The sequence below is a fragment of the Lithobates pipiens genome, unplaced genomic scaffold (assembly GCF_037356315.1).
Source record: "Lithobates pipiens isolate NorthernLeopardFrog02 unplaced genomic scaffold, aLitPip1_a1.2 Scaffold_18, whole genome shotgun sequence".
NCBI lineage: Eukaryota > Metazoa > Chordata > Amphibia > Anura > Ranidae > Lithobates > Lithobates pipiens.
In genome coordinates, this window is record NW_027507758.1 from 487889191 (window position 1) to 488033369 (window position 144179).

At 44.4% G+C, this 144179-nt stretch overlaps 2 protein-coding genes across 3 annotated transcripts; both read right to left on the minus strand.

The window, feature by feature from the left end:
- Window positions 1–15992: 15992 nt before the first annotated feature.
- Window positions 15993–27392, minus strand: LOC143988728 (uncharacterized). 2 transcript variants are annotated; one of them, XM_077488520.1, is made up of 6 exons: window positions 27234–27392; window positions 23378–23431; window positions 20715–20807; window positions 18376–18423; window positions 17472–17608; window positions 15993–17367 (listed from the first exon to the last, which is right to left on the minus strand). In XM_077488520.1, the coding sequence occupies exons 1-6, from the start codon at window positions 27343–27345 to the stop codon at window positions 16654–16656; spliced, it is 1158 nt and encodes a 385-aa protein (XP_077344646.1). In that variant the 5' UTR covers window positions 27346–27392; the 3' UTR covers window positions 15993–16653. The 2 variants fall into 2 exon arrangements, with proteins under 2 accessions (XP_077344646.1, XP_077344647.1); XM_077488521.1 differs by lacking the exon at window positions 20715–20807.
- Window positions 27393–37397: 10005 nt separating this feature from the next.
- LOC143988729 (uncharacterized) lies at window positions 37398–101790 on the minus strand. The gene is made up of 6 exons (XM_077488522.1): window positions 101630–101790; window positions 43802–43855; window positions 41142–41232; window positions 38821–38868; window positions 37903–38039; window positions 37398–37798 (listed from the first exon to the last, which is right to left on the minus strand). Exons 2-6 carry the CDS (start codon window positions 43841–43843, stop codon window positions 37460–37462), a joined length of 657 nt encoding a protein of 218 aa, XP_077344648.1. The 5' UTR covers window positions 43844–43855; window positions 101630–101790; the 3' UTR covers window positions 37398–37459.
- Between the last annotated feature and the right edge of the window lie 42389 nt (window positions 101791–144179).

Below are 144179 nucleotides of genomic sequence, written 5' to 3' on the forward strand. Positions count from 1 at the left end.
CCCAAGGACATTTCTGAGAGGCATGTTGAGCCCACTGAATATTTTTTTTTTTGTCTCAAGTGATTGAATAATGACAAAAAAAAAAAATGTTTACAAAAAGTTGTCACCAAATGATATATTACTCATATGTGCCATGGTTATATGTGGAATTGCACCCCAAAATAAATTTTGCTGCTTCTCCTCAGTATGGGGATACCACATGTGTGGGACTTTTTGTGAGCCTAGCCGCGTACGGCACCCCGAAAATCAATCACCGCCTTCAGGATCTCTAAAGGTGAAAGTTTTTGATTTCACTCTTCACTACCTATCACAGTTTTGAAGGCCATAAAATGCCAAAATAGCACAAACCCCCCCCAAATGACCCTATTTTGGAAAGTAGACCACCCCAAGCTAGTTGCTGAGAGGCATGTTGAGTCCATGGAATATTTTATATTTTGCCACAAGTTGCGGGAATATTACAAGCTTTTTTCTTTTTTTTTGCACTAAATGATATATTGACAAACAAGATATTTGGGGGGCACACCCTAAACAAAATGCACAAAGATGGTGCTGCCATAAGACCATACAACAGAACAAAAATATTACAGCGCACACATGCAAAACTAATGCCGCGTACACACGACCGGACTTTTTGACAGCAAAGGTCTGACGGAACGAGTCCGTTGGACAATTCGATCTTGTGTGGGCTCCATCAGACCTTTGCTTGCCAAAAACACGGCGGACTTTAGAAATAGAACATGTTTTACATTTTTCCACCAGAACTCTGCTGGACCGAGAAATCCGTTTGTGTGTATGCTAGTCCGACGGACAAAGACCGACGCTAGGGCAGCTATTGGCTACTGGCTATGAACTTCCTTATTCTAATCCAGTCATACGTCATCACGTTCAAATCCGTCAGACTTTGGTGTCATTGTGTGTGGCCAAGTCCGTTCATTCGGAAAGTCCATCGGAACTCCGCCGAAAGTCCGTCGGAAAGATTGTCGGACCTAGTCCCTCGAAAAGTCCGGTTGTGTGTACGCGGCATAACATTTATATCCAGCAAGGCTTTTTAAAAACACCTAGACATTTTCAAAAAAAAATCAAAAAATATGGGGATTTGGTCACACCATATTGCTATATGGTGCTTAAGCCCACTTATGGAGACAAAGTACCCCATGATTAGTGGGTCCTACGCTATCCATAGATTGGGAGATCCTGCTTCCCTGAACCATGGGAGCTATACTCCTCTATATGGGAGAACATGAGGTCTCCACCATAACACATGTTAGTTTTGCATGTGTGCGCTGTAATATTTTTGTTCTAAATGATATATTGCTCACACATTCCATATGCATATGTGAAATTACACCCCAACATACATTCTGCGGCTTCTCATGAGTACGGGTATACCACATGTGTGGGACTTTTTGGGAGCCTAGCCGCGTACGGCACCCCGAAAACCAAGCACTGCCTTCAGGATTTCTAAGGGCATTCATTTTTTATTTCACTCCTCACTACCTATCACAGTTTCGAAGGCCATAAAATGCCAAAATAGCACAAAACTCCCCCAAATGACCCCATTTTTGAAAGTAGACACCCCAAGCTATTTGCTGAGAGTTGTGGTATTTTACAGCTCTCATTTGTTTTTGAAAATGAAGAAAGTAAAGAAAAAAACATTTTTTTTTTCAAATTTCAAAACTTTGTGACAAAAAGCGAGATCTGCAAAATACTCACCATACCTCTCAGCAAATAGCTTGGGGTGTCTACTTTCCAAAAAGGGGTCATTGGGGGGGATTGTGCCATCTGGGCATTCCATGGCCTCTGAAACTGTTATTGGCAGTGAGGAGTGAAATAAAAAATGTACACCCTAAGCCTTTGTACACACAGTCAGAGATTCAGACGGAATGTGTCCATTCGGACTGTTTTGTCGGATATTCTGACTGTGTGTGGTCTGCATCGGACTGTTTCCGTCGGAATATCCGACGGACCAAGTTTTCCAACTTACCGGTAAAATTTTCCAACAAAATGCTCCTATCGGACATACTCCAATCATGTGTAGCCTACTCCGACGGACAAAGTGCCACATATACTCAGATCAAATTCCTAGACCAAAGCTATTGGCTACTAGCCTGTACGTAGTCCCGTCGTAAAATACGAAATAACGTCATCACTTTATGTACAATCGGATTTTCCGACAACTTAGTCCGACCGTGTGTATGCAAACATCACTTCTGGACCTCTTCCAGAATTAATCCGTCGGAATTACTCAGACGGATTTGGTTGTCGGAATCTCTGACGGTGTGTACAAGGGCTTAGAAAGCCTGAAGCCCGGTGCTTGTTTTTTGGGGTCCCGTACGCGGCTAGGCTCCAAAAAAGTCTCACACGTGGTATCCCCATACTCAGGAGAAACAACAGAATGTATTTTGGGGTGTAATTCCACATATGCCCATGGCATGTTTGAGCAATATATCATTTAGTGACAACTTTGTGCAAAAAATGGAATTACGTACCGGTAATGTCCTTTTCCAGGAGTCTTTCAGGACAGCCACCTTAGAGAGACACCGGCTCCTCCCCTCTGAGGAAACACCGCCTTCAATTTCATAATTTAAGCCTCCTCCTCCCTTCGTTCCTCAGTTCTTCCAGAGTACCTCCGGCCAAACTGGGGAGACACAAGAACACGTCAAACAAATAAACCTTTTAAGTCTTACCTGACGATCTCATGCAATGAGTTCCCGATGATCTGCAACAATTTTGGGTGGGAACCGGTGCTGTCCTGAAAGACTCCTGGAAAAGGACATTACCGGTACGTAATTCCATTTTTCCCCAATCGTCTTTCAGGACAGCCACCTTAGAGAGGATAAGCGAGTATATTACCTTAGGGTGGGACTACTGCCTGTAGCACCTTTCGACCAAAGGCTTGGTCTTTGGCTGACAGAAGATCCAGTCTATAGTGTCTCACAAACGTAGAAAAACTGGACCACGTTGCAGCTCTACAGATCTGTTCCGGAGACGCACCAGCCCACTCTGCCTGAGAAGTTGCCACGGCCCTGGTTGAGTGTGCTCTAATGCCCGCTGGAGGATCTAATCCCCCTGCCACGTATGCCTGCCCAATGGCTAACCTTAACCATCTAGCTATGGTACGTCTAGAGGCTTTGGAACCCTTCCTGGCCCCTGAAAATAAAACAAAAAGTGAATCTGTCTTTCTGAACTGACTTGTGCAGTCTAAATAATAAAGAACACATCTTCTAACATCTAGTCTGTGAAACATGTGTTCCTGTTCTCTAACTGGATTTGAACAAAATGTAGGTAGCACGATCTCCTGCATCCTGTGGAAACTAGAAGCTACCTTAGGCAAAAAGGCCGGATCTATCTTCAAAACCAGACGATCCGGAAAAGCCTGAAAAAAGGGAGCCCTGACAGAAAGGGCTTCGAGTTCACTTACTCTTCTTGCTGTAGTGATCGCTACCAAAAACACCGTTTTGAGAGTGATCAGCTTTAATGAGCAAGATTCTAACGGCTCAAAAGGTTCCCCTGTGAGAACCTGTAAAACTAAAGAAAGATCCCAAACCGGGAAGGGGGAGCTTGAAGCTGGTCTTTGCCTACCTAGGGCCCTGAAGAACCTTACGACCCAAGGATCTGACGCTAGATGTTTCTCTAAAAACACGCTCAAAGCGGAAACCTGAGCTTTTAGTGTTCCAAGCGCTAACCCCTTATCCGCCCCTGCCTGTAGGAACTCTAGAACGGCTATAGGGCTATGCACGTTGAAGGAACCCTCTGAACACCAGCTGTTAAACCGTTTCCATACCTTTAAGTAAATGGACTGGGTTTCCTTTTTCCTACAGTTTAGAAGAGTGGCTACCAACCGGTCTGAGAAGCCCTTGGCTTTTAGCAATTCTTCCTCAGAAGCCACGCTGCCAGGTTCCATCGTCCTACCTGAGGGCAGAACACCGGACCTTGAGACAGGAGATCCTCCTGCACTGGGAGAATCCAGGGGGGTTCTACAGACAGGCCCTTCAAGATCGAGAACCACGGCCTCCTGGGCCAGTGAGGTGCAATTAGAATTAGGGTAGTGTTCTCCACTTGAAATTTCCTTAATACTGCTGGAATGAGCACTGGAGGGGGGAAAGCATAGCACCTGGAGAAACCCCAACTCTGTGCTAGTGCGTCCACCGCCAATGCCCCGTCCCCCCTGTTTATGGAGAAGAACGTTGCTACCTTCGCATTTTCCCTTGCGGCAAAGAGATCTATTGCAGGAATCCCCCATCTCCGGGTGATCATTTCGAATATTTCCTGCTTGAGAACCCAATTGCCTTCTCTCAGAGTTCTCCTGCTGAGAAAATCTGCCACCTGATTTTGTTCTCCCTTCAAGTGGACTGCTGAAAGGGACAGGATATTTGCTTCGGCCCATCTGAGGATGGCTTCCGCTAGGGCCCATAAGGACTTGCTCCTGGTGCCCCCCTGTCTGTTGATGTAAGCTACCACCGAGGAGTTGTCCGACCTTACCCTTACGTGATTCCCCCGAAGCTCCTTCTGAAAGGTTCTGAGAGCTAGATCTACTGCCCTCAGCTCCCTCCAATTCGAGGATCTCCTTGAGTCCCTCTTTTCCCAAATACCCTGTATTAATTGGGAGTCTAGGTGTGCCCCCCAACCTGAGCTGCTTGCATCGGTCGTGACCACCCTGGAGGTTGGCATGACCCACTCTAGACCTTGGGACAAATTTGCTCCCTTCCTCCACCACCAGAGGGACCTCTTTACCTGATCTGGAATCGAAACCAGAGAATCCAAAGATTCCTGGCTGTGATCCCAAACCTTCAGCACAAATAATTGTAGAGGGCGGTAATGTAACCCTGCCCACTGAACCGCTGGAAGAGCGGATGTCAGCAACCCTAGCGCTGACATGATCTTCCTTATGGAGATCTGGTGGTTGCCCTGAAGACACAACAGAGCCCTGTCTATCTTTTGAATTTTTTCCAAAGGAAGAAAGACCCTTTGTACTGTTGAGTCCAACTCGTACCCTAGGAAAGTGACCCTCTGGGAAGGGATTAAGTTGGATTTCTCCAGGTTCAGGAGCCAACCCAGGCTTAATAACAGGTTTCTTGTGACCTGTAAATCCTGAATTAATTGTGCTGGGGAAGGGGCAAACAGAAGGAGATCGTCGAGATATGCGATCACCGAGATTCCCCTGAGACGCAGAAATGCCAGAACTTCTGCCATCACTTTGGTGAAGATTCGGGGGGAAGAGGATAGTCCGAAAGGAGGCGCTCTGAACTGAAGGTGTAGTACTTCCATTGGAGTTCTCACTGCCAGTCTGAGAAAACGCTGGTGGGACTCTGCGATTGGAATATGCAGGTATGCATCTTTCAGATCTATTGATGCCATGAAGCAGTTCGGAGGTAGGAGTGCTTTTACTGAGTAAACCGAATCCATCCGAAACCTTCTGTAGGTAACTGAGACATTCAGGGGCTTCAGGTTCAGGATGAGCCTGAACTTTCCCGAAGGCTTGCGAATCACGAAGACGTGAGAGTAGAAGCCTCTGCTTGTCTCTCCTTCTGGAACCCGTACTACCACCTCCTGTTCTTCCAACTCCTGAAGAGAGGAAAGAAGGGCAGATGATTTTTCTGCGCATTTTGGCAGCTCGGTGACAAGGAACCTCAGAGGAGGGAGTTCCGAAAACTCCAAATGGTAACCTCCTCTGACGATCCCCAAGACAAACTGATTGGAGGAAATCATTTCCCACTGTGGGAGGAAGGCCCCCAATCTTCCTCCCACCGTGACCCTGTCACTGAGATTTTTTGGGCTGTTCAGGAGGGCGAAAAATTGCTCCCCCGGGTCCCTTGCTTTTGAGTCCCCAACTTTTCTTCTGCTGAACCGTACGGGGTGGTACAACCCTTTTCTGGGGACGAGTCTTTCTTTTGGCTTGTTCCCCAATTTTCCTTTTAACAGGAAAGGCCTTTCTTTTGTCTGCTGTGCGATCTAGCACCGCTTCAAGGCCTGGTCCAAACAGTAGATCTCCTGTAAAGGGGATTCCACAAAGTTTAAGTTTGGATGCATTGTCTCCAGGCCAGGTCTTCAACCATAAGGCTCTCCTGGCAGAGTTGGTCAGGGCCAAGGACCTTGCCGACATCCTCACAGATTCCGCCGAAGCGTCCGCTATGTAGGCTATCCCTTTAAGAAGCATGGGAAAGGAGGATAGAATAGTCTCCTTTGCTGTCCCTGCTTCAATGTGTGCGCTAATCTGGGTGAGCCAATACTCCATGTTACGGGCCACCACCGTGGATGCCATGGCTGGCTTAAGATTTCCCTGTGACGAATCCCAGGCCTTCTTAAGAAGGTAATCCATCCTTCGATCCATAGGGTTAGACAGTACCCCCATATCCTCAAAAGATAGATCAGTGTGTCTGGACACCTGGGAAAAAGCAGCGTCTAGTCTGGGAGATTTATTCCAGACGAGAGTCTCTTCCTCCGAAAAAGGAAACCTACGTCTTAATGCCCCAGAAAAGAAAGGTTTCCTTTCGGGATCCCGCCATTCCTTCTTGATGGTATCGATCAAGACGTCATGCACTGGGAACACCCGCTTCTTTTGTTCCCCCATGCCCTTGTACATCCGATCATGGAGTGACAATGTCTTAGTTTCTTCTTGAATACCTAAAGTGGTATGAATCGCTCCCAAGAGCTCATCCACATCCTCCAGGGAAAGCTTATACCGCGAGATTCTGCTGGATTCCCCATCCAGCATCTCTGCGTCAGACTCCCCCTGGGAGTCTGAAACGACACTGTCAATTTCCTCCTCAGCTTCCTCCCTGGGACCCTCTGAACTCTCTCCCCTTGCAGGAGGAACATCCACAGGGCTGGATGGTACACTCTGCTGCGCTGGTGTAGGAGTGCTCGGAGGCTGGGGCCACTGAAAACTGGAAAAAAAGTTTTGGAAGGACTGAAAGGTACCAGAGAGTTCCTTCATAGAAGCTACCAGATCTGCACCCTGCTCTACTGCCTGTTCCTTAAGTAAATCCTCAATACATTGTTTGCAAATAGCTTTAGACCAAGAGTCTCCCATAGACGTTCTACACGAAGGGCACTTCTTCTTAGAACCATGGGGGGACTTGCTCGTGGCTTTCTGAAAGACACAAAATACAGGAAGGGGCAGCATGAGCCTAAAAAACAGCAACACCAGCGCTACATAGAGGACCACCGGGAGTGCCCCCCCTAGGATCAACCATCACCAGGATCCCAGACACACTACCCTTCCCCCCGACCACCAAGGAGGAACACCAGTGGAGCTACTGGATACAAGTAAGGGAACACCTCCCCAGGTTTCCTCTTACCTTCGAGTGGCTGGTGCTATTATCTCCAGGAGTTTTTGAAGCCTCTGCCTCGGACATTCTCCCGTTGAGGAAGCGTGGTACGAATGCGCCTCTAACAGCTACCTGTGCAACTGTGAAAAGAGAGGCCGCACCAGCCGAACGCTAGGTTCCCTTTCACGTGCCGCGTCCGGAACCGGAAGACGCGGATCGAACGAAGGGGTCCGCCCCCACCGGAACTGACGTCGCCCGCCTACCGGTCCGGCTTCCAGCTCCCAGCCGGCTGCGTACACAGGGGGGCCCTGGACGCCTTCGTTCAGCACCCCACTGGGCGAAACGCAAGGATGAACCTCTCCAAAGACTTCCTGCTTTCCCCAAGCGAAGATTGGAGTGCGTGTAAAGGTCAGTCGAGTATTCAGCTTCCCCAGCCGACTGGACTGTTTGTTCCGTTGAAACCCCCGCGGGTGAACGAACGGACGACCCCATAAACTTCCCGCTTTCCCCAAGCGGAGTTTAGGGTATATGGACAGTACGAACACTTCAGCTCCCCGCTGATAGGACTGTCCTGGACCGACCGATGAACGGTCGGATAGCCGAACGGGGCCAGGGCTCCGCTCGGGTGGCTTCAGTTTCACCAACCGAATTTAGCCTAAGGTTCCTTGGCGATGTCTCCCCGCCGGAGGAAACACCATAACTGAGGAACGAAGGGAGGAGGAGGCTTAAATTATGAAATTGAAGGCGGTGTTTCCTCAGAGGGGAGGAGCCGGTGTCTCTCTAAGGTGGCTGTCCTGAAAGACGATTGGGGAAAAAAATATATAAAATATTCCATGGACTCGACATGCCTCTCAGCGAATAGCTTTGGGTGTCTACATTCCAAAATGGGGTCATCTGGGGGGGTTTGAACTGTCCTGGCATTTTATGCACAACATTTAGAAGCTTATGTCACACATCACCCACTCTTCTAACCACTTGAAGACAAAGCCCTTTCTGACACGGTTTACATGAAAAAAAAAATTTTTGCAGGAAAATTACATTGAACCCCCAAACATTATATATTTTTTTTAAAGCAAAGGCCCTACAGATTAAAATGGTGGGTATTGCATTTTTTTTCCTCACAGTATTTGCGCAGCGATTTTTCATTTCATTTTTTTAATTTTAATGCACTAAAACACACTATATTGCCCAAATTTTTGACAAAATAAAAAAAGGTGATTTTAGGCCAAGTGCATGGATACCAAACATGACATGCTTTAAAATTGCATACAAACGCGCAGTGGCGACAAACTACATACATTTTTAATAGCCTTTAAAAGCATTTACAGGTTACCACATTTCATTTACAGAAGATGTCTACTGCTAAAATTACTGCCCTCGATCTGACCTTCGCAGTGATACCTCACATGCATGGTGCAATTGCTGTTTACATAAGACGCCAGAGCGACGCTTGCGTTCGCCTTTGCGCAAGAGCAGGGGGGACAGGGGTGCTTTTTATTTTTTTGCTTTTTTTTATTTTTAAACAGTTCCTTTCATTTTTTTTATCATTTTTATTGTTATCTTAGGGAATGTAAATATCCCCTATGATAGCAATAGGTAGAAGCAGATGCAGCCCCTGACCACGACAGCTCTCCCTGGCCAGCCTCCCCGGGTCCTGCAGGGGGGGGGAGTCCTCAGAGCCTTAAGGGGACCCCTTAGAGCCCATATTCTTCGGGGTACTTGTACCTCTTCTACCCGTAATATGCCGAAGCATGGGGGCATCCTCCCGCAAAAAAGTTATGCCGCATACACACAGTCGAACTTTTCCACGGGCAAGCCCTCCGTCGGAATTTCGACCGTATGTACGCAGTATTAGGAGCAAAATCGCTCCTCCGCCCCTGCTGCCCCCATGTTTCGGCATATATGCTCTTTTTTTTTAACTGTGGTGGTGAAATCACCTCCTACAGCACTAGAGTCACAGCTTTATGTATTGTGGGAGCAAACGCTGTTGCTGCCAAGACAAATCCGTGCTGCAGCTGAATGGCGCGCCTGAAAACCGCTTATGGTTAAGGAAAAAACCTCCTGTGTAATGTACACAGGGGCTGAAGTGCCAGCAGCAGTTGCAGCCCCTGACCCCGACGGCTCTCCCTGGCCAGCCTCCCCGGGTCCTGCAGGGGGGGAGTCCTCAGAGCCTTAAGGGGACCCCTTAGAGCCCCTATTCTTCGGGGTACTTGTACCTCTTCTACCCATAGCACAAAGCAACAAAGGGTAGAGGTACCACAAAAAAAATGCACTGACTGCTGAGCCCTGTAGTTCAGCAACTGCCGCTTCTACCAAGACTCAGCCCGGTGCTGTAAATGCTGCCTGGGAATGCCCGTGTCTTCCACACACACATGCGCCTGTCAGCATTGTGTCCCTCCATAGGCTGTAATGGCGGCAGCGAACATCGGCGGGCGACGGCGGGTGGTGCGGTATATTACCGCTCTCTGCCCAGGCCTGTCTCAGTCCCCTAATCCGTGGAGGGAGAATCCCAGAAGGAAAAAAAACCCTTACCTTCATCCTTCATGGAGCATGGCTGGAGGAGCATAGAGCGTGGACACCAAGCAGACAGATCAGGCATGAAAGGTATGTGCTCTTGGCAGCCCTCGGTGGCGACTATAGGCATAGCATACATTCACTTAAAAAGGAGAAAACCTACTAGAATTAGAAAAATTCTTGAGGAGTCTCCCTTACCTTATCCAGCTGCAGGGTCTAAATAACAGACCCAATCTTCACCTCTCACGGTGGGTTCCATTTGGAAAAAACCTTCAGAGACTGGGGCCCCCTTGAATAGTTCTGGGCCCCTAAAGAACCCTGCCAGGAATATGGCTGAAAAAAACAAATACTGGGTCCCAGGGTCCAGCTCTCTAAAAAGAGAAGCATTACAGGGAAAACCTTGTTTCTTCGGACACGAGGCCCGGGTACCATCCAATTCATTCTGGAAAAGACACTTTTAATGGATCCGGTTGCATGGCTGGCCCCAGTAAGGATATTCCAGCGGAGCTCAGCACAGCACATCCTTGTGACCAACAGCTAAGACACTGGCGAAAAAACTGAGGTACCTCCAGTAGGGGGAGGGGTTATATGGGGAATTGAACTTCCTGTCTAGGGTGTGCCAGTGTCCAATCACCTTGTGATATACTATAACCCATCAGTAATTACTGACTCTCTGTGTCCCGTGATGTAAGAGAAAGAAAAATTGATACCAAGATGATACCTAAACCCACAGGGATCATTGTGGTATAACCATTCAAAGTCCAGCAACATACCAGTACATCGCTGGCCCTTCTTGGACATATATTGTAATCTTTTTTTTCATGCAGCCTGTTGGCTGAACGAAAAAAAGATTGATCAGGAGGTATGCCCACCATTAGAATACCTCCCTTCATCCACCCACTTCTAATGATGGGCATACATGCACCATTTATATATGCCGAAGCATGGGGCCATCCTCCCGCAAAAAAGTTATGCCGCATACACACAGTCGAACTTTTCCACGGGCAAGCCTTCCGTCGGAATTTCGACCGTATGTACGCAGTATTAGGAGCAAAATCACTCCTCCGCCCCTGCTGCCCCCATGTTTCGGCATATATGCTCTTTTTTTTTTTTTTTTTAACTGTGGTGGTGAAATCACCTCCTACAGCACTAGAGTCACAGCTTTATGTATTGTGGGAGCAAACGCTGTTACTACCAAGACAAATCCGTGCTGCAGCTGAATGGCGCGCCTGAAAACCGTTTATGGTTAAGGAAAAAACCTCCTGTTTAATGTATACAGGGGCTGAAGTGCCAGCAGCAGTTGCAGCCCCTGACCCCGACGGCTCTCCCTGGCCAGCCTCCCCGGGTCCTGCAGGGGGGGGAGGCCTCAGAGCCTTAAGGGGACCCCTTAGAGCCCCTATTCTTCGGGGTACTTGTACCTCTTCTACCCATAGCACAAAGCAACAAAGGGTAGAGGTACCACAAAAAAAATGCACTGACTGCTGAGCCCTGTAGTTCAGCAACTGCCGCTTCTACCAAGACTCAGCCCAGTGCTGTAAATGCTGCCTGGGAATGCCCGTGTCTTCCACACACACATGCGCCTGTCAGCATTGTGTCCCTCCATAGGCTGTAATGGCGGCAGCGAACATCGGCGGGCGACGGCGGGTGGTGCGGTATATTACCGCTCTCTGCCCAGGCCTGTCTCAGTCCCCTAATCCGTGGAGGGAGAATCCCAGAAGGAAAAAAAACCCTTACCTTCATCCTTCATGGAGCATGGCTGGAGGAGCATAGAGCGTGGACACCAAGCAGACAGATCAGGCATGAAAGGTATGTGCTCTTGGCAGCCCTCGGTGGCGACTATAGGCATAGCATACATTCACTTAAAAAGGAGAAAACCTACTAGAATTAGAAAAATTCTTGAGGAGTCTCCCTTACCTTATCCAGCTGCAGGGTCTAAATAACAGACCCAATCTTCACCTCTCACGGTGGGTTCCATTTGGAAAAAACCTTCAGAGACTGGGGCCCCCTTGAATAGTTCTGGGCCCCTAAAGAACCCTGCCAGGAATATGGCTGAAAAAAACAAATACTGGGTCCCAGGGTCCAGCTCTCTAAAAAGAGAAGCATTACAGGGAAAACCTTGTTTCTTCGGACACGAGGCCCGGGTACCATCCAATTCATTCTGGAAAAGACACTTTTAATGGATCCGGTTGCATGGCTGGCCCCAGTAAGGATATTCCAGCGGAGCTCAGCACAGCACATCCTTGTGACCAACAGCTAAGACACTGGCGAAAAAACTGAGGTACCTCCAGTAGGGGGAGGGGTTATATGGGGAATTGAACTTCCTGTCTAGGGTGTGCCAGTGTCCAATCACCTTGTGATATACTATAACCCATCAGTAATTACTGACTCTCTGTGTCCCGTGATGTAAGAGAAAGAAAAATTGATACCAAGATGATACCTAAACCCACAGGCATCATTCTGGTATAACCATTCAAAGTCCAGCAACATACCAGTACATCGCTGGCCCTTCTTGGACATATATTGTAATCTTTTTTTTCATGCAGCCTGTTGGCTGAACGAAAAAAAGATTGATCAGGAGGTATGCCCACCATTAGAATACCTCCCTTCATCCACCCACTTCTAATGATGGGCATACATGCACCATTTATATATGCCGAAGCATGGGGCCATCCTCCCGCAAAAAAGTTATGCCGCATACACACAGTCGAACTTTTCCACGGGCAAGCCTTCCGTCGGAATTTCGACCGTATGTACGCAGTATTAGGAGCAAAATCACTCCTCCGCCCCTGCTGCCCCCATGTTTCGGCATATATGCTCTTTTTTTTTTTTTTTTTTTAACTGTGGTGGTGAAATCACCTCCTACAGCACTAGAGTCACAGCTTTATGTATTGTGGGAGCAAACGCTGTTACTACCAAGACAAATCCGTGCTGCAGCTGAATGGCGCGCCTGAAAACCGTTTATGGTTAAGGAAAAAACCTCCTGTTTAATGTATACAGGGGCTGAAGTGCCAGCAGCAGTTGCAGCCCCTGACCCCGACGGCTCTCCCTGGCCAGCCTCCCCGGGTCCTGCAGGGGGGGGAGGCCTCAGAGCCTTAAGGGGACCCCTTAGAGCCCCTATTCTTCGGGGTACTTGTACCTCTTCTACCCATAGCACAAAGCAACAAAGGGTAGAGGTACCACAAAAAATGCACTGACTGCTGAGCCCTGTAATTCAGCAACTGCCGCTGCTACCAAAACTCAGTCTGGTGCCTAAGTAAACGCTGCCTGGGAATGCCTATGTCTTTCACAATCACATGCACCTGTCAGTTCTGTGTCCCTCCATAAGCTGTGTGCATCTAAAAAAGAGTGCACTTTAAAGCCTCTGTAGCCTAGTGCTCCAAACCCCCCTCCTCCGACCACTTCTCAGCCAAAAAAACACTGAATGGATCTGGTCTGCATGGCTAGCCCCAGCAATGATTGCTCCAGTGGAGCTCAGCACAGCACATCTTCACTTGTGACCAACACCTTAAACACTAGCGAAAAAAACTGAGGTAATCCCACCAGTGGGAGGGGTTATATAGGGAGTGCACTTTTTAATTTAGGGCGTGCCAGTGTCCATCACCTGAAGGTGGCCTATAACCCACAGAGTAACTACTATAGCTCTGTGTCCCGTGATGTACGATAAGAAACAAACGTTTCACTGTACCAGGGAAACACAGTCAAGAACTGAGGTTGAGTTGAGCTGCATCTTGATATAGAGCGGTCATTTACCCCGTAGAGTCCCGACCTGCTTACAAACACATACACATGCTAGGGCCAATTTGTAGACAGGGCCAGATTAACCTACCGGCATGTCTTTTGGAGTGTGGGAGGATACCAGAGTACCCGGAGGAAACCCACGCAGGCACAGGGAGAACATGCAAACTCCAGGCAGATGGTGTGGGCAGATGGTGTTGTGGTCGGGATTTGAACCAGTGACCCTATTGCTGCTAGGTGAAAGTTCTAATCACTACACCAAGGTGCAGGGGAGGGGAAGGGCGGGGGTTTTAACCTTTGTCTGTTGATTGCGCTTCCTGTCAGGTGGGACTAGTCATCTCTCAGGTGTGCCGTCCTGGAAGATGACTGGAGAAATTATTATTAAGCATATACAAACAGCATAGCCAGCTGGAAGCAATGCTGTACAGTGCCTTGCGAAAGTATTCGACCCCCTTGAACTTTTCAACCTTTTGCCACATTTCAGGCTTCAAACATAAAGATATAAAATTTTTATATTTTGTGAAGAATCACCAACAAGTGGGACACAATTGTGAAGTGGAACAAAATCTATTGGGTTTTTGAAACCTTTTTAACTAATAAAAAAATGAAAAGTGGGGCGTGCAAAATTATTCGGCCCCCTTGCGTTAATACTTTGTAGAGCCACCTTTTGCTGTGATTACAGCTGCAAGTCGCTTGGGGTATGTCTCTATCGGTTTTGCACATCGAGAGACTGAAATTCTTGCCCATTCTTCCTTTAAAAACAGCTCGAGCTCAGTGAGGATGGATGGAGAGCGTTTGTGAACAGCAGTTTTCAGCTCTTTCCACAGATTCTCGATTGGATTCAGGTCTGGACTTTGACTTGGCCATTCTAACACCTAAATACGTTTATTTGTGAACCATTCCTTTGTAGATTTTGCTGTATGTTTGGGATCATTGTCTTGTTGGAAGATAAATCTCCGTCCCAGTTTCAGGTCTTTTGCAGACTCCAACAGGTTTTCATGCAGCATGGTCCTATTTTTGGCTGCATCCATTTTCCCCTCAATTTTAACCATCTTCCCTGTCCCTGCTGAAGAAAAGCAGGCCCAAACCATGATGCTGCCACCATGTTTGACAGTGGGGATGGTGTGTTGAGGGTGATGAGCTGTGTTGCTTTTACGCCAAACATATCGTTTTGCATTGTGGGCAAAAAGTTTGATTTTGGTTTCATCTGACCAGAGCACCTTCTTCCACATGTTTGGTGTGTCTCCCAGGTGGCTTGTGGCAAACTTTAGACAAGACTTTTTATGGATATCTTTGAGAAATGGCTTTCTTCTTGCCACTCTTCCATAAAGGCCAGATTTGTGCAGTGTACGACTGATTGTTGTCCTATGGACAGACTCTCCCACCTCAGCTGTAGTTCTCTGCAGTTCACGCAGAGTGATCATGGGCCTCTTGGCTGCATCTCTGATCAGTCTTCTCCTTGTCTGAGCTGAAAGTTTAGAGGGATGGCCAGGTCTTGGTAGATTTGCAGTGGTCTGATACTCCTTCCATTTCAAAATGATCGCTTGCACAGTGCTCCTTGGGATGTTTAAAGCTTGGGAAATCTTTTTGTATCCAAATCCGGCTTTAAATTCTCTACAACAGTATTACGGACCTGCCTGGTGTGTTCCTTGGTCTTCATGATGCTCTTTGCGCTTTCAACAGAACCCTGAGACTATCACAGAGCAGGTGCATTTATACAGAGACTTGATTACACACAGGTGGATTCTATTTATCACCATCAGTCATTTAGGACAACTTTGGATCATTCAGAGATCCTCGCTGAACTTCTGGAGTGAGTTTGCTGCACTGAAAGTAAAGGGGCCGAATAATTTTGCACGCACCACTTTTCAGTTTTTTATTTGCTAAAAAAGTTTAAAATATCCAATAGATGTCGTTCCACTTCACAATTGTGTCCCACTTGTTGGTGATTCTTCACAAAAAATTAAAATTTTATATCTTTATGTTTGAAGCCTGAAATGTGGCAAAAGGTTGAAAAGTTCAAGGGGGCCAAATACTTTCGCAAGGCACTGTAGGTCCATATGCTGTGCAGCCCTCAATTTCCACTCGCCTGCTCGCATTAGGCAAGTGGAAATAAGCTGAGGGCAAGTGTGGAACCGAATCGGAGGTGGTAGGACAGGCACTGCAGTTTGGTCCCCCAGAGCCACGCCCCACTCCAACCCCCCACCCCCCACCCCCGACTTTTCCACGCTCCTCCTCATAGGTGTTAAAGCGACGGTTCACACAAAAATGTAACCCCCCGCTTTTCGGAACCCTTCCCCCCTCCGGTGTCACATTTGGCACCTTTGAGGGGGTGCAGATACCCGTCTAAGACTTCCGGGCATAGACACGGGAGTCTACGCCACTTCATATCCCCGCGCTGCCTTCTGGGACACACACGGGTCCCAGAGACAGAGCTGCTCCCCCCCAACCCCCCCCCCCCCCCCCCCCCGATTAAGCCCTCCACCACTCCTAATACTGTGCTGGCATCTCCCAACTCTGCACGGTACACACAGCTTGAGCACAGTCACACAGCTACGATGCACAATGTATAGCTGGCTACTGCAACTGAGCTGCTTTTCTGACCATGGAATTCCACAGATCAGAACTAAACACAGTAGCCAGCTATACAATGTGCACATGGAGGATACTGTGTGTGTAAGGGAATTGGATTTCAGCTCCAGTGTGTGCAGTGTGGGATTAGGTGATCTTAGTGCCTGTGCTCAGGCTGTGTACAATGCACGGATGGGAGACAGAGCTCTGCCTAGTGCATGGTCAGTAGTGACCCCCTGTATTGTGGCCCCCCCACTGCACTGTGCCCTGCTGCCCCCCCCATACTATGCCCTCCTTCCCCCTGGTACTGTGACCCCCTCAGCCAACCCTGTACACTCCTAAATGCCCTGCACCCTCCTTCCACACCCCATCCTGTGCACTCCTGTTCTACCTGTACTGTGCAATCCTACACGCCCCACAGTGTGCCCTCCTACCCACCCTGAACCCTTATGTGTGCTTCTACCCGCCTCACACTGTGCCCTCCTGCCCAACCTGTACTGTGCCCTCCTACTGGCCCTGAACCCTACTACCCAACCTGTACTGTGCCCTCCAACCCAACCTGTTATATCATTTTAATCCTATCACGGGCAAATGAGATTAATTTTCTAATGAACCCAACCTGTACTTCTGTGCCCTCCTGCTCAACCTGTACTACTGTGTCCCCCTGCTCAACCTGTACTACTGTGTCCCCCTGCTCATCCTGTACTGCTGTGTCCTCCTGCTCAACCTGTACTGCTGTGCCCCCCTGCCCAACCTGTACTGCTGTGTCCCCCTGCTCAACCTGTACTACTGTGTCCCCCTGCTCATCCTGTACTACTATGTCCCCCTGCTCATCCTGTACTGCTGTGTCCCCCTGCTCAACCTGTACTGCTGTGCCCCCCTGCCCAACCTGTACTGCTGTGTCCCCCTGCTCATCCTGTACTGCTGTGTCCCCCTGCTCAACCTGTACTGCTGTGCCCCCCTGCTCAACCTTTACTGCTGTGCCCCCCTGCCCAACCTGTACTGCTGGGCCCTCCTGCCCAACCTGTACTGCTGTGCCCTCCTGCCCAACCTGTACTGCTGGGCCCTCCTGCCCAACCTGTTGGGTCATTTTAAGACTACCACGGGCGAATGATATTACTTTTCTGATGAACCCAAGAACTGAAGAGTCTTTAGTCTCAGCCTCTGAACCTTTTTCATTAGGCTCAGTCTCCTTTAAATCCTCCTCGATAGGCTGAGATTCCAGTTCATCAATCTGTTGCTGCAGCCATTGTTGTCGTTGCTGTCGTTCCCGTTGCTGTTAACACAAAAACCAAAACATAAGTCAATTCCTGTATAAACAAAACAGACAGCTGGTAAAGAAATAAAAGTAAATGACAAACTATAAATGCCAATACTTACAAAGCAGCAGAAGCCGACTGTAGATAAGATGAAGATGAGAAGTACCAAGAAAGCCGCTAGATAATACCAAGATGCCTGGGATTCTGAATAGCTGGTGATGAATATCTCTGTTTCTTCCGTTAACCTTTTAACCATAACTGAAAAAAATAAAAACAAAAAGGAAGTTTAAATGAAATGGTTTCTAAAAATTATTATTCATAACAGCCATTTTCAGAAATATATAGGATTGACAGAAATACAGGGCATTGCATTTAAGACATTTTTCATCTTTTTCTACCTTTTTCTTTTAAATAAGACATGTTTTGTGCTTTAAAATTATTTTGAGCCTTCGTGAACCGTACAGAGATTAATAACTAACTATCTTGGTGAGAAATAGGGGAAGCCTTATAAATAAGAAATGACTGAACAGCCACATGTTTTAGATTGTAAGCTCTAACGAGCAGGGCATTCTGATTCCTCTTGTACCAAATTGTAATGTAACTGTAATGTCTGCCCTCATGTTGTAAAGCGCTGAGCAAACTGTTGGCGCTTTATAAAACCTGTATAATAATAATAATAATAATAATAATAATAATAACAGTGATGTGTGAAATCTGACTTCCACCACATTATAGGATACAGTGGTGACTTGCAGCTGGGTGGAAGAAACCATTGAGAACTTCAGAGGACCCAGGAGATCAACATTCCCAGAAATACCAGTTTCTCACCAGACAATTAAGGATTTACAATGTTTTTATACAGTTACATCTACTTTGACAGATTCATTTTTGCAACGTGCACGCTTTAACGAGAATTCAAGAGAAGGCAAAATGTATTTTGAGAAAACAAGTCTAAAAGGGAAAAGGAGCGTTATACATAAATCTATAGCAATATAAAATGTATAAAAAGTTACATTTACACTTACCATTAACAATTTCTGTTGTAGCGGCTATCTGGTCTGGAGAAGGTTCTTCTGTTAAGAAAAAAAAAAAAAAAAGCAAAAACAAAAAGGATTAGAACATCAAAAACATGTAAAGTGCATTAACCACAGACCAACTGTTAATTAACCATTAACCAACTGTCACTTAAAGTCAGAATTCTATCCATTCAGATAATGTGTGTAGTAGCCCCCCTAATACTTATCTGAGCCCGATCTCTGTCCAGCGATGTGTACAAGTGCCTCAGCCGTCCAGGATTGGTTGAGATACAGCAGCGGCGCCATTGGCTCCTGCTGCCGTCAAGGTCAGTTAGCCAATCGGGGAGAGAGGGGCGGGGCTGAACTGCAGCTCTGTGTCTGAATGGACACAAGGAGCTGTGGCTTGGCTCAGGTGCCCCCCCCCCCCCCCCCGTAGCAAGCTGCTTGCTGTGGGGGGCACTTAACAGGAGGAAGGGGCCATGAGCACCGAAGAGGGACCCAGAGAAGAGGAGGATCTGGGCTGCTCCAGGCAAAACCATTTCACAGCGTAGGTAAATAATAATTTTTTTTTGTTTCTTTAAAAATAATAAACTTTAGTATCACTTTAAACCCCATACACACGGGCCGAATGTCGGGCGGAATCGGTCAGTTCGATAGAAACTGGCCGAAACTCAGCCGTATGTGCTGCAGCTAGTCCAACAGAAGCCGGCCATTAAGCTGACTTTTGATGAAGAGGAAAAAACGTAAAAAAGCCCTGCTAATCGGCTCCCGGTCAGCGCTCTCATCCAAGGGGCGATATTCCCCCACCCCCCCCACAACTCAATAGGACAGCAGGGGAGATCACTGTACTAGTGTGTACTAGGCATTAGGGACTCATTTTGAAAAGCACTGAGCAGAGAGAACTCCAACGGTCTTTGCCCTCTATACTCTGCAGACTGATTTTTTTTTTTTGAATAGACAGGATGCAGCGTGAGAAGTGAAGTGCAGTATTAAAAAAAAAAAAAAAAAAAAAAAGGGGGGAAGAAGGAGTAGATAGGGATATCGGCTCTTTTTTTTATTTTTTATTAATGAGCCCTTAAAGACCGGGCCTCTTTTTCAGACTCTGTGTTTACAAGTTAAAAACACTTTTTTGCTAGAAAATTACTTAGTACCCCCAAACATAAATTTTTTTTCCCTCTAACACCCTAGAGAATAAAATGGGGGTCATTGCAATACTTTTATCACATCGTATTTGTGCAGCGGTGTCTTACAAGCACACTTTTTTTTTTTTAAAAATAACTTTTTTGAATAAAAAAAATAAGACAACAGTAAAGTTAGCCCAATTTTTTTTAATATTGTGAAAGATAATGTTACAGCAAGTAAATTGATACCCAACATGTCCTGTTTCAAAATTGCACCCGTTCGTGGAATGGGGACAAACTTTTACCCTTAAAAATCTCCATAGCGGACATTTAAAAAATGTTTTAATAAAACCCTACAGGTTGCATGTTTTGAGTTACAGAGGAGGTCAAGGGCTAGAATTATTGCTCTCGCTCTAACGATCATGGCAATACCTCACATGTGTGGTTTGACCACCGTTTTCATATGCGGGCGCTACTCACATATGCATTCGCTTCTGTGCATAAGCTCACCGGGATGCTTTAAAAAAAAATGGGTGTTTTTTTCTTATTTATTTTATTAGATTTTATTTCTACACTGTTTTGTAAAAAAATAATAAAAAAAAACAAAAGAAAAAAGAAATTTGGCTCGCTTTTATTCCTATTACAAGGATAGTAAACATCCCTTGTAATAGAAAAAAGCATGACAGGTCCTTTTAAATATGAGATCTGGGGTCAAAAAGTCCTCAGATCTCATATTTGGACTTAAATGCAATAAAAGAAAAAAAAAATTAGAAGTTTTGTCATTTGGAAAAAAAAGGTGCCTTTAAGAGGTATGGGCAGAAGTCACGTTTTGACGTCGTTCCACCCTGCTATGGTATGGAGATGGGTGGGGGCCATCTTAGACTCCCTCATCTCCATACCCAGCCACCGATAGGACCCAATCGCCTCCGCCGCTGCTGACGGCTCTGGTAAGTGGCGGAGGGTGCGGGAGAGCAGTGAGAAGGGGTGACCCCCTCTCCCACCACTGATCTTGCGGTGAATCCGCCGCAGAGACCACTATTATCATAAACAGGACCGCCAGCTCAAAAGATGAATACCTCGGTTATGGCAGCAGCTGCTGCCATTACCAAGATATCCATCTTTAAACTGCCGACGTATATGTACATGAGCCAGTCGGTAAATGGTTAAGATTGGTCCATTTCATCCTGTACAAATATATATAGTAAATAAAGATATAGTTACACAAACCTGTAGCAGGCAGTATATAGTCCTCATACATGCCTGTTTCTGGTTCCTTCTCAACAGCAAAGAATTTTTTAATTTTTGAAAAAAATCTTGACTCTGTAAAAGAATGGAAAAAATATTAAAAATGGGTGAACTGCATTTAGTAGAAAGACAAGATTCAGTGACAACGACATCTGTCATATCCTTTTATCTGTATGAGCTAGCTATATTTGTTCTATCCCCACCACCCTGATTTAATAGGGGTTTGTAAACCTACATTTTTAGATTCCTATTTTGCCATTCAGGTGCGACTTACAAGGGCAATTGTAAATACCAAACCTTTTATTGTATTCAATAAGCTACTATAGCAGTGATGGCGAACCTTGGCACCCCAGATGTTTTGGAACTACATTTCCCATGATGCTCCTGCACTCTGAAGTGTAGTTGAGCATCATTAGAATTCATGGGAAATGTAGTTTCAAAACATCTGGAGTGCCAAGGTTCGCCATCACTGTACTATAGTAATCTATCACTAGGCAGACAGCTACTATATTGCTATGGTGGGTATAACCTTGTACTAGGAGGACCATACTCTATATCTGGTTATATTTAATATTTGTATGTATACACTGGTCCAATAGGAATGTATACTGTTCATCTCTACAATATGTACACATTTCCTCATGTTTTATCCCTTTAAAATGCCCTGCAAGTACAGAATATCTGCTAATCTGCCAGAAATGCACTCTGCTCTTAATGTCCTGTTTTGGCTGACAACACACAGCATTCTGTGAACCAAAAGGAGACAGCCCTGCTTAACTGTCTTTTGTCGAACTACTGAATCCATCCTATTCCCCTCATTTCCACAATATTAGAGACTAATTGTTCTGTATTCCAAGATAATAACTTGGAGTTATCCTTAAGGTAACACAGAAAGCATGCACAAGACATGTGCAAAGGCCAGTTATAAGTGGGGGCAGTGGCCATTTGTTTGTACTGTTGGAAATCTGGTGGGGGTGGTCACACTGGACACCTTTGCTGGCACTGCAATATATGCTGGGTGTCCAGTGTGCTCCTGTGCCCTAAAAGAGGGGTGGGCTCCCTCCAGGCCCACCTGCCCTAAGCCTATCCATTATAATGCATGTGCTTTTACTATAGAGGCTCTCAATATTTAGAGTTAGGACTGCAGGTAATACTGGGGTGCCATGAAGTGACTCTACAACTTACTCATGTATTTGCAAATGTGTGTAAATGAAACCCCTGTCTTTAACGCATATTGTTAGTCAGGATAATTTGGTTGGTTGCAGGCTGGTTGGTAACTTGAGCTAGGAATTTTGTTTGGTTTAGATTTATATGTGTCGCCCTTCCATGTGCTCCTTGTTGCAAAGGCCAGTGGCCATGTGTTTGTAAAGGATACAGAACAGTTGTGAATTCCTGACATGACCACATTATGACAGACTCCTCCAGCAATGACAGAAAAGTACTCTCCCTTGCTGTCCCATGTCATTCTGCTTGCTAGGGCCCCCCGAAATTCTTGGCTTTCCTATTCTACCATCGCTCGGCCATTTCTGATGTAAAGTCTGGGCATGCCCGCAGGAGTTACATTATTCCTGACACTAGGATGCATTCCCTGCATCTTACACATGCCGAAATAATGCTGGAGTGTGCTTTGCACTGCACATGCCCCACAAGCAGTGTACATTATTAGGGTTGCACCGATACTAGTATCCGTGGCGATACCGATTATTTGCACAAGTATCGGTACTCGTGCAAATGCACCGATACCTGAAACCGATACCTTCAGGCTTGGTTTTTGTTTATTTGTCTTCAGATCAAAGGATGAAAAAATGTTCCTCTGTTTAATCCCTTATTAACCCTTAATTTACTCTAATCAGCCTTAACTCCCTATTCTCCTCCATTTAATAATTTTGCTGCTTTTTTTTTTCTTTTGTTCACGTCCATTTTATAAACGATAATTAAAACTTTTTTTTTTTGCTATTGTAAATAACTTTTCAATGCTTTGTACCATTGCTGACAGCTGAAGTTAAAACAAAACAGTTGCGGTAAGTATCGGTGAGTACTAAAAAAATAAAAATAAAAAAATAAATAAAAAAGAATGTATCGGTGCACCCCTATACATTAATTAAAACAATGCCAGGTGAGAGAAAGAGGGTTTTAATTTAGCAAAAAATTCCAGCAAAGTTTCTTCTGCTAAGAAAAACACTAACCTCCTAGCTATGTTTTTATTTTTAATTATAGTGGCACATTAAGAGGATGATTTTCAAAATTGTTGATTTGTTTTTATTTATTTTATTCTGCATGTATATTTTCTACAGTCTACGGTTAACCCACATGCTGCATGTCCTACACTGCAGAGTACATGAGCATCTTGGGAAATGTAGTTCCAAAACATCTGAGGTGCCAAATTTCACCATCACTGCCCTATACTATCTCTCTGGTACAATTAATGAGCAGAGTATCAATGTTATGTGCATTCATAAGCATTTCAGAGAATGGGCTCAGTTCACAAAGCTAAAGCCCCAGAAATAAGGATCCTTATTTTAAAAAAGTGACAGGTGAGAGCCAATGACATTTGAAAATAAAGTCAAATGGGCAAAAATAAAGATCCTTATCTTTATGTTATAGCTTTGTGAATTGATGCAAATGTAACATTATTTTAGCCTTACTCTTTTTCTGAAGATCCTTCTCTCTAGATGCCTGGGGATCATCTTTTGATTTGTCTATAAAAGAAATAACAGACATTAGAATGAGGCACAGAAATACACACACACACAACTACATAACAAATGCGGTAAACAATGACCATCATTAGGAGGTTAAATAAACGTGACCATTAACTAGAAGGGTCAATAAAACACAGCCAATGACCATTAGGCTAGGTTCACACACGGGCGCGGTTTGTGCAGGCATGTGAGCCCAGTCATTTGAATGGCTTCCATGTCCAAAGACACACAGGAAAGAGGTCCCTGCACTATTTTTATTTATTTTTTTAAATCAGAGAAAGTTTATTAAATAACAAAAACATATAAGTACAACTTGCAGCTTACATCTCAAGCATAGATTCTTGTCACAGCACAAACTTATTCATCTCTACAAAAGGAATATTCAAGCATTTATTTCACAACTTCTCACGCCATATCATCCCAACCACCTTAGATATTGACACCATATATCCTGGCTGTGCCTCGATTCACCCATAAAAAATTGCCTAGGTGTCTAACAGTTAGTGTCCCCCCCAACTCAAATCTCACTTCCCCTGCTTTTATCTCAGCAGTCTGTCCATGACCAGATCAACCGGAGAAAGGCAGAGAGTATCCAACCAGAGTGCCCAGAGTTTCTCAAACTTTTCCGGTCGCCCTCTATGTTGAAAGATATACTTTTCCATCCTAATGGTGTCCCCCATTTGGGCAATCCACTCCCCCAGTGCCGGAGGCTCGGTCGCTTTCCAATGTCGATCTTTCGTGCTTGGAACGGGGCCCTAGCCACGGCCTGTCTACTATTGTCCCCCATGGAAACGTCGTCTAGGATCCTGAGTAGACATGGTTTTGGGTCTGAGGGTATGGTAGTCTGAAACACTCTGTTAATATTGCCCAGTGCCCCTGTCCAGAATAAGTGTAGTTTGGGGCATCTCCACAGCAGGTGGATCAAATCCCCGTGGTCTCTCGCGCACCTGGGGCAGCCTGAGTCCTGTCGCACCCCCAAACAGTCTGTCAGGTGTGTAGTGTACTCTGAGCACAATATATAATTGAGATAGCCACTGGGCCACATTTACCGAACAATATTGTACTGCCTGTAGTGCCTCCTCCCATTGCTCATCCTCAAATGTACCGAAATCCCTCTTTCATTTATTTAGTGCCATCTGCGGAAAGCCTCTGAGGCAGGCAGTAAGGACCATAGAGTAAGTTATAGAGATAAAGCCCTGGAACTGTGTTACGTTAGCCATAGATTGGAAGATCGGGGTCAGTGAAAGAGTCCACGGGGTCCCCCCAGCCTGCGCCTTCACTGCATGTTGCAGTTGTAGGTAGTAGAAGAGCATGGACTGTGGGAGATGAAATCTCTCCCTCAAATCAGGGGAAGGGGGTCAGCCTCCCTGCTGTAAAAATTTGTCCCAAATGCGTAACCCCATATCTCTTCCACCGAGTGCCACAAACCAGCAATAATAGCTCCTCATAGTGCCTATTCTCCCATATTGGGCTGTACTCAGTGAAGCCCTCCACCCCCTGCAGTTGTCGAAGTTTATTCCAGATTTTCTGCATAAGAGCGTAAGTGGGCAATCGTTTGTTTGATTTTGTGTAAGCCAAGGCCTCCATACCCGAGGGTACATCGCCATGGCCGGAAGCCAAGCACATCAGGGCCCTAATTGGTTCCAAAGGTATGGTCCCCTCCTCTCCCCCCGACCCCTCTGGCATAGCCCTGGCTATATGCTGTGCCTGCGCTGCCAGGTAGTAGGCCCAAGGATTAGGGAGGGCAAGGCCCCCTGCCTCCTTGGACTTTTGTAGTCGTTCTAGTTTTATCCTTGGGGGTTTATCTAACCAAATTAAATCTCTAAAAATTTAGTGGAAAATTGATAATGCGAAAAAACTTCAGAGGAATTACCATAGGGGTATTGTGCAGAATATATAAGTTGGGGCATAAAGATCATCTTTATCAGGTTAACTCTTCCGACCAGAGACATCTTAAGACGGGACCAAATTTTGGTTTTGTTTCGAATTCTATGTAATAGTGGGGTCAGGTTAAGGGAAATATAGTCAAGTGGTTCTCACGTGACCTGTATACCCAAGTACTTCATACCCGTGGACACCGGCACGTCATGTATTATCCGACCTCCACTGTCCGGTTTGGCATCCAGCAGCAGCAGGGAGGATTTGGTCCAATTTATGGTCAGTCCCGAATAAACTCCAAACTTTCCTAATGTTTCCATAGCCTCCCGCAGGGAATCAGATGTGTCTCCCAGGAGTAGCATGGTATCGTCTGCGTATAACATGATTTTTGGGGTGAACACATCTTTCACAAATACCTCCAATAGCCATTGTTCAACAAAGTCCGCGGGGTCCCTACCCTCCGTCTTCTCAGGGAGCCCCACAATACGGATATTGTTCCGTCTCAGGCGGTTTTCAATTTCATCGGATTTAAGTTAATTTGCCCTCACAATCCTGGCTGTGATTTGCGTATCTCTTAACAGGGGTGTTAGCTTGTCCTCTATCTCACTGATGCGGCCTTCGGTCGCGGTAGTGTACTCCCTCGTTTTCTGTGGATCACACCTAATCAACCCCAGTTCTTCCTTCAGACCACCAAATTGATCCTGCAGAGTGTGAACTGAAGCTGTGCATTTCTGTACTGCCCTTACTATGTCTGCCAGGGAGGGCTGAACTGCTTCCTCTTCCTCATCCTCCTCTTCCATGTCAGGAAGGCTCTGGCTGGGGGACGTTGCAGGGCCCTGTGCGTGACTCCCCTCCTCATGCTGAGTGTGGAATACAGCAGGGGTGGCAGGCATGTCCTCCCCACTCCCCTGAGCCATCTGGGGCACTATTTTCTGGGAATAGTATAGCATGTCCCTCGGGGGGTCTTTCGCTGTACTTTTAGGGGTCTTAGGGGCCTTACCGGCTTCTTTATTCTTCTCCGTGCCTCGTGCACGTTGTGAGAGAGGTGCCGCGGCGCCATGTTGGAAATCCGGCATCCCAGCCTCCGCATGTTTTTGGGTCAGCATGATCTCCGCAGACCTTTGCAGTGACTCCAGGCACATCAGCGGGGATCAACCCGATTTTGGGTGTTGTAGCAGGCTGGGAAGAGGATCGTTGAAGGATCACTGCGGGAGCTCCGTGATGCACGTCCTCTCACATGTCGTTCTCAGCCACGCCCCCGCACTATTTTTTTTAAATCGCACCCCACACAGGAACCTCATTTCCCAGTAGAGTTGTAATTTCCAGTCTGGGCAGCGTGCCATTAGGATTATTGGCACTCACCCACAGGTCCCGCGTTTCTCTGTTTGGGTGGTTGCGGCTGCCAGTATTTGTGCGGGTCCCGCAGCAGCTCCACCCACACAGATGTGAAATTAGCCTTAATGAGGGTGAAAAGGTAAAAAAAAAAAAAAAGGAGGACCACAAATTTGTGGAAGGTAAACTCTCATTTACCACTGATGGAGGGGATTAAATAAATATCGCCAATGCCCATCAATGAGGGCGGTTAAATAAACACTGCCATTGACCACCAATAAGGGGGGAGGAGTTTAAAATTCATTGCCACCAACCACCAGTGAGGGGGTTAAAGAAAACCAGAGCAACTAATCACCAATGGGGGTGGGATGTCAATTAACACACTAACCAAGTACCAATGTTAGGGTTTACTATTGCATCCACTGACAACGCTGGGGGTTAGTATTGTGTTCACGGAAACATTGCTGGGGGTTTTGCCACTAATAATTGTGCTTATTGTGCTCCAACTCTCTCTTCAGTCTACACTACGGTACATATAGACACACACACACACAGTAATACAATTTTATATATGACAATTAATGCTTACCATATAATGATCCCTTTTCCTTGTCTTTAATAATAGACCTGGTCTCCTCAGTGACTTCCTTAGGCATAGACGGGATGCCACTAGTTAAATCTCCTGCCTTAGCAGCAAGCATACTTTTTGCCAGTTTACTTGGAACTGTAAAAAAAAAAAAACACTGTGAGTATACCTAATAACAAAGGTAAAGTATAACTAAAGGCAATTTTTTTTGTAGTTTGGAAAGAATGGAGAGGGATTAGTACACCTGCCAGGATTGTACAGTTTTCTGTGCCCCCCATTGGGGAGATTCAGATTCTCTAATTGCCCCGTTTACCATTGTCACAAAAAAAATCAAATTTTGGATTGTCCCCAGACTGGTAATAGAGGGGAAAATCTTCCAATGGGGACACTAGCATTGGTAAAAAACAGGGATTCCCTCACTTTGGAGGGATTTTCTAGTTTCCTGTTGTGGCTATAGGAGAGGAAGTTAGTGGGAATCTTCCCAATGGAACACAGATGGCACAGAAACCTGACACTACAGCAACATGCATCTTTCCACACAGGAAGGAGCATAAACGCAGGTAAAAGCAACAGAACGTGCATAAATGCACGGGGAAAACGTTTGCATACAAAATATAGAGAAAAAAAATGATGCCAAAAAGCAAAAAAACGTGCAGTGTTTGTAAATGCACTACAAACTTATATTGCATATTGCAGTGTAAATGAGCCCTGAGAACTATTTTATCTGCCAACTGATTTGTATTTGTGTCCATCTAGTTCTAAGCTGCAACACACAACAAAGTCCTATCTTGGAGGGGACGGAACCTGACTTTTCTCATCTGAAGTTCAGTACCCCCAGTCTGAGCTCTGTTGTACAGGAGATCACCGGACGCTGATACCAAGTCAATATCAATTACAAAAATAAATACTGTAGCCGACCACCTAAGAGAGCTGATGCATTTCGAGGGGTATCCCTTCTTCCTCAGAGGGGATACCCCTTGAAATGCATCAGCTCTCTTTAGACTCTCATTCCACCCCAATTAGCAGGCCAGCTGACCCTGCTGGATGACTTGATGGACTTTTTATTGCTTAAACACAATATTCCTTTGTGAGTATATCATTGTATTTTTAATAAATGACTGTGTTACAAAGATAATGCCCAAGGCTGGTTGCGCCCTCTGTCTTTGTTCTTTTATAGACACAATAAACACTGCCAGAGGGCAGGGTTTGAGGCTGGGTTCACAACTAAACTGGCCGTGGATGGCACAGCAATGCTGCGCGTCCCTGTTCTCAGTTTCAGGGACGAATCAGGGCAGAATCTTTGCCTGAATTCAGCCCTAAATGGGAGCCAAAGATGCTGAGTGTTTCTGTGCAGTGCGCTCTGCAGCCGCCCCCGGAGATATATGGTCCCAGGCAGAAAAATGTCTTGGGCCAGCCCTGTGTAGCAGAATACATATTGGCCAAAATTGATGAAGAAATTTGATTTATTTTTTTTTTTACTTTTTTTGGGGGGGGGGGGGAGGGGTGTGTTTTATAGCAGAAATTAAAAAATATTGTATTTTTCTCAAAATAGGCGGTCTTTTTTTGTTTAATGCTCAAAATAAAAAAAGTGCAGAGGTGATCAAATACCACCAAAATAAATCTCTATTTGTGGGGAAAAAGGACATCAAATTTTATTTATGTACAGTGTCATGCAACCGCGCAATTGTCAGTTAATGTAATGCAGTCCCGAAAAAAAAAAGGATTTGTCAGGAAGGGTGGGGGGGGGAATAAACCCTCCGGAGCTGCCGTGTTTAACCACTTGCTGACCAGCCGTCGCAGTTTTACTGTGGCAGAATTGCACGGCTGGGCAAAACGACGTTGTGTTACACCGCTTTTCCCCTGTGGCCACTAGGGGCACGCGCTCACCTCCGAGCCGGTGTGAATGCCCAGCGGGCGCGATGACTGCCGGGTACCCGTGATCACTCGTGACACACCGAGAATCAGGACACAGATCCCGGTTCTCTGAGGGGAGGAGGGACTGATCGTGTGTTCATACAAAGTATGAACAGCGATCTGTAATCTCCGCTAGACAGTCCCATCGCTCCTTCAGTTAGAACACAGAGAGGGAACAAATTTAACCCCTTGATCGCCCCCTAGTGTTAACCCCTTCCGTGCCAGTGATATTTTTACAGTAATCAGTGCATTTTTATACAACCAATCGCTGTATAAATGCCAATGGTCCCAAAAATGTGTCAAAAGTGTGTCTGAAATGTCTGCATAATGTCGCAGTCACGATAAAAAAAAAATATATATATATATATTTTTTAAATCGCAGATCGCCACCATTACTAGTAAAAAAAAATATAATAATAATAAAAATGCTATAAATCTATCCCCTATTTTGTAAACACTATAACTTGCAAAACCAATCTACGCTTATTGCGATTTTTACCAAAAATATGTAGAATACATATCAGGCTGAACTGAGAAAAAAAAATAGCTTTAAAAAAAAAAAAAAAAAAAAAATTCTCAGTTTAGCCCCATGTGTATTCTACATATTTTTGGTAAAAATCACAATAAGCATAGAATGGTTTGCACAAAAGTAATAGCATTTACAAAATAGGGGATAGATTTATAACATTTTTATTATATTTATTATTTATTAATTTTTTACTAATAGTGGTGGCGATCTGCGATTTTAATTTTTTAGGGGATATTTATTATAGCAAAAAGTACAAAATATTGTATTTTTTGAAAATTTACGCTTTTTTTGTTTATAGCGCAAAAAATAAAAACCGCAGATGTGATCAAATACCACCAAAAGAAAGCTCTATTTGTGGGAAGAAAAGGACGTCAATTTTATTTGGGTACAACGTCGCACAATTGTCAGTTAAAGCGACGCAGTGACGTATCACAAACAATGGCCTGGTCATTCAGGGGGTAAATCTTCCGGGGCTGAAGTGGTTAAAGGCAGGATTCCGGTACATAAGGTTGCTAGTGGAGATGAAGCGGCATTATTACATTGCATTGACCATCCCTGTTTTGACACTACATATGTCTCCTTCCTCGTCCCGTCCACCCTGGAAACACATGGCTAAGGGGGCGGAATCTTGCGTGAGATCCGAGAGATCAGTCAACCAATCATATGATAAACAGAAGCAGAAAAAAAAAAAAAAAAAAGGATCAGCTGACCTATCCAACATCTATCACATGACCAGACTCCACCCTCTCTCCGTGTACTTCCGGGTGTCGGACTGGCAAATGAATTCTACACTCTATATTATATAATGTAAGACTTGAAAAACGGGCTGTACCTGGCCGCTGATGTGAAGAATGTAAACACGTAGCTAGAAATAAAAGAAATAGCGCAAACTTTGCGAAGAAACTCATTGTGAATATGGAGCTCCCTAAAACACAACCTCTCTGATGCTTGCACACAATTGTACTGAGCGAAGCACCTCCACAGCTCTGTATTTAACTGACGGCCTGCGTGATGTCACAGGGAACACTCTGATTGGTTGAATCTCTCTCTGTTCTCTGCATGTCACTGTTTACTCCTAACTGCCATGAACCTAACTGCCATGAACCCAACTGCCATGAACCCAACTGCCATGAACCCAACTGCCATGAACCCAACTGCCATGAACCCAACTGCCATGAACCCAACTGCCATGAACCCAACTGCCATGAACCCAACTGCCATGAACCCAACTGCCATGAACCCAACTGCCATGAAAAGCCGTTTTTTTGTCCTCCGTCTGATGATGATTATCACGGAGTTGATATGGAAGCTGACTGTGCACATTAACCACTTCATGTTATAATGTAATAATATATATATATATATTACATTATGTGTTTATTAATATATTTATACATATTTATTTTTTATATATAAAATATATATATGTATTAGTCCCCGCGCATACACACATAATGTAATAATATGAATAATATATATATATATATATATATATATATGTATATATATATATATATATATGTATATATATATATATTATATGTATATATATATATATATATATATATATATATATATATATATATATATATATATATATATATATATATTATATGTATGTGTATATATATATATATATATATATATATATATATATATATATATATATATAATTTTTTTCTTAACCCCTACACTGTCACCTAGTGGTTAACTCCTTCACTGCCAGTGTCATTTACACAGGAATCGGTGCATTTGTATAGCACGGATTGCTGTATAAATGACAATGGTCACAAAAATGTGTCAAAAATGTGCGATGTGTGCCATAATGTCGCAGTAATGATAAAATAAACACTGATTGCCACCATTTAAAAAAAAATAATAAAAATGCCATAAAACAATCCCCTATTTTGTAACTAATTTTTAGCAAACTGACTATTACTGTCGGATTTGGCTCCCCCTCCCAATAAAGCTTCCACTGCATTTCTAGGGTTAAAAACACTTGTATATGGCCTCTCTGACTGCTCTACTCTTTGTATAAAGCATCCTCACTCTTCTTTCTTACCCCAGGCCCTTTCTGTCCAGGGGAAGCGGAATTTGATAGCAAACCGACTATTGCTATCGAATCTGGTTCCACTCTGCTCCACTCTTTGCATAAATCATTGTTCAACTACCATCACTCCAAGTCAGCGCATACAGCCATTTAACATAACATGTGCATGTATGTGTGATGCTATAATGCAGCCGTCATTAAATGGCGGGCCGCGGTCCGAGTCCGGACCGCCGTGCCGCCAGCATACTACTAAATTGAAGCAATCACTGGTTTGCTGGGACCGCGGGTTTCCCCAGCAACCAGTGACGCTGCGCGCATGCGTCCGCTCCCTGCTCCTGGCCGCGTCTCTCAAAGCTGAAGAGAGACACGCTCACAGGTAGTAAGGATGTGACGTCACATGCGTGCCCCGCCCCCCCTGCTGCCTGTGGTTCCCTATTCCCGGGTCCTGGCTCTCCTTGCCAGGCAGTTTCAGTTGTGCCCTCGCTCCTGCAGTAAAGGTATGTGGGCACATTATGGATAATTCATTCGTTTTTATTGTGCACACTGTTGGGCATATTTTAAGGGGCACACTGATATTGATATATTAATATGCACAATGCTGTTTTTTTGTAAGGAGCACATGGGTATATTTTTTATGTGCACACTGATGGGCATGTTTTGTTAAGGTGCCCCTTAACAAAATATGCCCATCGGTGTGCACAATAAAAATATACCTATCAGCGTGCCCCTTAACATAAAATAAGGGTCACGCTGATGGGCACCTTTTATGTTAAGGGGTACTCCGATGGACAAATTTTATTTTGCGGGGCATATTTTGTTAAGGGGCACGCTGATGGGCACAACAAAATGTGCCCTACAAAATATGCCCATCGATGTGCACATTAAAAATATACCCATGAGCGTGCCCCGCAAAATAAAATTTGTCCATCGGAGTACCCCTTAACATAAAAGGTGCCCATCAGCGTGACCCTTATTTTCTGTTAAGGGGCACGCTGATAGGTATATTTTTATTGTGCACACCGATGGGCATATTTTGTTAAGGGGCACCTTAACAAAACATGCCCATCAGTGTGCACATAAAAAATATACTCATGTGCTCCTTACCAAAAAAGCCCAGCATTGTGCATATTAATAAATATACCTATCAGTGTGCCCCTTAAAATAAAATTTGTCCATCAGAGAGCCTCCTAACATAATAGGCGGCCATCAGTGTGACCCTTATTTCATGTTAAGGGGCACGCTAATGGGCATATTTTATTTTAAGAGCAACACTGATGGGTACATTTTATATTAAAAGGGGCACTCTGATGGGCAAATTTTAAGTTAAGGGGCGCGTTCTGTTGTGTCCATCAGAGTGCCCCTTAATATAAAATGTGCCCATCAGCATGACCCTTATTTTATGTTAAGGGGCACCCTGATGTGCACAGTTTATGTTAAGGGGCACCCTGATGTGCACAGTTTATGTTAAGGGGGACGCTGATGGGGACATCTGATGTAAGGGGACACTCTGACAGGAATGCCTGATGTAAAGGGGCACTGTGATGGGGCACCCGAATTAAAGACGCACTGTGATGGGGGCACTGTGATGGGGCACCTGATGTAAAGGGGCACTGTGATGGGGCACCTGATGTAAAGGGGCACTGTGATGGGGACACCTGATGTAAAGGGGCACTGTGATGGGAGCACCTGATGTAAAGGGGCACTGTGATGGGGGCACCTGATGTAAAGGGGCACTGTGATGTTTTTGATAGATATACAGTGACTACAATCTTTCTGAGTCATAGCACAGACTTGAGATTCGGACCACCGCCCAAAGAACATTTTGGCGACCGGACCTCCTTGAATTTTAATTCATTACCCCTGCTATAATGGCTTGCATACATTTTATGAAAGTGAAGGGCTTGGATTGTGGCATACAGATAAGCCATAATGCCACTTTACAGTGCCTTGCGAAAGTATTCGGCCCCCTTGAACTTTTCAACCTTTTGCCACATTTCAGGCTTCAAACATAAAGATATAAAATTTTAATTTTTTGTGAAGAATCACCAACAAGTGGGACACAATTGTGAAGTGGAACGAAATCTATTGGATATTTTAAACTTTTTTAGCAAATAAAAAACTGAAAAGTGGTGCGTGCAAAATTATTCGGCCCCTTTACTTTCAGTGCAGCAAACTCACTCCAGAAGTTCAGCGAGGATCTCTGAATGATCCAATGTTGTCCTAAATGACTGATGGTGATAAATAGAATCCACCTGTGTGTAATCAAGTCTCTGTATAAATGCACCTGCTCTGTGATAGTCTCAGGGTTCTGTTGAAAGCGCAAAGAGCATCATGAAGACCAAGGAACACACCAGGCAGGTCCGTAATACTGTTGTAGAGAAGTTTAAAGCCGGATTTGGATACAAAAGATTTCCCAAGCTATAAAAACATCCCAAGGAGCACTGTGCAAGCGATCATTTTGAAATGGGAGTATCAGACCACTGCAAATCTACCAAGACCTGGCCGTCCCTCTAAACTTTCAGCTCAGACAAGGAGAAGACTGATCAGAGATGCAGCCAAGAGGCCCATGATCACTCTGGATGAACTGCAGAGAACTACAGCTGAGGTGGGAGAGTCTGTCCATAGGACAACAATCAGTCGTACACTGCACAAATCTGGCCTTTATGGAAGAGTGGCAAGAAGAAAGCCATTTCTCAAAGATATCCATAAAAAGTCTTGTCTAAAGTTTGCCACAAGCCACCTGGGAGACACACCAAACATGTGGAAGAAGGTGCTCTGGTCAGATGAAACCAAAATCAAACTTTTTGCCCACAATGCAAAACGATATGTTTGGCGTAAAAGCAACACAGCTCATCATCCTCAACACACCATCCCCACTGTCAAACATGGTGGTGGCAGCATCATGGTTTGGGCCTGCTTTTCTTCAGCAGGGACCAGGAAGATGGTTAAAATTGAGGGGAAGATGGATGCAGCCAAATACAGGACCATTCTGGATGAAAACCTGTTGGTAGGTCTGCAAAAGACCTGAAACTGGGACGGAGATTTATCTTCCAACAAGACAATGATCCCAAACATACAGCAAAATCTACAAAGGAATGGTTCACAAACGTATCCAGGTGTTAGAATGGCCAAGTCAAAGTCCAGACCTGAATCCAATCGAGAATCTGTGGAAAGAGCTGAAAACTGCTGTTCACAAACACTCTCCATCCAACCTCACTGAGCTCCAGCTGTTTTGGAAGGAAGACTGGGCAAGAATTTCAGTCTCTTGATGTGCAAAACTGATAGAGACATACCCCAAGCGACTTGCAGCTGTAATCGCAGCAAAAGGTGGCTCTACAAAGTATTAACGCAAGGGGGCCGAATAATTTAGCACTTTTCATTTTTTTTATTAGTTAAAAAAGTTTCAAAAATCCAATAGATTTCGTTCCACTTCACAATTGTGTCCCACTTGTTGGTGATTCTTCACAAAAAATAAAAATGTTATATCTTTATGTTTGAAGCCTGAAATGTGCCAAAAGGTTGAAAAGTTCAAGAGGGCCGAATACTCTCGCAAGGCACTGTACATCACTGCAAGGCAGCCATATAGCCATTTATCATCACACCAACAAGTATATATGGTGCTATAATGACTCGCATACATGTTACAGTTATGTGAGGGAATGAGTTTGCATTGTGTCATAATTAAGAGCCACAATGCAACTTCCATCACTCCAAGTCAGCCATATAGACATTTAACATCACACATACTGTGTGATGCTGTAATGGCTCACGTACATGTATGTAAGTAAACAGTGTGTAGTGTAACATGCAGAGAAGCCACAATGTAATTGCCATGTCTAAAAGTGAGACAGTTACAGAGGTTGTAAACCTCCATGGAGAAGTTGTATCTATAGGTGAGCCAGTAATAAGGTTTACCTATAGGTACAGAAAATCTCTCCTAAACTAGTGCTGTTTATGAGAATTTTACCTTGTAATGTGCCGATGATGTCGTTGGTGCATGCACTGTGAGTAAAACGTCCCTCTGTACCATTTCTTCACGAGTGAGTGCTGTGATTAGCGGGTCCCACGCAAATTTACAGGAGTGACGTTACGTGACTCTGCCCAGTTACAGAGCGGGAGTCCGTGGCCCCAGGAAAGGAAGACTGGCTAGCATGGATTTGGCCTCCAGCGTGGACAAAGCTGGCTTTTTTTTTTGCTGCTAAGTGCCACATAATGTGATAGTATGCAATGTTCCAGGTATTCTAATATCTATAGCTATTTCTGAAGCTGAACAGGTAAAAATATAATTATTCTACAGTATTAATATTTATTCCAGTCTAAAAAATCTCTCATACATAGGAATTTATAATGTGTTTATTGTTTTGCTGCATTGATACAACAGTGACGACAGATTTTACCTGTATCAATAAAGTGATACAATCAACATTTTTTTTTTACAACATATCTCTCTGAACCTACTGAAACAGAACTGACATTAATTGTTCTGTAATTAAATATATGTATACATTTCATGTGGTAATATGGACTGGATGAGTGCGTTTACCTGTTTTTTTAATCAATGGTCTCTTTCTGTCATGGAAGTACAGTGGTAAAACTCTTGATGTCATAATAATTTTTTCAAGCTTTTCATGTCCTTATATGATTGCTGTCCACTAGTAGCCCACACATATTATTGATTTTTAGGCACTAGTGGTGGTGCGTCCATAAGGGCGCACGGGCGCTGCCCCCTCTCTCCTGCCATCCCCTCTAGCACCAATAGATAGATTGATGCAATGGTTGAATCTATCTATGGCCGCCACTGCCACCACCTTTTCGGGTGCATGGCGCCTGAATTTCAGCAGAGGCAGGTGATTTTGAAGGACCTGAGTAGAGCCATAGGCTCTAATAGGCGTCAAAAAACATGACCTGCGAGAGCCATGCTGGGCACTCGCAGGTCACTCAGCTGTGTTAGCAAAGTGAATATTAATTTGCTTCTCTAACACTAAATTGCCTCTCTCCGCCAATCAGGTGCTCTGATCTGTTACCCGTGACCTTATTCGCTGAAGCGACAGGTGCTGTGATTGGATGCCTATCAGGTGTCCAATCATAGCAGAGTATGGGAAGAGAGGAGGGGAGAAGTCATTGAGGAGCTGTCCCACCCAGATAGGTAAGTACAGCCATCGTGCCGGTGGGAGGACACACTGGTATCATTTGATATGGCACACTGACAGCAATTGATGGCCACAGTGGCTGCGTTTTATGGCCACAGTGGCTGCATTTGATGGCCACAGTGAGGCAGCAATTGATGGGCACAGTGAGGCAGCAATTGATGGGCACAGTGAGGCAGCAATGGATGGGCACAGTGAGGCAGCAATGGATGGGCACAGTGAGGCAGCAATGGATGGGCACAGTGAGGCAGCAATGGATGGGCACAGTGAGGCTGCAATGGATGGGCACAGTGAGGCTGCAATGGATGGGCACAGTGAGGCTGCAATGGATGGGCACAGTGAGGCTGCAATGGATGGGCAGGGGGGGTGTTTCAGTATTTCTCAGTTTGTTTGAGCCCCCCTAAAAAATTTACATCACCAGCCGACACTTTTTTTAGCCTTTCTTTTTTATCCCCTTTTTTAACCAAATGTATGGATACAAAAGGTAGCATATGTTTCTGCATCAATAAAAACAATATCAACTGGACAATTGTAAATAACATTTTTAATCAAGTAAGAAGAAATGATCAAATATATAAAATGAATACCTTTAAGGTAATTGAAGGAGTGAACATTTTAACAATAAAAATAACTTAAAAGTGACACAGTATATATTTGAACTATTTACAAAAAATCTTATATATTTCACAACTGACAGAAATTTTTGTACTGCTGGGCCCTCCTGCCCAACCTGTTGGGTCATTTTAAGACTACCACGGGCGAATGAGATTACTTTTCTGATGAACCCAAGAACTGAAGAGTCTTTAGTCTCAGCCTCTGAACCTTTTTCATTAGGCTCAGTCTCCTTTAAATCCTCCTCGATAGGCTGAGATTCCAGTTCATCAATCTGTTGCTGCAGCCATTGTTGTCGTTGCTGTCGTTCCCGTTGCTGTTAACACAAAAACCAAAACATAAGTCAATTCCTGTATAAACAAAACAGACAGCTGGTAAAGAAATAAAAGTAAATGACAAACTATAAATGCCAATACTTACAAAGCAGCAGAAGCCGACTGTAGATAAGATGAGGATGAGAAGTACCAAGAAAGTCGCTAGATAATACCAAGTTGCCTGGGATTCTGAATAGCTGGTGATGAATATCTCTGTTTCTTCCGTTAACCTTTTAACCATAACTGAAAAAAATAAAAACAAAAAGGAAGTTTAAATGAAATGGTTTCTAAAAATTATTATTCATAACAGCCATTTTCAGAAATATATAGGATTGACAGAAATACAGGGCATTGCATTTAAGACATTTTTCATCTTTTTCTACCTTTTTCTTTTAAATAAGACATGTTTTGTGCATTAAAATTATTTTGAACCTTCGTGAACCGTACAGAGATTAATAACTAACTATCTTGGTGAGAAATAGGGGAAGCCTTATAAATAAGAAATTACTGAACAGCCACATGTTTTAGATTGTAAGCTCTAACGAGCAGGGCATTCTGATTCCTCTTGTACCAAATTGTAATGTAACTGTAATGTCTGCCCTCATGTTGTAAAGCGCTGAGCAAACTGTTGGCGCTTTATAAAACCTGTATAATAATAATAATAACAGTGATGTGTGAAATCATAGCTTTACAAGGAAACCCGTTTCCTGTTTCTGACTTCCACCACATTATAGGATACAGTGGTGACTTGCAGCTGGGTGGAAGAAACCATTGAGAACTTCAGAGGACCCAGGAGATCAACATTCCCAGAAATACCAGTTTCTCACCAGACAATTAAGGATTTACAATGTTTTTATACAGTTACATCTACTTTGACAGATTCATTTTTGCAACGTGCACGCTTTAACGAGAATTCAAGAGAAGGCAAAATGTATTTTGAGAAAACAAGTCTAAAAGGGAAAAGGAGCGTTATACATAAATCTATAGCAATATAAAATGTATAAAAAGTTACATTTACACTTACCATTAACAATTTCTGTTGTAGCGGCTATCTGGTCTGGAGAAGGTTCTTCTGTTAAGAAAAAAAAAAAAAAGCAAAAACAAAAAGGATTAGAACATCAAAAACATGTAAAGTGCATTAACCACAGACCAACTGTTAATTAACCATTAACCAACTGTCACTTAAAGTCAGAATTCTATCCATTCAGATAATGTGTGTAGTAGCCCCCCTAATACTTATCTGAGCCCGATCTCTGTCCAGCGATGTGTACAAGTGCCTCAGCCGTCCAGGATTGGTTGAGATACAGCAGCGGCGCCATTGGCTCCCGCTGCCGTCAAGGTCAGTTAGCCAATCGGGGAGAGAGGGGCGGTGCCGAACTGCAGCTCTGTGTCTGAATGGACACAGGGAGCTGTGACTTGGCTCAGGTGCCCCCCCCGTAGCAAGCTGCTTGCTGTGGGGGGCACTTAACAGGAGGAAGGGGCCATGAGCACCGAAGAGGGACCCAGAGAAGAGGAGGATCTGGGCTGCTCCAGGCAAAACCATTTCACAGCGTAGGTAAATAATAATTTTTTTTTGTTTCTTTAAAAATAATAAACTTTAGTACCACTTTAAACCCCATACACACGGGCCGAATGTCGGGCGGAATCGGTCAGTTCGATAGAAACTGGCCGACACTCAGCCGTATGTGCTGCAGCTAGTCCAACAGAAGCCGGCCATTAAGCTGACTTTTGATGAAGAGGAAAAACCGTAAAAAAGCCCTGCTAATCGGCTCCCGGTCAGCGCTCTCATCCAATGGGCAATATTCCCCCACCCCCGCCACAACTCAATAGGACAGCAGGGGAGATCACTGTACTAGTGTGTACTAGGCATTAGGGACTCATTTTGAAAAGCACTGAGCAGAGAGAACTCCAACGGTCTTTGCCCTCTATACTCTGCAGACTGATTTTTTTTTTGAATAGACAGGATGCAGCGTGAGAAGTGAAGTGCAGTATTAAAAAAAAAAAGGGGGGGGGGGAAGAAGGAGTAGATAGGGATATCGGCTCTTTTTTTTATTTTTTATTAATGAGCCCTTAAAGACCGGGCCTCTTTTTCAGACTCTGTGTTTACAAGTTAAAAACACTTTTTTGCTAGAAAATTACTTAGTACCCCCAAACATACATTTTTTTTCCCTCTAACACCCTAGAGAATAAAATGGGGGTCATTGCAATACTTTTATCACATCGTATTTGTGCAGCGGTGTCTTACAAGCACACTTTTTTTTTTTTTTAAATCACTTTTTTGAATAAAAAAATAAGACAACAGTAAAGTTAGCCCAATTTTTTTTAATATTGTGAAAGATAATGTTACAGCAAGTAAATTGATACCCAACATGTCCTGTTTCAAAATTGCACCCGTTCGTGGAATGGGGACAAACTTTTACCCTTAAAAATCTCCATAGCGGACATTTAAAAAATGTTTTAATAAAACCCTACAGGTTGCATGTTTTGAGTTACAGAGGAGGTCAAGGGCTAGAATTATTGCTCTCGCTCTAACGATTATGGCAATACCTCACATGTGTGGTTTGACCACCGTTTTCATATGCGGGCGCTACTCACATATGCATTCGCTTCTGTGCATAAGCTCACCGGGATGCTTTAAAAAAAAAATGGGTGTTTTTTTCTTATTTATTTTATTAGATTTTATTTCTACACTGTTTTGTAAAAAAAAAAGAAAAAAAAAACAAAAAAAAAAAAGAAATTTGGCTCGCTTTTATTCCTATTACAAGGATAGTAAACATCCCTTGTAATAGAAAAAAGCATGACAGGTCCTTTTAAATATGAGATCTGGGGTCAAAAAGTCCTCAGAACTCAAATTTGGACTCAAATGCAATAAAAGAAAAAAAAAAGATAGAAGTTTTGTCATTTGGAAAAAAAGGTGCCTTTAAGAGGTATGGGCAGAAGTCACGTTTTGACGTCGTTCCACCCTGCTATGGTATGGAGACGGGTGGGGGCCATCTTAGACTCACTCATCTCCATACCCAGCCACCGATAGGACCCAATCGCCTCCGCCGCTGCTGACGGCTCTGGTAAGTGGCAGAGGGTGCGGGAGAGCAGTGAGAAGGGGGGACCCCCTCTCCCACCACTGATCTTGCGGTGAATCCGCCGCAGAGACCACTATTATCATAAACAGGACCGCCAGCTCAAAAGATGAATACCTCGGTTATGGCAGCAGCTGCTGCCATTACCGAGATATCCATCTTTAAACTGCCGACGTATATGTACATGAGCCAGTCGGTAAATGGTTAAGATTGGTCCATTTCATCCTGTACAAATATATATAGTAAATAAAGATATAGTTACACAAACCTGTAGCAGGCAGTATATAATCCTCATACATGCCTGTTTCTGGTTCCTTCTCAACAGCAAAGAACTTTAATTTTTGAAAAAAATCTTGACTCTGTAAAAGAATGGAAAAAATATTAAAAATGGGTGAACTGCATTTAGTAGAAAGACAAGATTCAGTGACAACGACATCTGTCATATCCTTTTATCTGTATGAGCTAGCTATATTTGTTCTATCCCCACCACCCTGATTTAATAGGGGTTTGTAAACCTACATTTTTAGATTCCTATTTTGCCATTCAGGTGCGACTTACAAGGGCAATTGTAAATACCAAACCTTTTATTGTATTCAATAAGCTACTATAGCAGTGATGGCGAACCTTGGCACCCCAGATGTTTTGGAACTACATTTCCCATGATGCTCCTGCACTCTGAAGTGTAGTTGAGCATCATTAGAATTCATGGGAAATGTAGTTTCAAAACATCTGGAGTGCCAAGGTTCGCCATCACTGTACTATAGTAATCTATCACTAGGCAGACAGCTACTATATTACTATGGTGGGTATAACCTTGTACTAGGAGGACCATACTCTATATCTGGTTACATTTAATATCTGTATGTATACACTGGTCCAATAGGAATGTATACTGTTCATCTCTACAATATGTACACATTTCCTCATGTTTTATCCCTTTAAAATGCCCTGCAAGTACAGAATATCTGCTAATCTGCCAGAAATGCACTCTGCTCTTAATGTCCTGTTTTGGCTGACAACACACAGCATTCTGTGAACCAAAAGGAGACAGCCCTGCTTAACTGTCTTTTGTCGAACTACTGAATCCATCCTATTCCCCTCATTTCCACAATATTAGAGACTAATTGTTCTGTATTCCAAGATAATAACTTGGAGTTATCCTTAAGGTAACACAGAAAGCATGCACAAGACATGTGCAAAGGCCAGTTATAAGTGGGGGCAGTGGCCATTTGTTTGTACTGTTGGAAATCTGGTGGGGGTGGTCACACTGGACACCTTTGCTGGCACTGCAATATATGCTGGGTGTCCAGTGTGCTCCTATGCCCTAAAAGAAGGGTAGGCTCCCTCCAGGCCCACCTGCCCTAAGCCTATCCATTATAATGCATGTGCTTTTACTATAGAGGCTCTCAATATTTAGAGTTAGGACTGCAGGTAATACTGGGGTGCCATGAAGTGACTCTACAACTTACTCATGTATTTGCAAATGTGTGCAAATGAAACCCCTGTCTTTAACGCATATTGTTAGTCAGGATAATTTGGTTGGTTGCAGGCTGGTTGGTAACTTGAGCTAGGAATTTTGTTTGGTTTAGATTTATATGTGTCGCCCTTCCATGTGCTCCTTGTTGCAAAGGCCAGTGGCCATGTGTTTGTAAAGGATACAGAACAGTTGTGAATTCCTGACATGACCACATTATGACAGACTCCTCCAGCAATGACAGAAAAGTACTCTCCCTTGCTGTCCCATGTCATTCTGCTTGCTAGGGCCCCCCAAAATTCTTGGCTTTCCTATTCTACCATCGCTCGGCCATTTCTGATGTAAAGTCTGGGCATGCCCGCAGGAGTTACATTATTCCTGACACTAGGATGCATTCCCTGCATCTTACACATGCCAAAATAATGCTGGAGTGTGCTTTGCACTGCACATGCCCCACAAGCAGTGTACATTATTAGGGTTGCACCGATACTAGTATCCGTGGCGATACCGATTATTTGCACAAGTATCGGTACTCGTGCAAATGCACCGATACCTGAAACCGATACCTTCAGGCTTGGTTTTTGTTTATTTGTCTTCAGATCAAAGGATGAAAAAATGTTCCTCTGTTTAATCCCTTATTAACCCTTAATTTACTCTAATCAGCCTTAACTCCCTATTGTCCTCCATTTAATAATTTTCCTGCTTTTTTTTTCTTTTGTTCACGTCCATTTTATAAACGATAATTAAAACTTTTTTTTTTGCTATTGTAAATAACTTTTCAATGCTTTGTACCATTGCTGACAGCTGAAGTTAAAACAAAACAGTTGCGGTAAGTATCGGTGAGTACTAAAAAAATAAAAATAAAAAAAAAATAAAAAAGAATGTATCGGTGCACCCCTATACATTAATTAAAACAATGCCAGGTGAGAGAAAGAGGGTTTTAATTTAGCAAAAAATTCCAGCAAAGTTTCTTCTGCTAAGAAAAACGCTAACTTCCTAGCTATGTTTTTATTTTTAATTATAGTGGCACATTAAGAGGATGATTTTCAAAATTGTTGATTTGTTTTTATTTATTTTTATCCTGCATGTATATTTTCTACAGTCTACGGTTAACCCACATGCTGCATGTCCTACACTGCAGAGTACATGAGCATCTTGGGAAATGTAGTTCCAAAACATCTGGGGTGCCAAATTTCACCATCACTGCCCTATACTATCTCTCTGGTAGAATTAATGAGCAGACTATCAATGCTATGTGCATTCATAAGCATTTCAGAGAATGGGCTCAGTTCACAAAGCTAAAGCCCCAGAAATAAGGATCCTTATTTTAAAAAAGTGACAGGTGAGAGCCAATGACATTTGAAAATAAAGTCAAATGGGCAAAAAATAAAGATCCTTATCTTTATGTTATAGCTTTGTGAATTGATGCAAATGTAACATTATTTTAGCCTTACTCTTTTTCTGAAGATCCTTCTCTCTAGATGCCTGGGGATCATCTTCTGATTTGTCTATAAAAGAAATAACAGACATTAGAATGAGGCACAGAAATACACACACACACACACACACACACACAACTACATAACAAATGCGGTAAACAATGACCATCATTAGGAGGTTAAATAAACGTGACCATTAACTAGAAGGGTCAATAAAACACAGCCAATGACCATTAGGCTAGGTTCACACACGGGCGCGGTTTGTGCAGGCATGTGAGCCCAGTCATTTGAATGGCTTCCATGTCCAAAGACACACAGGAAAGAGGTCCCTGCACTATTTTTATTTATTTTTTTAAATCAGAGAAAGTTTATTAAATAACAAAAACATATAAGTACAACTTGCAGCTTACATCTCAAGCATAGATTCTTGTCACAGCACAAACTTATTCATCTCTACAAAAGGAATATTCAAGCATTTATTTCACAACTTCTCACGCCATATCATCCCAACCACCTTAGATATTGACACCATATATCCTGGCTGTGCCTCGATTCACCCATAAAAAATTGCCTAGGTGTCTAACAGTTAGTGCCCCCCCCCCCCCCCCAACTCAAATCTCACTTCCCCTGCTTTTATCTCAGCAGTCTGTCCATGACCAGATCAACCGGAGAAAGGCAGAGAGTATCCAACCAGAGTGCCCAGAGTTTCTCAAACTTTTCCGGTCACCCTCTATGTTGAAAGATATACTTTTCCATCCTAATGGTGTCCCCCATTTGGGCAATCCACTCCCCCAGTGCCGGAGGCTCGGTCGCTTTCCAATGTCGAAGAATCATCTTTCGTGCTTGGAACGGGGCCCTGGCCACGGCCTGTCTACTATTGTCCCCCATGGAAACGTCGTCTAGGATCCTGAGTAGACATGGTTTTGGGTCTGAGGGTATGGTAGTCTGAAACACTGTTAATATTGCCCAGTGCCCCTGTCCAGAATAAGTGCAGTTTGGGGCATCTCCACAGCAGGTGGATCAAATCCCCGTGGTCTCTCGCGCACCTGGGGCAGCCTGAGTCCTGTCGCACCCCCAAACAGTCTGTCAGGTGTGTAGTGTACTCTGAGCACAATATATAATTGAGATAGCCACTGGGCCACATTTACCGAACAATATTGTACTGCCTGTAGTGTCTCCTCCCATTGCTCATCCTCAAATGTACCAAAATCCCTCTTTCATTTATTTAGTGCCATCTGCGGAAAGCCTCTGAGGCAGGCAGTAAGGACCATAGAGTAAGTTATAGAGATAAAGCCCTGGAACTGTGTTACGTTAGCCATAGATTGGAAGATCGGGGTCAGTGAAAGAGTCCACGGGGTCCCCCCAGCCTGCGCCTTCACTGCATGTTGCAGTTGTAGGTAGTAGAAGAGCATGGACTGTGGGAGATGAAATCTCTCCCTCAAATCGGGGGAAGGGGGTCAGCCTCCCTGCTGTAAAAATTTGTCCCAAATGCGTAACCCCATATCTCTTCCACCGAGTGCCACAAACCAGCAATAATAGCTCCTCATAGTGCCTATTCTCCCATATTGGGCTGTACTCAGTGAAGCCCTCCACCCCCTGCAGTTGTCGAAGTTTATTCCAGATTTTCTGCATAAGAGCCTAAGTGGGCAATCGTTTGTTTGATTTTGCGTAAGCCAAGGCCTCCATACCTGAGGGTACATCGCCATGGCCGGAAGCCAAGCACATCAGGGCCCTAATTGGTTCCAAAGGTATGGTCCCCTCCTTCCCCCGGACCCCTCTGGCATAGCCCTGGCTATATGCTGTGCCTGCGCTGCCAGGTAGTAGGCCCAAGGATTAGGGAGGGCAAGGCCCCCTGCCTCCTTGGACTTTTGTAGTTGTTCTAGTTTTATCCTTGAGGGTTTATCTAACCAAATGAAATCTCTAAAAATTGAGTGGAAAATTGATAATGCGAAAAAACTTCAGAGGAATTACCATAGGGGTATTGTGCAGAATATATAAGTTGGGGCATAAAGATCATCTTTATCAGGTTAACTCTTCCGACCAGAGACATCTTAAGAAGGGACCAAATTTTGGTTTTGTTTCGAATTCTATGTAATAGTGGGGTCAGGTTAAGGGAAATATAGTCAAGTGGTTCTCACGTGACCTGTATACCCAAGTACTTCATACCCGTGGACACCGGCACGTCATGTATTATCCGACCTCCACTGTCCGGTTTGGCATCCAGCAGCAGCAGGGAGGATTTGGTCCAATTTATGGTCAGTCCCGAATAAACTCCAAACTTTCCTAATGTTACCATAGCCTCCCGCAGGGAATCAGATGGGTCTCCCAGGAGTAGCATGGTATCGTCTGCGTATAACATGATTTTTGGGGTGAACACATCTTTCACAAATACCTCCAATAGCCATTGTTCAACAAAGTCCGCGGGGTCCATACCCTCCGTCTTCTCAGGGAGCCCCACAATACGGATATTGTTCCGTCTCAGGCGGTTTTCAATTACATCGGATTTAATTTCATTTGCCCTCGCAATCCTGGCTGTGATTTGCGTATCTCTTAACAGGGGTGTTAGCTTGTCCTCTATCTCACTGATGCGGCCTTCGGTCGCGGTAGTGCACTCCCTCGTTTTCTGTGGATCACACCTAATCAACCCCAGTTCTTCCTTCAGACCACCAAATTGATCCTGCAGAGTGTGAACTGAAGCTGTGCATTTCTGTACTGCCCTTACTATGTCTGCCAGGGAGGGCTGAACTGCTTCCTCTTCCTCATCCTCCTCTTCCATGTCAGGAAGGCTCTGGCTGGGGGACGTTGCAGGGCCCTGTGCATGACTCCCCTCCTCATGCTGAGTGTGGAATACAGCAGGGGTGGCAGGTATGTCCTCCCCACTCCCCTGGGCCATCTGGGGCACTATTTTCTGGGAATAGTATAGCATGTCCCTCGGGGAGTCTTTCGCTGTACTTTTAGGGGTCTTAGGGGCCTTACCGGCTTCTTTATTCTTCTCCGTGCCTCGTGCACGTTGTGAGAGAGGTGCCGCGGCACCATGTTGGAAATCCGGCATCCCGGCCTCCGCATGTTTTTGGGTCAGCATGATCTCCGCAGACCTTTGCAGTGACTCCAGGCACATCAGCGGGGATCAACCCGATTTCGGGTGTTGTAGCAGGCTGGGAAGAGGATCGTTGAAGGATCACTGCGGGAGCTCCGTGATGCACGTCCTCTCACATGTCGTTCTCAGCCACGCCCCCGCACTATTTTTTTTAAATCGCACCCCACACAGGAACCTCATTTCCCAGTAGAGTTTTAATTTCCAGTCTGGGCAGCGTGCCATTAGGATTAATGGCACTCACCCACAGGTCCCGCGTTTCTCTGTTTGGGTGGTTGCGGCTGCCAGTATTTGTGCGGGTCCCGCAGCAGCCCCACCCACACAGATGTGAAATTAGCCTTAATGAGGGTGAAAAGGTAAAAAAAAAAAAAAAGGGGACCACAAATTTGTGGAAGGTAAACTGTCATTTACCACTGATGGAGGGGATTAAATAAATATCGCCAATGCCCATCAATGAGGGCGGTTAAATAAACACTGCCATTGACCACCAATAAGGGGGGAGGAGTTTAAAATTCATTGCCACCAACCACCAGTGAGGGGGGTTAAAGAAAACCACAGCAACTAATCACCAATGGGGATGGGATGTCAATTAACACACTAACCAAGTACCAATGTTAGGGTTTACTATTGCATCCACTGACAACACTGGGGGTTAGTATTGTGTTCACGGAAACATTGCTGGGGGTTTTGCCACTAATAATTGTGCTTATTGTGCTCCAACTCTCTCTTCAGTCTACACTACGGTACATATAGACACACACACAGTAATACAATTTTATATATGACAATTAATGCTTACCATATAATGATCCTTTTTCCTTGTCTAACAGTAGACATGGTCTCCTCAGTGACTTCCTTAGGCATAGACGGGATGCCACTAGTTAAATCTCCTGCCTTAGCAGCAAGCATACTTTTTGCCAGTTTACTTGGAACTGTAAAAAAAAAAAAAAACACTGAGTATACCTAATAACAAAGGTAAAGTATAACTAAAGGCAATTTTTGTTGTAGTTTGGAAAGAATGGAGAGGGATTAGTACACCTGCCAGGATTGTACAGTTTTCTGTGTCCCCCATTGGGGAGATTCAGATTCTCTAATTGCCCCGTTTACCATTGTCACAAAAAAAATCCAAATTTTGGATTGTCCCCAGACTGGTAATAGAGGGGAAAATCTTCCAATGGGGACACTAGCATTGGTAAAAAACAGGGATTCCCTCACTTTGGAGGGATTTTCTAGTTTCCTGTTGTGGCTATAGGAGAGGAAGTTAGTGGGAATCTTCCCAATGGAACACAGATGGCACAGAAACCTGACACTACAGCAACATGCATCTTTCCACACAGGAAGGAGCATAAACGCAGGTAAAAGCAACAGAACGTGCATAAATGCACGGGGAAAACGTTTGCATACAAAATATAGAGAAAAAAAATGATGCCAAAAAACAAAACAAAGTGCAGTGTTTGTAAATGCACTACAAACTTATATTGCATATTGCAGTGTAAATGAGCCCTGAGAACTATTTTATCTGCCAACTGATTTGTATTTGTGTCCATCTAGTTCTAAGCTGCAACACACAACAAAGTCCTATCTTGGAGGGGACGGAACCTGACTTTTCTCATCTGAAGTTCAGTACCCCCAGTCTGAGCTCTGTTGTACAGGAGATCACCGGACGCTGATACCAAGTCAATATCAATTACAAAAATAAATACTGTAGCCGACCACCTAAGAGAGCTGATGCATTTCGAGGGGTATCCCTTCTTCCTCAGAGGGGATACCCCTTGAAATGCATCAGCTCTCTTTAGACTCTCATTCCACCCCAATTAGCAGGCCAGCTGACCCTGCTGGATGACTTGATGGACTTTTTATTGCTTAAACACAATATTCCTTTGTGAGTATATCATTGTATTTTTAATAAATGACTGTGTTACAAAGATAATGCCCAAGGCTGGTTGCGCCCTCTGTCTTTGTTCTTTTATAGACACAATAAACACTGCCAGAGGGCAGGGTTTGAGGCTGGGTTCACAACTAAACTGGCCGTGGATGGCACAGCAATGCTGCGCGTCCCTGTTCTCAGTTTCAGGGACGAATCAGGGCAGAATCTTTGCCTGAATTCAGCCCTAAATGGGAGCCAAAGATGCTGAGTGTTTCTGTGCAGTGCGCTCTGCAGCCGCCCCCGGAGATATATGGTCCCAGGCAGAAAAATGTCTTGGGCCAGCCCTGTGTAGCAGAATACATATTGGCCAAAATTGATGAAGAAATTTGATTATTTTTTTACTTTTTTTTGGGGGGGGGGGGGGGGGGGGGCGTGTTTTATAGCAGAAATTAAAAAATATTGTATTTTTCTCAAAATTGGCGGTCTTTTTTTGTTTAATGCTCAAAATAAAAAAAGTGCAGAGGTGATCAAATACCACCAAAATAAATCTCTATTTGTGGGGAAAAAGGACATCAAATTTTATTTATGTACAGTGTCATGCAACCGCGCAATTGTCAATTAATGTAATGCAGTGCCGGAAAAAAAAAGGATTTGTCAGGAAGGGTGGGGGCGGGGAATAAACCCTCCGGAGCTGCCGTGTTTAACCACTTGCTGACCAGCCGTCGCAGTTTTACTGTGGCAGAATTGCACGGCTGGGCAAAACGACGTTGTGTTACACCGCTTTTCCCCTGTGGCCACTAGGGGCACGCGCTCACCTCCGAGCCGGTGTGAATGCCCAGCGGGCGCGATGACTGCCGGGTACCCGTGATCACTCGTGACACACCGAGAATCAGGACACAGATCCCGGTTCTCTGAGGGGAGGAGGGACTGATCGTGTGTTCATACAAAGTATGAACAGTGATCTGTAATCTCCGCTAGACAGTCCCATCGCTCCTTCAGTTAGAACACAGAGAGGGAACAAATTTAACCCCTTGATCGCCCCCTAGTGTTAACCCCTTCCGTGCCAGTGATATTTTTACAGTAATCAGTGCATTTTTATACAACCAATCGCTGTATAAATGCCAATGGTCCCAAAAATGTGTCAAAAGTGTGTCTGAAATGTCTGCATAATGTCGCAGTCACGATAAAAAAAAAAAAATATATATATATATTTTTTTTAAATCGCAGATCGCCACCATTACTAGTAAAAGAAAATATAATAATAATAAAAATGCTATAAATCTATCCCCTATTTTGTAAACACTATTACTTGCACAAACCAATCTACGCTTATTGCGATTTTTACCAAAAATATGTAGAATACATATCAGGCTGAACTGAGAAAAAAAATTGCTTTTTAAAAGAAAATAAAAAAATTCTCAGTTCAACCCCATATGTGTATTCTACATATTTTTGGTAAAAAATCGCAATAAGCATAGAATTGTTTGCGCAAAAGTAATAGCATTTACAAAATAGGGGATAGATTTATAAAAATTTTATTATATTCATTATTTATTTATTTTTTTACTAATAGTGGTGGCGATCTGTGATTTTAATTTTTTAGGGGATATTTATTATAGCAAAAAGTACAAAATATTGTATTTTTTGAAAATTGACGCTTTTTTTGTTTATAGCGCAAAAAATAAAAACCGCAGATGTGATCAAATGCCACCAAAAGAAAGCTCTATTTGTGGGAAGAAAAGGACATCAATTTTATTTGGGTACAACGTCGCACAATTGTCAGTTAAAGAGACGCAGTGACGTATCACAAACAATGGCCTGGTCATTCAGGGGGTAAATCTTCCGGGGCTGAAGTGGTTAAAGGCAGGATTCCGGTACATAAGGCTGCTAGTGGAGATGAAGCGGCATTATTACATTGCATTGACCATCCCTGTTTTGACACTACATACGTCTACTTCCTTGTCCCGTCCACCCTGGAAACACTTGGCTAAGGGGGCGGAATCTTGCGTGAGATCCGAGAGATCGGTCAACCAATCATATGATAAACAGAAGCAGCAGCAAAAAAAAAAAAAAAAAAGGATCAGCTGACCTATCCCACATCTATCACATGACCAGACTCCACCCTCTCTCTCCGTGTACTTCCGGGTCTCAGGTGTGAATGGGGCCTTAAAGCGGGATTCCGCTGCTTTTTTTTTTCTTACCCGTGTCACTGGTGGGCGATTGCTACCGTCAGTTAGCATTCACAATCGGCGTGTTTTTGACCCCGGCGTGACGATTCTTTTGCTTCGGATAACTTTTAAAAAAGTAGTCAAGCGGTTTCCATTTTAAGTGTGGGCGTCTGAAGCCCACAGGCATTTACTTCCTCTATTCTATGACGCTCGGCTCCCAGCATGCTCCGGTGGTAATGGCAGATACAGCTGCCTGCCCACTTTAAAAATGGCAATTTTGGACACGCCCTCGTCACGTGACCGGCGTCCTCCCAAAATCTCACGAGATTTCGCAATTTCATTGTCCCCATGGATTCTTGGGAAATAGCTTAGAAATTTCCCAGGGACCATTGAGAGGATGATAACCACGCCTACTCCCACAGGAGGACAGCACGGAAGTCAGCACAAACATCTGAAATATAAGCTAAGTACTGAATATTTTTTTTTTTCAGGGTTCATTTAAGTATGCTATCATGTGCTTTTAATAACAAGTTACATTTTTTTAGGTGCAAAACCGCTTTAACCACTTGCTTACTGGGCACTTAAACCCCCCTCAGTCCCAGACCAATTTTCAGCTTTCAGTGCTCTCACATTTTGAATGACAATTAGTCATGCAACACTGTAACCAAATGATTTTTTTGTCCTTTTCTTCATACCAATAGAGCTTTCTTTTGGTGGTATTTGATCACCTCTCGGTTTTTTATTTTCTGCGCTATAAATGAAAAAAGACCGAAAATTTTGAAAAAAAATGAATTTTTCTTCGTTTCTGTGACAAAATTTAGCAAATTAGCAATTTTTCTTCCTAAATTTTGGCCACAATTTATACTACTACACATCTTTGGTAAAAATAACCCAAATTTTTGCATATTATATGATCTGTGTGAAATTTATAGAGTCTACAAGTTATGGTGCAAATCATAAAGATTTGCAAAAAAAGATCACATCTGATGTACTAAGGCCTATCTCCATTCTTGAGACCCTAACAAGCCAGGAAAGTACAAATGCCCCCCAAATGACCCCTTTTTGGAAAGTAGACATTCCAATGTATTTAGTAAGAGGCATGGTTAGTTATTTTAAGTTGTAATTTTTTCCCATAATTCTTTGCAAAATTACGATTTTTTTTTTTTTTTTCCACAAAATTTTCATTGTAATAGCTTATTTCTCCCACACGGAATGTGAATACCACAAATAACACCCCAAAATACGTTCTACTACTCCTCCTGAGTATAACGATACCACATGTGTGAGACTTTTACACAGCCTGACCAAATACAGAGGCCTAATTTTGAAGTAGCACCTTCAGGCATTCTAGGAGCATAAATTACACATTTCATTTCTCAACCACCTATTACAGTTTTGAAGGCACTGGAACACCAGAGCAATGGAAACGTCTAGAAAATGACCCCATTTTGGAAAGCTAACACCCCAACGTATAATCTATGAGGCATAATGAGTCTTTTCAATGGTTCATTTTTTTTCCAGAAGTTTTTGGAAAATGTGGAAAAAAATGAAACCGCATTTTTTTTCTACACAAAGTTGTCCGTTTATAAGATATTTCCAACACATAGCATTCACATAGCAAAAATAACACCCTAAAATACATTCTACTACTCCTCCTGAGTATAACGATACCACATGTGTGAGACGTTTATACAGCCTGGCCACATACAGAGGCGCAACATGCAAGAAACACCGTCGGCGTTCCAGGGACACATAGCCTGCACATACCAAGAATTACACCCCCAAATACATTATGCTGAGCAAAGGGTAAAGAAAAGATTACCTGTGGTTTTAGAAGCGCAGTTGTCCACAGGAGGATATCACTGGTCCAGGCAGCAGGCAGGGACTTGGTCAGCAACAGCGAACACAGTTTTTCAGGCAGCAGGCAGGGATACTGTCCATATTACAGTCCAGGGTTAGTGCAGAGATGTCAGCAGTGCCAAAAATATTGGTCCTGGTAGTAGGCAGGTCCTTGTGGTGTGGTCAGTGCGGCATGATGGCAGTAAGTCCTACAGGCAGCAGACAGAAGTAGAGCCTCGTTCAGGACAGAATGGGGATAGGGGTAGAGGCTTCTCCCTCCCAAATCTCTTTGAAGCCTCCGAGTCTCCAGACCCTAATCTAGGAATAAGAAAAGAAAATTGTTTTCTTCTTCCAGAAAAACTATACTGGAGCCCCTCACATATGTGAGACCCCGTGTTGAATCCCACTAGTCCAGTTGCAGAATACAAGATCAGTCCAAGAGGCAGGCAAATATCGTGGTCAAACAGTCCAAGGTCAGTTCCAGATCAGGCAGAGATATATACAGAATCGTTAGACAGAAGCATGGTCGAATAACAGTCCAGGGGCAGTTCCAGATCAGGCAGAGGTATGTACAGAATCGTTAGGCAGAAGCGTGGCCGAATAACAGTCCAGGGTCAGTTCCAGATCAGGCAGCGGTATGTACAGAATCGGCAGGCATAAGAGTGGTCAAATAACAAGCCAGGGTCAGTTACAGAGCAGGCAGTGGCATAAGGGGTGTGAAGGTGTATGAAGGCAGGAACTGAGGATTATGTTTACCATACTTCACTAAAAATTTATTGAAGTATGGTAACGCCGAAAACAGTCGCCTATACAGAGGCCTGGTTGGGAAGGACATTGTGCACAATAATAAGATGTGTCTCTTCTGACTCCTGCTTTGGTACACACCTTACATCTTTTTTGGCGTCTTTTGCCTGTTGGTGTGGGGGGAATTTTATCCGGAAAGTGGCGCTCGGAGAGTCGACTAACAATGTCTGATCTGATATTTTCTGGTGGGCCGTTTGGGAAAATAAGGGCTGTGAAAACTTCCTCCTGGTAGCCAAAGAAACGTTTGGGGTTTTGGGTGGCGTTGCGGTAAATTACATATGAATTATAAATGGCCAATTGAAAAAAATAAATTGTTACTTTTTTGTACCAATGATATGTCCGTCTTGTGACCAGATATGGTTCCATCATTTGGTCGTTGAAGTCGACTCCTCCCATGAACAAATTATACTCGGAAATACATTTGGGTTTCTTTACGGGGCCATTCCTTCTGGGGATTTCCACGAAGGTATCGTTGTGGATAGAAGACAACAACATATACACATCCCTTCTGTCCCTCCACTTCACTGCCAGAACCTCCTTGTTTCTTAGACTTGCGGTTTCTCCTTTCCGCAGCTTCTTGTTCACCAGACTTTGAGGAAAGCCCTTCCGATTCTTTTTTACAGTGCCACATGCTGGCGTCTTCTTCCGGTGAAGGTTGTGGAACAGGGGCAGAGATGTGTAGAAGTTATCTACATAGAGGTGGTAGCCTTTATCCAGTAGGGGGTATATGAGGTCCCAAACAATTTTTCCGCTGGATCCCAAATAGTCCGGACAATTAGGGGGCTGTAGCTGGGTGTCCTTCCCTTCGTACACCTTGAAGGAATATGTGTACCCTGTGGCTCGGTCACATAATTTGTAGACCTTCACCCCATAGCGGGCCCTTTTGCTGGGCATAAATTGCTTCATTCTAAGCCTGCCACTAAATTTAATAAGGGACTCATCCACACATATGTGTTGGTCCGGGGTAAACAATTTGGGGAATATCTCTGAAAAATAATTTAGTATTGGTCGAATTTTGTAAAGGCGGTCATAATTTGGATCGTTTCGTGGAAGGCACTGGGAATTGTCACTGAAATGTAAGAACCTCAGGATCATCTGATATCTGTGTCTGGGCATTACCGCGGAGAAGAGCGGTGAGTGGTGGAGGGGGTGGGTTAACCAGTAGGTATGCAATTGATTTTTTTTGTCGAGTCTAATATTAAATGTGAGGCCTAAAAAAAGCTTGAACTCCTCCACCGTTAGGTCTCTCTATTCGTAGGGACGGGCATAAAAGGAGGTCGGATTTTGAAAAATAAATTGTTGTGCATACAGGTTGCACTGGGCCACAATTGACGCCAACATGTCCTCCGTAAAAATTAAATAAAAAAAAAAATCGATAGGGCTAAAATTCTCCGTGTCCACCTGGACTCCTGGCTGGGCGGTGAAAGGGGGAACATTGGCCTCTCCTGAATTAGGAGGAAGCCACAAGGGGTTCTGAAGGGCATAGGGAAGGCCAGCATGGCTCCTAACCCTTTGGGGCTGAGATGACACCCCACTGGTACTTGGCCTTTCTCGCTGGGGCACTGCGGTGCTGGTGGACGGCACTGCCTCACTAGAACGCCTTCGCTTGATGGGCCGGATATCTTCCTCCTCGGATTCATCAGTCAGTGTTTCACTGCTAAGGACTGGCTCATAATTTACGTCGTCATCCGAATCCGAAAAGGAATCTGAAGAGGAGAGCTCCCCGTTGCTCTCGTCGGCCACGGAAATAATTTGGTACGCCTCCTCAGCGGAAAAGACACGTTTAGCCATGGTAGCACTGATGGGCACTGATGAGGTGGCACAGATGGGTGCTTTTGAGGTGGCACAAATGGGCACTGATGGGTCGGCACAGATGTGCACTGATTTATTGCACAGATGTGCAGATTTATTGCACGGATGTGCACTGATGAGGTGGCAGATGGGCACGGCTGAGGCGGCAGATGGGCACGGCTGAGGCGGCACAGATGGGCACTGCTGAGGCGGCACAGATGGGCACTGCTGAGGCGGCACAGATGGGCACTGCTGAGGCGGCACAGATGGGCACTGCTGAGGCGGCACAGATGGGCACTGCTGAGGCGGCACAGATGGGCACTGCTGAGGCGGCAGATGGGCACTGCTGAGGCGGCACAGATGGGCACTGCTGAGGCGGCAGGTGGGCACTGCTGAGGCGGCAGATGGGCACTGATGGGTCGGCACAGATGTGCACTGATTTATTGCACGGATGTGCACTGCTGAGGGGGCAGATGGGCACTGCTGAGTCGGCACAGATGGGCACTGATAGGTCGGCACAGATGGGCACTGATAGGTCGGCACAGATGGGCACTGATAGGTCGGCACAGATGGGCACTGATAGGTCGGCACAGATGGGCACTGATTTATTGCACGGATGTGCACTGATAAGGCAGCAGATGGGCACTGCTGAGGCGGCACAGATGGGCACTGCTGAGGCGGCACAGATGGGCACTGCTGAGGCGGCACAGATGGGCACTGCTGAGGCGGCACAGATGGGCACTGCTGAGGCGGCACAGATGGGCACCGATTGGCACTGGCGGTGCACAGATGGAGCACAGGTGGGCACAGGTGGCCACAGGTGGGGTAGATCTGGGCACTGGCAGGGTTTTTAATAGGTTTACTGTCACTTTTAGTATGCTGTAAAACTCACTAAATCCTTCGGTCTCCTCACACGCTATCGCTGTGTGAGGAGACACGTTCGGCAATGGGTGATGATCTCATTTGTTTACATTTGAGATCATCACCCATTGGAGGCGGCGATCGCGCTGTAAACGGCCGCTGTGATTGCCCGTTTACAGCGATCTGTGACTGGCTGTGTCCAGGGGACACAGCCAACACAGATTTTCCCCGATGCGCGCTCCCGGGAGCACGCAGGGAGCTCTTAAAGGGGACGACGTCAATAGACGTAGTCCCGAAAATTGAGATCCACGCTGTAGCCGTCATTTGTCTATAGCGCGGATCTCAAGTGGTTAAAGATATGCTGCTAGGAGGCCCACAGACATTATTCGTAACTAGTCTCTTGCCTTTTTTTGGGCACAGCTTTCAGATCCTCTCTATCCTGTTTGTGGTTGACTGTTGCCAATCACTGCACTTAGCACACTGTGTTACTAAGGCTGCCAGCACAACTATTTGTTTGAATCTGTTTTGCAACAAAACAGAGTTTCTCACTGTCAACAAACAACAAATAATACACATCAATAAATGTTATAAAAGGTCTTTGAATGCTAAACCATTATGAATTTGGGCATCATAACTATCCTGGAGTTTCCCGAGGTAAGCATGCTTGTGTTCTAAAGAGGAATAATCACTGTGTACTGTACACAAACTTATCCTGAAATTCAAAAATAGTGTTTATTTGTAGGCAGTTACGCTGTTTTTAAAATACTGAACAGTTTAACCGTAGACAGTGTGTTTTAGGTGAAATCACGCTTCTACGTACTCTGCATACAGTCAATATGTCTTCTGCCAGAACAAGAACACTCCTGGATTTTACAGCAGGTGGAAACAAAATTAAAAGTAGAACAGTGATGCAGATTCTTCTGTTCTGGAGAGGGGTAGGGAAATGATTAAAAACACTCCTTTTATTGTATTGTATTTATGTGAGACTCGAAAAAATTGAAAACTTTTTAGCCAAGCATGAAATATTATATATTAACATTCTGTATTTCTCTTAGCCAGTAGGTGGGGCTATTGGTCACTTTTGACATATGTACTCCATTTAGCCTGTTTAACCGCTTCCTGCCCGCCCTATAGCCGAATGCCGGCCTTCGGGCGGGCGGCTTCCCTCGCCTGGCCGTCCCTGGACGGCCAGGTGTTTACTTCCGCAATGCGCGCCGCCGGGGGCGCGCATCGCGGAAGTTTTGCACTCGCCGTGTCTCCCGGAGACAGGCGAATACAGATCGCCGTGAACGGCCAATCAAAGCGGCCGTTCACAGAGCGATCTAAGCTGCCAATAGGAGATGATCTCAAATGTAAACATATGAGATCATCTCCCATTGCCGTGTCTCTCTCTCCTCACACAGAGACAGCGTGTGAGGAGAGAGAGGATCTGTGAGTGAAACATTGTATCCGTATTGAGTACCAGTGCAAATTGTCAGTCCCAGTGCCAATTGTCAGTCCCAGTGCCAATTGTCAGTCCCAGTGCCAATTGTCAGTCCCAGTGCCAATTGTCAGTCCCAGTGCCAATTGTCAGTCCCAGTGCCAATTGTCAGTCCCAGTGCCAATTGTCAGTCCCAGTGCCAGTGCCATTTGTCAACCCAGTGCCATCTGTCAGCCCAGTGCCATCTGTCAGCCCAGTGCCATCTGTCAGCCCAGTGCCATCTGTCAGCCCAGTGCCACCTGCCAGCGCCATCCGTCAGCGACAGTGCCAGCGACAGTGCCATCCGTCAGCCCCAGTGCCGTCAGCCCCAGTGCCGTCAGCCCCAGTGCCGTCAGCCCCAGTGCCGTCAGCCCCAGTGCCGCCAGTGCCACCTACCAGCGCCAGTGCCAGCGCCACCTGCCAGCGCCAGTGCCACCTGCCAGTGCCATCCGTCAGCCCCAGTGCCATCACCCCAGTGCCGTCACCCCAGTGCCACCTACCAGTGCCAGCGCCACCTGCCAGTGCCAGTGCCACCTGCCAGTGCCACCTGCCAACGCCAGTGCCATCCTTCAGCCGAAGTGCCGTCAGCCCCAGTGCCGTCAGCGCCAGTGCCGTCAGCGCCAGTGCCGCCAGTGCCACCAGCGCCAGTGCCGCCAGTGCCACCTGCCAGCCGCACTGCCATCTGCCAGCCCCATTTGCTAGAGCAAATAGCCAGCACCATCTGCCAGTGCCATCTGCCAGTGCCATCTGCCAGCGACATCTGCCAGCGACATCTGTCAGCGACATCTGCCAGCGACATCTGCCAGCGACATCTGTCAGCCCCATCTGCCTCCAGTGCCATCTGCCTCCAGTGCCATTTGTCAGTGCCACAAGTTGTCAGTGCCACCTGCCACGTCAGTGTCACCTGTAATCAGCGTCACCTGTCAGTGTCACCTGCCACATCAGCGTCACCTGTCAGTGTCATCTGCCAAATCAGCGTCACCTGTCAGTGTCATCTGCCAAATCAGCGTCACCTGTCAGTGTCACCTGCCACATCAGCGTCACCTGTCAGTGTCACCTGCCACATCAGCGTCACCTGTCAGTGTCACCTGCCACATCAGCGTCACCTGTCAGTGTCATCTGCCAAATCAGCGTCACCTGTCAGTGCCATTTGTGGTCAATAAAAATGTCACAAAGATTGTATTCAGCTGAGGAGGCATATGATATCCTTGCAGCCGACGAGAGCAACGGGGAGGTTTCCGCTTCGGATTCCTCCTCCTATTCAGATTCTGACGTGGACTACGAGCCTGTCCTCAGCAGCGGTACCATGACAGCCTCAGAGGAGGAAGATGATAGTCCGCCCGTCAGACGAAGGCGCACTGGTGAGGAGGCGGTACCATCCACCAGCACCGCAGAGCCATCCACCGGCAACCCAGTGCCATCCACCAGCACCACAGTACCTCGGCAAAGGCCACGTACAAGTGGGGTGTCAACTCGGCCCCAAAGGGTTAGGTCCCATGCCAGCCTTCCCTATTCCCTCCAGAACCCCTTGTGGCTTTCTCCTAACTCAGGAGAAGCCAACGTTCCCCCTTTCACTGCCAACCCAGGAGTCCAGGTGGACACACAAAATTTTTCCCTGATGGACTTTTTCCACCTAATTTTTACAGAGGACATGCTTGAATCCATTGTTGTCCAGTCCAACCTATATGCCCAACAATTTATTGAAAGCAACCCAACGTCCTCTTATGCCCGTCCCTACAAGTGGAGAGCCCTAACAGTGGAGGAGTTTAAAAATTTTTTGGGCCTCACATTTTGTATTGGACTAAACAATAAAAATGAAATACATGCATATTGGTCATCCCGCCCCATCTATCACATGCCCATCTTTTCCTCAATAATGTCCCGGACCAGATATCTAACGATAATGAGATTCCTACACTTTAATGACAATACCCAATGCCTTCCCCGGAATGACCCAAATTTTGATAAACTTTACAAAATTCGGCCGCTAATAAATTATTTTTCTCAGATGTTCCCCCAGTTGTTTACCCCAGACCAACACATATGTGTGGATGAGTCCCTGATAAAATTTTCTGGCAGGCTGGGCCTAAAGCAATTTATTCCCTCCAAAAGGGCCCGCTATGGGGTGAAAATGTATAAGTTGTGTGATCGAGCCACAGCGTATACATATTCCTTCATGGTATACGAAGGGAAGGACACCCAGCTACATCCCCCTAATTGCCCCGAATACATCGGATCGAGTGGAAAAGTTGTTTGGGAACTCATAAACCCACTCCTTGAGAAAGGCTACCATCTGTATGTGGACAATTTTTATACCAGTTTACCCCTGTTCCGCAACCTCCATAGAATGCAAACTCCAGCATGTGGCACCGTACGAACGAACCGGAAGGGCTTTCCTCAAAGCCTCGTCAACAAAAGGCTAAGAAAAGGCGAAGCGGCGAGCTTACGGAACGAGGAAATTTTGGCTGTGAAGTGGAGGGACAGAAGGGATGTCTACATGCTTTCTTCGATCCACAACAACACTTTTGTTGAGATCACCAGGATGGCCCAATACTAAAACCCACTTGTATCCATGAATACAACATGTTCATGGGGGGTGTCGACATGAACGACCAGATGCTCGAACCCTATCTTGCCACGAGAAGAACATACAAGTGGTATAAAAAAATTGCAATTTATTTCTTTAATTTGGCCATATACAACACGTATGTCATTTATCGTAAGTCCACAGAAAGACCCATACCCTTCCTTGGCTACCAGGAGGAAATCACCACTGCCCTTATTTACCCCAACGGCCCACCACAAAACATTCGATCCGATGTAATTAGCAGACTCTCTGAACGCCACTTTCCTGACAAAATCCCTCCCAAACCAACAGGCCGAAGATGTCAGAAAAAATGTCGGGTGTGCAGCAAACGAAGAGTGAGAAGAGACACCACTTATCACTGTGCCCAATGCCCTTCCCAACCAGGCCTCTGCATAGGTGACTGTTTCCGCCGTTACCATACTTTAGTGAATTATTAGTGAAGTATGGTAACCATAACCCTCACTTCCTGCCATTTACCTTCAAACCCCTTATGCCTCTGCTTGCTCTGTAACTGACCCTGGCTTGTTATTCGACCACGCTTCTGCCTACTGATTTTGTACATACCTCTGCCTGATCTGGAACTGACCCTGGCTTGTTATTCGACCACGCTTCTGCCTACTGATTCTGTTTACGCCTCTGCCTGATCTGGAACTGACCCTGGACTGTTATTCGACCACGCTTCTGCCTACTGATTCTGTACATACCTCTGCCTGATCTGGAACTGACCCTGGACTGTTTGACCATGCCTTTTGCCTGCCTCTTGGACTGATCTTGTACCCTCTGTGGACTAGTGGGATTCATAACAGGGGTCTCACATATGTGAGGGGCTCCAGAATAGTTTTTTTGGATGAAGAAGACAATTTCCCTTGTTTTCTCATTCCTAGATTAGGGTCTGGAGACTCGGAGGCTTCAAAGAGATTTGGGTGGGAGAAGCCTCTACCCCTATCCCCATTCTGTCCTGAAAAAGGCCCTACTTCTGCCTGCTGCCTGTAGGACCTATACCATCATGCCTCTGCCTGTCGCATGAACTGACCACAGCACATGGATGGACCATGTTCCTGCCTACTACCAGGACCAATATTTTGGCAATGCTGACGATCTCTGCCTGCACTGACCTTGGACTGTATATGGACAGTATCCCTGCCTGCTGCCAATAATGACTATGGACAGTATACCTGCCTGTTGCCTGGAAAATTGTGTTCACTTTTGTTGACCAAGTCCCTGCCTGCTGCCTGGACCAGTGCTATCATCCTGTGGACAACTGCGCTGCTAAAACCACAGGTAATCTTTTGTTTACTCTTTTCTCAGTAGAATGTATTTTGGGGTGTAATTCTTGGTATGTGCATGCTATGTGTCCCTGGAACACCTGATGGTGTTCCTTGCATGTTGGGCCTCTGTATGTGGCCAAGCTGTGTAAAAGTCTCACATATTTGGTATCGTTAAACTCAGGAGGAGTAGTAGAACGTATTTTGGGGTGTCATTTTTGCTATGTACATGCTATGTGTTGGAAATATCTTATAAATGGACAACTTTGTGTAAAAAAATGCGTTTTCATTTTTTTTCCAGATTTTCCCAAAACTTCTGGAAAAAAAATGAACCATTCAAACGACTCAATATGCCTCATAGATTATACGTTGGGGTGTTAGCTTTCCAAAATGGGGTCACTTTGTGGGCATTTCCATTGTCCTGGTGCTCCAGGGCCTTCAAAAATGTAATAGGTGGTTGAGAAATGAGATGTGTAATTTATGCCCCTAGAACGCCTAATGGTGCTATTTCAATATTGGGCCTCTGTATGTGGCCAGGCTGTGTAAAAGTCTCACACATTTGGTATCGTTATACTCAGGAGGAGTAGTAGAACGTATTTTGGGGTGTCATTTTTGCTATGTACATGCTATGTGTTGGAAATATCTTATAAATGGACAACTTTGCGTAAAAAAAATGCGTTTTCATTTTTTTTCCACATTTTCCCAAAACTTCTGGAAAAAAATGAACCATTCAAACGACTCAATATGCCTCATAGATTATACGTTGGGGTGTTAGCTTTCCAAAATGGGGTCACTTTGTGGGCATTTCCATTGTCCTGGTGTTCCAGGTCCTTCAAAACTGTAATAGGTGGTTGAGAAATGAAATGTGTAATTTATGCTCCTAGAACGCCTGATGGTGCTATTTCAATATTGGGCCTCTGTATGTGGCCAGGCTGTGTAAAAGTCTCACACATTTGGTATCGTTATACTCAGGAGGAGTAGTAGAACGTATTTTGGGGTGTCATTTTTGCTATGTACATGCTATGTGTTGGAAATATCTTATAAATGGACAACTTTGCGTAAAAAAAAATGCGTTTTCATTTTTTTTCCACATTTTCCCAAAACTTCTGGAAAAAAAATGAACCATTCAAACGACTCAATATGCCTCATAGATTATACGTTGGGGTGTTAGCTTTCCAAAATGGGGTCACTTTGTGGGCATTTCCATTGTCCTGGTGCTCCAGGGCCTTCAAAACTGTAATAGGTGGTTGAGAAATGAAATGTGTAATTTATGCTCCTAGAACGCCTGATGGTGCTATTTCAATATTGGGCCTCTGTATGTGGCCAGGCTGTGTAAAAGTCTCACACATTTGGTATCGTAATACTCAGAAGGAGTAGCAGAACGTATTTTGGGGTGTCATTTGTGGTATACACATGCCATGTGAGAGAAATAACCTATTACATTAAAAATTTTGTGAGAAAAAAAAAAAAAAAAAAAAATCTTCATTTTGCAAAGAATTGTGGGAAAAAGATGACAACATCAAAAACCTCACCATGCATCTTAGTAAATACCTTGGAATGTCTACTTTCAAAAAAGGGGTCATTTGGGGGGTATTTGTACTTTCCTGACTTGTTCGGGTCACAAGAAATGAGATAGGCCACCAGTACATCAGATGTGATCAATTTTGTGCGATTCGCACCACAGCTTGTAGACTCTCTAACTTTCAAAAAGACCAAATAATATCCAATAATTTGGGTTATTTTTACCAAAGATATGTAGCAGTATAAATTGTGGCCAAAATTTATGAAAAAAAAATTATAATTTGCAAAATTTTATCACAGAAACAAAGAAATGTGTTTTTTTTCAAAATTTTCGGTCTTTTTTCATTTATAGTGCAAAAAATAAAAACCCCAGAGGTGATCAAATACCACCAAAAGAAAGCTCTATTTGTGGGAAAAAAAAGGACACAAAATTCATTTGGGTACAGTGTTGCATGACTGAGTAATTGTCATTCAAAGTGTGAGAGCACCAAAAGCTGAAAATTGGTCTGGGCAGGAAGGGTGTTTAAGTGCCCAGTAAGCAAGTGGTTAAAAAAGCAAGTTTACAGGATCAACTGATGCACTTTACATACACAAATAGAAGTGGATAATTCATCCCAGTTATTTCTTATTAGAATGTACACTCTGAGGCTGCATTTCACTAAAGAGTTTTAAAGCAAGCGGCATCTGATGAGCATGCTTTTTAGCTACGCCGGGTTGCTTTTTTATTCCTTTCATTAAATTATGAACGAAAGGCAGCATTTTATTTTTTCCTTTTGGTGTGGAAAAGGATTGGAACACCTGCAAGGTTTTCATCTACTTGATGTGTTTAGTTAAAGAATTTCACAAAATTTTGGGTTGCCACAAACACAGGAGGAGGGGAAATCTTCCAATGTGGACATGGAAGATTCTGGTAATCCTGGGAGTCGCACGTTTTGCAGTAAATTGTCCCTTTGTTCATAAAGTTTGGAGACCCCCCCCCCTCCTCCACTATACAACATGAAAAAAGTTTTGCCTTTGCTTCTGTCTTCTTCCCTCTATGGTCAGTCTTTTTTTTTTTTTATCAGGTAAAACGTCTCCCTCCCTCCCCCTGTATAGTCAGACCTTTATTTGGCCATTATCTTTACAATAAGACACTGGGGCGGGCAAGCGTTTATGGTAAAACACCGCTAGTTTAAGATGCACTTTACCATCATTTTAGGGGCGCAATTCAGCCGATAACCAGGGTGCTTTTACCCTCTGCTAGTGGCAGAATAAAGGGTTAAATGCGCCCATGTAGCTCCACTGCCAAAGCACTATGCTGGCACTTCGGCAGCAGTGCCCATTCATTTCAATGGGCAGGATCGGTGAAGGAGCAGTGCATACACACCACCTCCACTGCCCCAAAAGGTGCTGCTTACAGGGCTTTTTTTTTTTTTTTTTAACGTCCTGCCAGTGCATTGCCCCAGTGTGAAAGCACTAATGCTTCCACACTGGGACTGCAGGGGAAGTGTTTTTCAGGTGCTTTACATGCGCTATTTTTAGCCCACAAGCACCTGAAAAATGCCCCAGTGTGAAAGAGGTTTTATGTGGTACCTGGGGTACTGTAATCCCAATGTTTGCCCCTCATGGGCTGCAGAAATGTTACATAGTAGGTGAGGTTAAAAAAAGACAAGTCCATAAAGTCCGACCTGTGTGTGTGATTTTATGTCCGTATTACATTGTATATCCCTGTATGTTGTAGTCATTCAGGTGCTTATCTAATAGTTTTTTTTAAATGATCTAAGCTCCCTGCTGAGACCACCGCCTGTAGAAGAGAATTACACATCCTTGCCGCTCTTACAGTAAAGAGCCCTCTACACAGTTTAAGGTTTAAACAGCTTCTCTTCTAATTTTAGCAAATGGCCTTGTGTCTTTTTAAATTCCATTTTGCGGAAAAGTGTTATCCATATTGTGGGGTCACCAGTATGGTATTTGTACATTGAAATCATATCCCCTCTCAAGCGTCTCTTCTCCAGAGAGAATAAGTTCAGTGCTCGTAATATTTCCTTATAACGAATATCATCCAGTCCCTTTGTTCATTTTGTTGTCCTTCTCTGGACTCTCACCAGTTAAAGCACATCCTTCCTGAGGACTGGTGCCCAGAACTGGACAGCATACTCCAGGTGAAGCAGGACCAGAGTCTTGTAGAGTGGGAGAATTATCGTTTTATCTCTGGAGTTAATATCCTTTTTAATGCATGCCAATATTCTGTTTGCTTTGCTTGCAGCAGCTGATCCTATCATCTATTAGGATCCCCAGGTCCTTCTCATTCCTAGATTCCCCCCAGAGGTTCTCCCCCAGTGAGTAGGTTGCATTCATATTTTTGCCACCCGAACGCATTATTTAAAAATTTTCTACATTAAACCTCATTTGACATGTAGTTGCCTACCACATTCATTTCTTCAGATGTTCCTGAAAGGTTTCCACATCCTGTGGAGAAATTATTGCAGAGATTGAGCCGTTTATCCCATCCTCCAGGTCGTTTATGAATTAAATAATATTGGTCCCAGGACAGAAACCTGGGGGAACCTACTTTCCACACAGGACCATTCCCAGTACTACACATTTATCACCACCCTCTGAAATCCCCCCTGTAGCCAGTTTTAAATCCATGTACTCACCATATGGTCCATGTCGACAGACCTTAGATTGTACAGTAAGCATTTATGGGGAACTGTATCAATGTCTTTGCAAAATCCACATACACCACGTCCACCTGCCTTCCTTTATCTAGATGGCAGCTCACCTCATAGAAGGCAAGAACGATTCTTCATGAATCCATGCCAATTACTGCTAATGAAACCGTTTTCACTACTAAAATCTTGTATATAGTCCCTTATCCCCTCCAAGAGCTTGCATACTATTGATGTTAGGCTAACTGGTCTGTAATTCCCAGAGATGCATCTTGGCCCTTTCTTAAATGTTTGTGCTACTTTGGCTTTTCTCCAATCAGCTGATACCATTCCCATCTGTAGACTGTTCGTAAAAATTAGGAACAATGGTCTGGCAATTACTTTACCGAGTTGCTTAACCATTTCCGAACCGCCGCACACCGAAATACGTCCTCTTTCTGAAGAGGGATATCTTTGTTATGGCAGCAACTAGCTGCCATAACCCCAGTATCCTCCTCTTCAGCGAGCAGTCCGGTTTTCGATAACGTGGTCACTGAGGCAGATTTGCTGCAAGATCACTTAGCGGTAGGAGAGGGGTCCCCCCTTCCACAGCTCTCTGGTGCCCTCCGCCGCTTACCAGAGCTGTTGGCAGCAGCGATGGGGTCCTCTTCCGTGTTAGGTATGGAGACGAGAGAGCAGAAGATGGCTCCTACCCATCTCCATACCATTGCACCACTTCCGCCCATAGCTCTTAAAGGGCCATTTTTTTATTATTTTTTTTCAAATTACATTTTAGTGTAAATATGCGATCTGAGGTCTTTTTTGACCCCAGATCTCATTTAAGAGGTCATATTATGCTTTTCTTCTATTACAAGGGATGTTTACATTCCTGAACCATACAAGGCCGTGTGCCCTCAACATTGGGGGGGGGGGGCAAAGCACCTTGCCCCCATATGTTGAGGGCATGTTGTCGGGGTATGTGGGCGGGAAGCTTACCGGAATCTAAAAGCCTCCCTTTAAGAAGGGGGCCCCCAGATCCTATGTGAATGGGGATCGGGTACATGATAACATTACCAATTCATCTAATTTATCAGCGCAGCCCCCGCCTCGGATACCCACACAGGACCACCAGGAAAATGCCAATTAGTGCACATCCCCAGTGGCCAGTATCAGTGCTCTCCATCAGTACCCAGTGTAGCCTTTGAGTGCCCAGTAGTGCTGCCTACCAGTGGCACCTCGTTAGTGCCCATCAATGAAGGAACTTATTTACAAAATTTTCTAACAAAAATAAACTTTTTTTCCTTTAAAATTTTAGGTTATTTGTTTAGCAAAAATTAAAAAATGCGCAGGTGATCAAATACCACCAAAAGAAAGCTCTATTTGTTGGAACAAAATTATGAAAACTCTGTTTGGGTACAGTGTAGCATGACTGCACAATTGTCATTGCAACAGCGCTGAAAGCTGAAAATTGGCTTAGGCAGGAAGGGGGTATAAGTGCCCTGTATTGAGGTGGTTAAGCTGAACATAAATTTCAAAAATAACTTTCAATATAGTTTGAAGTTTTCATTTAAAATAATTGGTGATCCTAACTATTTTAAACCAATTACTGTTGAACTTCAAGTATAAAAAAAGGCCTTTCCATAAAGGCAGAGGAAGAGAGGAATGTAGTGCTAGCATTGCATACTATGAAAGACCTTGGAACAAAGCCCTCTCCAGTACTGTCACCAATGACACGTTCCCCCCAGTCTTTCTTCCGGGTTCGTGCTCCGTCTATGCGATTGGCTGGAGCTGCAATTATGTCACTCCCACGGATAAGCGCAGGAGCCCTTGGTTCTGGTGCGGTATGCCGGACCTTCACAGCGCATGGTCCAGTGATGTCACTGACTACATGCAGGACGAGTATCTCCTAAACAGTGTATGTTTAGGGAATATTCATTTTATCTACAGTTAAGTCTAATTATGGGCTTACCTGTAGGTAAAAATGACTAAGCAGGGTTTACAAACGCTTTAACTCAAAGAGTATCATAATCACTTTGTAATATGAGGTGACAAGGCTCTAATTCCATCTTCCAACAGTGCCCTTGCACTGCCCCTGTCACACAGGCTTCCAGAGGTTTCCACCCTCCGTTCTTAAGTATTTTCAACAAGCCATGTTCTGGGAATTTCCATTAGATAAAATACCCGGGCACGGGCATTAATTTAAAGCAGTGGACTCCAAACCGCAGTCCCTTGGGGTACTATTCTTCTTACTGACATCAACAATGAGGCACCATTGCTTCCAGGGACACCAAGAAATTGGGCAAAATTCCTCCCATTGACAACCAATGATGGAACATTATTCTTCTCACTGATCTAAATGATGGAATACTGTTCCTCCCACAAATACCAACAATAAGGCATGATTCTTTCCACTGACACCAACAGGGAACTATTCCTTCCTTCACTAATGATGGGGCACAATTCATTTTTTTACTCACTGACCACCAAGCCAGCGGTATAGCTTACTCCCAGACACTGTGGCATTTTCTAGTCCCATCAGTTATTTAGTCTGGCCCACCTATAGTCTGAAGGATAGTAAACTGGCCCTTCATTTAGGAAGTTAAGGCTTCGTTCTCACTAGTGCGACTTTGAAGCAACTTTACACTCTCTGGCACTCAGTTTGCATCAAAGTAGTGTATAAACCTTTTCAAAGTCGCTACAACTTTACGTTCTATCGATCAGAACAGGTGCCATTGAAATCAATGGGTTGCCACCTGTCATGCAACTTTAAGGCTCCCTTCACACTACTGCGACACACAGAGAGCCGCAATTGAAAGCACTTGCACAAGATGAAGGAAATGATGAACATTAACTTGTTAGGGATGTTTGAGTATGAGGGTTAGGAATCACTGGGATAGACTACAAGCGGCCACTTCGATGCACATTTCATAGATTTGGTCCACTTTTAATTGCCATATGGAAGCCCTCCCGGAGATCTGGCATGCAGCCAGATTGTATACATTTACACAGAAAGTGGCTACAGATCAGTAGTACCAGAGATTCAACACTGGCTGAAAATCCAAAATAGCAATGGTTTTTCATGGAAATTGGTTTATGATATACAGTGATTTGTCAACCATAATGGCATTTTGAGTTGATCTCTAATTTCTAAATTTAGTTCTCTCAATCCATTGGACTCCATCTAGGACCAGAAATATCAGTAAGACTAGCCCTTTTAACCAGGCATGCAGCGTGAATTCTGCACACCTATATATTTGTATTTGACTCTCCTGAAATAGGTTACCTATACATGTGACAGTCAAGATGGAGGATACATCACAGCTCCAAAAATAAAATAAGATCCCTTGTCATTTATAAAGAGCTAGTCATTTTCAAGACATTATGATCTTCTGTCAGAAGCAGGTAGGTGAGCTCCCAGGTGAATTACCTGCTAGCTCAATGTAGAAGTATTCCCCTTGGCTTTACCAGGAATGAGTGTAAGCCGGAGAGAAGTGGCAGCAGCAACACACATAAATCTGCCTTGCTCCAGGTGAATCAAGCACCAGCCGGGACACAGAGAGGAGAAATCAAAGACAAACCAAAGGCACGCTTCTAAAGAATATAATGCAGGCGGGAGAGCAACAACGAACAAGAGACAACCATTAAAATGATTTAATAAGAGTGCTTTGCAATGAACAACCGATAACGACAGTATACTCAAGCCGTCATTTTATGTTTGTGCCTTACAGGTACTTCTATAGGGCCATCAAATTTTATGCAGTGCATTACATATACAGGGTCTCACAAAAGTGAGTACACCTCTCTCATTTTTGTAAATATTTTATTATACATCTTTTCATGTGACAACACTGAAGAAATGACACTTTGCTAAAATGTAAAGTAGTGAGTGTACAGCTTGTATAGCAGTGTAAATGTGCTGTCCCCCTCAAAATAACTCAACACGCAGCCAATAATTTCTAAACTGCTGGCAACAAAAGTGAGTACACCCCCAAGTGAAAATATCCAAATTGAGCCCAAATAGCCATTTTTCCCTCCCCAGTGTCATGTGACTCGTTAGTGTTACAAGGTCTCAGGTGTGAATGGGGAGCTGGTGTGTTCAAACTCTCACTCGCTCATGCTGGTCACTGGAAGTTCAACATCGCACCTCATGGCAAAGAACTCTGAGGATCTGAAAAAAAAAAAAGAAATCATTGCTCTACATAAAGATGGCCTAAGCTATAAGAAGATTGCCAAGACCCTGAAACTGAACTGCAGAACGGTAGCCAAGACCATACAGCAGTTTAACAGGGCAAGTTCCACTCAGCCTCGCCGTGGTTCGACAAAAGGAGTTCAGTGCACGTGCTCAGCGTCATATCCAAAGGTTGTCTTTGGGAAATAGACGTATAAGTGCTGCCAGCATTGCTGCAGAGGTTCAAGTGGTGGAGGGGGTCCAGCCTGTGAGTGCTCAGACCATACGCCGCACAATGCATCAAATTGGTCTGCATGGTTGTTGTCCCAGAAGTAAGCCTCTTCTAAAAGATGTTGCACAAGAAAGCCTGCAAACAGTTTTCTGAAGACAAGCAGACTAAGGACATGGATTACTGGAACTCTGTCCTATGGTCTGATGAGACTGAGGTAAACATATTTGGTTCAGATGGTGTCAAGCGTGTGTGGTGGCAACCAGGTGAGGAGGAGTACAAAGAAAGTGTCTTGCCTATAGTCAAGCGTGGTGGAGTGCGTGCCATGGTCTGGGGCTGCATGAGTGCTGCTGGCACTGGGGAGCTACAGTTCATTTAGGGAACCATGAATGCCAATATGTACTGTGACATACTGAAGCAGAGCAGGATCCCCTCCCTTTGTGGACTGGGCCCCAGGGCAGTATTCCAACATGATGATGACCCCAAACACACCTCCAAGACAATCACTGCCTTGCTAAAGAAGCTGAGGGTAAAGGTAATGGACTGGCCAAGCATGTCTCCAGATCTAAATCCTATTGAACATCTGCGGGGCATCCTCAAACAGAAGGTGGAGGAGTGCAAGGTCTCTAACATCCACCAGCTCTGTGATGTCATCATGGAGGAGTGGAAGAGGACTCCAGTGGCAACCTGTGAAACTCTGATGAACTCCATTGCCAAGAGGATTAAGGTAGTGCTGCAAAATAATGGTGGCCACACAAAATATTGACACTTTGGGCCCAATTTGGACATTTTCACTTAGGGGTGTACTCACTCTTGTTGCCAGCGGTTTAGACTTTAATGGCTGTGTGTTGAGTTATTTTGAGGGGACAGCAAATTTACACTGTTATATAAGCTGTACACTCACTACTTTACATTGTAGCAAAGTGTAATTTCTTCAGGGTTATCACATGAAAAGATATAAAATATTTATAAAAATGTGTGGGGGTGTACTGACTTTTGTGGGATACTGTATATTAAAGCATTCACATCAGTCTCTGCTCTCTAGGAGAAAACAATCCAAGGTCTCTAACTCACATTCATACATATTGTATACCAGGGCTAATTTAGAAGCCAAAGAACCTACTAGGATGTCTTTGGAGGGTGGGAGGAAACCAGAATACCCACACTACTAAAAACACCAATTATTAACCACTTGCTTACTGGGCACTTAAACCCCCCTCAGTCCCAGACCAATTTTCAGCTTTCAGCGCTGATGCACTTTGAATGACAATTGCGCGGGCATACAACACTGTACCCAAATGAAATTTTTATCATTTTTTTCCCACAAATAGAGCTTTCTTTTGGTGGTATTTAGTTACAGCTCGGAGTTTTATTTTTTGCTAAACAAACAAAAAAAGATGCAAAAAAAATAAAATAAATAAATCATGTTTTAATAGTTTGTTATAAAATTTTGCAAACGGGTCATTTTTCTCCTTCATTGAAGTGCGCTGATTAGGCGGCACTGATGGCTGCATTGGTGGGCACTGATGGGCTGCATTGGTGGGCACTGATGGGCTGCATTGGTGGGCACTGATGGGCATAGTTAAGGCGGCACTAATAGGCACAGATAAGGCGGCACCGATGGGCACAGATAAGGCGGCACTGATGGGCAAAGATGGGCACATAAGATGGCACGGATGGGTGGCACAGATGGGTGGCACGGATGGGTGGCACGGATGGGCACTGATAGGTACCACAGATAGATGGGACTGATGGGCACTGATAGGTGGCACTGCTGGGCACTGATGGGCGGCACTGCTGGGCACTGATGGGCGGCACTGGGGTGCAGCACCTTTGAGGCAGATTGGGTGGCACTGTGGGTGGCACTGTGGGGTGGCACTGTGGGTGGCACTGTGGGCACTGACGGGGGGCACTTTTGCGTTTTATTTTACTTCAGGATGGCACTGCGGGAGGCAGGTGGGCACTGGCAGGTGGCAGGTGGTCCCTTGTATTGATGGCCGTGATCGGGACTGATGTCCCGATCACGGCCGCCGGTGATCGGCTTTTTTTTTTTCTCCTCGCGCTGTCAGCGCGAGGAGGAATAATAGCCGATTACCGGCTCCGTTCTATCACATGATCAGCTGTCATTGGCTGACAGCTGATCACGTGATAAGGGGTCGGGATCGACCCCTTGCACGGATCGGTGATCAGGCGAGTCTCACGGACTCGCCGATCACAGAGCGCGCGCAGGCCGCTCGTATCCGGGACGACGTCAATAGACGTAGTCCCGGAAATGTAGGTCCGCGCTGATGCCGTCATTTGGCAATAGCGCGGATCTGTAGTGGTTAAAGTGCATCAGATAGATCAATGTTGGGACTGACTTGTCAAAAGAGCCAGTCAGAAATTTTCAGCCAAAGGGCAGCCAGCAGCAGTAAGATATCAGACTTGACATACCAACTTTCCAGTAAATTAAAGCAGAGCTCCACCCAAAAGGGAAAGGTCCCACTTGTTCGCACCCCCCCACCACAGTTGCCATTTTTGGGGGGGTACCTGGCTTTGACAGGACCTGTGTGTGTCCCAGTTGCCTTCTGGGACACACATAGGTCCCAGAAAACGATGGGACCTTTCAGAGAGAGCAGCGTGACTTGTGCATGAGCTGTAGGAAACCGGCTATGAAGCATGAAGACTTCACTGCTGGTTTCCCTTACTTACAATGGCGGGCCTGCTATGTGATTTCTTTTTTGCTGCCTTGCAAAGCAAGCCAGCTTGTCCTCAAGAAGTGGAGAGGAAAAAAAAAAGGAAGCGAGCAAGATGTTTCTGGGTGTAGCCCACCTTCAGCACTATGTCATGCCTGTGGATTTTAAAGCAAACATTTCTAGAGGACATTCCATAAATTACTGCCAATGAACAAAACAACGATCTATAGCAGGGGTAATGAATTAAAATTCAAGGAGGTCCGGTCGCCAAAATTTTCTTTGGGCCGAGGTCCGAATATGAAGTCTGCGCTATGACTCAGAAAGATTGTAGTCACTGTATATCAAAAACATGAGAAATGTACAATTTCCTTAGCATTTCAACAATATTATTGCTACGGTTTCCTCCACACACTTTGGTAATATTCTGTAAATGTAAATGTCCCCATTAGTTTTCCCCCTTACATCAGTTGCCCCTATTAGAGTAATTCATTGCCCCATCAGACTACCCCCAAAAATAAGTTGCCAAAGGCAGACTACTCTCTTACATCAGGCATTCTTGTCAGAGTGCCCACTTACATCAGGTTTCTGCAATGGAAAGCCCCCTTACAGCTGGTGTCTCCCATCAGTGTGCCCCCTTATACAATTTGTCCTCATCAGAGTGCCCCATTATATAAAGGTGCCCTCTTACATAGGGTGTCCACATCAGCGTGCCCCCTTACATTAGATGTCACCATAAGTGTGTCTCCTTACATCAGGTGTCCCCCACCAGATCAGATGTGCCCATCTGATTGCACTTTAAATTAGGTGTCCCCCATCACAGTGCCCCTTTACATCGGGTGTCCCCCATCACAGTGCCCCTTTACATCGGGTGTCCCCCATCACAGTGCCCCTTTACATCGGGTGTCCCCCATCACAGTGCCCCTTAACAAAATGTGCACATCAGGGTGTCCCTTAACATAAAAAGGTCATGCTGATGGGCACATTTTATATTAAGGGACACTCTGATGGACAACAAAATGTGCCCCTTAACTTAAAATTTGACCATCAAAGTGCCCCTTTTAATATAAAATGTACCCATCAGTGTTGCTCTTAAAATAAAATATGCCCATCAGCATGCCCCTTAACATGAAATAAGGGTCACATTGATGGGCGCCTATTATGTTAGGAGGCACTCTGATGGACAAATTTTATTTTAAGGGGCATGCTGGTGGGTATATTTTTAATGTGCACATCAATGGGCATATTTTGTAGGGCACAATTTGTTGTGCCCCTTAAAATATGCCCATCGATGTGCACATTAAATATATACCCATCAGCATGCCCCGTAAAATTAAATTTGTCCATCAGAGTACCCCTTAACATAAAAGGTGCCTATCAGCGTGACCCTTATTTTATGCTAAAGGGCACTCTGATGAACACATTTTATTTTAGAGGCATGCTAATGGGTATATTTGTAATTTGCACAATGCTGGGCTTTTTTTGTAAGGGGCATGCTGATGGGTATATTTTTAAGTGCACACTGATGGGCATATTTTGTTAAGGCGCACCTTAACAAAACATGCAAATCAGTGTGCACATAAAAAATATACCCATCAGCATGCCCCTTACAAAAAAAGCCCAGCATTGTGCAAATTACAAATATACCCATCAGCATGCCCCTTACAAAAAAAGCCCAGCATTGTGCAAATTACAAATACAGTCATGATCACTAATGTGCCCACATACCTCAACTTCAGGAGGAAGGGCACAACAGAAGCTGCCTCAAGGAGTCAGAGAGCCAGGACCCGGGAATTCAAAACCGCGGGCAGCATGAGGGGCGGAGCGCGCACGTGACGTCACATCCCCTACTGCCTGTGAGCGTGCGTGTCTTCAGCTCCGAGACGTGGCCAGTAGCAGGGGGTGGGCGCATGCGCACAGCGTCACTGGTTGCTAGGGAAACCCGCGGTCCCAGCAAACCAGTGATTGCTGTCATTTACCACGCTGGCGGCATAGCGGTCCGGGCGGAAGCCTCGCTCGGTCCGGACTCGGACCGCGGGCCACCATTTAATGACGGCTGATCTATAGGGATGCCAGGCTAAAAACAGCCAATAGAAGGTAGAGCTTATTTTTTCATATAAGTAGAGGTGAAAGATACATTCTGTCCAGCTGCTTTTTCTTATCCCCCAGGAATATACTGAGCACACAAATGTTTTAGAAAAACACTTTTAATGCAGGAAACCACTTGAATTGCTGGAATTCCTGACAGCCTCACAGCACTGGGTGGGAAGGACATACAAAAAGAAGTGTCAGGATTTCAATGTATACTATAGGTGCCTGCAGAGAACATTTTGCTGATGAAGCTGCTTACTGGAGACATTGAGGTCTAAGGCCCTGCTCACAGAACCCAGCTAATCACGATCGTTTCCTAACCAATAGAATGCATGTTTTTTTTAACCTTTAGATAGACAAATCATTCAGAAGCTAGGTCCTGCATGATTCTATAGCTTAAACAGTTGATGTCTGTAAGTAACCAGAGAAAATACTTTGTTCAGTACAAGTATTAAACATTCAAACAAAAACAATGTAACCCCCTCCCAAAAAATAATATTCCTTGTATAAAGTCAGTTCAATTTTGCTGATCTGCTTTCCATTTGAAAAGCTGCAGCCAACTTACCGACGCAACTGAAAAACAACACCGTTGCTGGCACTGAATCTTCAAACGATTGCCAATCTGCCAAAATCTTTGTGGCGTTTTAGCTTTTCCACTTGTGAGGATATTTGGCATTGGAATCCCTGAGACATAAGAAGCTAGTATGAGACTGCACTTTCCATTACAACGTGAAGCTGTCCTTCAAGGAAGAGCTGATAGCCTGCATTTTAGACTATGAGCTCATTCACACTGGTGTAGAGGCCATACACTGACCAGAATTTTAATCTATTTTATGTGTGGGAGTCACAAGAGTTTGTGTACAGCTGCAGTAGGCAAATAAAAGGCAAACAGATGTCACGGCTGTACATACATCTGAGCAGTCCCATGCTTATGGGGACAGAGGACAGAGCTGGACACTTAGCAGAACAGCTTGGATGTGCATACAACTGTATTGTCTATCAACCTGTCACTGATTTCTACAGGCTACTGGCTGCACAAGTACATAAAAACACATGCGACTCCTGGGAGCAGAAGTACTCTGAAATCTGTCAGTGTATGGCCCTCTGCACCAATGTCAATGTGCTCTTCTCTGAAAATACATTGGAGCGTGCCAAAGGCAGGTGCCACATCGTGTACCCCATGGTCAAATATCATTTATGTGGGGGTGACAATAAAATGTGTTAGGCTTCATGCACACGAGACGCAGATGCAAACGCTGCTGGACACATGTTGAAACCGGCGTTTAGAAACGCACGTTTTGCCGCGATTTTTACCGCGATTTACCGGCGTTTTACCGCGATTGCGTCTAGAAGCGTTTAGTTAAGCTAACATCATAGACCCTCCCCAGCTCAAAAATTAACTATTTCAGCAATTTTGTGAGACCAGAGTGAGTAGCAGCAGCTGTGAGAGATGCAGTGTACTTGTATTTAGCGTGTCACTTGCCACGGCACCTGCCACAAGTTGTGGATTGTCCACTTGCCACGTGACTTGCCACATCACCTGCCACGTCACTTGCCATGTCATCTGCCACAAGTTGTGGATTGTCCAACTGCCACGTCACCTGCCACAAGTTGTGGATTGTCCACTTGCCACGTGACTTGCCACATCACCTGCCACAAGTTTTGGATTGTCCACTTGCCACATCACTTACCACAAGTTGTGGATTGTCCACTTGCCACATCACTTGCCACCTGCCATGTCACTTGCCACAAGCTGTGGATTGTCCACTTGCCACGTCACTTGCCACGTCCCCTGCCACGTCACTTGCCACAAGTTTTGGATTGTCCACTTGCCACGTCACTTGCCACGTCAGCTGCCACGTCACTTGCCACAAGATGTGGATTGTCCACTTGTCACATCACCTGCCACATCACTTGTCACGTCACCTGCCACGTCCCCTGCCACGTCCCCTGCCACGTCCCCTGCCACGTCACCTGCCACGTCACCTGCCACGTCACCTGCCACGTCCCCTGCCACGTCCCCTGCCACGTCACCTGCCACGTCACCTGCCACAAGTTGTGGATTGTCCACTTGCCACGAGATGTGGATTGTCTACTTGCCACTTCACTTGCCACGTCACCTGCCACAAGTTTTGGATTGTCCACTTGCCACGTCACTTGCCACGTCAGCTGCCACGTCACTTGCCACAAGATGTGGATTGTCCACTTGTCACATCACCTGCCACATCACTTGCCACATCACTTGCCACATCACCTGCCACAAGTTGTGGATTGTCCACTTGCCACGTCACTTGCCACATCACCTGCCACGTCACTTGCCACGAGATGTGGATTGTCCACTTGCCACATCACCTGCCACATCACCTGCCACAAGTTGTGGATTGTCCACTTGCCACGTCACTTGCCACGTCACCTGCCACGTCACCTGCCACAAGTTTTGGATTGTCCACTTGCCACGTCACTTGCCACGTCACTTGCCACAAGATGTGGATTGTCCACTTGTCACATCACCTGCCACATCACTTGCCAGATCACCTGCCACAAGTTGTGGATTGTCCACTTGCCACATCACCTGCCACGTCACTTGCCACGAGATGTGGATTGTCCACTTGCCACGTCACCTGCCACAAGTTTTGGATTGTCCACTTGCCACGTCACTTGCCACAAGATGTGGATTGTCCACTTGTCACATCACCTGCCACAAGTTTTGGATTGTCCACTTGCCACGTCACTTGCCACAATATGTGGATTGTCCACTTGCCACGTCACCTGCCACAAGTTTTGGATTGTCCACTTGCCACGTCAGCTGCCACGTCACTTGCCACAAGATGTGGATTGTCCACTTGTCACATCACCTGCCACATCACTTGCCACAAGTTGTGGATTGTCCACTTGCCACGTCACTTGCCACATCACCTGCCACGTCACTTGCCATGAGATGTGGATTGTCCACCTGCCACGTCACCTGCCACGTCACCTGCCACAAGTTTTGGATTGTCCACTTGCCACATCACCTGCCACGTCACTTGCCACAAGATGTGGATTGTCCACTTGTCACATCACCTGCCACATCACTTGCCAGATCACCTGCCACAAGTTGTGGATTGTCCACTTGCCACATCACCTGCCACGTCACTTGCCACGAGATGTGGATTGTCCACTTGCCACGTCACTTGCCACGTCACCTGCCACGTCACTTGCCACAAGTTTTGGATTGTCCACTTGCCACGTCACTTGCCACGTCAGCTGCCATGTCAGCTGCCACAAGATGTGGATTGTCCACTTGTCACATCACCTGCCACAAGTTGTGGATTGTCCACTTGCCACGTCACTTGCCACATCACCTGCCACGTCACTTGCCATGATATGTGGATTGTCCACTTGCCACGTCACTTGCCACATCACCTGCCACAAGTTGTGGATTGTCCACTTGCCACGTCACTTGCCACATCACTTGCCACATCACCTGCCACGTCACTTGCCACAAGATGTGGATTGTCTACTTTCCACATCACCTGCCATGCCACCTGCCACAAGTTGTGGATTGTCCACTTGCCACGTCACCAGCCACATCACCTGCCACAAGTTGTGGATTGTCCACTTGCCACACCACTTTCCACGTCACCTGCCACAAGATGTGGATTGTCCACTTGCCACGTCACCAGCCACATCACCTGCCACAAGTTGTGGATTGTCCACTTGCCACATCACTTTCCACAACACCTGCCACAAGTTGTGGATTGTCCACTTGCCACGTCCCCTGCCACAAGTGGATTGTCCACTTGCCACATCACCTGCCACAAGTTGTGGATTGTCCACTTGCCACGTCACCTGACACAAGTTGTGGATTGTCCACTCGCCACGTCACTTACCACATCCCCTGCCACAAGTGGATTGTCCACTTGCCATGTCACTTGCCACGTCCCCTGCCACAAGTGGATTGTCCACTTGCCACGTCACCTGCCACAAGTTATGGATTGTCCACTTGCCACGTCACATGCCAGTCACCTGCCACAAGTTGTTGATTTTCCACTTGCCACGTCACCTGCCAGGTCACTTGCCACGTCACCTGCCAGGTCACTTGCCGCGTCACCTGCCACAAGTTGTGGATTGTCCACTTTGCGTCTGAAACGTGGAAATTTTTGCTTCTGAACGCATTTTTTTGCTTCTGGAAAAACGAGATTAAACGCAACTGCATAAAAACGGAAAAAAACGAGACTGTGCATGGACACATAGGATAACGTTGGAGTTCAGGAGCAGTTGAAAAAACTGTCCAACTGCATCTGAACGCGCGTTTAACTGCGTCTCGTGTGCATGAGGCCTTACTGTCAAATGATCACTACTATAATCTTCAGCACTATTCTGGCAGCTGGGACTTGCCTGGACTGTCTGTGCCATTTGTCATAGTTGGCCAATACTGTGAGAGGAAAAATTAGTTGCAGATTAGATCTTTTACAGGAAAAGATAAGTCTTGGGCCCCCTTTCACATGGTATTGTCCATGTATGGACTCCGCTTTGGCTCAGCAAGGATCAATCCACCGATCGCCACTGAGCAGGCGGATGACAGGTTTGTCTCCGCTCACTGTGCTGAGATGGACCTGATGAAGCCCCGCTGTCCTCTATGGAGATCGGATGTCAACAGACCGCCTGTTCTTTTTCATCCGATCCTATCCAATTCTCCAGACAGATGGAAAATAGGGTTTCCATCCGTCTGGATTTCATAGACAGTATTGGATCTGATATTGGCTGATGTCAGCAGACATGTCACCGCTGACATCTGCCGCTCCATAGGAGAGCATGGTGCATCCGATCAGGTACACCCAAAAAACTGACCTGATCAGAAAGCCTTTGTGAAAGGGGCCTTGGGCTGCTCAAGCAAATGTAGGTAGGTATTACAGTTAACATGGTTGTAAACCCTCACATATACCCAGTGAAGTGAACAGTGTGAGGTAATACACAGAGATTAAACAAATCCTCGCACGTTTTCAAACCGGCATGTCAATGTACTTTTTTTTTAGGGTGGCCCTCCACTTTAACCTGGCTGCTACTGGATAAAAAGACGGAGCAGACAAACCAGACTGGTAAACAAACCCAAAACGGGTTACAAGTTCCACCAAAGTTTTACAGTGTGACTTTGAAAGAGGTAAACATTAACAGGTTATTTAACCACTTCAGCCCCGGACCAATAAACACCTTAAGGACCAGAGGTCTTTTTCCAATTTCGCACTGCGCTGCTTTAACTGGTAATTGCGCGGTCATGCAATATTGCACCCAAACAAAATTTGCGTCCTTTTCTTCCCACAAGTAGAGCTTTCTTTTGATGGTATTTGATTGCCTCTGCGATTTTTATTTTTTGCGATATGAATGGAAAAAGAGCGAAAATTTTGAAAAAAAATAAATATATTTTCTTCTTTTTGTTATAAGAAAAATCGAATAAACTAAATTTTAGTCATACATTGAGGGCAAAATTTATTCAGCCACATGTCTTTAGTAAAAAAAAATGTCAATAAGCATATATTTATTGGTTTGCGCAAAAGTTATAGCGTCTACGAACTAGAGTACATTTTCTGGAATTTACACAGCTTTTAATTTATGACTGCCTATCTCATTTCTTGAGGTGCTAAAATGGCAGGGCAGTACAAACCCCCCCAAATGACCCCATTTTGGAAAGTAGACACCCCAAGGAAATTGCTGATGTGTATGTTGAGCCCATTGAATATTTATTTTTTTTGTCCTAAGGGATTGAATAATGACAAAAAAAAAAAAAAATTTACAAAAAGTTGTCACTAAATGATATATTGCTCACACATGCCATAGTTATATGTGGAATTGCACCCCAAAATATATTCCGCTACTTCTCCCGAGTATGGGGATACCACATGTGTGGTACTTTTTGGGAGTCTAGTCGCACACGACACCCCGAAAACCAATTACCACCTTCAGGATTTCTAAGGGTGCAAATTTTGATTTGACTCCTCACTACCTATCACAGTTTCGAAGGCCATAAAATGCCAAAATAGCACAAAACCCCCCAAAATGACCCCATTTTGGAAAGTAGACACCCCAAGCTATTTACTGAGAGGCATGTTGAGTCCATGGAATATTTTATATTTTGCCACAAGTTGCGGGAATATTACAAACTTTTTTTTTTTTTTGCACAAAGTTGTCACTAAATGATATATTGCTCACACATGCTATGGGCATAAGTTAAATTACACCCCAAAATAAATTCTGCTGCTTCTCCCGAGTACGGGGATACCACATGTGGGGGACTTTTTGGGAGCCTAGCCATGTACGGGACCCCAAAAACCAAGCACTGCCTTCCGGATTTAAATATAAAATGCTACCAAAAAAACTGTTAGCGATCGCAGGGATCAGGCCTGACTCTGCGATCGCTGCAGTTATGTGTTTAGTGTTTTGTAAGTGACAGTGATCGATCGATACTGCACTTGGGTGGGCTGGGCAGAGGGGCAAAACGCAGGTGCTAGCAGGTATCTGGGCTGATCCCGCTAACAATGCGTTTTTTTGGAACCCTGAACTGCTGGGGACGCTAGTATAGATCTGATCAGATCAGATATTGATCTGTTCAGATTCTATACCACTACAGGAGGTTTATGCTTTGCGTGTGGGTGTTAGCGGTACTGGCACTAACCTAGCGCTGCCTGGGGCGATGCAGAGCCTGACCCTAAAACCTAATTGATATCACCCGCCAGGTGATCAGGGGGTTAAACCTTTATTGGGTAATAAATGGTGGGTGCCCCGATGCTATAAAAAGCAAACTAACCAGAGTCACCCGTAACACTTATACGGTGATCAGTGGTGAAAGGGTTAACTAGGGGCAATCAGGGGGTTAAAACCATTATTGGGTAGTATATGGGGGTACCTAACGCTATAAAAACCTGGCGGTGAACCTATAAAAATAACTAGCTACCTAACGACACTAGTGACACTAATGCAGCGATCAGAAAAATGATCGCTTATTGACAGTGGCAAAAGGGGGTGAAAGGGTTAGCTAGGGGCAATCAGGGGGTTAAAACCATTATTGGGTAGTATATCGGGGTACCTAGCGCTAAAAAAATACCTGGCGGTGAACCTAAAAAAATAACTAGCTACCTAGCGACAGTAGCGACACTGATGCAGCGATCAGAAAAATGATCGCTTAGTGACACTGGCAAAAGGGGGTGAAAGGGTTAACTCTAGGGGCAATCAGGGGGTTAAATCTTTATTGGGGGGGTGATAGGGGGCTACCCTGGACCTAACACTAGCTGCCCTGACAGTTTTAACTCTTACAACTGACACTGAATGCATTGATCAGTAAAGAAATGATCAATGCAATCAGTGACACTGTGACTGGGGGGGGAGGGGGGGTTTGTGTACCTATGTGTACCTATGTGTCAGTGTAGTGTTTTGGTGCACTTACTTTTAGTCTTCTCCTCGTAGTCCGGTCAAAAAGATCGCCCCGAGGAGAATGACATCACTTCCTCCTTCCTGTGTAAACAATACACAGTGGGAGGAAGTACGTCATTGGTCAGGAGCGATCCAGAGGGGGTGGCCAGAAACCAACGGCCATCCCCTCATCACGGATCGCTCCTGGAGGGAAACGGACCGCCGTATCCAGCGGGATCGGACCCCCCACCTGCTGGAAGGCAGGCACGTACATGTACGTGCTTGTGCCTGCCTGTGCCATTGTAATGACGTACAATGGCAATACGGCGGTCCTTAAGTGGTTAAATACACAAGAAACGTGTTGACATTTTCATGAAAATAAGGCCGACCACAACCTGTTCGCCGAGAAACCAAAGAACTGGATAATCCAGAGAGGGAACTATGGCTCTGCTGAACAGAACAATCTAGTATTTTCTAAAGGTCACCTGTTCTTTTGATGCATTTTAAAGCTCATAAAAGTCCAATATGGAAACTGACTGATTGTGATAACAAATACAATTCTGCCTGGGTCATTGTGCAGAACAGCAACCTTGGACAAATGAGAAGCTGATGTGTATGTAACTACAGAGGAGAAGTATCGTTTTTAGAGCTAGTCTGTTGGAAAGACTCAATTTAGGCGGCACATCTCTTATTGCAAAAATAACATAGCAGAGAAATTGGGACTTTTAAAGCGCACACATATACAAAATTTAGAAAAATAGAAAATATTTATTGAAATAAAAATACATATGTGAAAAAAGGATAAAACCACAGTACACCAGTAACAAATATCAACAGAAGTAAATTGTCTCTCTACATGTTTCACCGTTCACAGCTTCTTCAGGAGATTCTGTTACAATAAACTCTGTGTATAGACTGATCACTATATTAGATAATTCAATATATATTTTCTATTTTTCTAAATTTTGTATATGTGTGCACTTTAAAAGTCCCAATTTCTCTCCTCCTAGGTTATGTATGTAACTACAGATTGTACAGAAGAAAACGCATGGAATCAGATGCTCTTCTGGGATCAGGTCTCCTCAGGTATGATGAGCTGAGAATGCCAACTTCATAGTTCTCTAAATCCTTTCACCTGTGCCCCAGTCTAGGAAATCAGGAGATCCCTATGAAAAGAAGCCACTTCCTTTTCCATGGAAGTGCAGTCACAACAAAATAAGGGAGAACAATGGGAGCTGCCATTGTTGAGCTGATTTTGAAGGTATGGGCTGTCATTCTTTACATTGCATCACTACTTAAGACCCGTGCATATGGGCCAAAATGTAGGGAGATATCAAGCAGTTGAACAAACAAAACCGTCTGACATTCAGCCCATGTGTACGTCAGCTGGTCCAAGCTGGCTTCTGACAGTCGAGCATGCTGGAAAACCAGTGGCCGGCTGGCTCCAGATCAGCACTCTCAGCCAATGCCAGAGAGCGCTGAATAGTGTTCTGGCATGGGGGTGCCATTCCCCTGTCAAAACACAACAGCTCTGTGGGGGAGATTGCTGTACTAATTTCCGATCGTTAGTACAGCAGCTCCGACCAAAGCTAACAGTTTTTCGTTCAATTTGCTGGGCTGAACAAAAAAAAATAAAACTATTAGTGTGTACCAGGCTTAAGTGCCCCACTGACCTGGAGGAAGCATGCAACCTTGTTTGCACATACTTATTCAGTCACTCAGCAAGTAGTGGTAGAAGGATCCAGAGCATCCCGAAGGCCCTGGAGCAGTGATGGCAAACCTTGGCACCCCAGTTGTTTAGGAACTACATTTCCCATGATGCCCACCTATACTGCAGAGTGCATGGACATCATGGGACATGTAGTCCCAAAACATCTGGGGTGCCAAGGTTTGCCATCACTGCCCTAGAGTATGCACCTTCAAAAACAATTTAGTAAACAATATCCGTATCTGTATCCTGACTGAAATATATGGTATATGAAGGGGGAAAACAGCCAATTTCTGTGGCGATCCGACCAAAAATGGGAGAGAGTACCCCCCTCCCCAAATAAGGGCCAAAATTAGAAGCGGAGAGAGGAGGAGGAGGAGGAGGAGGAGGAGGAGGAGGAGGAGGACATAAAGCAGGACTTCCCATTTAAGGTAAAGTTCCAATGTAAGCAGGATAAGCAAATACATGGGGGACATTCTGGTGTTGCTCATAGTAAAATGTGGCGTTTTTACCATAGAGCAAGTGTAAATCACAGAGCACTATTTACATTTATTTTCCTTCATTTCTATGCACCATAGCTCAGCAGCAGTGCAAACAGAAATGCAGCTGCGCATTAAATGTGGTGCGTTACTGAAAAATGCATATTTCTGCAGATTTCAAGTGTGAACACGGCACAAAGAAGACAATTGTTTTCAGTCAGCCCTTGCAGAGGCCTGCAGTCTTCTAGTGCAGAGAACTGCACACAAAAATGCCTTATATTGTTTTCAGATTAATTTATTTAAAATTTAAGTTAAGGACAGATTTGTTTTCTGAATGCAATTTGTGTAATAATTTGCCGCCAGGGAGTTACATTTCTGCAGGTATTTAAAAAGCGTTCCTTTGCAAGCTCAGCAACATTTTTGAAGTTAAGGCCGGGTTCACATTGGTACGACAAGAGCTCAGACATTGGGAGCTCATGTCGCATGTTGTGTGAAAAATCAATGTTTTCCTATAAGAACCGTCTTAACTGGTCCGACACAAGTTGGTCCAACTTTGAAAATGCTCCCTGCACTACTTTGGTCCGACTTTGACCCTACTTCAGCCCATTGAATATCACTGAAGTTGGCCCGCTGTCCTGATTGGACGTTGGCATGCGACTTATGCTCTGATGATCTTGAAGGAGAACTCCACGCTAAAAGAAAAAAAAACGGCATGGATCCCCCCTCCAAGAGCATGCCAAGACCTTCAGTCTGGGGGGGGGGCACGTTGATGAGTACAGGGGCCTTTTCCTGACAACCCTGTCCCCCAGATTTCACCCCCCCCTTAGGTGAATGAGTATGGGGTACATTGTCACCCATGCAGTGATATCATAAGGGGTGGGCCTCTGGTGACCCGCCCCCATTCCAATATAAGTAATGGCACACCATGCACCCAGCATTAGAGTGGGAGAGAATGTCAAGTCAACATTAGAAGAACAGGAGGCAGAAGACAACAGAGAAGACCCAGCAAAAGAGTGAGAAGACCCAGGAAAAGGTTTGTCAGGAAGAGATCCTTGTCCCCATCAACATGGGGCAAGGTGCTTTGGGGTGGGGGGGGAGGGGGGCACAGGGCTCCCTTTGCACCAAAGCACCCCCCCCCCATGGGCCCTTTTCCTGACCTGCCAGGCTGTGTGCTCAGATAAGGGTTTATAATAGATTTTAGGGGGAACTGCATGCAGTTTTCTTTGGCGTGGGGGTTCACCTTAAAATCCGAACCAGACTGAAGGGCCTGGTATGCCCTTGGAGAGGGAACCCATGCCATTTTTTTTTTTTTCATTTGGCTGGGACTCCATTAAGATTGATACCAGACACAGTGCCCGGTATTGTCTGGGGTCAAAGTAGGATCCCTGTTCATTGATGTCGGACCTATATCAGACTTCAAGTCACAAGGCAAATTCGAATCCAAAGTGGTACGACTGTCGCCTTAGGCCGTGTTCACACTGGTACGACAAACACTCCGACATTGGAGGCACATGTTGCATGACGTGTGTAAATCAATGATTCCCTATGAGAGCAGTCATAATTGGTCTGACAAGTCAGTCTGACTAAATAAGGTTCCTGCACGACTTGTGACATCCGACATGGTGATTACAGCAGCAGTAATAGGAAATTATCTCCCTCTGGGATTGTTTTGGTTGGTCAAAGTTGGAGCAAAATCTTATTTTGTTTATTCAAGTTGGATGGAAGTAGGACCCATGTCACAGGGCAAAGGAGGATGACAGTCAAACAACAGTTGTGTAGTACCAGTGTGAACCCAGCCATATATTTCATTCCTAAGGCCTGGCTCACATTAGCGTGATCAGTTTTGAAAGTGATTGCAGGTGCAATTAATGCAGTGCAGGTGCTATACAATTTTTGTGCAAGGTCTTTGCAATTGTAATTCGATTTTAGTGGTGGGCGTTCTTGGCTGCGATTTTATGGCTTGGGTACTACTGCTGCTCCTGCTACTACAACGTCTTCTACCACCACTATTACCAACTACCAGAAATTATGACAATTGGGGAAAAAAACACAACAAAACTGAACCAAAAACACATGTACATTTCTGGTGCATTTCTATTGTCTATGGACCACAAAAAGAACTGCATTGCACCAAAGTAGCACAGGACCCTTCCCTCAAAGCTGCATTGCAGTTACACTGCATTGATGTGAGCAGCCACCATTGAAACCAGTGTAAATACTATTTAGTGTGAACCAGGCCTAAATAAGTCAATTGCAGAGCAAAGAAAAGAAGCCGAGACCTATTTAGATGCACACTCACAGAAATGAATCCTCCAGAGGTTCCTCGAACAGAGTGACCAATGGTGTATATCAATATTCAATTTACACTGATCAAGGTAGGGATCAAATTGTAATGTACATCAATTCTTTAGGATAGATTTAGATGTGCATCTAAATCTCCCTTTCCTCTGAAGCATGATCCGAGTTCATATTGTACTTCAGAGGTTACCAACAGGCAGTGAGGAAGTGATGCGACGCCTCCTCAATGCCTGTTATAAGCTCATTTATGCAAAACAACGTGCCACGACTAGGTGCATGGCAAGTGTTTGCAGCACTTCTCCATTTCCTTGACTGTGTTGTGTTTGGTGGGTTAGCCGGCCACTGGCCACTGATAGTTACACTTCAGGTAAACTTTGCCTCTGGGGCACACTTTAGGACAGCATGTAAACATCCACTGCCTATTGGAGCTTAACCACTTCCTGCCCGTGCCATAGCCAAAAGACGGCTACAGTATGGGCTTACCTTGTTGGGAGGGCATACATGGACATTCTCCCATTCTGCCTGTGCAGCCCTCTTCGGACTATATGGTACATGAAGGGGGAAAACAGCCAAGGGCCAAATGTTCAGTCTTTTTTTCAAATCCCAGTGATGATTAAATGCCACCAAGTGAAATTTAATATGGGTACAATGTTGCATGACCGTGCAATTGTAATTTAAAGTGCCAAGTTGAACATTTGCCTGGGCAGGAAGGGGGTAAAAGTGCCCAGTAGGCAAGTGGTAAAGTGGTGGGGAGGGGCGGTTGGCGGGCATATGTCTAAATGTTTTTCAGGTCACAAAGCTAAAAAGATTATTTTCTGTAATAGTTTTGTCAGCAATGACAACCAAAGAAAGCTGAAAAAATTGACATGGCTTAAAATAATCATTATGGCACATGCTTTATCACCCAACACTGCGTTGTTCAGTTTGAATTTCACGATGACAGTGCCATTAGTCAGCAAAAAGGGAAGATGAATGGGAAGATATGCTTCCAGTAGTTGAAACAAACCACTAAAGTCAAACAAAGGCCATCAGGGTCTGTCCTGATAAGTACAGTTTCATCAATGAATTACTTTATTCTGTGCTTTAAATGAAACCCTAAGGCTACATGTACACTAGCCTACCGACCCCGGCTGCGGGAAAATGCAAAACACATTCTTGCACCATTTTGTGTTTTCCTGCAGCTTGTGGTCAAAACTTTCCTATTCCGTATGTGATTCTTCCACGTTCCAGAGAGGGATGTTTAAACCTCATCTAAACGCAGAAGCTCCTAAATGCCTGTGTGTACATTGACACATAGGTTTTTATGGAGTTGAGTTTAGGATCTTTGGCAAAAAAAAAAAAAACACTGAAATCTCCTAAACTCCAGTTTGAATCCTGTCAGAAATCCAGTGAGCTCCTAACTCCCTGTAGTGATGCCCTGAAATCTCAAACATTGTTATCAGCACTGCACGAATTCTCTCTATGAACTACAGAACACCACCTCTATATGGATGATCTCTGTGGCCCTAACACAATTTTTGTCCCTTTTTTGTGACTACACTGTCTTTGCACAGGTAACGTACACTGAATGGTGTCACCCGAGGACAGGACATGTGTTACTGGCAGGATCAGCTAATGAAAATAAAATAGCAAAAATAACTGGTAGACTGATGTATATTTATTATACATTTTTTCCAGGGTTTAGATACACTTTAGGTATTAGAAAATAATCAGATCTTTACTACATGAAACATGCAATTTCACTTGAACAGCAGAGAAAAATATATTACCAAAAACATCCAATATTCTGCGTGCCAGGAACAACTTGTCCATCAGTATTTCTAATTATCCGCTTGAAGATGTTATCTGTTCCATTTACATTGCTTTCCCCAGAAAGCTGGCTCATGCAGACAAACACATTTGACAAAACCAAGTTCTGAATTTCACTAAAACACCAATTCAGAGTGACAGTGCATTGTGAAGAAACATTGGGCACAGAACATAAATGTGCACTATGGCTGCCAAACCATCACACATCACATGTTGTGAAGGAAAACCAGGATTAAAGCCACTTCAATAGCTAATTAGCACTTGGGCTTCTCCTTCCGAATAGTATGATGTGGATTGGGAGAGTGACCAGTTCATGGGAACAGAGGCACAAAGACGCAATGCCAAAGTCAGTGTATTGTGGGGCAGGATGGTAATGAGCTTCTCCATTCAGGAGCCAACAGACTGCAGTCTGTATTGTGGAAACATTATTGTGGAAACATTCAGTGTGAAGTGAATGGTCCCTAGCATACACAAACTTGTGTTGTGAAATGTTTCACCTTGCCCTCAGGACATGGTACAGCCACGTTTTACAAGGAAAGCAAATGCCTGAACTACAAACATGCAAAAATCTGAATGACATACTCTTCAACTAGGAATATTAGCAATGTCGTAAGGGCACAACGTTTACAGTTAAAGTGGAAGAAATCCCCAATTAGAGCTATTTTTAAAGTGTTCCCTCCCTCCTCCGACCCATCCTGCCTCACTTGTATAAAAAATAAAAAGATCTGTGTACTTACCCATTTTCAATCTTCTCTAATAAAGTCACATGATCACTGCCCTGTGTAGGAAATCGCTCGATAGCTGTAATTCTAAGGACCGTTACACTACCCATAGGACCAGATGTTGTCTGTGCTCCCTCCTCTCCCCTGCAGCTGCCAAAAACTGACTCAGAGTCCCTGGAGCTGCAGGATCATGTGACTGGAGTGGATTGAAACCAGTAAGCACGATAGATATTATATATATATATATATATATATATATATACACACACACACACACATACATACACACAGGATTTTTAATCATGTTAATATTTAAGAATTGCCACATTTAGACTTTTCTTTCACTCTAGGATCCAATCACACTATATGCAGTTTCCTGTGTATTTTCTCATGGAGACATGCAGGTAACTGCAATGACATACAGGAAACAAACAGTATAGAGCAGAACACGGTGTTAACCTGCATTCCAAAGCTGTATGATATTATGCAGCAGATTTCATAATATTGCACTGCTCTGCATGTCATTGCACAGTAGGCGCAGAGCACTTCACTGCCATGAAGGGCCATTAAGTGTCCCTTTTTTTACACTTCATTGGCTGAATGCTGTACTGAGTGGTGCTCATATTTCTAGCTCCTTTGCATTCAGGGACAAGCAGCTGAAACGCAGGTCTTTTGCATTCAGGTGCAAGGAGCTTTAGACTTTTCATCAAAAAGCGCTATAAAAGTTAATGTTACTTGCTTGCATTTTCATTAACTACTTGAGTAGCAGTCTGGAAAACTCTCCAGTGCAGTGATAGTTTGACAATTACTCATGCAACAATGTGCCCAAATGAATGTTATATCATTTTTTGAGACAGGTAGTCTATGTCCATGCACACATATGTGTTTAGCGGGGAGAGAAAAAAAATAAGAAAATAAAATGCCAAATGCACATAAACACACAAACGCTAGACAAGTTTAGGTGCGTTTGCATGGTAATGTATTCTAATGACCAGACTAAATTAATAATCAAGCCAACAGAATGCCTTAATGCCAAACACAAAAAAAAGTGACTTTAGGAGTCATTTTTAAAAGGATAAGTTCATCTTTTGTAACATTTTACACCCATATTTAGGATGTGACATGTTACAATTGCACTGGCCCCTGCACCCCCTGAATCCCTCGTTTTGACAGTGAGTGGGGGGATCTTCTCCCCCTGCTTACTGTTACAATCTAAGAAAAACATAGCCGAGCGGGGCTCAGCTCACCCAACCGCATCAATTATTCAGTGTTCTGTGAATGGGAAAACTACAAGTCCTGACAGCCTTTGCAGCTGTCAGTTCTTAAACTACCATGGGTGCTGTTGATCTTTCTTGTTAGCTTCCAGTCAGTGTGTAACTGCCTGCCCATATTGGAGGGAAGATATACATTCTGCAGGCCCGTGAGTGAAATGCTTTAGAGGTCCCCGAACAAAATGTGCATTTTTTTTGTAAAAGTGAACTTAATTTTCTCATCTGGAGCAAAGGCATCCTGTGTGCGTGAGGCCTTAGTTTCGATAGACACTTCAGCCACAGAGGACTCTGAATCAGAACATGGTTTGGCATTGCAGGAAGCAGAAGAGTGATGCTGGGTTCACACTGAGGAACGGAGCAGCTCACCACAGGGGGACCATTCACCAGTTCAGGTACGATTTCAGCCCAAATTCTTGGCTGAATTTGGACCTGAAATGGACCAAAAGACGCACAAAACTCCTGAGCAATTCACACCGGAGTCGCTTGAGAGATGTGTGAACCGGCTCCATAGAGACACCGTCACAATCTCCTGGTATGCGAATTTGGGGGGAAATCAGCATCCAATTCGCAATAGTGTGAACCCGGCCTAAGAGTCCTTATCCTGGTACCTTGATAGAGACATATACATAATTTTCTTGAAATAGTTATTACTTTCTTGTTGTTTTCCCCTATTTAAATACTAAACTCTACACACAATGAAGCAATCAATAAATCATGTGACCAGTAAGGATATTATTACATTCTATAATCATACAGGTTATGAAAGCTGCCAATCAGCTCAGCTAGAGAAGCTAACCTCTGTGCTGTGTAATCTTAATAAGTACTGCCATAAATGGGAACATACAGCTGTAAAATAATAATAAATACAGGCTTTTAGATTAGGACCTGAGGATTAGTGACTCTGCAAAGACTAAATGCCCAACATACAACATGGATTCACATGAGCACACTAATGACAGCAAATCACCAAGCTATGAATTAATTGATACAAGTTTTCTTCTCTTAACAGAAACGATTGAATAAAAGCACTGTGTTTAATATCACTGCAACCAGCCACCATTCAAAGATGTCAGCTAAACAAAATCCACCAGCAAAGAAAAATACAAGCATAATACATACTTCAGTGCTTGCCCATACCACATAGCAACTAACAAGGACTTTCATGACTGCTATTCACTTTAATAACACATCACTTTATGTTTGACTACAAAGCAGCCATGTTCACCTTTCAGCCATTAATCATATACTATATATAAGGGAGGTGTTTGTTTACAGTTTTACAGTTTCACTGGAGGAAAATATGTAAATTATGGATTATACTGCAATTAATCACGTTTTATTTTTCTCCTTTCCGGGAGCTGCAATGTATAAATAGGGGGGGGGGGGGGTCTCCTCCCACCTGCTATCCCCCCCCTTCACTTCTGAATTGGAGGGGCCACCTTTGCATTGGCGCCATGCTTCTGCACCGATCATGGGACTTCCACATTGTGGTGGCTCCACGGTTGGTGTGCTGTGCACCATCTCGTTGGCTGGAGGCCAACTGTACTATAGCCACGTTGAGTATGGCGTTAGCGGCGTAGCCCGTCGCTTCTGCTTGGGGATATAAGTTGGGGCTCTGACCTGGCGAACGCTTTTTCTTTTCTCACCTGGATCGTCCTCTCACTTGCTAGAGGTCCTACACATGGGTAAGCACAATGCAGATACTTATCACTTCACTTTATTCTACTTCACTGCACTTGCACATTCAATTTGCGATCAGTCATATCTGTATTTCACCATACCTTTACCAACCAGCAGGACTTCTTTTGCTCACATATCTTACTTCCTTGTTTCCTTTCTCTATCTTGGTCTCTCTCACGTTTATGTTTTCCCATGCTTACCCTTGTCTGTGCTCTCGTTTTCATTTCAGTTTACAACATAGATACTATGAAGACATTTACACTTTATCATTCTATACTACCATTATACCTATATACATTTCATTTCTAGTGCGGTTGCTTCGCTGTACATGGTCAATGAGGCACACCGAGGGACACATTCTTTTTCTTCTTTCCCTTTCCCCCTTTTCACTTTTTCCCGTTTTCATCTCCCTCTTCACCTTCATTCTTCTTTATCTGTCCTGTTTGCATCCATGTCCACGATGTCATGGACTTCACTATAATAGTGATACTACATTTATACTCTCAGGTCATTATCAAGTTCATCGTTAATTCAGATACATACAGTGCCTTGCGAAAGTATTCGGACCCCTTGAACTTTTCAACCTTTTGCCACATTTCAGGCTTCAAACATAAAGATATAACATTTTTATTTTTTGTGAAGAGTCACCAACAAGTGGGACACAATTGTGAAGTGGAACAAAATCTATTGGATTTTTGAAACTTTAACTAATAAAAAAATGAAAAGTGGGGCGTGCAAAATTATTCGGCCCCCTTGCGTTAAGACTTTGTAGAGCCACCTTTTGCTGCGATTACAGCTGCAAGTCGCTTGGGGTATGTCTCTATCAGTTTTGCACTTCGAGAGATTGAAATTCTTGCCCATTCTTCCTTGCAAAACAGCTCGAGCTCAGTGAGGTTGGCTGGAGAGCGTTTGTGAACAGCAGTTTTCAGCTCTTTCCACAGATTCTCGATTGGATTCAGGTCTGGACTTTGACCTGGCCATTCTAACACCTGGATACGTTTATTTGTGAACCATTCCTTTGTAGATTTTGCTGTATGTTTGGGATCATTGTCTTGTTGGAAGATAAATCTCCGTCCCAGTTTCAGGTCTTTTGCAGACTCCAACAGGTTTTCATCCAGAATGATCCTGTATTTGGCTGCATCCATCTTCCCCTAAATTTTAACCATCTTCCCTGTCCCTGCTGAAGAAAAGCAGGCCCAAACCATGATGCTGCGACCTCCATGTTTGACAGTGGGGATGGTGTGTTGAGGGCGATGAGCTGTGTTGCTTTTATACCAAACATATCGTTTTGCATTGTGCGCAAAAAGTCAGATTTTGCTTTCATCTGACCAGAGCACCTTCTTCCACTTGTTTGGTGTCTCCCCCAGGTGGCTTGTGGCAAAATTTAGAGAAGACTTTTTATGGATATCTTTGAGAAATGGCTTTCTTCTTGCTACTCTTCCATAAAGGCCAGATTTGTGCAGTGTACGACAGATTGTTGTCCTATGGACAGACTCTCTCACCTCAGTTGTAGTTCTCTGCAGCTCATCCAGAGTGATCATGAGCCTCTTGGCTGCATCTCTGATCAGTCTTCTCCTTGTCTGAGCTGAAAGTTTAGAGGGACGGCCAGGTCTTGGTAGATTTGCAGTGGTCTGATACTCCTTCCATTTCAAAATGATCGCTTGCACAGTGCTCCTTGGGATGTTTAAAGCTTGGGAGCCAGGTCCGTGACAGCGATCGCGACCTGTCCCTGGCCTGACATGGAGACGAGTGAGGGGAAGATAGCCTCCAGCCCCCCACCTGTCTCCAAGTCATTGCCCATAGCTCTTAGAGGGACATTTTATTTATATTATTTTTATCAAATGACACATTTTTTTTAAATTGCATTTTAGTGTAAATATGAGATGTGAAGTCTATCTGACCCCAGATCTCATATATAAGAGGACCCGTCATGTGTTTTTCTTTTACAAGGGATTTTTACATTCCTTGTAATAGTAATAAAAGTGACACACTTTGTTCTTTAAAAAAAAAAAAAAAAGTGGAAAAGATAAAAATAAAACGTTGAGATAAGAAAAAAAAAAAAATTTAAACCGCGCCGTCCCGCCATGCTTGCGTGCAGAAGCGAATGCATATATGAAAGCGTTGTTCAAACCACACATGTGAGGTATCGCTGCGATCGGTAGAGTGAGAGCAATAATTCTAGCCCTAGACCTTCTCTGTAACTTAAAATGTGCAACCTGTAGCATTTTTTAAATGTCGCCTATGGAGATTTTAAAGGGTAAAAGTTAGTCGCCATTCCATGAGCGGGCACAATTTTGAAGCGTGACATGTTGGGTATCAATTTACTCGGCGTAACATTATCTTTCACAATATAAAAAAAAATTCAGCTAACTTTACTGTTGTCTTATTTTTTTTCCATAAATTTTTTCCCAAAAAAAGTGCGCTTGTAAGTCCGCTGTGCAAAACAGTATTGCATCGACCACCATTTTATTCTCTAGGGTGTTAGAATAAAAAAAAAAAAAAAAATTATATATATATATATATATATATATATATATATATATATATATATGTTTAGGCCGGCAAGCAGGGGAAGCCCTATTAGCATTGCTGGTTTGTAATTCCAACGGCCACCACAAGAGGGCGCCAGATTCCAGAAGGAACCATAGGACAGCAGAAGGCCTCAAAGCCGGGGGCTCAATTGCCAGCGATCACGCCGGGCGGGGGTCCACGGAGGCAGGATACCCCCAGCTGTGCTGCCCCAGGTCGCTAATTCTAGTCGCAAATGCGACCTGGCGCCCGGGTTTTGTCGAGCCCTGATTTATACAGAGACTTGATTACACACAGGTGGATTCTATTTATCACCATCAGTTATTTAGGACAACATTGGATCATTCAGAGATCCTCGTTGAACTTCTGGAGTGAGTTTGCTGCACTGAAAGTAAAGGGGCCGAATAATTTTGCACGCACCACTTTTCAGTTTTTTATTTGCTAAAAAAGTTTAAAATATCCAATAGATTTTGTTCCACTTCACAATTGTGTCCCACTTGTTGGTGATTCTTCACAAAAAATTTAAATTTTATATCTTTATGTTTGAAGCCTGAAAAGTGGCAAAAGGTTGAAAAGTTCAAGGGGGCCGAATACTTTCGCAAAGCACTGTATACATTTTTATTACAGTGGTCACGACATATGTGGCCAATGGGGCGTTACAGGACACACGTTTTCATCTCTTCAAGAAAGAGAAAAACCGAGTAGTCTGCCAAGAATCACAACATTCTTTAGTAGTGGAACCAAGTATAAATATTGTAATAATTTGTCAATGGAATAGACTTTGCCTGTAAATGAAGAAAGTTTAACTACTAAAACTTTCTGACTTTTGTTGGTTTCAAGTTAAAAATCTTTTTCTTTTTTTTTTTCCTAGAAAATTAACTTAGAACCCCCAAACACACTATAATATATATATATATATATTTAGTAGAGACCATACAGAATAAAATGGCGGCTGTTGCAATATTTTATATCACACTGTATTTGCGCAGCTGTCTTTCAAATGCAATTTTTTTGGAAAAAAATTACTAAAATGAATTAAAAAATAAACTGAGAGAATCGTGATCTTTTTATTCTAAGCAAGAAAATAGTGATTCTCATTTTGGCCAGAATGATGCGGTGCACAGTAATCCATTATGCTTTACCTTTGCAGGGAAATAAAGAGGAAGTAAAACCCACCAGGGTTTACTTCCTCTTTAATGCAGGGTTCTCTAAATGAATTGGTGGATGGCACCCCCTGCAATCATAAGAAATGTTGGATCTTTACCAGCACGCCTAACCACAAATTCAATGTTCTTCTGGTTTGAATTCACTAGCTTGTGGTTTGTTCTCCCTTTTCTGCTTTTCCAGTTTTGCAGAGGTATAGAAAAACCAAACCGAGGACCCCAGTGTGGCAAAGCATATGGCTAACCACTAAGCCATTGTGCCACCCTTTATAGAATTAAAGAGCAATTACTCAAATGAAGCTTCATTACACAAAGCACAGCATAATTCAATGGTCAAAAACCATGACCAAATCAATATTCAAAAACACACCAAAGCTATTATCTGTGGCATGTCCAATACTAAATTACAATCCAATAATTAGGTGACTAAGTGACAAGATAACCAGCATGTGTAATGTCAATGTAATAACCTGACACACCTCAAACAACATGCAGCCCCTTAAAAATATATTTGTTACCTCTAATAAAAGGGTAAAGATCCCAATTAAAAAAACATGAATACAGAATACCCCAAACCCCTAATAAGCAGTGTGTGGACAGGTGACATTCTCTGTCAGTAATACAATAAGGATCGGTTCACACCAATGCGTGCTTTTTTTGCAGAAACAAACTACATTTAATTAAACATGGTTTCCTATGGGCACACGTTCACATCTATGCTTTTTTTCAGCCGCTGCCTTTCTGAAAACGGTCAGGGACTCGCTTATGCAAAACTGCATTCTTGGTTCAATAGACTTCAATGGAAAAGCTGCAGCAAAGCATGTAGTGGGTTTTTACTATGAGTTTCATTTTTTTAAATGCACTGCAAAAAGCACTGCACAAAAGCAAACTGCATAGGTGTGAACCAAGCCCTATACAAACCTTTACCACAATAATAGATGTCCCAGTACAACATCTTGACAAACAAATGAAGAATACCCATACACACCCCCAGTAATAGGGATGATCCCCAGGAAAACCCTACAATGGATAGAATGCTCCACTGAGCGTGCAGAAATACCATTGTCCATACAATCATTATAAGGGTAAAACCACCGACAGGCAGGAAAATAAAATGCCATTCCTCCGCCATCTGTTACTTGTTGCCTTTTGTGGAATCCCCAAGTATATGACATGTGGCCCTGTATTCATCCTGGGGTTCATCTCTACCCAGGGGGTACCTGCACTGACAAACAAGACACCAGGCAAATAATGTGAATGGAAGAGTAAGACGTCTCCAGCACTCCCAAAGATGTGTTTCCACAATTTACTGTACAAGTATGAAAATCGTGTCATGTAGGTGACACTGCCATACCAATATTTTGATGCCTCACAAGACTCAGGAAGAAGAACCCAAAATATTGGCATGGCAGTGACACCCGTGTGACATGAATATGATACTTCAACAAAAAACTGTGGACACATCTTCAGGCGTGCTGGAGACTTCTTACTCTTCCATTCTGGTTATACATGGCACCATCGCTTGTGGTCACTACAGGCACCCCCAGAACTTAAAGTAGACCTTCACCCATTAAACGGCTTCTCTGTTTCCTTCCTCATTACACAATTGCCCACTTTCAGACTGGACCAATTTGCTGGTCTAAGACCAGACCACTTTTTGCGATTCGGCACTGCGTCGCTTTAACTGACAATTGCACGGTCGTGCGACGTGGCTCCCAAACAAAATTGATGTCCTTTTTTTCCAAATAGAGCTTTCTTTTGGTGGTATTCGATCACCCCTGCGGTTTTTATTTTTTGCGCTATAAACAAAAATAGAGCAACAATTTTGAAAAAAAAAGCATTATTTTTTACTTTTTGTTATAATAAATATCCCCCAAAAATATATAAAAAAACATTTTTTTCCCTCAGTTTAGGCCGATACGTATTCTTCTACATATTTTTGGAAAAAAAAAAAATCGCAATAAGCGATTATTGATTGGTTTGCGCAAAAGTTATAGCGTTTACAAAATAGGGATAGTTTTATAGCATTTTTATTAATAATTTTTTTTTTTTTTTTTTTACTAGTAATGGCGGCGATCAGCGATTTTTATTGTGACTGCGACATTATGGCAGACACATCGGACATTTTTGACACATTTTTGGGACCATTGTCATTTATACAGTAATCACTGCTATATAAATGCAGTGATTCCTGTGTAAATGACACTGGCAGTGAAAGGGTTAACCAGTGGGTGGCAGTGTAGGGGTTAAGTGTTCCTAGAGGTCTGTTACTAACTGTGGGGGGGTTGGGCTTTCATTTAGTGTACACTGATCTCTGCTCCAATCACATGGAGCAGAGATCAGCGTCACTAGTTGCTAGGCAGAATAGAGAAATGTTGTTTACACAGCATTTCCTCTATTCGGCTGCTCCGTGAGACGATCGCGGGGATGCCCGCGGCGATCGAGTCCGCGGGTCCCGCGACCGGACTCACGGGGGTCCCGACCAGCGCGGGAGCGAGCCGCCGGTGGCGCGCTCCCGATGGCAGGGCGGCATCGAATATTCGACGTACCTGTACGCCAATATGCCTGCCCGTGCCATTCTGCCGACGTATATCGTCGTGCGCTGGTCGGGAAGTGGTTAAAGAACATTTCCTCATTTTTGGAAACATTTCATACTTTTTTTTTCCTGCAGCCTGACACTTCCTCACCTAGGTAAGAATGACATAGGACCCCCACTGCCTCCATTACACACTGCAGGAGGTGGAGTTTTACAGAGGGCCGCATGTGTGTCATACACGCGCAGACAAGACGTTGTCTTTGTTGGATAATAGGGAATTGGCAGACACCCGCAGTTTATATAGGAAATCGAATCTTCTGAGACCTGTCACATGTCCCAGAAGATTTCCAGGAGGGGTCACCTAGGGGAGAGGAGGAGGAAGACGGAAGGAGGATGTGTGACATGAAGTCCCACTCCAAACCAGGTAACCCAGCCCCCAATTGTGGCATGTCAGGGGACAAGTAGTACTTAAAGTGGAAATTACACTTTTGGTTGGAACTCCGCTTCAAGGGGAAAAAAAACCAACCATAAGTCTTTACAACCACTTAATTTGTTAGTGTATTTACATCTGCTAGTACATCTAACGCTACCCTCCCCCTAGACTGACAATGGTGCTGTCTGCTGTGGCTCCTGTTCTCTTTCATCCAGAGTTGCATCCCACTAATACAGGTGGTGCGTTATTGGCCAGATCACCAGGTGAAAACAGAGGATAAAAATAATGCTGTCATCACATCTAATGATTGCCAAGCTGCAATGAATTACATTACCACCGGCAGCTCGCTCCCGCTGTGTTTACATACAGTGGGAGCCAATCGGTGGGTACTGCAGACTTGATGCTTGCCAACACCCGCTGATCAGACAGAGACGGACCAGCAATCTCCCTATGGAAACAAGGCAGATCGTCATTCTCTCAAGGTGGTAGGGATGGAATATGCATCCCTGCAAAGCAAAGAATAAATCCCCTCTTTTCCCCTAGTAAAAGCAGCACATACAGTACATAAACACTGCCCGGGCACACAGTTAACCCTTTTATCACCCGTTTAACCCCTTCCTAGCCAGTGTCATTAGTAGCACTGATCACTGTATTAGTGTCACTGGCTCCCACAAAGTGTCAGGTGTCCAATTTGTCAGCCGCAATGTCACAGTCCTGCTATAAGTTGCTGCTCGCCATTACTAGTAATAAAAAATATCCCATAGTTTTCAGACGCTATAACTTTTGCGTAAAATCAATCAATATAAGCTAATAGAGATTTTTTTACCAGAAATATGTAGCAGAATACAAATTGGTCTAAATATTTTTTTTTTAAATTATTTTGGATATTTCAAATTTTTTTTTTTTATGGTTTGTTTTTGTTTATAGCGCAAAAAAAAAAGGCAGAGGTGCTCAAATTCCATGAAAAGAAAGCTATGGGGGGGGGGGGAGGATGAAACATTTTATTTGGGGGGGGTAAATCTTCAAGAGGTCAAGCGGTTAATGCAGTACTAGTATAGACAATGATACGCCAGCATAAGGAGGGGGCCCCAGTATGGATGGAGGACACCCCTTTGCTCAGCTGAAAGTGAATCAGAAGTAACATGACACCCCTCAGTCCTGTGCCCCCCATTGATTACTATGGCAGTATGGAGGGGACCCCGGTATGAATAGGGGTACATGTGATGATGAAGTCCTGTGCCCCCCATTGATTACTATGGCAGTATAAGGAGGAGACTCTGCTATGAATAGGGGTACATGTGATGAAGAAGTCCTGTGTCCCCCATTGATCCCTATGGCAGTATAAGGAGGGGACCCGGTATGAATAGGGGTACATTTGATGAAGTCCTGTGCCCCCCCCCATTGATTACTATGGCAGTATAAGGAGGGGACCCCGGTATGAATAGGGGTACATGTGATGAAGAAGTCCTGTGCCCCCCATTGATTCTTATGGCAGTATAAGGAGGGGACCCCGGTATGAATAGGGGTACATGTGATGATGAAGTCCTGTTCTCCCCCCCATTGATTACTATGGCAGTATAAGGAGGGGACCCCGGTATGAACAGGGGTACATGTGATGATGAAGTCCTGTTCTCCCCCCCATTGATTACTATGGCATTATAAGGAGGGGACCCCGGTATGAATAGGGGTACATGTTATGATGAAGTCCTGTGCCCCCCATTGATTCTTATGGCAGTATAAGGAGGGGACCCCGGTATGAATAGGGGTACATGTGATGACGAAGTCCTGTTCTCCCCCCCCATTGATTCTTATGGCGGTATAAGGAGGGGACCCCGGTATGAATAGGGGTACATGTGATGACGAAGTCCTGTGCCCCCCATTGATTCTTATGGCAGTATAAGGAGGGGACCCCGGTATGAATAGGGGTACATGTGATGATGAAGTCCTGTTCTCCCCCCCATTGATTACTATGGCATTATAAGGAGGGGACCCCGGTATGAATAGGGGTACATGTGATGACGAAGTCCTGTTCTCCCCCCCCATTGACTCTTATGGCAGTATAAGGAGGGGACCCCGGTATGAATAGGGGTACATGTGATGACGAAGTCCTGTTCTCCCCCCCCATTGATTCTTATGGCAGTATAAGGAGGGGACCCCGGTATGAATAGGGGTACATGTGATGACGAAGTCCTGTGCCCCCCATTGATTCTATGGCAGTATAAGGAGGGGACCCCGGTATGAATAGGGGTACATGTGATGACGAAGTCCTGTGCTCCCCATTGATTCTTATGGCAGTATAAGGAGGGGACCCCGGTATGAATAGGGGTACATGTGATGACGAAGTCCTGTGCTCCCCATTGATTCTTATGGCAGTATAAGGAGGGGACCCCGGTATGAATAGGGGTACATGTGATGATGAAGTCCTGTTCCCCCCCCCCCCATTGATTCTTATGGCAGTATAAGGAGGGGACCCCGGTATGAATAGGGGTACATGTGATGACGAAGTCCTGTGCCCCCCATTGATTCTTATGGCAGTATAAGGAGGGGACCCCGGTATGAATAGGGGTACATGTGATGATGAAGTCATGTGCCCCCCATTGATTCCTATGGCGGTGTAGGGAGGGGACCCCGGTATTAATAGGGGTACATGTGATGATGAATGGAGGGCCCACATAACCTGTAGCTGTACAGCTGTATGATGACAGTGTGTCAGGCCTGGGTCGGGCCTGTCAGTGAGGGGCACACATACACGGTACACACATACACGGTACACACATACTCACAGGATGCCGGAGCAGGACGTATTGGCGTAGGTCGGGCCGCGCTGGTTGCAGTCGAAGCACTTGCGGTTGTGAGGGAGGCTGGTCATCTCCCGCAGCAGCTTCAGGTGTTTCTCCTCCTGCTTCCGTTTGGCGCTGGCCGCCATGGTGCAGCACCGGGCGGAGGCTTCTAGTGATGTCCAGTTCATGAACGAATCGTTCTTTTGAACCGGTTCTTTTTAGTGAACTGGATGAATCGATTCTTTTCAGTGAACTGATTCGTTTGAAACAGTTCACTCTGCACTCAGTACATAGCAGAGCAGCAGAGCTGGCAGTGGTAATATGATCCTAGAGTGAGAGAGCTCGGCCCCTCCCTGCAACCAATTAGCTGACTCTAAGCACAGTGACACTCAGGAACTGGATACAAACTTAAAACAAGAGCCAGGAGTACACAGTACACCGAGTTAAAGAATCGAACAGTACACCGAGTTAAAGAATCGAACAGTACACCGAGTTAAAGAATCGTACTTGTTACCGAGTTAAAGAATCGTACAAGTTACCGAGTTAACGAGTGAAAGAATCATATCAGTTTTTAGAACACAGTACACTAAGAGAACCACGAGTCACCACCAGTAGAGAACACTACACTAAATCAATGATCAGCTAGCAGTAGTACACTTACAGACTGCTTTATAGACAGAGAGGACAGAGTCAGGATAAGAAGATATCCTCATTCAGATTAATTATTTAACCCTTTAATATTTAGTTGGTTTATGCTAAAGAAGATATTCATGTTAAGAAGGACAGGAATGCCTTCTGGGACATGTGTCTAATTTAGTAGCTATATAACTGAATGAGAGAGCTGTCTAATTTTTATAACACAAAAATACATTTTATCCTGCTTTATGGTAATATTTTTCTGCGTTCTGGTCCTGAGATTTCTATGCCCCCTGGATCCTTAGATTATTATTTATTTTTTTTAATTCCTCCAACCATGACCATTTTTTAAATAGTGGTATAAAAAATAACACAGACAAAATAGGAAAAAAATCAACAGTTTTTAATAGAACAATATAAAACTATTTGAAAGTACTGGAATAATTACGATAAAAAAAAACATTTATTCACATGCAGATATCGGGGTTGGTGGGGATGGTTTTCGTTTTTATTTTATAAATTTTTCACTTAACAAGCCCCTATGTGATCGTTTGTTGAAGTGACAGGTTCTCTTTATTGCATATGGGGTCTGGTATATGATTATATGAGTATAGGATTGTGCTCAGTGACCTGGGTAGCAGGTGTTCTGTCAGATCAAGCGATCTATAGGAGCAGCCAATATTGCGACTTTCGGTGATGCACAAACAGTCGTGTAAATGAAAAGCGTGTTTTTGTGTGTATTTTCTGCATTCTGATGGGCCAACTTCACAGGTAAGATTGCTAGCTATCAGATTTGTCCGTAGTCTTTACAGTGCATAATGAGGCTCCTTTTACACTTGTGTGACTTATCATGCAACTTGGGACTACAAAGTCGCATGACAAGTCGTACCCCAAGATTTCCAATGAGTACCGTTCATATCTGTGGGTCTTCCAGTCACAGCGACTTCAAAGTAGTTACTGCACTACTTTGGTACGATTTTGATGCGACTTGAGGCAGAGACCTCAAGATTACATAAGTATTCCTTCAAGTCACATCAAAATCGCATCAAAGTCACGGTAAAAATCGTGGCAAAAATTGCATGACTTTCAAGTCGCACAAGTGTGAAAGGAGCCTAACGATTGGATTTTACTACCGTGGACACTTCGCCTGCACGCGGAAGTAAAATACAATCATTTTTCCTGTGAATGCGCTGTAAAGAGAACGGAAAAATATGTCTAGCAATGTTAACTGTGTAGTTAGCCCATCATATGCACAAAAATCCGCTTTTCATTTTCACAGCTTTATGTGTCACCAAAATTGATGACGCGGCTGATCTGACAGAATAATAGGATTGTGCTACTAGCAAGGAACTAAATGCAAATAAACCTCCCAGGACCTGCCAGCCTTCTGAGAAGAATCATTCTTTTGATTCTAATCATTTAAGAAGGCTGAGTCAGAGCTTCGGTTCACTTGCTTGTCAGTAGACTCAGCAAGTGAACCGAAGAACCGAAGAATCGGTTCATTGAATCGGTTCATTTCACTGAGTAGTTCGAAATGAACCGATTCAGTTAAAAGATCCGGACTTCCCATCACTAGAGGCTTCACACCGGGAGACACCGGGCGGCACCTAGCAGGCACAGTCAAGGGCCAGTGACGTGTGCGGGGGGGCGGGGTGTAGGGGGGTGACGTTGCGCTGGGCGGGGCGTGGTGACGTGAGGGGTGTAGTGTCACATTTTGCTGCCTATCACAGGATGCTGCGGAAGTGACGTTGTTGCGTACTGCGCATGCGCGATGCGTTCCAAACACTTGCGCCGTGCGTTCCAACATAGTTTCGGCAATACAGTTCAGCGAAACCATCACATAATGTTACGGAAGTGATGTTACACACAACACAAACACTGGGCCGTTCGTTACAACACTAATACTTCCCTTGTTACCTAATAGGTTTTGCATTGCTGGGACTTGTAGTGCCTATCCTGAGCTACATGCTTCAATGTTCAGTGTCCTCATCCCTATCCCCATGCTTCAATGTTCAGTGTCCTCATCCTTATCCCGAGCTTCAATGTTCAGTGTCCATCCTTATCCCCGTGCTTCAATGTTCAGTGTCCTCATCCCTATCCGCGAGCTTCAATGTTCAGTGTCCTCATCCCTATCCCCCTGCTTCAATGTTCAGTGTCCTCATCCCTATCCCCATGCTTCAATGTTCAGTGTCCTCATCCTTATCCCTGTGCTTCAATGTTCAGTGTCCTCATCCTTATCCCCATGCTTCGATGTTCAGTGTCCTCATCGAAGCAGGGGGATAAGGATGAGGACACTGAACATTGAAGCTCGCGGATAGGGATGAGGACACTGAACATTGAAGCAGGGGGATAGGGATGAGGACACTGAACATTGAAGCTCGGGGATAAGGATGAGGACACTGAACATTGAAGCTTGCGGATAGGGATGAGGACACTGAACATTGAAGCTCGGGGATAAGCATGGACACTGAACATTGAAGCTCGGGGATAAGGATGAGGACACTGAACATTGAAGCACAGGGATAAGGATGAGGACACTGAACATTGAAGCTCGGGGATAAGCATGAGGACACTGAACATTGAAGCTCGGGGATAAGGATGAGGACACTGAACATTGAAGCACAGGGATAAGGATGAGGACACTGAACATTGAAGCTCGGGGATAAGGATGAGGACACTGAACATTGAAGCTCGGGGATAAGGATGAGGACACTGAACATTGAAGCTTGCGGATAGGGATGAGGACACTGAACATTGAAGCATGGGGATAGGGATGAGGACACTGAACATTGAAGTTCGGGGATAAGGATGAGGACACTGAACATTGAAGCAGGGGGATAGGGATGAGGACACTGAACATTGAAGCTCGCGGATAGGGATGACACTGAACATTGAAGCACGGGGATAAGGATGGACACTGAACATTGAAGCTGGGGGATAAGGATGGACACTGAACATTGAAGCTCGGGGATAAGGATGAGGACACTGAACATTGAAGCATGTAGCTCAGGATAGGCACTACAAGTCCCAGCAATGCAAAACCTACTAGGTAACAAGGGAAGTATTAGTGTTGTAACGAACGGCCCAGTGTTTGTGTTGTGTGTAACTTCACTTCCGTAACATTATGTGATGGTTTAGCTGAACTGTATTGCCGAAACTATGTTGGAACGCACGGCGCGAGTGTTTGGAACGCATCACGCATGCGCAGTACGCAACAACGTCACTTCCGCAGCATCCTGTGATAGGCAGCAAACTGTGACACTACAGGGGCGAGTTCGGTAGAAAAGGAGAACACACGGAGGGACGCGGAGCGGGAGGAGAACGATGGGGCGGGTGTGGCTGAACTTTCCTGAGCATTCACAATGGAAAGGGAAGGCGGACACAAAGTGCAACTGTCCAACGTCACCGGGGAGGGAGCCGGAAGTTGCACTCAATACTTCCGGATTCCTTTACTGGTTGCCTAGCAACCATATGGGAAGCGAGTCGCGCTTGTCTAGTTCTGGAAATGTCAGCCTCTCCCCACTCCGTCTGGAGACTGACATTGCAATGGACGGGAACTGTCATAAGCCTGTAACCACAACACCAGCTGTTTTAATAAAATGTCTATTTTAGGCCTGAAGATTAGTCAAACCCCCAAACAGTAACTATTGTCTGATTGCACAGACCCTGGAGAATAAAGTGGTGGTAGTTGCAATTTTTTACGTCACACAATATTAGAGCAGTGATTTATAAACCCATATTTTTAGTATTGTGCACACAGATACAATAGAACACCAATTTGTTTTACTAAACATAACTTGGAGCCAGGTGGAGTTGTATGTTGCCCCAGGCAGTGGTGGCTGGTGAAGTTTTAGAATGGGGGGCGCCAGACCCTGCCCTTCCTTTTTGACCCCTCCCACTTGGTGAGAATAAGCGTGATTTCAGTAAAATCGCCGGCGTGGATCTAAAGTGGTGGGTTTAGTGTCTGAGATGAAGGAGGGAGAGAGAGAAGGGACAGCAGGCCCAGATCCTACACAACAATAGAAATATGTGTATTCTAGAAAGTTTAACAATCAGCAGATAAAGATACTCCAAACACCTGGTGTTAGCACTTCAATCATCCCGAAACCATGGTTGTTATGGTGTCAGGATGATTGAAGCACATTATTTATATTATAACATTGTAATATCAAATTAAATCGTTCAACTCACTATAATGCAGAATCAGTGGGAGCCCTGAGCATGTCACTAGCCACATTGCCTGCCACCAGATGCCATCAGGTGTCCCCAGTGGAGTCCGTCCTTACATCAGGTGCCCCCAGCAGAGTCTGTCCTTACATGCAGCCTGTGTAACACCAAATTGCAGGAGCATGTGTCACCATCAAATTGCAGCAGCATGTGTCACCATCAATTGCAGCAGCATGTGTCACCTTCAAATTGCAGCAACATGTATCACCTTCAAATTGCAGCAGCATGTGTCACCATCAAATTGCAGCAGCATGTGTCACCATCAATTGCAGCAGCATGTGTCACTACCAATTGCAGCGGCATCTGTCCCACCAAGTTGCAGCAGCATGTGCCACCACCAATTGCAGCAGCATGCGTCCCACCTAATTGCAGCAGCATGTGTCCCACCAAGTTGCAGCATCATGTGTCACCAAGTTGCAGCAGCATGTGTCCCACCAAGTTGCAGCAGAATATGTCACCAAGTTGCAGCAGCATGTGTCACCAAGTTGCAGCAGAATGTGTCACCAAGTTGCAGCAGCATGTGTCACCAAGTTGCAGCAGCATGTGTCACCAAGTTAGAGCAGCATGTGTCACCAAGTTGCAGCAGAATATCACCAAGTTGCAGCAGAATGTGTCACCAAGTTAGAGCAGCATGTGTCACCAAGTTAGAGCAGCATGTCTCACCAAGTTAGAGCAGAATGTGTCACCAAGTTGCAGCAGCCTCACATCAAACCCCCCTTACTTACCTTGCAGTGTGTTGTCCTCTCCAGCGATGTCTCCTCATACTTCCTGGTTCCTCTCTCCTGGGCGCAATTGGAGAGAGAAAACAGGAAGTGACATCATCTCAGATGTCAATCAAACCGCCATAGTAATATATACTAGGAACGGGTGGAAGCTACTCAGCGCTTCAAAAAGCGCAGCAAGGTGGTCTAAAGGCCTGCAAATGAAGAGCCACATCTGCAATCTCGTGATTGCTTAAACGTGGCGCTTTCCATAGGTGCGATGTGTCCGGTGTCCCAACACAGTGCACTTAAGGACTTTTTTTATTTATTTTTAAAAAAATTTAAAGGGCCAGCTTTAAAAAAAGAATTATTATTTTTTGACCGCCTGGAGGGGGGGGGGGGATGGGTTTCGGGGGTGCCCAGGCACCTCCTATGGACGGGGCTCCCCTGGTGAGAGGGATAGTGTTAGAAAGGAAAGCTGCAATTTTATTAATTTCACTCTTCACCCAATGCAAAAAAAAGGGTTTTACTTTAGATATACTTTAACCACTTAACGACTGAGCCTCTTTCTGACATGTGTTATTTACAAGTTAAAAACTTTTTTTTGCTAGAAAATTAATTAGAACCCCAAACATTATACTTTTTTTTTCTAACACCCTAGAGAATAAAATCGCGGTCATTGCAATACTTTCTGTCACACCGTATTTGCACTGCGGTCTTACAAGCGCACTATTTTTGGAAAAAAATACACTTTTTTGGATTAAAAAATAAGACAACAGTGAAGTTAGCCCAATTTTTTTTATATTGTGAAAGATAAGGTTACCCCGAGTAAATTGATACCCAACATGTCACGCTTCAAAATTGCGCCCGCTCGTGGAATGGCGACAAACTTTTACCCTTAAAAATCTCCATAGGCGATGTTTAAAAAATTCTACAGGTTGCATATTTTGAGTTACAGAGGAGGTCTAGGGCCAGAATTATTGAACTCGCTCTACCGAGCGAAACCTCACTGTGGTTGGAATTTCATATGCGGGCGCTACTCATGTATACGTTCGCTTCTACACACTAGCTCGCCGGGATGGGGCGCGTTTAAAAAGATTTATTTTTTTCTTATTTATTTTACCTTTTATTTTTACACTATTCTTTTAACAAAAAAAAATATGTCACTTTTATTCCTATTACAAGAAATGTAAACATCCCTTGTAATAGAAAAAAAGCATGACCGGACCTCTTAAATATGAGATCTGGGGTCAAAAAGATCTCAGATCTCAAATTTACACTAAAATGCAATAAGAGCTATGGGCGGAAGGGACGTTTGGACGTTGCTTCCGCCCTGCAATGATATGGAGAAGGGTGGGGGCCATCTTCCCCTCACTCGTCTCCATACCAAGTCAGGAGAAGGATCCGATTGCTTCCGCCGCTACCAACGGCTCCCGTAAGCGCCGATAAAAATGATCTTGTGGTGAATCTGCCGCAGAGACCACTTTTATCTGAAAGCAGACCGCCCGCTGAAGAAGATACCGGGGTTATGGCAGCTAGCTACCGACTTAAACCTGCGGCGGGCACTCCATAAGTGGTTAATTATGTTTCCTAGTTCTTTCTTGGCGGGCTTTCTTGGGTCCGACCCACTGGTTTTGTGCTGCATAAAATGGGACAAGGGTCTGATTCAAAAAGCGCAAGTGAGGGACCACGAACATGCAAGAAGGTTGCTGAAAGTCTGCGGCTGCTGCGGTTACCCCTGTCGGACTCTGTCCTGTTGGCCTGCTGGATATGCTTAGTCCAGAGTGACAATTAATGCACACATGCCCTGGGACTTTCTCTAGGCATGTGCAAAACAGAAACATTTGTTTAGTTTTGGATAGATTCATTATGCTACTAATTTCGTCCCGGAATTTGTCTTGTTAAATTTTGTTTCATTTATTACTTCTCAAAGGAATTCCAAATTTTCTTAACCATTCAAATTCGGATCGGTCGAAAAATGATCGACTAGTTCAAATTCTCTGTGAAGAATGGCTGGTTGTTAAGGAGTGGGCCAGGAAGCCTGCCACGTCCTTAACAGCCGATGGTTTCCCCACTGAGAGCTGAAATTTAAACAAAAGAATGCCGGCAATAGAAAATTTTGAAAAAAAACAGTGTGCCCCCCCCCCCCTCAGACCAGAGCACTTTTTGCGATTTGGCACTGCGTCGCCAACTGAAAATTGTGCGGTCGTGTGACGTGGCTCACAAACAAAATTGATGTCCTTTTTTCCCCACAAATAGAGCTTTCTATTGGTGGTATTTGATCACCTCTACGTTTTTTATTTTTTGCGCTATAAACAAAAAAAGCAAACATTTTGCTATAATAAATATCCCCAAATATCCCCAAAAAATATATAAAAATAAATTATTTTCCCTCAGATTAGGCCGATACATATTCTTGTACATATTTTTGGTAAAAAAAAATCACAATAAGTGATTATTGATTGGTTTGCGCAAGAGTTATAGCGTTTACAAAATAGGGGATAGTTTTATGTCATTTTTATTAAATAGCAGAGACCAGTGTCACTTGTTGCTAGGCAGAACGGGGAGATGCTGTTTACATCGGCATCTCCCCGTTCTTCCTCCCCGTGAGACGATCGCGGGTATCCCCGTGGCGATCGAGTCCACGGGACCTGTGATCGAACTCGCGGAGGTCCCGACCGGCGGCGGCACGCACGCAATGGCACGGTGGCAAATTCAAAGGGATGTACCTGTACGCCCATTTGCCTGCCCATGCCATTCTGCCGACGTACATTGTCGTGCGCCGGTCGGGAATCGGTTAAGGGGAACCGCACAACAAAATGTAAGAAAAAAAACGCCATGGGCCCCCCCCCAAATCCACACCAGACCCTTATGCAAGCATGCAGCCCGGAAGGTCAGGAAAGGGAGGGGATGATCGAGCGCCCCCCCCCCTCCCAACTATACCAGGCCATGTGCCCTCAAAGCACCTTGTACCATGTTTAAGGGGACAAAGGTCTCTTCCTTACAACCCTGGGTTGTGGTTGTGGGAGTCTGTGAGCAGGAGAGCCCCCCAGATCCTGCCCTCCCCACGTGAATGTGTCACCAGGTGGCCCCGTATTCTTGTGACATCATCAACCAAAGCATGCTGGTTTGTTAACATCACAAGGGGGAAATGTCAGACGGAGGAGCAGACGAATGGCAGGAGCCTTCGACGAGACTAGAGGGGGTTTTCTTTTTTTCGGGTCAGGCGGTGCGACGGCATCGTGATTGACAATGCATCTACACCTGAGGACATTGTTATATATTTTTCTAATAAAGTAATTGTCAAAAACTCATGTAATGTCTTCATTTTTTACACTTTTTTGGAGAATGGATAGGGGTACACTACCCCATACTGATTCACATGAGGGAGTGGGATCTGGGGGCCCCCTTGGTAAATATTCCCCCACAACCACTGGACAGGGTTGTTGGGAAGACGCCTCTGTCCCCATCAACATAGGGACAAGATGCCTTTGAATGGGGGGGGGCAGGGGGGCTTCGTTGAGGGCATGTGGCCTGGTATGGTTCAGGAGAGGAGAGCTGCTGACTCATCCCAGCCCCTTTCCTAACCTGCCAGGCTGCATGCTGGGATAAAGGTCTAGGATGGATTTAGGGAGGGACCCCACTGTTTTTTTTTTCAGAATTTTCTATTGCCAGCATTCTTTTTTTTACATTTCAGCCCATAAAACGTTGGTAATTTTTTCTGCGCTTTTCAAGTGCTTTTACGTCGTTAGCAGAGTGCTTTTTTAAGGTCACATGACTCAAAAGAGCCATTTTGTGGCGCTTTTTAAGTGCTTTTCATGCGATTTTGAAGCTCTTCCCATTCATTTCAATGGACAGGACATTTTTGAGGCGCTTTTTTAAGAGCTCCAAACATGCTCCAGAGAAGCTGCTTGCAGGACTTTTTCACTGCCCCGCCAGCGCACCACCTTAGTGTGAAAGGATTCATTGATATTAATGGGAAGCAGTTTTCAGGAGCTTTTAAGACAGTGAAATCGCCTGAAATGCGCCTCAGTGAGAAAGGGGTCTAAAACTTTTGAAACTTTGTCTGGTCTGAGGTTATTAACCACTTCAATACTGACAACTTTCACCCCCTTCCTGCCCAGGCCAATTTTCAGCTTTCAGTGCTGTCGCATTTTCATGAGAATTGCACAGTCATGCAACGCTGTACTCATATTAGATTTTTATCATTTTTTTTCACACAAATAGAGCTTTCTCTTGGTGGTATTTAATCACCACTGGGTTTTTTATTTTTTGCTATACAAAGATAAAAAACCCTGAAAATGTTGAAAAAAAAACGTTTTTCTTAGTTTCTGTTATAACATTTTGCAAATTAGTCATTTATCTTTTTCACTAATGTGCACTGATGGGACAACACTGATGGGCACTGATAGGCTGCACTGATAAGCGGCACCTATGGTCACTGATAGGCTACACTGATGGGGCTCCACTGATGATCAGTGTGAACAATGTGCTGACAGGCTTGCCAGTTAACGGCTTTCCTTTCCTCCCACAGACACAGCATGGGAGGAAAGGACTGCCGAAAACCGGAAAGTCTGTGCACATGTGATTGGCCCTTTACCCCGATTTGTGATTAGGACACAGTGTTCACAGAGCGATCCAATGTGTGCCACAGGAGGTGGAGTTCTGGAAGGACGTCTATGGACAGCCTCCCAGAACTGGACGACCGGGCTGTAGCCATCTTTTGGCTATTGTGCAGTTGGAAAGCGCTTAAAGGGATGTAATGCAAGAAACCAGCACATATAGTCAGCATGAGTCAGTTAAACACATTAGGGTATGAAGATAATGGTAAATGAGTTGATACAGTGTGAAGACACAAGTGGATACCAAGTGTAACTGAGGTTTCTCTAGCAGTCTTTCATAAGCGTGTACATGGGACAGGTGGGACAACTCTCAGGAGGAGATGTTGTCGGCACTCTCTCATTGAGCTGGTCCATCTCCCCTAGCAGATCAGCACCAAACAGGTTTCCAGCCTCTATGCAAGTAAGGAAGAGGAAGAGTTAAGTGAAGTTCACACATAGAGTCAGCAATAGGTGCACGTTGGGGCTCCATACCATTACTGGGAGTAAGGCAGTGATTATACCCTGGACAGGTGGAGAGGTCATTGGCTGTATGTGTCCCTCCTAAATGCATCAGTGACTGTGGCAGTGTATCATTACATTGAGGGAGTTTACTAAAGTTCAGTCATCTGTTTAAGTAAAGGTACCCCATGTGTAAGGCAGTGACCTTAACCAAAGTACCTAGCATAGCCCAGAAGAACCCACCCCTGGGTAGGCCTCTCATGTGACCCTTGCTTGGCACCCAACAAGTAGGGAATCATGGAGAAAGACAGTTACATTTCTGGAATGCCAGGATTGCTATCTGTCACATTTGCTTGTACTTTCAACCAAACTGTCAAAGCATCAAATGGCTGCTGTCATAATTGATTACATGTGCAGCACCATGGCAGTAGCTGAAATGGCAGCTTCCACAGCTGAAAAAATTTGCGTTTAGTTCTGTTTTAACCATGAATGATGGCTCTAGAACCCTGGTGCTCAACCTTCCACCTTTTGGTATATGATGTGCGGCCCTTGGACCTCATCAATCTATAGTGGGTACATTGATTGGGGTAATATTAATCTTCACTGTTCCCAGTTTCATATTGTCTTCTGCCGCATACCCCAGCCAGAAATGTAGCGTGTTCACACTCTCTGAGCCTAATTTCCTCTATTAGGTCTGCAGTTCTGAAAGATCTCTCATACATTACATATATTGAACCTTATGTGCGACTGTTTGGTGATGTCAGGGGCTGCATTTGATGCCCCCTTTTGCTTATAAGTTGACACCAACTTCTTTAGAATTATTGCCCTCACTCTGGCATGCACAGTGATATGTAACATTTAGTGCCATTGCCGTCTTCATAGTTAAGCACACCCACTGAATGCGTTTACATTCAGAAGGTTTTCCTTTTTTTTTTGCAAATTGATCTGGTGTACATTTAATTTTATAAGCTTTTTTTCTCTTAAAGTGGTATTAAGATCCAAAGCAAGCATTTATTATATTACAGCTTACCGATTCTTAGATGTGATTGCTGCATTTGTTTTGTTTCATTTTTTTTAAGCTTTTTTCTATGGGTGAGACAAACCATTTACAGCTGACAGAGTGCTTACAATGAGAAGCTTTTATTTATTTATTTAAAACTTTTATCCCAAAAGAGAGAAAAAAAGTTTTTGCTGTAACTGATTATAAAATGTTAGCTGGAGTTTGGACTCAATTTGTTATTTTATTGAAATCTGCTATTACATCTAACACTCTCCTCTCCCCAGGCTGGCAATGCTGCTGTGTCCCCTGTGCTCCTTCATCCAGAGTTCATTCATATTAGCTGAGTGTTAAAATCATTATGCTCTGGAAGCTTGTTGTATGCAGCAGAACACCTTTACTTTCATGGAGAAATACATTACATGTCTTTTATCGTAGAACAGGAAGAGAACACAAACAAGTGCATATAACACAATAAGGATGGTATGTTGGTACATCCTCTGTTTACCTTACCATAGATAACACACTATAATACTGCAGCGCCACCTGCTGAATAGATAGGCATAATGTATATACACAGTCACGGTATGTAAGTAGATTTCTGTTGTTCTTCCAACAATTTATACAGGAGGTGTGTTACTGGTCAGATCATCAGGTGAAAACAGAGGGAAAAAAAGTCTAAAAAAGAAAACTGATGCAGCCACCACACCTAATGATTGCTAAACTGTATTATATACATTTTTGCTTTTGGGTTTAATACAGCTTTAATTTCTTTTAAATAGGGGCATATAGCCCCCTATGTGATAGCACAGTAGAAACAACAGGGGACATCAGGAGTTATCAGACTTGTAATGTGACCCATGGACCCCATTGAAACGGATCACAGCTGCTAGGAAATAACAGTTGTGAACCCAGAAGTGATGTGAAGCGTGTTGCTTTTGACTTCACTCAGTGCAGAGATAATCAGTGAACGCATGTTTGATAAATGTCCCCCACTCTCCCCACCGATATATACCATGGCTTCCTGGGCCTGCAGGGGGCAGCAGAGCCCAGAGGAGTTGGGGGACTATTAATTTAGAATCCTGTCTATACATTCTATATGCAGGCAACATTTTCTACTAAATCGAATAGGTCTATATTTCTCTGTGGTATGTCCTTTACAATAATAAAAGTAATACAGAAATAATAGACACTTCAAGGGGTTATACTGATCAGCCCGCTCTCCCTTCAAATTTTCACAGCTGCTTGATTTTTATTTTATTTTTTCTGATAAAAACACTCCAGTGTGTTCTTATGACACAAGTGGGGTCAAAACTGCAAGCCAGAATTGCTGGTATGCTAAACATCTTCAATTTATTAGTAAATCAGCAGGAACACAGTCTTCAACATGTTTCACATGGAATTCGGCATTTTTTCAAAGAAACAGTTATGTTACCTCTTAAAGCACCAAAACAGCTGATCAGTCATACAGGCTCTTTCCTTCTGGTTCAAGTTGTCCTATTATGGGTTTCCTGATTAAAGTGCAAGTCTTTCTTTTCTTTTCTTTTCTTTCTCCCATTCCCAACAGCTAATCCAGGCTATATATGGGTTACATTTTGAAAAATTTTCTTTTTAAAATCTGACATTTGGTGCATTTAGTGATGTGATGATGCCACCATTAATTTTTCTAAATCCGACCAACCAAGCTTTTAATTTCACCTTATGTTGCTACAGGAAAGAATTTCTGTGACCGGGAATCTTCTTTTCTTTCTAGGTCACAGCTCATGCACATTTCTTTTTCGATTATATTTCTCGCACGATTCTCCTATCATCATTTACAGATTTGTTAACGTTTCAAAAAAATTCCAACATGCTCGATCACTCAAATTCGATGGCCGTACGAAAAGTGATCATTGCTGCAGCCCACTAATGGTGCGAAATTCAAAAGAAAAAACCTAATTATGATTTTCGATTGAAAATTCTTTTGGAATTCGACCCATGTATGCTGGCTTTAGTCCAGAGTTTCAATTAGACAAAACAGGCAGCATCTGCTGGGCTAGCCCATTGTGCTCTGGCAATCCTTTGTCGTGTTATAAATGGTTATCTGTCATACTAAAATTGCATATGGATAGTAAAAACAGTTAAACATTGTATTTACTAAAAAAAAACAACTACAATAAAACTGATTTTAAATCATTATAACTTTTTTATTTCAGTTAATATTTTATCAGAATTAGGTTAATATGGTAACCTTTTCAGGTCCTGGTGCATGTTTTTGTTTTATACTATAAAATATTCTGTGTATTCTATCAAACTCTCAATACACCTTTTTCCCTGTAGAGGAGCAGAACCAATCTCTGGAACAAGAATACAAGTCTCATACCTCGATTGGAGACGTAGGGTTGGAGAATTAAAAATAGGGAACAAATTGGTGATAATTAAAAGGGAACTATCAGTGTAAGCTCAGGTTTACCTCCAGCAGGGAATGGTTTGATGCACATTTCAGTGCATCATACTGCATACTTTCTTTTTTTTTTTAAACTTAATATGAGCTTTGGGCCCGCATGCATGTACACTCTGGATGTGTGAGAGATCTGGGCCAGTCCATGCAGCCAGCAGTCTGTAACTGATTTCCACATGCTATATGTATGTGGCTACACAGAATACCTGCGCATCCCGTGCAGATGAAGACCCACTTAGCATGAGTTTACAGATTGGTATGTGCGTGTGAATGACGACTAAGGCCCCTTCCACACAGGCTTTCCGAGCAGGTCCACCTGTCAGTTTTTCAGGTGGACCTGATCGGAGCCCTCATTCACTCCTATGGGGCCGCAGATGTCAGCGGTGACATGTCCGCTGACATCCGCCACTATCTAATCCGATCCTGTTCGTGAAATCCAGACGGTTGGTGACCCTATTTTCCATCCATCTGGCAGAACAGATCGGATAAAAATGGACAAGTGATTTCCCCATAAAGGAGGCTCTGACAGGTCCACCTCAGCACAGTGGGCAGACACCGTCCTGTCATCCGCCTGTTCATCCGCGGAGCGATCCCTCGCTGAGCAAAGCAGAGTCTACCGTGCAGATCGCCCGTCTGAAAGGACCCTAAGAAGGCTATTTCTGGACAACCTGACCCCTTTTCAAGGATTTGTCTCATCAGGACATTATTGATGCAGTTGCCAGCTGGCTTTAATTGTGATGATTATAATTAGTTTTTTGGATTTGTGTCTGGAAATGTTTGTCTGTTAAATTAAAAAAAAAATTCTAACTGTGTATAATATGAGCCTTAGTCCTAAAAATGATATGGCATTATAATGCCATTTTACGCTGAAAGGTTCCATAGCCTACTGAAAATTTCAGGCACAGTGCATGCCAGTGTGTTTCAAGAATGTACAATAAAGAAAATGATAAGAGGTAGAATTTATTCTTTCTTCCGCTTTCTCTGTACTCAAGGGCCTATTTATAAAAAAAATGACCTTATGGCAGCTATAGAGCTAATGGCACATTTATACAGCAAAGTGCTAAACTTTGCAAATGCAAATAGAGCTTGTTTAGAACTGTTGCAATCTGAAGAGCATTGGATTACTCTTCAGAGGGCATTTGACAGGTGGTGAGGAGGGGTTATGTTACTGCCTCACAGGCTATTTTAACCCCTTAAACCCATCGCACTCACTTGCAGGGTGCCCCATTCAGTTGAATGTGTCATGTTCGGTGGGCAGTACTGCCTGCTAAATACGACAGCAGGGATAATGTTTGCCGCGCCAGATCACAAAGTATCATGGCCATGGCATATGTACTCCCCTCTCTGCTGCCTTTGCAACTTAGGGGGTAGTAGTAAAAATGTAAGTGTAATCTAGGCCTTAGCCTTTTGATGAGTTTTGGACCCAGAAGCTCTAGGGCAGGGGTCTCAAACAGGTGGCCCTCCAGCTGTTTTAAAACTACAAGTCCCATGAGGCCTTGCAAGGCTGACAGCCACAAGCATGACTCCCACAGGCAGAGGCATGATGGGACTTGTAGTTTTGCAACAGCTGGAGGGCCGCCAGTTTGAGACCCCTGCTCTAGGGGAACAAAAGTTCAGAGGGAAGGAGAGCCAAATCACATAATCTGTTAAATATCTCTTATCTTCCTGGCTTTTTGCAGCATCTTGCAGAGAACACTCCATAGCATAAAGCAGGCTCCACACCAAAGCCTTATTTTTATACAGTATGTTACTCATAAAATGCAGTGTGGAATAAACACATCAGAGAGCGCATACAGTGGGAAAAATAATTATTTGATACCCTGCAGATTTTGTAAGTTTGCCCACTTCCAAAGAAATTAAGGGTCTATAATTGTTATCATAGGTGTATTGTAAGTGATTGAGACAGAATATCAACCAAAATCCAGAAAAAACTCATGATACAAATGTTATAAATGGAGTTTCAGTCCAGTGAGTAAAATAGGTATTTGATCCCCTAAAAATCAACAATAATTCTGGCTCTCACAGAATGGCTACAGTAGGTGCTCATGTGATACACAGATTAGTCTTGTCAATTTAAGAAGATGCCCCTAATGACAACTAGTTATGTGTATAAAAAACACCTGTCCACGGAATCTCTTTCTTCCATTCACACTTCACGCTACACCCTACAATAGGACCCACATTACAGATATGCTACCATCTCTTAACTAAGAATAAGATATCGACACAGAACTCCCCTCTAGTCCCTATATTGGGCAACCCCCGATTTATACCAGGCATACAGAAAGGACCTTTTGATAAGTTGATTAAAAAGGGAATATACCAAGCCTCGCATTTCGTGAAAAAAGGTAAATGGCCAAAAATGCAGGAGATGATAGATAGAAAAGGCCCCTTTCAATTAGATTTCTGGCAGGCGGCACAATTAGGACATTTTCTAAGAACAGAGATAGAGCCAGAGTTATTAGATCGAGACTATATGCCATTTGAGAAACTCTGTACGGAAAAGGAACCAATTACGCATGTAATCTCGAAAATGTATGTGTTACTGATTAAACCCGTAGAAAATTTTCAGTTACCCTTCTTTCGGAAGTGGGAAATAGACTTAGGAAGGATTTTCTCTGAGGAGCAGAAGAAAAAGATGATACAATCAATTTTTAAAACAGCAACATGCACAAAATTACAGGAAACTAATTATAAAATTATTGCACAGTGGTACAGAACATCAGAAAAACTTCAAAAATATTTCCCTTATATATCAAATAAGTGTTGGAGGTGCCAGAAAGAAGTGGGAAATTTTTTACATATATTTTGGTCATGTCCAAAAATTAAGAAATACTGGAAAGATGTACGAGAGATCGTTCAAAAATTTAGCGAAGTAGAAATACGGGAGGACCCAGCAGTATTCCTCCTAAACTTGTCAGAGACCTCAGGAAATATAGGTGGGAATTCCATCCTGTGTCACTTGGTAAATACAGCCAAGTCATGTATAACACTTAGGTGGAAACAAATACAACCCCCCAGTGTGAGCATGTGGTTGAAGAAAGTTGAGGAGGTGAACAGGATGGAAGACCTAATATGGACAGCTAGGAAAAGAAGGGAAACTTACTTGGAAATATGGACACCATGGAACCTCTATATCTCCTCGGGGGAGGGAAGGAGACGGATCGATGCGATTTAGGGGGGTGGGGGGGAGATATTGGGGAAGGAGATGGGAACCCCCTCTCTCTCCCCCCCTCCCCCTCTCTATGGCTTGGTTCCCCCCTTTTTTTTCTCTCTCTCTTTTTTTTTTTTTTATTTCGGGGGGGGGGGGGAGAGGAATAGGGGGGAAAGTATCAGGGGGGGATAACAATACAACTCTGATCTGATTGGGAACAGTACCAACCTAGGATCAGACATGGGGTATGTGGGACTGAGAAAGAAGTTTCTATGATACTGTCCCGATATATTATATATATTACCACTAACCTTGCCTGATCTCTCGGTGGATTTATACATTACACTATAAGGGGAGTAAGAAGCGAAGGGAATAGAATGAATTGTTATGCTATTTTTGTTTATTATGTATGAATATGGAAACTTGATGTATGACTCTTAGATTGTTTATGTAAAATTCTATTCTTGTTTACTTGAGAAAAAAAATGGAAAGGGAAAAAATAAATAAATAAAGAAATTGAAAAAAAAAAATGACAACTAGTTATGTGTATAAAAAACACCTGTCCACGGAATCTCTTTCTTCTATTCACACTTCACCATCATGGACAGGACCAAAGAGCTGTCAAAGGATGCCCGGGACAAGGATTGTAGACGTGCACAAGGATGGAATGGGCTACAAGACCATCAGCAAGAAGCTTGGGGAGAAGGTGACAACTGTTGGAGCAAATGAAAGAAATATAAAATAATCATCAATTTCTCTCAGTCTGGAGCTCCATGCAAGATTTTGCCTCATGGGGTAAGGATGATCATGAGAAAAGTGAGGGATCAGCACAGAACTACACGGGAGCGAATGATCTCAAGGCAGTTGGTACCAGTCAGCAAGCAAACCATTGGTAACACAATACGCCGCCATAGATTGAAATCCTGCAGCGCCTGCAAGGTTCCCCTCCTCAAGAAGGCACATGTACAGGCCCATCTGAAGTTTGGGTATAATCATCTAAATCAGGCATGTCCAAAGTCCGGCCCGCGGGCCAATCGCGGCCCGCAGTCCGGTTTTGAACGGCCCGCCTGGTGTGCTGCGGGATCAGGGCTGTCAAATGAGCCGATCCCCGGCACTGTGTGAAGCTCCGTCGGCTTCAAAAGTGAAAGTAAAGTGCAGAGGAGTGTGCTGTGCTCTCTGCTTCCCCCTACAGTGCAGTACCCGGCTGAATGAGGAAATGGAATGGAAAGGTACTGTACTACAAGCTAGATTCGTTTTAAAAAGGCTTTATTTATGTGTATGTGTGTGTGTGCATGTGTGTCTGTATGTATGTATGTGTGTGCATGTGTGTCTGTATGTGTGCATGTCTGTCTGTATGTATATGTGTGCATGTCTGTCTGTATGTATGTGCATGTCTGTCTGTATGTATGTGCATGTGTGTCTGTATGTATGTGCATGTGTGTCTGTATGTGTGTGTGTGCATGTCTGTATGTATGTATGTGTGTGCATGTCTGTCTGTATGCATGTGTGTGCATGTGTGTCTGTATGTATGTATGTATGTGTGTGTGCATGTGTGTATGTGTGTGTGTGCATGTGTGTCTGTATGTATGTGTGTCTGTATGTATGTGTGTCTGTGCATGTGTGTGCATGTCTGTATGTATGTGTGTGCATGTGTGTGTGTGTGTGCATGTCTGTCTGTCTGTATGTATGTATGTATGTGTGTGTGTGTGTATGTGTGTCTGTATGTGCATGTGTGTCTGTGTGTGTGTGTGTGCATGTGTGTGTGTGTCTGTGCATGTATGATTGCATGTGTGTGTGTGTCCATGTATGTCTGTATGTATGCGTATGTGCATGTGTGTCTGTATGTATGTGCGTGTATGTCTGTCTGTATGTGTGTGCATGTATGTGTGTGCAGCATGTGTGTCTGTATGTATCTGTGTGCATGTATGTGTGTGTGTGTGTGTGTGTGTGTATGTATGTCTGTATGTGCGTGTATGTATGTGCGTGTATGTCTGTATGTATGTATGTATGTGTGTGCATGTGTCTGTATGTGTGTGTGTGCATGTGTCTGTATGTATGTAAGTATATGCATGTGTCTGTATGTGTATGCATGTGTCTGTATGTGTGTATGTCTGTGTGTATGTGTATGCATGTGTGTTACTTTTAATCCAGACCCCCCCCCCCCCCATTCTTGTACCATCAGAACTGCTTTTGTGGTGCTTGTGTGTGTGATAGCAGCCAGGACTGCTGCTCCTCTGAAAAGCAATCCATATACAGATCGCTTTTCAGAGGCATTTGAAAGGTGGTAAAGAGGCATTATGTTGCCTCCTCACCACCTGTTTTAAGCCCGTAAATGTAGCATCACTATACCGCAACTGTGCAGTCTACACAGTTGCGGGGTAGTTGCAGTGCAGGCCCATTCACCCTGAGCATACCTCCAGCTGCAGCCACAGCATGTGTACACCCCCAGCTGCTCCCTCTGCAGCTAAAGGGGGAGAAGTTGGGGGTGGTAAAAACAGCTTAACCATGTAGTTTTACTGCCCCTCCAATAAGCCCTTGGTTCACATCTGCATGGCTGCATGCTGTGTGTAGGGCAGCCCATGCATTTCAATGGGCTTCCATACCCACAAAAATGCAGGGAAAGAAGTCCCAGAGCTTTTTTTTTTTTTTTAATTGCGCTGCACCAAAAGCACCCCATGTTTCCAATGTGTGGGGTACCATTAAGACTTAACGGTACCCCTAAAGAACAGAGCATTCGTCTGTGTGTCAGGCAAACGAGCGCGACAAAGGCACGAGAATTTTTGTTGGGCCAGGTATGAGTGCTCGAATGACCGAATTTTAATGGTTCAAAGAATGTCAGGCAAAATGGTCGGCCCTCACACATGTTCACTTCATCGAATCTGGCCCTCTTTGAAAAAAGTTTGGACACCCCTGATCTAAATGATTCAAAGGATTGGGAGAAAGTGCTGTGGTCAGATGAGACCAAAATTGAGCTCTTTGGCATTAACTTGATTCAACATGTTTGGAGGAAGAAAAATGCTGACTATGGCCCTAAGAACACCATCCTTACAGTCAAGTATGGATGTGGAAACATTATGCTTTGAGGCTGTTTCTCTGCTAAAGCTACAGGCCAACTTTGCCGCATTGAGAGGTCAGTGGATGGGGCCATGTATTGTAAGATCTTGGATGAGAACCTTTTTCCCTCTGAACACTGAAGATGGATAGTGGATGGGTCTTCCAGTATGACAAAACATACTACCAAGGCAACAAAAAACTTGCTCAAAAAGAAGCACATTAAGGTCATGGAGTGGCCTAGCCAGTCTTCAGACCTTAATTCTGTAGAAATTTTATGGAGGGAGCTTAAACTTCGAGTTATTCGAGGATTTCTCCACCAAGTACTAAGTAAGGATGAGCTCAGGCGTGTTCGCACAGCCCACGTGCAGAGCCCACCAGGAAGTCGGCACTGCGCTGCGCAAATCACAAGCAGAGAGACATTTCCAGAACTCTGCATAGGGACAATCTCTCACTGCCTGTGATTAGCGCAGCGCAATGCCGACTTCCTGGCGGGCTCTGCACGCGGGCTGTGCGAACACGCTGGAGATCATCCTTAGTACAAAGTCATGTTTTGCTTGGGGATCAAATACTTATTTTACTCACTGAACTGCACCTCAATTTATAACATTTGTATCAAGTGTTTTTTCTGCATTTTAGGTTGATATTTTGCCTCTATCATTTAAAATACAGCTATGATAAATACTACAGACCCTTAGTTTCTTTGTAAGTGGGAAAACTTACAAAATCTGCAGGGAATGAAATAATTATTTTCCCCACGGTATTGGTATCCACTCTTTAATTTAATCAGATCCTTTAGAGTATTTTAATGCAAAAAGGCAACTCTGAAAGTCCAGCCATATAAAGAAACCGAAGACTAAAGTTCTAAAGTTAATTAGCACAATCAACTTTTTTTTTTTTTTGATATTTGCAGTACAATTTTTACTTTACAAGGTGCACCGATAACAGTCTCTAATTATGCATTTGCAAGCAGAATTGTAGCCTTCCTGGAAGATAACAGAATTACTGGCACATGTTATTCCAGCTAAAGAATACAGACGGATGTAGCAGACAGAGCACAATAACACATCCTCTGTGTCCTAACACATACTTCCTCTAGGACATCTCAATACATTACTGATAACTCATTTCTGAAGAACTTAAAAAACACATTACAAATATTATAGGAAAGACCTACTGAAAAATTTGCATCCATGGAAAAAAAAATACTAAAAGTTACTCGCAACTTCTACAGAAAGCGGTATTTTGGAGATGTGCGTGGTAACTTTTTTTGCAGACCAAGCAACAAAATCATGATTCGTTTTCCTAAGCGTACTACATAGGATGTCCACTGTATATTGAAAATCTGTGCAATCTTTGTTATATGTATCCTGCTCCTAAATCCTCCTCAATCTTTTACATATTTGCCTATGAAAATGATTATGACCTCTTTTATGAAAATTCTGTATTTTGTGTAGATCTGATGTTTAGTCAGAAATGGCAAGCCAACAATATTTACATGGAGCATAGGATAGGATATGTAAGGATCTATGTAAGTCCCTTCATTTAAAGACCATATTTTGATTGTGAAAACCACAAATTAATGTTCTAGTTATCTATAGCTGTTAAAATGTTTCTTATTTGAAAATAGCAATGTCTTTAAGGTAGTGTTTCTCAACCTTTTTTTCCATCAAGGCATGCTAAAATTCTGCCCACCATTCTAAAATGTAAAAAAACAAATCTAATGCCGCGTACACACAACCAGACTTTTTCAATGGACTAGGTCTGATGGTTTTCCAGATGGACTTTCGGCGGAGGTCCGACGGACTTTCTGAACGAACGGACTTGGCCACACACGACTGGACTAAGTCCGTTCGAAAGTACGTTTGTTTTGAACGTGATGACGTAAACGGGACTAAACAAGGAAGTTCAATAGCCAGTAGCCAATAGTTTCCCTTGCATGGTATTAGCACACAGACAAATGGTTTTCCCGATTTTTAGTCCGTCGGATAGATCTGAAACATGTTTTATTTCTAGGTCAGTCGGACTTTTGGGGAAAAAAAGGTCGCTGGAGCCCACACACGATCGAATTGTCGGACGTATTCCGATCCGCTAGACCAAGTCTGCCGGAAAGTCCGGTCGTGTGTACATGGCATAATAGTTTTACACAATGTAGCAACATCTGCAGACATAGAACACCCAACATTAGAAGTGATTTATTGTTCCAAAGCGAATACACCCTTGGTACTGACTAATATTGCAATGTTTCAGATCTCCTTACATATTTCTCCAGTGGTGGTCCGTCCATTAGGGGCGCAGGGGCGCTGCCTACTTAATCCATATATCCGGCCCCCCTGATCTACATTCAGGGTGCCGGACGCATAGATTTCAATGGGTTTTTTTTTAAGCACTTGATTAGAGCCGGAGGCTCCAATTGGCTTAAAAAAAAGAATGTCTCTGAGCCCCGAGCCCATCCACTTGTGTGACATTAGCGAATTAATATTTGCTAATGTCTTCCTGCTTCTCCTCCTGGCCAATCAGGACACAGACGATTGGTCGGGAGTCTTAGGATGGGTGTCAGGACCACCTCCTGTTTGGCTGGTAGGAGAAGCATCGTCCCCGGCAGCCAGCAGTAGTCTCTCCTAGAGCCCTACCCTGGATTGATTCAGCAGTGCACCGCCACCTCGTCCTCCTCCCCGCACCTCTCACTGCATAAGGTATGGAAGCGATGATTCACGTAAGGGGGGGAGTGGTGTGTAGTGCAAGTGGATCATTGGATCCTCACTGTGATCAATCTCTCCCTCAAGCAGCTAAAGTGGCCTCAATAAGGAGAGGGGCAGAGGAGGGGCAAACAAGGCATGTTCCCTTAAGAAGACCAACTTAACCACCCAGCTCCCCATCCTCACTTTATGCCAAATGCAGTAAGAGTTTGTTTATTTTTTAACTACTAGAATCCTTTTCTATCCTGGGTGGGGAAATCGAAAAAGCAGACACTTCCTAGATTCTCAACTATATTTTACCATCTCCCCATTATTTTTGAATTGTTCTTCTTCCCACCCAATTTTACAAGGTTTATAATATTCTGCCTTTAACACAAACCTTCCTCCAGCCCAATAATAATAAGAAGAAAACGATGATGACAGTGGAAGAAACACATTTGTTATTGCTATTGTGGATCAGAAACCTCAGATTCAATAAGACCAGAAATGAGATAACTAACCACACTGACAGTACACATCTACTTATATATAAAATCCCTATCTTGCATCTGGAAACTGATTAATTTGTCTTGAACTTTTCCAAAGTAAAATGTATTTCTGTTTAAAGCGGTTGTATAGTCTTAATTTGAACTTTTACCTACAGGTAAGCCTATAATAAGGCTTACCTGTAGGTAAAAAAATATATCTCCTAAACCTGTAAGGTTTAGGAGATATTCCCCTCGCAATGAGCCGCTGACTGCAGCAGCGCATGCGCACAGGGGATTCTTGGCTGGAAGCCTGGCAGACGCCAGACCCTGCCGGAGAGAAATCTTCCGCGCGCATGCGCGGGAGTGACAATATCGCTGCTCCGGCCACTCAGAGCGCCGGAGCTGTGATATCCAGAAGACACGCCGAGGGAACATGTCAGCTCCCTCGGTGTGTATCGGGTGAGATTTCGGGGGCTCGTTCTAAGGTAAGTATTTCATAATGAGCTAGTATGCGGTGCATACTAGCTCATTATGCCTTTTGCCTTGCAGGTGTGAAAAAAACAAAACATGTCAGTTTCCTAGCGCTTTAACAAAGGTGTATTAGCTCAATGTGTACTTGTTATCCTATTGATGTTCTTCCTAAATAAAGAATATTTTTTAAAAAAAATAGCATTAACTGTTCTCTATGCTGAGTAATGCTGAGGTCGTGAGTAAAAGGATTTCATCATAATCATTTATTCCCTAGTAGTGATGGCCGAACGGTTCGCCCGGCGGTCGTTTCGCGGCGAATTTCCGACTTTCGCCGTCCGCGGGTTCGAACGCCTTTTTCCGTCGTTCGCCCCGGCGGACTTACGTGTTTAATGTATACAAGAACTTTAACCTTTCGTGACACGTTTATCATGTGTTACAGGACAACCAATTGAGACATGACAGCTCATGGACACTTGGACATTCCCCCTAACCTATAAATACACCCGATCCGGTGGCCATTTTACATTCTTTCTTCTGTCACTGTAGGGAAAGGATCCTGTGTGGAGTAGGGACAGAGAAAACGCTAGCTATTTGGTACACAAAAGTTCTTTTCAGGACTGGTATAGGTGTTAGGTCAGCAGCCTGAGTTTCTTTTGTCAGTTTAGATAAAGGGACAGAGCGCTGTATGCTGCTATTTTAGGGACAGCTCAGCCAGATTAGTCTTTCTTCATCATCATCATCATCATCATCATTAGCTGTTACTATCAGGTCCACAAAAGAGCTGTTCCAGCTAATCGTTCCAGCCTACTCTTTTTTGCCAATTTGTATAGGGACAGGCAGGAAGCAGTGTGTCAGGCAGTGAGGATAATTTTAAAGACTTGCTGTTACTATTAGTTCCACAAAGGTTCTTTTCAGGACTGGTATCAGTGGTACGGTAATAGGCTTGTACACGTATAATATTCTTTCTTCCAAATATAGAAAGAATATTATACTTGACTGCTGCCCTTCTGCTGCAGTCTGCTAATCATTCACAACTCACTTGTTCCACAAAAGTTCTTATAAGGACTGGTAACTTGGTCTGTCTAGGGTGCTACGGTACATAGGCTTGGGTGCGGTACAGTCTGCTGTTCTGTAAGGACCGCTATCGGTCCACAATAGATAGGGTTGCCGTGCACTACTGCTGACCGCTGCCCTATACTGCAGCAGTCCTTCAGCGGTATAGGGACTGACGCACAGTCTGCTAAACACTAATACACAACCTGCTTGGTCCACAAAAGTTCTTATAAGGACTGGTAACTTGGTATAGGGTGCTACGGTACATAGGCCTGAGTGCGTTACAGTCTGCTGTTCTGTAAGGACCGCTATCGGTCCACAATACATAGGGTTGACGTGCACTACTGCTGACCGCTGCCCTATACTGCAGCAGTCCTTCAGCGGTATAGGGACTGACGCACAGTCTGCTAAACACTAACACACAACCTGCTTGGTCCACAAAAGTTCTTATAAGGACTGGTAACTTGGTATAGGGTGCTACGGTACATAGGCCTGAGTGCAGTACAGTCTGCTGTTCTGTAAGGACTGCTATCGGTCCACAATACATAGGGTTGCCGTGCACTACTGCTGACCGCTGCCCTATACTGCAGCAGTCCTTCAGCGGTATAGGGACTGACGCACAGTCTGCTAAACACTAATACACAACCTGCTTGGTCCACAAAAGTTCTTATAAGGACTGGTAACTTGGTATAGGGTGCTACGGTACATAGGCCTGAGTGCGTTACAGTCTGCTGTTCTGTAAGGACCGCTATCGGTCCACAATACATAGGGTTGCCGTGCACTACTGCTGACCGCTGCCCTATACTGCAGCAGTCCTTCATTGGTATAGGGACTGACGTACAGTCTGCTAATCACTAACACACAACCTGCTTGGTCCACAAAAGTTCTTATAAGGACTGGTAACTTGGTATAGGGTGCTACGGTACATAGGCCTGAGTGCGTTACAGTCTGCTGTTCTGTAAGGACCGCTATCGGTCCACAATACATAGGGTTGCCGTGCACTACTGCTGACCGCTGCCCTATACTGCAGCAGTCCTTCATTGGTATAGGGACTGACGTACAGTCTGCTAATCACTAACACACAACCTGCTTGGTCCACAAAAGTTCTTATAAGGACTGGTAACTTGGTATAGGGTGCTACGGTACATAGGCCTGAGTGCGTTACAGTCTGCTGTTCTGTAAGGACCGCTATCGGTCCACAATACATAGGGTTGCCGTGCACTACTGCTGACCGCTGCCCTATACTGCAGCAGTCCTTCATTGGTATAGGGACTGACGTACAGTCTGCTAATCACTAACACACAACCTGCTTGGTCCACAAAAGTTCTTATAAGGACTGGTAACTTGGTATAGGGTGCTACGGTACATAGGCCTGAGTGCAGTACAGTCTGCTGTTCTGTAAGGACCGCTATCGGTCCACAATACATAGGGTTGCCGTGCACTACTGCTGACCGCTGCCCTATACTGCAGCAGTCCTTCATTGGTATAGGGACTGACGTACAGTCTGCTAATCACTAACACACAACCTGCTTGGTCCACAAAAGTTCTTATAAGGACTGGTAACTTGGTATAGGGTGCTACGGTACATAGGCCTGAGTGCGTTACAGTCTGCTGTTCTGTAAGGACCGCTATCGGTCCACAATACATAGGGTTGCCGTGCACTACTGCTGACCGCTGCCCTATACTGCAGCAGTCCTTCATTGGTATAGGGACTGACGTACAGTCTGCTAATCACTAACACACAACCTGCTTGGTCCACAAAAGTTCTTATAAGGACTGGTAACTTGGTATAGGGTGCTACGGTACATAGGCCTGAGTGCGTTACAGTCTGCTGTTCTGTAAGGACCGCTATCGGTCCACAATACATAGGGTTGCCGTGCACTACTGCTGACCGCTGCCCTATACTGCAGCAGTCCTTCAGCGGTATAGGGACTGACGCACAGTCTGCTAAACACTAACACACAACCTGCTTGGTCCACAAAAGTTCTTATAAGGACTGGTAACTTGGTATAGGGTGCTACGGTACATAGGCCTGAGTGCAGTACAGTCTGCTGTTCTGTAAGGACCGCTATCGGTCCACAATACATAGGGTTGCCGTGCACTACTGCTGACCGCTGCCCTATACTGCAGCAGTCCTTCAGCGGTATAGGGACTGACGCACAGTCTGCTAAACACTAACACACAACCTGCTTGGTCCACAAAAGTTCTTATAAGGACTGGTAACTTGGTATAGGGTGCTACGGTACATAGGCCTGAGTGCGTTACAGTCTGCTGTTCTGTAAGGACCGCTATCGGTCCACAATACATAGGGTTGCCGTGCACTACTGCTGACCGCTGCCCTATACTGCAGCAGTCCTTCATTGGTATAGGGACTGACGTACAGTCTGCTAATCACTAACACACAACCTGCTTGGTCCACAAAAGTTCTTATAAGGACTGGTAACTTGGTATAGGGTGCTACGGTACATAGGCCTGAGTGCGTTACAGTCTGCTGTTCTGTAAGGACCGCTATCGGTCCACAATACATAGGGTTGCCGTGCACTACTGCTGACCGCTGCCCTATACTGCAGCAGTCCTTCATTGGTATAGGGACTGACGTACAGTCTGCTAATCACTAACACACAACCTGCTTGGTCCACAAAAGTTCTTATAAGGACTGGTAACTTGGTATAGGGTGCTACGGTACATAGGCCTGAGTGCGTTACAGTCTGCTGTTCTGTAAGGACCGCTATCGGTCCACAATACATAGGGTTGCCGTGCACTACTGCTGACCGCTGCCCTATACTGCAGCAGTCCTTCATTGGTATAGGGACTGACGTACAGTCTGCTAATCACTAACACACAACCTGCTTGGTCCACAAAAGTTCTTATAAGGACTGGTAACTTGGTATAGGGTGCTACGGTACATAGGCCTGAGTGCGTTACAGTCTGCTGTTCTGTAAGGACCGCTATCGGTCCACAATACATAGGGTTGCCGTGCACTACTGCTGACCGCTGCCCTATACTGCAGCAGTCCTTCAGCGGTATAGGGACTGACGCACAGTCTGCTAAACACTAACACACAACCTGCTTGGTCCACAAAAGTTCTTATAAGGACTGGTAACTTGGTATAGGGTGCTACGGTACATAGGCCTGAGTGCAGTACAGTCTGCTGTTCTGTAAGGACCGCTATCGGTCCACAATACATAGGGTTGCCGTGCACTACTGCTGACCGCTGCCCTATACTGCAGCAGTCCTTCATTGGTATAGGGACTGACGTACAGTCTGCTAATCACTAACACACAACCTGCTTGGTCCACAAAAGTTCTTATAAGGACTGGTAACTTGGTATAGGGTGCTACGGTACATAGGCCTGAGTGCAGTACAGTCTGCTGTTCTGTAAGGACCGCTATCGGTCCACAATACATAGGGTTGCCGTGCACTACTGCTGACCGCTGCCCTATACTGCAGCAGTCCTTCATTGGTATAGGGACTGACGTACAGTCTGCTAATCACTAACACACAACCTGCTTGGTCCACAAAAGTTCTTATAAGGACTGGTAACTTGGTATAGGGTGCTACGGTACATAGGCCTGAGTGCGTTACAGTCTGCTGTTCTGTAAGGACCGCTATCGGTCCACAATACATAGGGTTGCCGTGCACTACTGCTGACCGCTGCCCTATACTGCAGCAGTCCTTCATTGGTATAGGGACTGACGTACAGTCTGCTAATCACTAACACACAACCTGCTTGGTCCACAAAAGTTTTTATAAGGACTGGTAACTTGGTATAGGGTGCTACGGTACATAGGCCTGAGTGCAGTACAGTCTGCTGTTCTGTAAGGACCGCTATCGGTCCACAATACATAGGGTTGACGTGCACTACTGCTGACCGCTGCCCTATACTGCAGCAGTCCTTCATTGGTATAGGGACTGACGTACAGTCTGCTAATCACTAACACACAACCTGCTTGGTCCACAAAAGTTCTTATAAGGACTGGTAACTTGGTATAGGGTGCTACGGTACATAGGCCTGAGTGCAGTACAGTCTGCTGTTCTGTAAGGACCGCTATCGGTCCACAATACATAGGGTTGACGTGCACTACTGCTGACCGCTGCCCTATACTGCAGCAGTCCTTCAGCGGTATAGGGACTAAGAGTTTTGTCACAGGGTGATTTAAAAAATGACAGGCAGAGGAAGAGGCAGGCCCTTCCGCAGGGGTGGTAGGGGTAGGGCAGGAGCAACAGCCTTGAGCCAAAGTGGGAAGTTGCAGAAGGTGCGTTCAATTACTTTAAAGGACGCACCAGACTTGGTTGAGTGGCTCACTCAGCCTTATTCTTCTGCACCCTCCTCATCCTCTCGATCTGCACCCTCTTCTTCACTCTCTGCTATGTGCACCCCCAAAGACACTACCACCAACAACACCACCACCACCACATACCTTCCGCTTGAGTGCAAATGGGGGCCTTCATGCTCCAGTGTTTTAATAGGGACCCCCGTATAAAAAGCATGAGGGTCAAGGACCAGTACTGGGTGGCAACGTACTTAGATCCCCGGTACAAACACAAAATGGCGGAAATGTTACCGCCGTCGCAGAGGGCTGTCAGAATGCAGCACTTCCAGGCCTTGCTTCGAGAAATGCTGCATTCTGCTTTTGCGTGCGCTGGCAGAGGAGCAATTCCCACTCCCAGAGAAGGATTTGCGGGTACCAATCCAACAGCGCCTGCAAGAAGAGGCCGGTTTGAAGATGTGTTGGTGACTTCGGATATGAGGTCATTCTTTCAGCCGACCCATCGACAGGTGTCATCCGGATCCAGCATCAGGGAACGCCTAGACCGTCAGGTGTCCGACTACATTGGGTTAACGGCCGATGTGGACGCTCTGAGGAGTGATGAACCCCTAGACTACTGGGTGGGCAGGCTTGACCTCTGGCCAGAGCTTGCCCAATTTGCAATCGAACTGTTGGCTTGCCCCTCATCCAGTGTCCTGTCCGAAAGGACGTTCAGCGCAGCAGGGGGGATTGTGACCGATAAGCGTACTCGCCTAGCTCACGACAGTGTTAACTACCTCACATTTCTAAAAATGAATGAGGCATGGATCTCGGAGGAATTCAACACATGTGATCAGTAGACCATGTATATGTCTATAAACAATTTTTGGAATCAAGCACACAGACCTTCTTAATTCATTTGGCTCACTTCCCTGACCCAAAAAAGCACACCGTACTATATGCCCCTACCCTCCTCTTTGAAGAGGTTGAGCGGTGTCATATTTCTACTGGGGCTGCTTATTATGAGGGGTTCCCACCATCCCTGTGCTGTGCTGACTTCCTCCTGGGTGTTCTTATTATGAGGGGCTCCCACCATCCCTGTGCTGTGCTGACTTCCTCCTGGGGGTTCTTATTATGAGGGGCTCCCACCATCCCTGTGCTGTGCTGACTTCCTCCTGGGGGTTCTTATTATGAGGGGATCACACCATCCCTGTGCTGTGCTGACTTCCTCCTGGGGCTGCTTACGGTGCTGCTGTCAGCGCTGTATGTCACGGAGCTGCTGTCAGCGCTGTATGTCACGGAGCTGCTGTCAGCGCTGTATGTCACGGAGCTGCTGTCAGCGCTGTATGTCACGGAGCTGCTGTCAGCGCTGTATGTCACGGAGCTGCTGTCAGCGCTGTATGTCACGGAGCTGCTGTCAGCGCTGTATGTCACGGAGCTGCTGTCAGCGCTGTATGTCACGGAGCTGCTGTCAGCGCTGTATGTCACGGAGCTGCTGTCAGCGCTGTATGTCACGGTGCTGCTGTCAGCGCTGTATGTCACGGAGCTGCTGTCAGCGCTGTATGTCACGGAGCTGCTGTCAGTGCTGTATGTCACGGAGCTGCTGTCAGCGCTGTATGTCACGGAGCTGCTGTCAGCGCTGTATGTCACGGAGCTGCTGTCAGCGCTGTATGTCACGGTGCTGCTGTCAGCGCTGTATGTCACGGAGCTGCTGTCAGCGCTGTATGTCACGGAGCTGCTGTCAGTGCTGTATGTCACGGAGCTGCTGTCAGCGCTGTATGTCACGGAGCTGCTGTCAGCGCTGTATGTCACGGAGCTGCTGTCAGCGCTGTATGTCACGGTGCTGCTGTCAGCGCTGTATGTCACGGAGCTGCTGTCAGCGCTGTATGTCACGGAGCTGCTGTCAGCGCTGTATGTCACGGAGCTGCTGTCAGCGCTGTATGTCACGGAGCTGCTGTCAGCGCTGTATGTCACGGAGCTGCTGTCAGCGCTGTATGTCACGGTGCTGATGTCAGTGCTCTGTATTACGGTGCTGCTGTCAGTGCTCTGTATCTCCTGCACCCTCTTGTTTGCCTACCCTGGTCCCTGACCTTCCCTCTCCTCCATTGCCTTCATTAGCTCCATAGTCCTGAATTGTCAGAACAATTTCCCAAATAAAAAAAAAATGCTTGTAGTTATCGATCCCAAATTCACCTCATACATGTATTATGCTATTGTCCAGGTGGTGGGACTACGTGCTACCCCCTAATAATTACCCCGTGGCCGCAAATTCGACCTAAAGGTTTGCGAAATTCGCCTCCCATTGAAGTCAATGGAGCCCGCGGCGAACGGTCGTTTTCGCGAACGTTTGTGCCCGTTCGCGTTTCGCGTTCGCGAAACGTCCCGTCGGAAGTTCGTCCATCACTATTCCCTAGTGCTGAGCAGAAAAATCCAAAGTCAGCACAGTGCGATTTTCAACACAACACACTTCCTTTTGTCACACGAAATTGGAGGAAATCAATCCACTCCAGAAAATGCAGCTGGTAACAATTTCTGGATTTCTCCCACCCACACTTGTGGGACAGGGAATGGTGCAGAATCTGAAACTTATTCCAACTTATTTCAGCTTAGTATGGGTAATGAGCACATTTATTCACATACATCGGATCCTGTCTAAATTGGCCCTAGCATGTGTATGAATGTGTGTTAGGGACCTTAGGTTGTAAGCTCCTTGAGAGTAGGGACTGATGTGAATGAACAATGTATATGTAAAGTGCTGAGTAAGGATGAGCCGAACACCCCCCTGTTCAGTTTGCACCAGAACCTGTGAACAGACCTAAACTTCGTGTGAACTTTAGAACCCTATTAAAGTCTATGGGACTCGAACGTTTACAATCTAAAGTGCTAATTTTAAAGGCTAATATGCAAGTTACTGTCCTAAAAAGTGTTTGGGGACCTGGGTCTGGCCCCAGGGGACATGGATCAATGCAAAAAAAGTTTTAAAAACGTCAGTTTTTTCAGGAGCAGTGATTTTAATAATGATTAAAGTGAAACAATAAAGTGTAATATTCCTTTAAATTTCTTACCTGGGGGGTGTCTATAGTATGCCTGTGAGGGGGCGCATGTTTCCCATGCTTAGAACTGTCCCTGCACAAAGTGTCATTTCGCAAGGAAAAAAAGTCTTTTAAAATCACTTTCCATTGTCGGCTCCGGTAATACAGAGAACACTCAATGAGTGTTCTCTGTATTAGCCGACAATTCATTCATTGATAAAAAAAAAAAGAGCATGGAGGTTCCCCTAAATTCAATTACCAGGCACTTCAGGTCTGGTATGGATATTAAGGGGAACCCCGTATCAAATTTAAAAAAAATTGACGTGGGGTCCCCCTAAATATCCATACCAGACCCTTTATCCGAGCACGCAACCTGGCAGGCCACAGGAAAAGAGGGGGGACAAGAGAGCGCCCCCCTCCTGAACCGTACCAGGCCACATGCCCTCAACATTGGGAGGATGCTTTGGGGGCCTGCGTTACATCAGAGGGGGGCGAGGTCACCCATACGTCACTGGGGAACCCCATAGCTTCCCTCACCCCGCCCTCCTAAGATAAGAAACGTCAGCGCTGGGATCCCCGCAGTGTCTCCGCAGTGGAGACAGAAGACGGATGCATGTATGGACAGCGCTGGACTGAGAGGTCCCCCATCGCTGGATCAGATCAGCCATCGCTGGACCCCGGAGAGAAGATCATCCATTGCTGGATAGGAAGAGTGTATTAGCAACGCTGGAATCTTTTTTTTTTTTTTTTTTAATAAAGGAATTTTTCAAAAGTGTGTTTGTCTTATTTAACCATTTTTACACTTTCTTTGTGAAATGGTAGGGGTAGTACCCCCTTACCATTTCAAACAGGGGGGGCTGGGATCTGGGGGTCCCCTTGTTAAAGGTGGCTTCCAGATTCTGATAAGCCCCCCGCCTGCAGACCCCCACAACCACCGGGCCAGGGTTGTGGGGATGAGGCCCTTGTCCCCATCAACATGGGGACATGGTGCTTTGAGGGGTCACAGACCCCTAAAGCATCCTCCCAATGTTGAGGGCATGTGGCCTGGTACGGTTCAGGAGGGGGGGGCGCTCTCTCGTCCCCCCTCTTTTCCTGCGGCCTGCCAGATTGCGTGCTCGGATAAAGGGTCTGGTATGGATTTTTAGGGGGACCCCACGTCAATTTTTTTTTAATTTGATGCGGGGTTCCCCTTAATATCCATACCAGACCTGAAGGGCCTGGTAATTGAATTGAGGGGAACCCCCACGCTTTTTATTTTTAATTTTTTATCAATGAATGAATTGTCGGCTAATACAGAGAACACTCATTGAGTGTTCTCTGTATTACGGGAGCCGACAATGGAAAGTGATTTTAAAAGCCTTTTTTTCCTTGCAAAATTACACTTTGTGCAGGGACAGTTCTAAGCACGGGAAACATGCGCCCCTTCACAGGCATACTATAGACACCCCCAGGTACGAATTTTAAAGGAATATTACACTTTCACTGTTTCATTTTAATCATTATTAAAATCACTGCTCCTGAAAAAACGTCAGTTTTTAAAACTTTTTTTTTGCATTGATCCATGTCCCCTGGGGCAGGACCCGGGTCCCCAAACACTTTTTAGGACAGTAACTTGCATATTAGCCTTTAAAATTAGCACTTTAGATTTTTCCCATAGACTTGTACAGGGTGTTTCGGATTTTCGAATTTACCGCGAACAGCCCAAATTGTTCACTGTTCGCTGAACAGGTGAACAGGCAATGTTCGAGTCGAACATGAGTTTGACTCAAACTCGAAGCTCATCCCTAGTGCTGAGTAAATTGATGGCACTATATAAGTATCTGAAATAAATTAATAAATATGTCAGAATTAATGCAAATCCACTGGTTTGTTTTGTAGCAAGATTCCCAGAGAAAGATTGATCAAGAACACACAGTGCAACAATTGATGCCATCTTGGAACAACATGTGCACTTGTTGTGAGGCTGGAGAGCCCTCCTCTAACCCAAGATAGAGCTTGATTGCCACTTGTAACAGCCAGTCAGGGCGAAGTGCGTTTTTACTGTACATTTCCCATATAAAAACCTGTGGTCATATGAATGTGTTGGTAGAGAGGTGGGAGAAGTTGTGTTGGTGGAGAGGTGGGAGAAGTTGTGTTGGTGGAGAGGTGGGAGAAATTGTGTTGGTGGAGAGGTGGGAGAGGTTGTGTTGGTGGAGAGGTGGGAGAAGTTGTGTTGGTGGAGAGGTGGGAGAAGTTGTGTTGGTGGAGAGGTGGGAGAGGTTGTGTTGGTGGAGAGGTGGGAGAGGTTGTGTTGGTGGAGAGGTGGGAGAAATTGTGTTGGTGGAGAGGTGGGAGAGGTTGTGTTGGTGGAGAGGTGGGAGAAGTTGTGTTGGTGGAGAGGTGGGAGAAGTTGTGTTGGTGGAGAGGTGGGAGAGGTTGTGTTGGTGGAGAGGTGGGAGAGGTTGTGTTGGTGGAGAGGTGGGAGAAGTTGTGTTGGTGGAGAGGTGGGAGAAGTTGTGTTGGTGGAGAGGTGGGAGAAGTTGTGTTGGTGGAGAGGTGGGAGAGGTTGTGTTGGTAGAGAGGTGGGAGAGGTTGTGTTGGTGGAGAGGTGGGAGAAGTTGTGTTGGTGGAGAGGTGGGAGAAGTTGTGTTGGTGGAGAGGTGGGAGAAGTTGTGTTGGTGGAGAGGTGGGAGAAGTGAGTTTGTATTATGAAGAAAGGTAGAAACCTTGACCTACTTTGAAGTAGTAAACCCTAACGTTAAAATATTATAAATGCTTTAACATATTAAATTCAGTTTTACATTTTTTATTTTCAATATTTTTAAAATGTCAGCTTTCATTAAAGTTTAACTACAGGATCAACCCTTTTTTCTAGGGACGCAGCGATACCATTTGTTTTTACAGTACTCGCCGATACCAAATACTAATACCTACTGAAACTGATTTGTTTACACTCAGCTGTCAACAAAGGTACAAAGCATTAAAAAGTTATTTACAAATGAAATACATTTTTTTTTTTGTTCATTTTGCGCTTTTTTTCAATGTGAAACGTGTAAATATAAGGTGTAAAAAATAAGGAACAAAGCAAAAAAAGGTTTAATTATTAATAGTTTTATAAAATAGAAGTGAACAATTAGGAGTTAAATAGATTTATAAAAACAAAAAATATATATATATATTTTTTACTTGACAGGTTGCTTTAAACTGACTTCATCTGCAGATTGAAGTTCATCCCTTTGATTTGTAGCTGAATAAACAGAAAGATACAAAAATAAACAATGTTTCTTTTTATCTTTCTGTTTCAGTGGCTGAGCAATGTTGTTAATAAACATTGCCTGGCTGAGAATTATACTTCAACTGCCAATGGGGAACCCGACTGACGACTAAATAAATCATCGGTTGTTCAGGATGCAGCAGCCCCGCTCCTTAACAGCCAATAATCGGCAGCTTTTTTTTTTACATCTCAGCTGACAGTGGAGGAATTCTGCTGATAGCTGAAAGAACTAAGCCAAAAGTATCGGTTTGCATGCTGGTATTGGTGCAACCCTACTTTTTTTCCCATTTTCAGCAACAACGGCAAAACAATTATAAGACTGTACCTTTCTCCTTTAACAAAAAAATAGATTTTTCATTCCCTGTGTAATCATCAGATTCCATCATTAGATCTCTGACTGGCAATGGGGAGTTCCACTCCATGCAGTTCTGATATAACAGGCATGTCCAAAGTCCGGCCCGCAGGCCAATCGCGGCCCGCGGTCCAGTTTTAAATGGCGTGCTGCGGGATCAGGGCTGTCAGATGAGCCTGATCCCCAGCACTGTGAGAAGCTTGTCAGCTTCAAAAGTGAAAGTAAAATGCAGGGAAGGGTGCTGTGCTCTCTGCTTCCCCCTACAGTGCAGTACCCAGCTGAATGAGGAAGCAGGAAAGGTAGAGTACTGTGCTAGAAGCTACATTCATTTTAAAAAGGCTTTATTTATGTGTTTGTATGTGTGTGTGTGCATGTGTGTCTGTATGTATGTATGTGTGTGCATGTGTGTCTGTATGTGTGTGTGTGTATGTGTGTCTGTAAGTGTGTGTGTGCATGTGTGTCTGTATGTATGTGTGTGCATGTCTGTATGTATGTATGTATGTGTGTGTGTGTGTGTGTGTGTGTGCATGTGTGTCTGTATGTGTGTGTGTGTGTGCATGTGTGTCTGTATGTATGTATGTGTGTGCATGTTTGTATGTATGTGTGTGCATGTATGTCTGTGGCTTTATCAACTCAAAATGCAGTGTTCAATTTTTTAGCAGCTGTGACACAAAGTGTGGCAGTCATAGCATGTGAACAGCACTCCTCCACCTAACGTCTAAAATACAGCTGGGTGGCCAGGGAGTAGTATAACTGGGGCTCACGCACTTGTTTTTACTGCCCTACAACAGCCCACACATGCTGTTAACACAATTTTGCCTCACCCATGTAATGCCTCATACGTCTCTGGGTGCCCAAGAGGGGTCCCTGCCAGGTAGTCTGTGCAGGGCCTCGTAATTTCTAATGACATGCCTGTTGATAGGACACTTCAGGGGGAGAGAAGAACTATAATTCACTGCATTGGCAGTCTGATTTTGCCTCGTCCACTGGCAAAAAATAAAAGTCTGGGGGGGAAGTGTGAGAAAGATGAGGTCATAAATGGGGCCCACAGGAGAGAGGCAATGCCAGCAGAGACTGGTTAGCAGGTCACCTGCAGTACAGGAGAAGTTGGATATAGACAGAGGACTGCAGTAGAGTACTGTGTACAAAACCAGGTGAGGCATGAGCAGTGTGAGCCAGAGGAGAGAGCAGTTGTACCAGGAAAACACAGACCACTTGGAAGCAGCAGCAGACTCTGGGGACACACAAAGGCAAAGCAGCCTTGTCTGTAAACAGATTGGAAACCCCAATTAGTCAGCAGCCTTCAGCTCAGCCTAAAGTGTAAAACAAAAGCCCCCCTGTAAAGATCCTGGCAGACTTTGGAGGCTTACTCCATGTTTACTATTTGTTTCACTAACAGATGTGCCTGCTGGGGGTGCTGTATAAACTGTAGGTAGCATCAGTTACCTACAATAGACAGCGCTATGTTCTGTCAAAAGGATGGAGATTTCCTGTCCCACTCATGAAACAAAATCATGACGGGAAGAATGCTGCTGATCCATTCACAGGAAGCCTTGTATTTTATCTACAAATATAAAGCTTCCTCTGATGGACTGAGGCAGGGGGATAACATTATGAACTTCCTCTAAGTCAATCAGAGAAAGCCTTATATTCATTGATAAAATACAAGGCTTCCTGTGAATGGCTGAGCAGTGATCGGCCTGACTTGATTTTGTTCCTGCAGCAGATGGGAAGTCCCTGTCCCACTGCCAGAACACAGCTCTGTACACTATACAATGTAGTTTATGCTACACACAGTTGGTACAGCACTGAAAGCGAGTGTATCTGTTCATAAAGGAAATTGGACCAGCTTGGGTCGAATGGACTATTTAAAGTCACTGTAAACATGAAGTTAGGTTTTAACCCCTCCACTGTGCTATAGGGATAGCCACCTGGATTCCACCTCCATCCAGAATACAGGATTGGCCATCAGGGGGTGGACTGCAGAGCCCAGGGACTATGTGGACACCAGGTACAAGAGGGGGGGGGGGGGCCCAGAGCATTGCTGACTTATTAGTAAGTTAGCATTGCTAATTACTTCTGGCTTGGTTAGGACACAGTTGGGATTGATCACCATCAGGAAGTCATCTTTAGCATCAGTGTGTTGAGAGGCCTTTGTGACGGAATGGGGTTTATATGGTCACATAAAAGACAAAACAGACCCCAAAGTACATATTGATTTTTTTTTATTTATAAGCAAAGAAATACCATCCTGCTATTTTATCAACAACCAGTAGATGGCAGAGAAGGTACACGAGCAGAGCCTATATAGACCACACACCATGTGACTGAAGTGAAACTACTTCAAGCCATAAAGATGAGTGGTCATATCTGATACTGTTTGTGTAATTCTTTGCAGGTATGTACTTTAAATTATTTCTAATCCATGCTAAACTGTGATAGAAAGATTCCTAAACATCTTGAGGAGATGCAGGAAAAATTTCAGCAGATTTTATGAAATTGTTTTGCTGTAATTAGAAGTTCAGAACAGCATGTGTGAGGAACAGTGAAAAGGGCACAAAAGCATAAAAATACTGTATTAGTCAGAACAAATGTTTATTGTAAGCACTAAACTGTTATACATAGGTGTATTTTATCCCAAACAATGAAAAAGCAGTGGTAGTTGGAACAATCATTAATTCAAGACTGGACTACGCAAACTCGCTTTACATAGGATTACCACAATATCAACTTGCGCGATTACAACTGATCCAAAACACGGCGGCAAGGCTGATAACAGGAAAAAAACCCTGGGAATCCATCTCTCCTTCGCTGAGGAGCTTACATTGGCTAACCGTAAAAAATCGGATCACGTTCAAGACCCTTTGCCTCACCCACAAATGCGTTGGTAGAGAAGCTCCGCAATACCTAATGGAGAAATTAAGTCATTACACACCAAACTGCAGTCTTAGATCAGCCAACAAAAACCTCCTCCTCGTGCCCAAAGCCCAGTATAAATCCAAGGGGGATCGGAGATTCGCTGTCCAAGGGCCTCGGCTATGGAATGCTCTACCAATCAACATCCGCCTGGAAGAAAATCACCTGGCTTGTAGGAAAAAACTCAGGACCTTCCTCTTTTAGCAGATGATCAAAACTCGCCACAGCGCCTAGAGGCGATTCAGTTCGCATTGTGTGCTATACAAATATTTCATTCATTCATATTTAAACCTGGTTTATGCAAAGTTACATAAAATTAGAAAGCACATGTTGAAAAACTATATTAAATGGGTAAACAAACTATTGTACTGGAAAGCTTATGCATTGCTTCATACAGACACGCAATGTGCACCATCTAGTGGTCAAAAAAGAGAACTACTGAAAGTAATACAATGCAAGTATTATTATTGCACAGCTAAAGTGTACCAGAGAGATAAAGATAATTATCTATAATACTGAATAAAAGGAAAATATATGTTTATAAAAAAAGTATTTCAGTCATAATCTGTACGATATATTGTTAACAGTTATGAACATGTGACTATACAAATGTAATATATGTATTATTATGTAAAAGTGAAACTACTTCAAGCCATAAAGATGAGTGGTCATATCTGATACTGTTTGTGTAATTCTTTGCAGTCCCTGTCATCAGCTTTCTTAATTTATATTTTGAGACCGGTAACACATTCGCTCACCCTTTTTTGTTTCATACAATTTTTGCTGTTACAGGGATTTGCTACCACCAGTAGAGTTTTGCCTAAAAGGGATTGCATACGCTAGGCTTTATATGACATATTTGTGACCCCTGTAATTTTTATGCTATAATGTACAGGTTGCTCAGTAGTCACTGTTAATGAAGTTCTTCTTCAAGGTAGGCTGTGTGTAGGAAAGCATATGCAATGGGAACATTTTACAAACCAATATGCTGAATTCTGTAATGCCATGTACACACAACACAAGTGGAATTTCCGACAGAAAAAGTCCGAAGGGAGCTTTTCATCGTATATATTCCGATCGTGTGTATGCCTCATCTGACTTTTTATGTTGAAAATTCTGATGGACCTAGAAAGAGAACATGTTCTAAATTTTTCCGACTGAACCAATTCCTATTGGGAAAACCGCGCGTCTGTATGCTGTTCCGACATACCAAAAACGATGCATGCTCTGAAGCAAGTACGAGACGGAAGCTATTGGCTACTGGCTATTGAACTTCCTTTTTCTAGTCTCAGCGTTTGTGTTGTACGCCAACACGTTCTTGATGGTTGGACTTTGGTGTGACCGTGTGTATGCAAGAGAGCTTGAGCGGAATTCCGTCGGAGAAACCTTCAGAGTTTATTCCGATGGAAAAACTGTTCGTGTGTACAGGGCATTAGACTCCTGGTTGTAGTACAGTAGTTAAAGCATATTTTTGGGGTACAAGGGCTGTGATATATGCTATTGTATACACAGTGAGTAAGGTTTTAAGCCCCTCCCACTGTTAGCACAATTTTTCACACACCCACAATTTCTTACTGAGTACCCAAGGCTGAACCCCCCCCCCCCCAGGAAAAAAAAAATATCTACGGCCCTGATCAGTATGTATTGGTTATAACTGACTAATTTACTAACCTATTCATAAGGACAAGGTTTTAATTTGCTTCATTTTTATAGGCTTTTAATCACTTTACGTGCTTTGTGTCCCTGTTTTCTTTATTTTAGCACTACTACTGGATACTAGGTATTGCTTTGAGTGATTTCCTGTGATATTGTATCACAACCTGGTGTGTCAGAGGGGCTGAGGTTCTTGAGAAGGTTGAGGCAAAGAACAGAGGATGCATCCTAATCATCGGCCTCCTACAGGGGTATCGCTACATAAATATGGGTGGTTGGGGGAGGGGGGGTGCTACAGGGATCCATATCTTGTGGGTCATTTGGCTTAATACTATGGTTTCATACTATGGTGAAAATACACGAATGCCACGTATACACGACCGGACTTTTCGACAGCAACGGTCCGACGGAACAAATCCATCGGACAATTCGATCATGTGTGGGCTCCATCAGACCTTTGCTGTCCAAAAATCTGATGGACTTTAGAAATAGAATATGTTTCAAATCTTTCTGCTGGAACTCCACCAGACCCAGTTCCTATCGAGAAATCCGTTCGTGTGTATGCAAGTCCGACGGACAAAAAAAAATGCTAGGGCAGCTATTGGCTACTGGCTATGAACTTCCTTATTCTAGTCCGGTCGTACGTCATCACGGTCAAATCCATCAGACTTTGGTGTGACTGTGTGTAGCCAAGTCCATTCATTCGGAAAGTCTGTAGGAACTCCGCCGTAAGTCCATCGGGAAGACCGTTGGACCTAGTCCATCAACAAGTCCAATCGTGTGTACACGGCATTAGGGGCACAGGTGTATACTCTTTCCTAGTGATGTTTCAACTTTCAAGGATGGCATCCTATCCGCAATGAAAAACAAATATCTCACATTAACCACTTCACCCCCGGAAGATTTTACCCCCTTCCTGACCAGAGCACTTTTTGCGATTCGGCACTGCACCACTTTAACTGACAATTGCACGGTCGTGCGACGTTGTACCCAAACAAAATTGACGTCCTTTTTTTCCCACAAATAGAGATTTCTTTTGGTGGTATTTGATCACCTCTGTGTTTATAATTTTTTGCACTATAAATAAAAATAGAGCGACAATTTTAAAAAAATGCAATATTTTTTATTTTTTGCTATAATAAATATCCCCCAAAAATATATAACAAAAACAATTTTTTTCCTCAGTTTAGGGTAATATGTATTCTTCTACATTTAAAAAAAAATAAAATAAAATCACATTAAACGTGTATTGATTGGTTTGCGCAAAAGTTATAGCGTCTACAAAATAGGGGATAGTTTTATGGCATTTGCTGCTTCAGCAACAGTGACCATTCATTTCAATGGGCAGGTAGCATTGAAGGAGAGGTGTATACACCCCTCCTCCACCGCCCCAAAGACTCTGCTTTCAAGACTTTTTCTAACGTCCTGCAAGGGCACCATCCCAGTGTAAACGCACCCGGACTCTCGCACTGGGGCTGCAGGGGAGGTGTTTTTCAGGCGTTTTTCAGGTGCTATTTTTAGCTCAAAAGTGCCTGATAAACGCCCGAGTGTGAAAGGGGTCTTATCTTTGTGTCTTTAAAATTAATTTGTTCTTACTAGTCTCCATGTTTTCCTTTAACACTCAGATATACCATGTGATTGCAGTGGTCATCAATTCCACTAGAGGGAGTGGTACACAAAGGTATGATTATTTCATGCCAGAGCTTTAATCCCATTTTAGCTGGCAAGCATAGAATGACATTTTTCTTACGTAGTTACATAGTTGGTAAGGTTGAATAAAGACAACAGTCCATCCAGTTCTGAAGACCAACCATATTACTATTTTTAAGCAACCATGTCTCCCTGCTACATACGATAAACGTAAGCATTTCTATAAAAATATATATATATATTTAGACGGGGTCAGGCGCCACTGATAATTGGCTAAAATGGAGTATGTACAAAAAGGTGAGTACACATGCAGCACTAGTCACCAAGAGAACACAGTGGTTACAAGAGTAGAGAGCAGCACTATCCAAAGGTAAGGTACAGGGGAGATAAAAAAGAGTAAGCAGAACTCAAACCATATGATAACCCCCACTAGTATATAATACTACTAAGGTACTGGTAATGATGCACGCCAATGTCTATAGTGTGCTAGG

What these genes read in the sequence shown, in the direction of transcription:
- LOC143988728 (XM_077488520.1), bottom strand. Translation starts at nt 27,345, where the DNA reads ATGCTTGCTGCTAAGGCAGGAGATTTAACTAGTGGCATCCCGTCTATG. An exon ending in GGAAAAGGGATCATTATATG is followed by an intron (nt 23,432 to 27,233) that starts GTAAGCATTAAT and finishes TTTCTTTTATAG; the next exon opens with ACAAATCAAAAGATGATCCC. An exon ending in CTATATACTGCCTGCTACAG is followed by an intron (nt 18,424 to 20,714) that starts GTTTGTGTAACT and finishes TTTTCTTAACAG; the next exon opens with AAGAACCTTCTCCAGACCAG.
- LOC143988729 (XM_077488522.1), bottom strand. Translation starts at nt 43,843, where the DNA reads ATGATCCCCAGGCATCTAGAGAGAAGGATCTTCAGAAAAAGA. An exon ending in TTATATACTGCCTGCTACAG is followed by an intron (nt 38,869 to 41,141) that starts GTTTGTGTAACT and finishes TTTTCTTAACAG; the next exon opens with AAGAACCTTCTCCAGACCAG. An exon ending in TACAACAGAAATTGTTAATG is followed by an intron (nt 38,040 to 38,820) that starts GTAAGTGTAAAT and finishes TATTTTTTTCAG; the next exon opens with TTATGGTTAAAAGGTTAACG.